This window comes from Pseudophryne corroboree, chromosome 12, assembly GCF_028390025.1.
Source record: "Pseudophryne corroboree isolate aPseCor3 chromosome 12, aPseCor3.hap2, whole genome shotgun sequence".
In the NCBI taxonomy this organism is placed as follows: Eukaryota; Metazoa; Chordata; class Amphibia; order Anura; family Myobatrachidae; genus Pseudophryne; species Pseudophryne corroboree.
In genome coordinates, this window is record NC_086455.1 from 127,992,377 (window position 1) to 128,118,158 (window position 125,782).

General features: G+C 46.0%; 4 protein-coding genes and 1 pseudogene across 5 annotated transcripts; all 5 read right to left on the reverse strand.

The window, feature by feature from the left end:
- Positions 1–15,642: 15,642 nt before the first annotated feature.
- On the reverse strand, positions 15,643–15,761 carry LOC134981439 (5S ribosomal RNA; annotated as a pseudogene).
- Positions 15,762–27,472: 11,711 nt separating this feature from the next.
- On the reverse strand, positions 27,473–33,907 carry LOC134980455 (AT-rich interactive domain-containing protein 4A-like). The gene is made up of 6 exons (XM_063947292.1): positions 33,647–33,907; positions 31,535–32,476; positions 30,400–30,504; positions 30,049–30,258; positions 28,109–28,255; positions 27,473–27,815 (listed from the first exon to the last, which is right to left on the reverse strand). The coding sequence occupies exons 1-6, from the start codon at positions 33,834–33,836 to the stop codon at positions 27,727–27,729; spliced, it is 1,683 nt and encodes a 560-aa protein (XP_063803362.1). The 5' UTR covers positions 33,837–33,907; the 3' UTR covers positions 27,473–27,726.
- Positions 33,908–42,243: 8,336 nt separating this feature from the next.
- LOC134980456 (AT-rich interactive domain-containing protein 4A-like) lies at positions 42,244–55,177 on the reverse strand. Of its 2 annotated transcripts, XM_063947294.1 has the most exons (7): positions 55,076–55,177; positions 54,576–54,765; positions 46,641–47,582; positions 45,508–45,612; positions 45,160–45,366; positions 43,236–43,382; positions 42,244–42,939 (listed from the first exon to the last, which is right to left on the reverse strand). In XM_063947294.1, exons 2-7 carry the CDS (start codon positions 54,757–54,759, stop codon positions 42,851–42,853), a joined length of 1,674 nt encoding a protein of 557 aa, XP_063803364.1. In that variant the 5' UTR covers positions 54,760–54,765; positions 55,076–55,177; the 3' UTR covers positions 42,244–42,850. The 2 variants fall into 2 exon arrangements, with proteins under 2 accessions (XP_063803364.1, XP_063803363.1); XM_063947293.1 differs by lacking the exon at positions 55,076–55,177 and having other exon boundaries at positions 54,576–54,852.
- A 15,551-nt stretch (positions 55,178–70,728) lies between these two features.
- On the reverse strand, positions 70,729–83,642 carry LOC134980457 (AT-rich interactive domain-containing protein 4A-like). The gene is made up of 6 exons (XM_063947295.1): positions 83,310–83,642; positions 81,199–82,140; positions 80,060–80,164; positions 79,744–79,953; positions 71,290–71,436; positions 70,729–70,993 (listed from the first exon to the last, which is right to left on the reverse strand). Exons 1-6 carry the CDS (start codon positions 83,512–83,514, stop codon positions 70,905–70,907), a joined length of 1,698 nt encoding a protein of 565 aa, XP_063803365.1. The 5' UTR covers positions 83,515–83,642; the 3' UTR covers positions 70,729–70,904.
- Positions 83,643–92,402: 8,760 nt separating this feature from the next.
- Positions 92,403–97,605, reverse strand: LOC134980458 (AT-rich interactive domain-containing protein 4A-like). The gene is made up of 5 exons (XM_063947296.1): positions 97,314–97,605; positions 95,712–95,816; positions 95,361–95,570; positions 92,955–93,101; positions 92,403–92,658 (listed from the first exon to the last, which is right to left on the reverse strand). The coding sequence occupies exons 1-5, from the start codon at positions 97,501–97,503 to the stop codon at positions 92,570–92,572; spliced, it is 741 nt and encodes a 246-aa protein (XP_063803366.1). The 5' UTR covers positions 97,504–97,605; the 3' UTR covers positions 92,403–92,569.
- Positions 97,606–125,782: the final 28,177 nt, after the last annotated feature.

Sequence of the window (125,782 nt, forward strand, 5' to 3'; positions counted from 1 at the left end):
TTTGGGACTTCCCCATGATACTAGACCATCTCAGTATCCCCTAGGACATTAGAGAAAATAGAAATTTAATACCTACCGGCAATTCCTTTTCTCGTAGTCTGTAGGGATACTGGGCGCTCGCCTCTGTGCTTCGTTATTTCTACAAATGTTGTTCTTCTTTGGGTCTGCGGTTGCTGTCCCTATTTTAAAGTTGTTTTTAGCGTTACTTTCCTCTTGTTGTGTTGTGTGCTGCTGTTCATTTCTCACCACTTTCTTGTCTATTTTCCTCCTCTCAAAGTATGTCCATCTCCTCCTAGACTGAGTCTGTGGGAGGGGCATAGAGGGGAGGAGCCAGTACACTCAAAAGAAAATTTAAATGCCAGGCTCCAATGGACCCAATCTATACCCCATGCTACTAGACCATCCCAGTATCCCCTACGGGCTACGAGAAAAGGAATTACCAGTAGGTATTCAATTCCTATTTTTTCCTTTGAGGATTGGATGGAGATGGGCATGGCACCAGCTGCACCCCTCAAAAGCAAACCCTGCGCACAGCAGGTTAAGAGCAACAGGTTCACATAGTGTAAATATTTAGTGTGGTTGCCGCACTTTAGATGCTCTTCTTGCACTTCTGCACTTTTATTGTTGTCTCCTTTATTTATATGGCGCCACAGGGTCATGTAGTGCCTCACATAGGGGGTCATTCTGAGTTGAACGCTAGCTGAAAATGTTTGCTGTGCAGCGATGATGCAAAAAAAATGGCACTTCTGCGCATGCGTATGCAGCACAATGCGCAAGCGCGACGTACTTTCACAACGGAAGATGCCATTTTACACAAGGTCTAGCGAAGCTTTCAGTCGCACTGCTGACCGCAGAGTGATTGACAGGAATTGTCCGTTACTGGGTGTCAACTGACCGTTTTCAGGGAGTGTTTGAAAAAAAATGCAGGCGTGGCTGGCCGAACGCAGAGCGTGTTTGTGACGTCAAAACAGGAACTGAATGGTCTGAAGTCATCGCAAGCGCTGAGTAGGTCTGGAGCTACTCTGACACTGTACAAATTTTTTTTGTAGCCGCTCTGCGATCCTTTTGCTATGCTAAAGTACACTCCCAGTGAGAGGCAGCATAGCGTTTGCACGGCTGCTAAAAACTGCTAGCGAGCGATCAACTCGGAATGACCCCCACAGTACATAAACAGAAGCAGTGAACACTAAACAAGAGAAACATGCAAAAGACTACAGAATAAAACACTGCAGAACATGGGGTACAAGCTATAAAAACGCTGAGGCATTTGCACTCATACTACCAACAAAAGTAGCACCAGCTGTTGAACGCCGTTTGTGGGGTGCAGATGATAGTAATAAGTGAGGGAGGGAAAAGCACACGAGGGAAGAGGGTCCTGCTTGTGAGAGTTTACAATCTAAAGGAGAGAACATGTTCTGTAATCTGTACAGTTGTGCCAATCTGAGTGCAACCTGAGATTTATGGCTGCACTAATGAAGAGAGAGGAAATATATTGCACTTGAATGGATGACATTATTTACGAAAACCCCTTGATAGGGAGATTCGGCAACAGATTTAATATTACATTACAGACGCCTGCCTGTACACTACAGGGATGTCCATACTCGATACAATCCTTACCAGTGTAGAACACTATTTCACCGCGGAATGAAAAATTATATCGCTGGTTTCCTAAAAATAAGAATTTTTTTTTGTATTGGCAGACTCATACTGTACATTGGATAATAAATTCTTAGATACATGTACATATATATAAACACTGAAAACGGTCAATATAAAGAAGATGCAATAAGGGTTCACAGCTGAACAATCTTTTTCTAATACTCTTAATTCCTTATCTGTATTCTAAAATGTTGCTGTTTGTTTGTCATTTTGTTACTAATCTTAATATGAATTAATAAAAGTTACATTTCAATATTTTTGTATTTGTGCACTACCTACAGATGCCCTCTGTCTCTTGTGTATCTAGCTCAGGCATTCCCAACCGCGGTCCTCAAGGCACACTAACAGTGCAGGTTTTAGTGATATCTAGGCTTCAGCACAGATGGTTAAATCAAAATAACTGAGCTACAGTACTAATTTAAGTCACCTGTGTTCAAGCCTGGATATCACTAAAACCAGGACTGTTGGTGTGCCTTGAGGACCGCGGTTGGAAAACACTGATCTAGCTGGCACTTCTGTTTACCTCCTTTGAATATTAATCTTTCCACCCTGTGCCCCAGCGTCCGAGTAACAGATTATCTTCTACTTCTCCACTTTTATGTTCACCCCAGTTATTTAGAGGTTTTACGGGTTTTGGGGGGTATTTTGGATTTCACGTTAACATTGTGTCCTAGACAAAGTATTTAATAGGTTTAAATAATTTCATAAGAAAACAAGAAGAATTAATATATATGCAGACTGTAACCCACTTATCAGGGAGCCATGCAGACAGCCCTGTAATCCTGATATCCCATCACTTTGCTTCAGTCCAAGGTGAGTCCCAAAACAGTGTGAATTACAAGGGTGTTTTTTTTTTCCATGGCAAATATACAGGCACATATGCTTGCTGAAGCAGCCCTCATCTATTGTTACAAGAAGCTGACACATTTCACAGCCTTAAAATGTCTTACACAATGATATTGTTGTATTAATATTTGTATATATAAATAATGGTCGGCTAATTGCCCCACGGCGCAGGTAAGGCTATACAAATAAAAAGCCTTTTACAGCAGAAATCAGCAAACAACCAATGACTGCTCCGCCCAACTCCAAACACTGTCCTCTCACGTGTCACGTCAAACACCAGCCACCTGAATCCCCTACTGTGAGTGTGTTTGAATGGTTTGGGGTGTTTTTATAGGGGCTTTCTGCTGACAAAGTCGCCTGTGCTTGCTTCTACCAGTAGAAAAACAATAGGAAGTCATTGTCGATTTCTGTTGCATTCAGACTTCTATTTCACTGTGGAGTCTATTCTAAAGGGTAATCAGATGAGGTTTCAGAAAGAAAGAATGTGATGGATATTGCCAGCGATTTTCTATTGGCGCACAAATACAATGGATAGTAAATACTGTTTTTAGAGTCTGAAAACTGCTGGCGCTGTACATTGAGTTGCAATAGAAATAGAAAAAATGGCCTCCGTCGGAGCAGCTCCGACGGTGGCATTTTTAAATGCTTCACTGAGCTTCTGCACATGTGCAGAAGCTTCAGTTAACGCTGCCACGATCGCAGCTGGCGGCGGCCAGCCAATGAGGGGACGACCGGACCGGCCAAACGGAATCCGGTCCAGCGTCCCGGCATACCAATCCGCCTCTGGTCTATACTATAGTGTCTGTACTATTCAGGGTTGGACTGGCCCACAGGGGAACAGGGGAAACCACCGGTGGGGGCCCTACCTCCTTTAGGGAATCAGGTTCCAGACTGTGCATTTGAATTATAAATTATACATTTATTACCTTATATTGCACAGGTCTATGGTGTATGCTCTACAGTGCATTTCTGTTATTAATCTGGTACATTATAATGCATGCACTAGCAGTCCATGCACTCTTTAATGGTTAGCCAAGACTCAGAAGTTTGGCCACACCCCTAAACATGGGCCCCTAAAAATGTATTCCCCCGGTAGGCCATTTATGCCCCAGTCCGACACTGGTACTATTATATTAATGTTGGTGAATGGTATGTTATAAGGAGCAAGGAGAGGTACTTTTATTTAAATAGAGGACAGCAGGACTGATCATTACTGAAGTTTTGCTTTGCATTAAACAAAAGCCCCAAACACTGCTGTTGGTGCTGACCGGAGAGAGGAGGACGAGACTGAGCTGGGAGAGCCTCAAGGCACACAATGGGGTGGGCACTCAGCATGTGCGCACGGTGCAGGAACATGACAACTGCCGGTCGGTCCCACTGTTACAGCCGGATCTAGGTCCTAGTGTCCACCCGATCTATATCACCACTATGACTGTGTATGTGTGCATGTGACAAGTATGTATATAGGTGTCACTCTATATATGTATGTAGGTGTTTGACAGTATATACAGTATGTAGCTGTATGACTATGTATGTGAAAGTAAGGAGGAGGGGGGCGCAAATTTTTTTATGGGTGCCCTAAATTGCATTCCTCCGCCACTTTAGATGCCCTGCAGTGCTGGGTTTAGCAGCGTAAAACATCTAAACCCGACTAAAGTGCTGGACATGACGTGAAATGGGCACCTAACTTGGTAACTTTTTGCACATTTCTGCTTGCCAGCATGTGGGGCTGTGAGCAGAAATATTAGTGTGCCCGTCGGCAGAAACAATTGCATGCATGCAGGGGGTGATAACAATTGAATTGCCCACTATGTGTGTGTATGACTATGTATATGACACTATGTATGTATGTATGTATGTATGTGTATCGATGTATAACCATACATATGAATGTGTGCGACTATATATGTATGTATATGACTGTGTATATATGTATGTATATATGTATGTATGTATGTGTGTGTGTGTGTGTGTGTATGACTACATGACAGCTAGTATATATGTGTATCAGTGTGTGACAGTACATATGAATGTTTGTGACTGTATGTATCTGCATATGTGTAGGCTACAGTGTCCTGCAGAGAGACACACTCTCCCCTGATATTCACATGAGGCAGTGTCCAGCCCAGCAGCTGCATAAGGGATGTACACACATCCTGCGTAACAAAAAATGGCGGCATGACCACGTCCCCTTTTCATGTACGCACCAAAGGCTTGTGTACAATAACTCGATCCCTGCGACCCAAATGTTGCTCTTTAGGGTTTCTTAGTCTTAGGTGCCCCTGCACCCCAAAGCCTTAATCTAACTCTGCCTTCCTCCATGGGGGTAGTTCACCGGAGTAGATGGCAAATGCGCTGTCCTTAGCTAGCACTCCAAATCCATTTGCTCACATCAGGTCATCAAGAAAATCCAAACTACTCCCAAATCACAGGATATGGGCTAAATGTTAGTGCAGTGGTTCCCAAACGCGGTCCTCAAGGCTCCACAACGGTCCAGGTTTTAAATGTATCAATACTAGGCCACAGATGACTTTATTAGCACCTAAGTCAATTTGACTTAACTATCTGTGCTGAGCCATGGATATACCTAAAACCTGGACTGTTGGGGTGCCTTCAGGACCACATTTGGGAACCTCTGTGTTAGTGTTTTGCGTAGACTTGAGATGACTTCTTATATTTATATTTAAAAAAAATTACAAAATGACTTGCATACAAAACAAGTGTGCTTGGTCTGTTTTGAGATTGTGAAGTAACACATTCATAAAATGCCCCTCTACACACACACAGTACAGGGTGAGTCACCCATATCCGAAATGCTTGGGACCATTTGCATACCATAATGAGATCTCTTGGGGTTGGAATCCAAGTCTAACCACAGAATGCATTTATGCATAATATACACCTTATACATATAGCATGTAGGTAATTTTATACAATATTTTTTATCATTTTGTGCATAATACAAAGTTTTTGTACATTGACCCATCAAAAAGCAAAGGTGTCACTATCTCAGTCGCGCTCACAAAACTTTGGATATAGCATTATTGGATATGGGAGACTCCACCTGTACTAAAATTAGTTTATCAATTCTCTACTCTTCCAGTTTTCCAATTCACTGTAGGTGATGCCATCACTACCAGTTACAGAAAAATCAGATGAATCCTGTTGACCATGTTGGCTAATGGCTACCTACATGTACCTAAATATTTAAGAGTATCCTAATACAAGATGATGATCCACCTCCAAATTATGGCTTGACCACATTCCTGAATCCAACTTCCTGGGTAGGGAGGTCTCTTGAGTATTGTAAGGCTATTCTCAAAACTATCTACCAGCCAGGCCCCGAGTCTGCCTCCAATATCCTCCCCTGGTGAAAACTCAGGAGTCTCCCGTATCTTCCAGAAGAGTAGGTAAGTATATGGTAGTGGATACGTGGAATAGCCTTACACCAGAGGTGTTTGAGGATATGCCAGTAGAGCAATTTATACATTCTTAGAATAGACATAAGCATATCCTTACAAAGAAATAAAAATCCAATAGAGTTGAGGCTACCTAAAGCTTAAAAAAGGGGCATACTAGATGGGCCAAGTAGTTCTTATCTGCCGTCAAACACAAATATCTGCTTGCCCTACACTGGTTACATCACTGCTGTCAACCATCGGGTTTACGTATTACTATGAATCACGCCCAATGACATTTATTTCTCTCTCAGCTTTTCTTACGTATAGTCTGGCTTAGCGGACATATCGGTAGGCTGACAGCAATCGCAAAATCCCTGTTTTAAATTTCCAAGCGGTAATCATTCTTCATACTTTGGATTGAGCATTGGCTTGCAACTGTGTCCTTCTGCCATTGTAGTGGAGCCCTTGGATTGAATCCCCAGGCCGGGTTAACTATTAATACCATTGATGGTGCAACAAGCTGATTGATGACACTGACAAAATATTCCATTATACTTCTAGTATGAGCCAGCTCAGTAGACTAATGTCTTGCTCCTCCATTCAGCAATATTCCTCTCGGGCTTGTCCAAATTGCCTTAGACATCTGTATTTTAGTACCTTGTATGTTGCTTAATGCTACATAATAATAATAATAATACTCAGATCAGGAGCTGGCACAGACAGCAGGTCCTCTGGAGATGGGGCAGCTCTTGGTTTAAATACAGAGACAGGCTTCCTTTTTAGACACCAGATGAGTGAATAACATGAAGAAATGCCTAACATCTTCCAATGAATGAAGTATGGCTCAGTGCGGTGCTAGCCTAATGTGTTGATGGCAAGGCTGGCAGATTTGCTGGTTCTAATCCCTGGCTTGCCTGCTTTTAGTGTATTGGATGTTACTCTAGTTTGATTGATGATACTGAGAACACAGAACCCTGCTAAAGCTTCTCTGGAGGAGCAGAAAACATGAATTCTGTGCATAGCATACTCCACTTTCATCTCCCATCACTACAAGCTTCTCCATGTTACACAAACATACATATACACTGGTGTCCGTCCCCAAATTGTCATGATTTGCGGGGAGGGGCTAAATGACAAGAATTTGCATCAGTTAGCCCCACTCACATCATACTGTGATGCAAATTCCCTGTATGACATCCTCATCCTGCCCCCCTCACGAGGAAGCAGATGGGATGTGAGAGATCCGGCCTCTTCTATGGTTGCGGGGGACTGCCTGAAAAATATACGTTATGGTAAGAACTTACCGTTAATTACAGTATTTCTCCTAAGTCCACAGGTTCCACAGGATAACAATGGGATATGATGGAGCGATAGCGGATTGGCACCAAACAATCACAAGCTTTCAGGCCTCCCAGGATGCAACGGGCCCGTCCATATATCCCTGCCCACTGGCTCAGGCAAATCAGTTGGATTCCAAAGCATTTAGGCAGGAGCATCATGTAGAGCCCTAATCAGGTGAGAAGAACACACATGCACACCCTTCCGTACAAGAAGGAAGAGGTTAGTGAGTAGCAAGATCCTCAAATCAGGTGCGTCAGGGTGGGATCCCTGTGGAACCTGTGGACTTAGGAGAAATACCGTTATCAATGGTAAGTTCTTACCATAACGTATATTTCTACGGCAGGGTCCACAGGTTATCCACAGGATACCCATGGGATTTCCCAAAGCAATTTTAGTGGTGGGGACGCTCCTAATTGGACAGGAGAACCTTTCGTCCGAATTCAGCGTCATGAGAGGCAAAAGTATCCCAGCATAATGTCTAATGAATGTGTTAATGGAGGACTATGTGGCTGCCTTACATATCCGTTCTGCTGAAGCACCATGTTTTGCTGCCTATGAAGGACCTACCTTACGAGTAGAGTGAACAGAGATATTAGCCAGAACAGGGAGATCCGCTTGAGAGTATGCTTCCGAAATCGTCATTCAAAAGCCCTCTAGCCAGCGTCTGTTTAGTAGCAGGCCATCCTCTCTTGTGAATTCCATAGAAAAAGAAGAGAGAATCTGTCTTTCTGCTGGCACTTGTGCGATCCACGTAGATCCTTAATGCTCGGACTATGTCCCGCGACACATCTCCCGCAGAAAATCCTGATACTTGAAAAGCCGGGACAACATTTTCTTCATTAAGGTGGAATTTAGACACCACCTTACTTAGGAAGATACCCAGACCTAGTTCTGAGAACTGCTTTATCTGGATAAAAAAAACAGAAAAGGAGAACAACATGACAGCGCTCCTAAATCTGATAGTCTTCTAGCTGACGCCATAGCCAGTAGAAAGAGAACTTTTAGCTGTCAACCATCTAAGATCCACTTTATTAAGTGGTTCAAACGGAGCAACTTGAAGGGCTTTGAGGACTAGAATAAAGTCCCATGGCACTGTAGGAGGATAAAAAGGAGGTTGAATGTGCAGCATTCCCTGGAAAAAGTACGCACATCCTGTAAATTGGTAATTTTTCTTTTGGAACCCTACAGTCAATGCTGATACTTGTACTCTCAAGGAAGCCACCTTCAAACCCTTATCCATTCCTACCTAAAGGAAATCTAAGACCCTAGAAACTTGGAAAAATTTTGGGTCCATATTTCTTTCACTGCACCATGAATATAGGCCTGCCATATTCGGTGATAAATGCGAGCTGACGAGGGTTTCCTTGCTCTGTGCATTGTTTGAATTTACCTGTAGCGAGAATCCTCTTGACTTCAGGATAGAGGTTTCAAGAGCCACGCCGTCAACAATATTCAATCCAGATGCCTGTGATAACAAGGACCCTGCATTAATAGATCTGGACGTTGAGGGAGCAGACGTGGAGCATCCATCGAAATTCTCTGCAGATCTGTATACCATTGCCTTCTGTGCCAAGCCGGAGCTATTAGAATCACGGCACCCTTTGCTTCTTTTATCTTCCTCACCACCCTGGTAGCAGGATGATCGGAGGAAATAGATAGCCCAGATGAAACTCCCATTTCACTGACAAGGCGTCCACAAAAGATCACTCCGGGATCCTTTGTTCTTGTCCCGTATGCGGGCACTTTGTTGTACAGACGGGACGCCATGAGATCTATCTTTGGCAAACCCCACTTGTCTACCAGAGTCTGAAAGACTTCCGGGTGTAGAGCCCATTCCCTTGCTTGAATGGCGTGTCGACTGAGAAAATCTGCTTAGGACTCCCGGCACGAATACTGCGGACAATGCTGGAAGATGGAGTTCTGCCCAATTTAGTATGCGACTTACCTCCTTCATTGCTGTTTGGCTGCGCATTCCTCCCTGTTGGTTGAGGTACGCCCCCACCGTTAAATTGTCCGAGCAGATCTGGACTGGTCTCCTTGAAGAGTGTCCTTGGCCTGAATCAGTGCCATGTATATGGCCCGAAGTTCTAAAAGATTTATTACCAGTCGACTTTCTGCTATGGTCCATTTTCCCTGGAACCATAATCTTCTGGACACTGCTCCCCAGCCCTGAAGACTGTCATCTGTTGTCAGGATCTCCCATCTGATATCCAAAAGGTTCTGCCTTTGTCTAGATGGGATGTCTGTAGCCAACAGGCTGATGACTTTCTTACCTTGTGTGAAAGTACCATAATCTGTTTCTTTGTTGTCTGATGTATTCCATTCCATCTGGCTAGAATCAGACGCTGCTGAGGTCTTTAGTGGAATTGTGCATACTCCACCATTTCGAATGTTGACACCATCAAACCCATCAGTCGCATAGCTGCGTGGATTGATATCGTTTGACTGTGTAACAACTCCTGAGTACTTGACTGTACCTTGGATATCTTGTTCTGAGGTAATCCATTTTCTGCAGACTTGAATTCAGTACATACCCACAGTGAGTCATCCGTTAACGAAACCAGAGATGACTTTTCCCAATGTATGAACCACTAGTGCCTCTGCAGACAAGTCATTGTCTGTTGGAGATGGCACAGAAGCCTTTCCTGTGCCAGGTTAAAAAAGGTGTTTGAGGTATTGCAATTTTCTTATCCCCTTCTTGCGGAGATAAGCTGCCATAAGCATCATAATTTTGGTAAATACTCTGGAGGCTGTGACTAACCCCAAAGGGTAAGGTTTGGAACTGAAACTGTTGCTAGAGGATGGTGAACCTTGAGATAACACTGATGGAACAGTGCTATAGGAACCTGTAGGTAAGCATCCTGACTATCCAGGGATACCATGTAATTCCCTGGCTCCATGCCAAAACTATGGAGCGCAATGTCTCCATGTGAACCGTGGTACCCAAACTTTTCTGTTTAGGATTTTGAGATTGGGGTGAAAGGATCCTTCTGAACCAAAACCCGGTTGGAGAAAAAAACCCTGTCCCTATTGTGCAGGGGTTACTGGAATGACTATTCCTGAAAAAAGCAATTTCTAAACTGCTTCTTGTAAACCCCTGTCCTTTGCCTCTACCCGAGGCGGACTGGAACAGAAAAACCTTTGAGGAGGATGCTTCTTAACGAGAAACATAACCTAGAGATACCGCTTCTTGCACCCAGGTATCTGTTTGTAGACTTTTACCAGATCTGTGCAAACTGAAGAAGTTGGCCCCCTATCATGGGGTCCCCCAGAAGGAGGCACGCACCATCATGCTGATGGCTTATCCTCTGGTTTGGAAGCTGGTCCTCTGTTTGCCTTTGCTTCTTTGCCCTACTAAACTTATTGTATTGGGGCTGTTATGTTCCTTTATGACAATAAGGCCGAAAACTGGACCCCTATGTTGGGGTTATATGTGGAAGGAAACGTGACTTTCTCCGGCTGGGTCCACAGGTTATCCACAGGATAACAATGGGATATGATGAAGCGATAGCGGATTGGCACCAAACGATCACAAGCTTTCAGTCCTCCCAGGATGCAACGGGCCCGTCCATTAATCCCCGCCCACTGGCTCAGGTAAATCATTTTTTTTGTTTGTTGTGGCAGGAGCCGGACCATGGTCAGAGGGCTGCTGTTTCTTGGCAGCCCTAAGCTTTCTTATTTTATTTTTATAGTTTTACTATGGTTTTGAGTGATCTTTCCTAACAGCGTCTTATACACATATTGTAAAGAGTCGCTCCAACAACTCTCCGCTGGGTCGCAACAACGCTTACCCACGGTACAGTGCTGTCTCGGCGGGCGTCTGTGTCGGATATACTAGCAGGTCCAGCAGACATTACCAGGCTGTGGCCGGAGCACGGGGAGAAGGTAAGGCATCGGTTCCACTTAGAAGGGAAATACGGACACAGCCGCACTGTATTGGGAGGAGACTACCAAACAGTAGCTGGTGTGCCGCCACCACGGGTGCTCCAGCGCTAGGCCTTAGAGATCATAAGGCACCAGGAATAGCATGAGGTTGCGATCCCTAGGGTTGATGTCAGCGGTGGGGAGTCAGTCGCTGTCCTGGACGCCCCTCTCCCCAGTTCATGACCAGTTTCCATCGGTCTACCGCTATGAACTGTTGCCTCACTTCCGTCTCAGGCGCTACCATGAGGGGTCTTGGTCGCAGCATAGGCCGCTGCGTCTGTGTTCACTAAGCACTACCACAAGGAGACCCGGTCGCAGTACAGGCGTCTGTATGACCGGTGCGTCTGTATGCACAGTGCGTCTGTGTTCACTTAAAGTTGCCAGAGCGGCAGTGTACACTAGTAGCGTCTGGATCCACTCAGTGTTCACTAACATATTGATCGATCGTGGAAGTGAGGCGAGTCTCCCTGTATCCCACTCTACTGAGTACAGGTTATACAGCACTAAATTTCTATCTACTTTTGTCAGTATGAATAGTTAAGTTTAGTGCCTATTGCATATGAGTCTGTGTACATTACTGTGGTTTTCTTCGCATTGCGTTGAATACGTTAAGATCTGTATAAAACAGAATTCAGTAATATGTACTCCTACACACCTTAAAATGTGTTTGTAGTTGATATTATGCTCATATGACTAATATATAACATGTGACTGACTGCTAGTGTGATTGCGGACTTTAATATATGTTTGTCAGTTGATCTTCTGATCCTCAATGCAGGTGCATGGGTAGGGTCATATTGATATCACTTTAGAGAGATAAAGTGGTTACAGTCACAAATTGTGTAGTACACTGTGAAAGTGCTGATTATTTATCATGTCTAAGAGTGGCAAAAGTGACGAGGGTACACTTACAGTAACACCAACACTCATATCATGTTGTTTTGCAAAAACTGTATTATCCTCTGTAATCTGGTACAGGATGGTTTATGTGTAAAATGATTTGCTGTTCAGCATAATACATCCCTGATCTACATCAGGTATAGAGAGACCCATTGCAGTGATGTTTGCACAGACCTTGTCCAGTTTAGCTGAAAAATTAATTCTTACAGCTTCAATACCAGGAATAGGGTTCACTATTAACCCATACATGCAGCTCCCTACCTACGGTATATCCCCAACAGCTTCTCCAATAAGACAAGCGGATGAACCGAATATAAATAAATCATCGACTTCACAGGCTACACATGATGATCATTAGACGATGAAACCTCTATATACTCTACTTCAGCATACGAAGAACAGGTAAAAGGGATCAGCTTAATGAATAAGCTGAATTAAATTAATGAGAGCAGAAAAGGCTAGTCTGTCAGAGGCAGCAGAGTCTGGGTTAAAAGTAAGGCACCCATGTTTAAACGTCCCAAAACAATAATAGGGCCTCCTCATGAGGGCAGAATTCATGGAAAAGGTTTGGGTTACACCAAATAAAATAGAATTCACGGTAAATGGGATTGCAATATCCTTTTCCAGCTGGGGACTGTTTAAAATAGGGAAGTGCCTCCCAAAATAGATACGCATGTCATTTGATATTGCAAAAAATCTATATGGCCTCTGCCATCAACGTCAAAAGAGGAATGGTTTTCAGGAAAAAAAATCATGTCTCTGTCTGAGGCAGTCATAAGGCCAGCCATGACTTCAGCTTGCATGGAAAGCAGCAAAATAGCTGCCTGGGTTTGTAACAGGCAGAAATAGATATGGGTAATGCTTCATGGAGGCGTCACCCTTCACCCTTCACAATAGCTGCTTACATACATGGAAAGCTGATTCAGAATCAAAGAAGGTTCTGGGAACTTAACTTTGGCTGGAACTCTCTGTTGAGGTAAAGAATTAACAGATATTCGGGAGTCAGAAGCAGACTCCAAGAAGGTTATGTTTCCTTCCACATACAGCCCCTGGTTAGGGGTCTGATTTTCGGCCTTGTTGGTCGTAAAGGAAAAGCAAAAGGATCGTAACAGCGATCAGAGGGCCAGCTTCCAAACAAGAGGATAAGCCATCAGCATGATGGTGCAGGTCTCCTTCTGGGGGATCTCAGGGTAGCGGGCCGACTTCTTCAGTTTGCACAGATGGGTGCAAGAAGCGGTATCTCTAGTTTAGGCTTTCCTTTCAAGAAGCATCCTCTGGAAGATTATGATTCTGGGGACTATGGACCACAGAAGAAATTGCCTGCTAATAAACCTGTTAGCACTTCGGGCCATATGCATGGTCCTGATTCAGGCACGGGACACTCCTAAAGGAAAACCAGTCCAGATCCGCAGGGACAAGGCAACGGCAGTAGTGTACCTCAACCTTCAGAGAGGAACACGCAGCTAAAACAGCAAGGAAGGAGGTAAGTCACATACTAAAGTGTGCAGAACTCCATCTTCATCTCCATCTAAAGTGTGCAGACTCGGGTAGACAAGGGGGGTTGGCCAGAGAGAGATCTCATGGAGTCCCATCTGAACAACAAAGAGCCCATAATCGGGTCAGGAACAAAGGATCAGGGAGTGATCGTTGTGGATGTCTTTTCAATGGGAATTTCATTTCACTTATGTTTTCTCAAATCATACCCAGGATATTGAGGAAAATACAACAAAAGTGCCGGGATTCTAATAGCTCTGGCTCGGCCTAGAAGGTGTTGGTACACAGATCCGCAGAAAATGTCGAATGCCATTTCTGCATCCTCCACGCCCAGATCTACTAATGCAGGGTCCTTGTTATCACAGATATCTGGATCGACTGTCTTAACGGTGTGGCTCTTGAAATCTATATCCTGAAGTCAAGAGGATTCTCACAGGTAAATCAAACAATGCTCAGATCAAGGAAAACTTCCTTGGCTCTTATTTATCACCAAATATAGCAAGCCTATATTCATTGGTGCAATGGAAGAGGTATGGACCCGAAATCTTTCAGAGTTCCCAGGGTTCTAGCATTCCTTCAGGCAGGAATGGATAAAGGTTTAAGGGTGGCTTCCTTGAGAATGCAAGTGTCAGCATTGACAGTATGGTTCCGAAAGAAAATTGCCAAATTGCAGGATGTGCGCACATTTTCCAGGGAATGCTGCGCATTTAACCTCCTTTTGTTCCTCCTACAGCGCCTTGGGACTTAAGTCTAGTCCTCAAAGCCCTTCAAGTTGCTCCGTTTGAACCACTAAATAAAGGGATCTTAAATGGTTGACAGCTGAAGTTCTCTTTCTACTGACTATGGCATCAGCTAGAAGAGGGTCAGATTTAGGAGCACTGTCATGTTAATCTCCTTGTCTGATGTTTTATCCAGATAAAGTAGTTCTCAGAACTAGGTCTGGGTATCTTCCTAAGGTGGGGTCTAGATTCCACCTTAATGAAGAAATTGTAGTCCCGGTTTTTCATGTATCAAGATTTTATGCGGGAGATGCGTCGCTGTACGTAGTCCAAGCATTAAGGATCTACGTGGATCGTACCAGTGCCATCAGTAAAAACAGAATCTCTCTTCATTCTCTACGGATTTCACAAGAGAGGATGGCCTGCTACTAAACGGACGCTGGCAAGATGGCTTCGAATGACGATTTCAGAAGCATATTCTCGAGCTGATTTCCCTGTTCTGGCTAATGTCTCTGTTCACTCTACTCGTAAGGTAGGTCCTTCATGGGCAGCACAGCATGGTGCTTCAGCAGAACAGATATGTAAGGCAGCCACATGGTCTTCCATTAACACACTTATTAGACATTATGCCTTGGATACTTTTGCCTCTCATGACGCTGAATTCGGACGAAGGGTTCTCCTGTCCAATCAGGAGCATCCCTACCACTAAAAATTGCTTTGGGAAATCCCATTGTTATCCTATGGATAACCTGTGGACCAAGCCGGAGAAATATACGTTATGGTAAGAACTTACCGTTGAGAACAGTATTTCTCCTATGTCCACAGGTTCCACAGAGATACCACCCTGACGCACCTGATTTGAGGATCTTTCTACTCACTAACCTCTTCCTTCTTGTACGGAGGGGTGTGCATGTGTGTTCTTCTCGCCTGAATAGGGCTCTACATGATGCTCCTGCCTAAATGCTTTGGAATCCAACTGATTTGCCTGAGCCAGTGGGCAGGTATATATGGACGGGCCTGTTGCATCCTGGGAGGACTGAAAGCTTGTGATCGTTTGGTGCCAATCCGCTATCGCTCCATCATATCCCATTGTTATCCGGTGGAACCTGTGGACATAGGAGAAATACCGTTATCAACGGTAAGTTCTTACCATAACGTATGTTTCTTGGAGTCTGATTTTGACTCCAGAATATCTGTTAACTCCTTACCAAACAGAAACTTCCAGCCAAAGGCAAAGTTTCCAGCAACTATTGTTAATGCTGATGCCCTAGAACATTAGTGTCCATATGAGCTATATGGGATTCTTGCTCCCTTGCAGGTGCTGAAAACCTGTCTTCCAGTACCTCAGCCCAGTGTACCTACAGCACCTGGTATTCCAAGGTGGACTCCCATCCAAAAACTAACCAGGCCCAACACTGCTTAGCTTCCAAGATCTAGTGAGATTGGGCCTATCCAGTGTGGTGTGGCTGTAGATTGCAAGGTGAAGTCATGGCTAGCCTTATGACTGCCCCAGACAGAGACAACATGGTTTTCAGAAAACCATCTCTTTTTTGACGTTGACGGCAAATACCATGTATATTTTCGCATTATCAAATGATATGCGTATCTCTTTAGGAGACATTTCCCATTTTTAAACCGTCCCCAGCTGGAAAAAAATATTTGGAATCCCATTTACTGGGAACCTATATTCTTTATTGGGTGTAGCCCAAACCTTTTCCATGTTTTTCATCAGCTGCTGAGGTCCCCCATGAGGAAGCCCTATTTTTTTGGGACGTTTAAACATAGGTACCTTATTTTTAACACAGGCTCTGCTGACTACTCTAAGGACAGAAAAGCCTTTACTGCTCCCGCTAACTCAGCTATATTCACTGAGCCGATACCTTTTACGTGTTCTTTGTATGCCGAAGAAGAGTATATAGAGCTTCCATCGCCTGATGAATCATCCTGTGTAGCCTGTGCAGTTGATGATTTATTTACAATCGGTTTCTCAGCTTAAACAAAGAATGAGACAGCGCTTTTCACGTTGTGTAAAAAAGATAACCTTTACTTTATATTTTATATAGAATACATATATAAAAAAGATTTTCACCTATACATGTATATAGAGATATCACACTACGATACCGGCCAGTATCAATTTAATCTAAAAAATACACTATATTAAAAAATATCTCCACAACAGAGAACAATTCATCCAAAATTATCCAACTAGAATAGCATATGCCCTATAACTCTGTATTTCTCCTAATAGGGCTCTAAAATGTGGATTCCTTAAACTTTCTATATAGCACAGTAAGCCTTATTGGTAAGCAGAAAAGTCAGCATGCACATGTTAGTTAAGCAAGAAAGATTTTAAAGCAGAGGAATTTGTCCAACAGTTCAAACAAGTTGTTTGTTAGTGCACTGTAAATATAATTGATGATGCAGCTGTTAGCGTTTTAGTCAGATAGATATTAAACCTGTGTTATATTCAATACCGTCCATACCTTACAGCAGGCTTGATGTTGTTATCGCTATTGATATATAATCAGCTGTTTATACAAATAGGCAGTTTATATACAGCCCCGTCTGAATAGCTGAGAATCCCCAATACACCAAGAGTACAATACGCTCTGTACTCTATTAGATACCTCTCCTCACAATGCTTGTAGGCATAGCAGCCTTTCCAGCCAGTGGCAATGGTAACTGTGATCCTTATCTCACTCTCCGGTGTATGGGATTTTCTCCTTGATGCTACAGATGCCTGGTAACTGCCTCAAACAGCCGCAGCCGAGGCAGCACAGCGTGGTGATAGCTGCAATAGATCCCGGCTCTCCTCAGCACAGCCAGGGCTGGTCCGAATGCTCAGTCAGTCACGGAAGCAGCAGCAAATGATGATGTGGTACTACCACAGTGAGTCCACAAATGCGTTTCTCCGCCTACCCTCCGGCTTCGGCGGCTTCCTCAGTGAATAATTCTCAGCTTGTTTTATTAGAGAAGCTGCTGGGGATACTGTATGTAGAGAGCTGCCTGTATGGGTTAATAATGAACTCTATTCCTGGCATCGAAGCTGTAGGAATTAACCTTTCAGCTATACTGGACAAGGTCTGTGCAAACCACACCCAAAGGGGATTTATCTGTACTTGGCGTAGATCAGGGATCTGCCTTGTATTATGCTGGCAAGCAAACCATTTTACACATAACCATCCTGTACTAGATCAGAGAGGTTAATCCAGTTTTTGCAAGACAACACGATATGAGTGTTGGTGTTACTGTAAGTGTACTCGTCACCTTTGCCGCTCTTAGACATGATAAATAATCAGCACTTTCACAGTGTATTACACAATTTGTAACTGTAACCACTTTATAGTTCTAAAGTGATATCAATCTGACCCTTACCCATGCACCAGCATTGAGGATCAGCAGACCAACTGACAAACATATATTAAAGTCAGCAATCACACTAGCAGTCAGTCACATGTTATATATTATATAACATATATATATGTTATATATATATTAGTCATATGAGCACATAATCAACTACAAACACATTTTAAAGTATGTAGGAGTACAGATTACTGAATTCTGTTTTATACAGATCTTAAAGTTTTCAGACGTATTCGGAAGTAAACCACAGTAATGTACACAGACTCATATGCAATAGGCACTTAAACTTAACTATTCATACTGATAAAAGTAGATAGAAATATAGGCCCTCATTCCGAGTTGTTCGCTCGGAGATTTTCATCGCATCGCAGTGAGAATTCTCTTAGTGCGCATGCGCAATGTTCGCACTGCGACTGCGCCAAGTAACTTTACTATGATGAAAGTAAGTTTACTCACGGCATTTTCATCGCTCCGACGTTCGCATTGTGATTGACAGGAAATGGGTGTTACTGGGCGGATGCACGGCGTTTTAGGGGCGTGTGGCTGGAAACGCTACCGTTTCCGGAAAAAACGCAGGAGTGGCCGGAGAAACGGTGGGAGTGCCTGGGCGAACGCTGGGTGTGTTTATGACGTCAGCCAGGAACGAAAAGCACTGAACTGATCGCACAGGCAGAGTAAGTCTGAAGCTACTCAGAAACTGCTAACTCGTTTGTAATCGCAATATTGCGCGTACGTCGGTCGCAATTTTAAGAAGCTAAGATTCACTCCCAGTAGGCGGCGGCTTAGCGTGTGTAACTCTGCTACATTCGCCTTGCGAGCGAACAACTCGGAATGAGGGCCATAGTGCTGTATAACCCGTACTCGGTAGAGTGGGATACAGGGAGACTCACCTCACTTCCAAAATCGATCAATATGTTAGCGAACGCTGAGTGGATCAAGGCGCTACTAGTGTACACCGCCGCTCCGGGAACTTTAAGTGAACACAGACGCACCGGCCATATAGATGCCTGTATTGCGACTGGGTCTCCTCGCGGTAGCGCTTAGTGAACACAGACACAGCGGCCTATGCTGCGACCGAGACCCCTCATGGTAGTGTCTAAGACGGAAGTGAGGCAACAGTTCATGGCGGGAGACTCGCGGAAACTGGTCATGAACTGGGGGGAGGGTGACCAGGAGAACGTCTTACTCCCCACCTCTGACATCAACCCTAGGGATCGCAGCCTCATACTATTCCTGGTGCCTTATGATCCCTAAGGCCTAGCTCTGGAGCACCCGTGGTGGCGGCGCATCAGCTGCTGTTTGGTAGTCTCTTTCCAATACAGTGCGGCTGTGTCTGTATTCCCCGACTATGGGGAACCGATGCCTTACCTTCTCCCCATGCTCCGGCCACAGACTGGTAACGTCTGCTGGACCTGCTAGTATATCCGACACAGATGCCCGCCGAGACAGCACTGTACACATGGGTAAGCGTTGTTGCGACCTGGCGGAGAGTTGTTGGAGCGACTCTTTCCAATGTATAAGACGCTGTTAGGAAAGATCGCTCAAAAACATAGTAAGACTATAAAAATAAAATAAGAAAGCTTAGGGCTGCCCTAAAACAGCAGCCCTCTGACCATGGTCCGGCTCCTGCCGCACCAAAAAACTGATTTGCCTGAGCCAGTGGGCGGGGATAAATGGATGGGCCCGTTGCATCCTGGGAGGCCTGAAAGCTTGACGTCGTTTGGTGCCAATCCGCTGTCGCTCCATCATATCCCATTGTTATCCTGTGGATAACCTGTAGACCCTGCCGGAGAAATGAGGAGTCTCCCGCAAATTGCGGCACAGTAGGCAAATATGCTTCATTTGGCAGTATATTAAATATAGAAAGAATACTGAAGAGCTACATGAACAAAAGAAAATTCCTAAGAGGAGCTCACTAAAAAAAGGCCTGCAAAATGTTATAGAATAGTAATATCTGTAAAACATCAAAGGGCAGAAATAAATGTTAAGAGCTACAGTTGCACAGGAAGACAGAACTAAGCTAGACCCCTTTCTTTTCATTTTTTATTTATTAATATTTAAAAAAATACTTAAAAATAAACATTAATGGCCAAATGTAATAGAGTGAGAGTTGCAAAAAGTGAGAGATTTGGTAAGGTTTTGCAGTTTTTTTTAAAAGTGGCAATCATTTACATAGCAAGATCAACCTGGTTTCGCAGTGTGAATGATTGCCACTTTAAAAAAAAAAAAACTGAAAAACCTTACCAAATATCTCACTTTCTGAAAGTCTCACTCTATTACATTTGGCCCCCAATGTCTGAATAAATACAGCGCTTCCGGAATGTATTCACAGCGCTTCACTTTTTCCACATTTTGTTAAGTTACAGCCTTATTCTAAAATGGAATAAATTAATTTTACCCTTAAAATTCTACACACAATACCCCATAATGAGAACGTGAAAAAAAGTTTTTTTTTTGTGATTTTTGCATATTTATTAAATATAAAAAAACTAAGAAATCACATGTACATAAATATTCACAGCCTTTGCTCAATGCTTTGTTGACGCATCTTTGGCAGCAATTACAGCCTTTTTGAATATGATGCCACAAGCTTGGCACACCTATCTTTGGGCAGTTTCGCCCATTCCTCTTTGCAGCACCTCTCAAGCTCCACAACAGTCATTTTCAGATCTCTCCAGAGAAGTTCAATTGGATTCAAGTCTGGGCCGCTCAAGCACATTCACAGAGTTGCCCTGAAGCCACTCCTTTGATATCTTGGCCGTGTGCTTAGGGTCGCCCGAGTCTGAGGTCAGGAGCGCTCTGGAGAAGGTTTTCATCCAGGATGTCTCTGTACATTGCTACATTTATCTTTCCCTCTATCCTGACTAGTCTCACAGTTCCGGCCGCTGAAAAACATCCCCACAGCATGATGCTGCCCCCACCATGCTTCACTGTAGGGATGGTATTGGCCTGGTGATGAGCGGTGCCTGGTTTCCTCCAAACATAATGCCTGGCATTCACACCAAAAAGAGTTCAATCTTTGTCTCATCAGTCCACAGTATTTTGTTTCTCATGGTCTGAGAGTCCTTCAGGTGCATTTTGGCAAACTCCAGGTGGGCTGCCATGTGCTTTTTACTGAGGAGTGGCTTCCATCATCTATCTCTATGACTCTATCATACATGCCTGATTTGTGGATTGCTGCAGAGAGGGTTGTCCTTCTGGAAGGATTTCCTCTCTCCACAGAGGAATGCTGTAGCTCTGACAGAGTCACCATCGGGTTCTGACTAGGGCCATTCTCCCCAAATTACTCAGTTTAGACGGCCGGCCAGCTTTAGGAAGAGACCTGGTGGTTTCGAACTTCTTCGATTTACGGTTGATGGAGGCCACTGTGCTAATTGGGACGTTCAAAGCAGCAGATTTTTTTCTGTACCCTTCCCCAGATTTGACAATCCTGTCTCGGAGGTCTACAGACAATTCCTTTGACTTTATGCTTGGTTTGTGCTCAGACATGCACTGTCAAGTGTGGGACCTTATATAGACAGGTGTGTGCCTTTCCAAATCATGTCTAATCAACTGAATTTACCACAGGCGGACTCCAATTAAGCTGTAGGAACATCTCAAGGATGATCAGTGGAAACAGGATGCATCTGAGCTCAATTTTGAGCTTAATGGCAAAGGCTGTGAATACTTATGTACATGTGATTTCATAGTTTTTTATTTTAAATAAATCTGCAAAAAAAAAATCAATGTTTTTTTTTTCATGTTGTCATTGTGGAGTATTGGGTGTAGAATTTTGAGGGGAAAAATGAATTTATTCCATATTGGAATAAGGCTGTAACACAAAATGTGGAAATAGTGAAGCGCTGTGAATACTTTCCGGATGCACTGTATATCTAACAAGTTGAAAGATAATATTTTACTTTAATACACACAAAAAATCAGCTTTAGAAATCCTGTGAAATAACTTTGTTGTCACATATTTTCTTTTTGTATTTTTGCAACAAAATGAAAACTCTGAATTACATAGAAAAGGACAAAACAGGTTTGCCAAGGGATAAGGTAGTCTACTGAAAACATTCACAGTTCCACTCTTGTATCTATAATGGCTCCAGTGTGTGGTGTCCAGGGGGGCCCACACTGCACTCATGTTTAATTACTTACCTTTCCATAGACCCATGTCGGTGCTGCAGCTGCAACAAAAATCACCGGGCAAAATGGCACAGTAGTGATTAGTCGCCTGAACATGGGCCCTCATTCCGAGTTGTTCGCTCGGTATTTTTCATCGCATCGCAATGAAAATCCGCTTAGTACGCATGCGCAATGTTCGCACTGCGACTGCGCCAAGTAACTTTGCTATGTAGAAAGTAATTTTACTCACGGCTTTTTCATCGCTCCGGCGATCGTAATGTGATTGACAGGAAATGGGTGTTACTGGGCGGAAACACGGCGTTTCAGGGGCGTGTGGCTGAAAACGCTACCGTTTCCGGAAAAAACGCAGGAGTGGCCGGAGAAACGGTGGGAGTGCCTGGGCGAACGCTGGGTGTGTTTGTGACGTCAACCAGGAACGACAAGCACTGAACTGATCGCACAGGCAGAGTAAGTCTGAAGCTACTCTGAAACTGCTAAGTAGTTAGTAATCGCAATATTGCGAATACATCGGTCGCAATTTTAAGAAGCTAAGATTCACTCCCAGTAGGCGGCGGCTTAGCGTGTGTAACTCTGCTAAATTCGCCTTGCGACCGATCAACTCGGAATGAGGGCCATGGTACGCCAGCTTATACATTAAAAGATTAAAAAACCAATGACCTTGAACCAGGTAAGTGAAATTTTCCCAGGGTTAGTTTTGCAAAACTTAGCGTTTACTCAAACCCAGCGTTACACTAGCAGTGTGGTTCAAGTGCTTAGTGACTTAGATTGGTTTAGCAATTTAGACACACTTCTCTCTTTGAACAGCTTTCCATAAGATGATATAATTCATTACATCTTTTTCAGTACGTTCATAGATTATAGCACTCGTACAACTGGAATGAGTAAGTGGAAAGACATTTCCTAATTTATCTGCGAATTCTCTTCTCAAAGCTTTAAAAATATACATCCAAGATATCATCTGCCAATTTATGTGGAAATGTTTTAAACATTTTCCATAGGGCCTATCTTTCACTTTTAAGACTTTGGGTAATGGGGCTTTCGCCCTCATGCAATTGTTTAAAATATGGTTTTAAGAGGTGGGAGTTACTCCATTGCCTCTGGGATTGCTCAATTATCAAATGTTTTTTTGATGAAAGTTGGGGGGTTTACTAATACTCAATTACTTTCTAGTGACCATGGAATGGGCTATATTTGGCATACTCCCACAAGGGTATTAGGGCCTCTATGGGGAGTCGTAAATGACTCTTGGCAATATCTGCAGCTGCCAGGCACGGCTGTTTCTACCCAATTTGGCTCCCAGTGTGAGATTTAAAAATGTGCTCCTCCCCCACCACTGAAAAATTTGCACGCGCCTTTGGCACGCTCCTGACAAGGGTCTGTGGCCTCTCTAAGATGGGCTTGGTCTCTCAAAAATGGGCGTGGTATCGCCTGAAAAGACTACCTTGCACCCCAGGTTTTGACCCTGCACCAACATATGACGGCCACCACAATTAATTAAATTCCACCATATTAAGCCCCACACAGTAATGCACCCTGCACCATATTATGCCACACACCGCAATGTCCTTGATACATTATGCCATACAGTAAAGCTTCTAATTACTTTTTAATTCCCTGCTCGTTGCCAAGGGTTTCAAGCGCTGGGTGTCAAGCTGGTTGCCAGGGGTTCAATGCTCTGGGATCCATGCTAGTTGCCAGGGGTTTCATGCTCTGGGACGGGTGTCATGATCGTTGCCAGGGCTGTGTAATGCTAGTTGCCAGGGCTGTGTAGTGCTCGTTGTCAGGGGTGTGTACAATGCCCGCCAGGCCAGCCCACATCTCTCTCCTCCTCCTCCCGCCCGTTGCTCCTGGTGCTCTGCAAAAGCGTCATTACGCAAAACTCCGCCCCCTGAGAGGAGTACTAATGATAGGAAGGCGCACCAAGGGCCACCAAAAGTGCCGCGGCGGGTGCCCTGTGCGACGGCACGCCTCGCCCGCCGCACGAAACAGCACTGCTGCCAGATCAATTATCGTACAGATATGGATTCATCCAACATCATTATCTATATGTATGTTTTTGGACAGATTATATTAGATTTTTCGTATGGACTGGGTGGAATCTTCCCTGCAGAAGGAAAGATACACAATACCCTTTTTTTGAGACACAGGAAAGCTATATCTCCTTTTTCTCTAAACTGATTCAGAGACGAATCAGAAAATGCTTTTGTGCCACAACATGGTATGAGAATCATATATTATAGATATATATTTATAAATGATCCTCCTATGGTCTTAACTTTTTAAAATATTTGCATAATAGTTGTGGAGATGTACTGTCCCCACCATGCCGTGTCATACTATGTTTTAAATTGTACTGTTGAGACTTAGGGGTATATTCAATTGAAGTCGGATCCATTCCGACATTCATTTGTCAGAATGGATCCGACCTGGGCTATCCAATGGACATCTCAATTCGACTTTAAAAAAAAGTCGAATTGAGATGCAGGAGGGGAGACAGGGGGAGAGCCGCGCTACAGCAGCGGCTATATAGCCACTGCTGTAGCGCTGCTCTCCCCCGTCTGCCTGCGGCTCTCCCTCCAGTCCCTCCTCTCACAGCTGCCACTCCCCGTCCCCCCTCTCACAGCCGCCGCCACTCAAGGCAGCGTCCACCCGGCTCCAGCAAGTGAGGTCTCGCTTGCTGGAGCCGGGTGGACACTGCTGTGAGCGGCGGCTGTGACATCCTCCAGCGCTGCTCACCCCGTCCCGGCTCTCCCAATCTCACTCGACCTTTTTTTTTAAAGTCAAACTGAGATGGTCGAAAAGGGGGCCAAAACCGACACAAGCACGTAGATCGGCAGCTATTCCGGCGATCCATGTGCTTTTCGCCAAGTTGAATTCATCGACTTGTCGAAAAAATTGGGGTTATATTGAATAGGTCGAATCACGATTTGACCTTAAAAAGTCAAAAACTGCTGTCTTTTCGACAGACGGCAGCTTTCGACTTCAACTGAATATACCCCTTAGGGCGGCATCCAATTAGTCCAGATCCATTTTCTGGCAATAAAAACAGGCGGATATCGCAAATAATGATGGATGGTCATTATCACGGTCATTCATCGCCCGAAAATGGACCCGCGATTGTGCGGTAACACATGGGATCGGGGATCGCAGCTCCGGAAGCCTGGTTATCACGGTTTATGCCTGAGGCACCCAAAGCATAAGCCCCAATAAGTGCTGGTATCGGAGGGAGGAGTGCGCCGTATCAGGGCTAATAGGATCGTCCCCATCAATCCTATTAGGAGTGTAAAGTAACGCTGCTAGTAGGATACCCCCCATAATAATAGAATGTCATTCCATAAATATTGTAACAATTTTATATCTATTATAATGCATAGATCACAATAGTTGTTGATATGGTGTTATGGTGATTTACCTATATGTTATGTATTTTTTACTTTTTATATGAGCTATGAATAATGGCTTGTTTGTACATTTTATTTATTGTACATGCAATAATAAAAATAGAGTTAAAAAAATACATCCAATGTCTGAATAAATAGATCTAAGAAGCTGCAAGATAATACCTTATTTTACACACACACACACACACACACACACACACACACACACACACACACACACACACACACACACACACACACACACACACAGATCAGCTTTATAAAACCTGTTATATAACTTTGCTGTTGTCATATATTTTCTTTTTACAACAAAATAAAATTCAGAATTACATAGAAAAAGGACAAAATAGATTTGCCAAGGGATAAGATAGTCCACTGGAAAAACACTCACAATTCCACTCATTGGCATATCTGTAATGGGTGCAGTGTGTTCAGTGAACACGGGCCCCTAGGTCCAGGGGGCTACCCCAAAAAATGGAAGCCTCCCGCAGCTTCCAGGAGAGTAACAAGTATGATGCACAGTAGTCTCTGAAACAATGCCAGAGTCTACTGCTCTGTATAGAGGAGGCAGCCGACACAGAGACCTCACACAGGCCCCCTCCGCTGTTATACCACCCCTAATTCCACTGTATACATTAATAAACATTTAAAATAATTGCTTATTTGGGGCATGGCCTGGGCAGCAATGGAGGATAATACTAGCCCTGTGCTCTCCAGCCATTATATTATGTTTCTACATCCTGTAGACAGCGGGGTCCTCCCTGCATTGCTCTCTCCTACTCTGGCTGTTGGTTTTAGGCTATGGACCCACACTTAACAATTCGGGGGCTGTGTCTCCCTCCTCTGACCCAGAGTCTGTGTTGTGGCCTCTTGCCTGTGGCCGGCATTACCCCCACTTCATGGCGCTCCTCTGCAGATTCACTTCCGCTCCCGCCACTGGTGTGGCTAATTGTCCTCTCCTTCATAAGGCTTGCTGCTTCCTGGGGACCTCCTGCTGCTGGGCTGTGGTTGAGTAGGTCAGGGCTCCTGGGACCTGTACTGCTCCTGGATATAAGTTCCATTATCTCCCCTGCTGTCATCTTTGCATTGTATATCCCCTGGAAAATCTGCTACTGTCATGAGTCCATATTGCTGTGACTTGTAGTGTATTATTATTCTCCCTTGCTATTTTCTCTGCATTGTTTGCTCTTTCTATCCAGTTCACTGTGACCTTGTGCATCTCCTACCTATACCTTCAGTCTCCTGTTTAGGGCTATCCTGTGGATTTTTGATACTACCTGCTCTGTTTATTTGGTCACCCCAGTCTCCGGTTCAGTGCTACCCTGTAGAGTCCTGTTCTCAATACTTACCTTCTACATGCTGGTTGCTTTTGCTCTCGTTTGGCCAGCTGACTCTCTTCATCTCCATCTTCAGTTTAGTGTGACCCTGTGCATCTCATGGCTATACCTCCAGTCTTCTGTTCAGGACTACCCTGTGGAACTTTTGTATTACCATGCATTGGCTGTCTCTTCTGAATATACTATTAAACATCTTCTTCAAGCAATTTACAACTCGCAAAAAAGAATGACGGTTTGGATAGCAGAGATGTCACTGACTTTGTCCATTTTTTGTCAAAATATGCAGGAGATGGAGAATGGGCCTGCGGAGCGTGAGCATGGTCTCCCTGTCCTTGAGAAGCACAGTGTCTCTGTCCCTTAATGACAGAGACCCCAGATTCTCAGTTGGTGACATATCAGCCCAGGCTTCTGGACAGGGCACTGCACTGATGTCATGGAGGGGGCAGGATCTCCAGCACCAGTAAGTGTACTCAGGACACTCCGGGGAGCTGCACAGACTATATGGTGCCTGCTTAGAATATCTAAAGCACACTCCGGCTGGTGCAGCCGCAGATATCCTGGCTACATGGTGGCGTTCTAGGCACCCTACTAGCCAGATGCAGGGACCGTGGGGCAAAAACCGCGCCACCCAGAGAGCCCTGCACGGCACACCTCATCCACTCCACAGCCGTGTTCATTATGCTTGTATTTCACTCTTCGCTTGTTTCGGTCCACTACGTTCCATGTCACAACTGTCTGGCTTACAGATATAAAACTGGGCACTGAACACATTGGACTTTTTGTTCTGTATGTTGCAAGTGCTTTCAAAAATGTACACTAAACATCGGATGTTAAAGTGCAGCTCTGTGGAAAAGTGCAGCTGCTGTAACATTACATTGTTGTATACACGTGCTTTTTGTGTTGGGGCACAGGAGAGCATGATCCATATATGGGAGCTCCTGAAAATATTATTCACACATTTCTCAAATTCCTAAAAGTTTCATTCCTCTGTTTAGACACAACAAGAAGCCACTGCGGCAGACTCACTGCTAGTCTAACCCTAATTTATTATTTAAGAAAAAGATTGAAAAAATGAAGAAAAAGAAAAAAAAAATCCTTAGCAAATTAATTGAGTGCTTCATGAGGTAGGATTAAAGGGATGGAGGATAAGTGTCCATGGCAGCCGGCTGATGGGAAGTAGGTGACGCCACGTATCTCCTGCACTCTACAGGCAGTGTGCTTTGTGGGACGAGGATGAGGAACCCATTCCAGCCCATGAAAATGCAGAGGACAATGATACTCTTGTATTGTACACTGTAGGTAGATTAAAGAAAAGTTAGTTCAACAGCAAAATATACAGACATCAGCCACGACTATGTTATTATTATTACATGGGAGGGATGTCTGCATCGTGATGACAAATCTCTATGTTTGTGACCACACACATGCAGAGACATTACTAGCAGTCACAGAAGATCTGTCTATCATGGATGACACACAAAGGAGATTGATCAAAGTGTCCCCAGCATCTACATGTTCTTCCCTTATAGCCAGAGAACTCCCGTCCTGTGAGCACAAGAAGGAGAACACAGGACAGTGAGGCTCACCTTTTCGGCCTTTGTTTTGTGACTCTATCCGCTTCCTGTCTATTGCAGCTACTTCAGCCTTTAAGGACATGTACTGCTTTCTGATCTCCTGCAGTGTATCCTCGAGGAACTCAATCTTCTCTGTGCCAGACATATTATCCAGTTCATCTAAGAGTTATAACAGAAATAAAGCGTTACATCACCAGGACAGCACCTGCCCTCCACAATAAATATTCCATTATTTAATATTTGCACACGGAGCTCTAATGAAAGTGATAATGATCATCGGAGGTAACGGAATCATCATCTTGTGGAGTAAGCAGGACAGCCATAAGAATGATACAGCTACAAAGTCACCTGCTAATGGCTAGGGCTCAACAGTCCACAGACAGTCTGAGGCTGATCTCTATTTCCTCAGCTGCTGCAGCTGCAATTGCTGCAGATATCCAGAATTTTACTTTTTTGCTGAACACCACTAAGGTGGGGTCATTGGGGCCTGGGATGGTAATGTGTGTGACCTTTAGGCTTCTCTCACCCTCAGCCCTACTCGTGTCATAATACCTCTCGACAGTGTTTAGGGCAACAGGAGGGCATATCAAGCTGTCTTGAGGAGGATATGAATCAGCTGGGCAGTGGTCTTCACACCTGAAACACCTCCCTGGTTTAAGGAAGTATGGGGTAGCCATAGTAGCTCATAGCTGATCACTAAAGAGCATGCATTCATCTCTCATTACAACACACACACTGATCTGTGGATGGCTACGTGGCTATAGTGTCCCTGATATCAGTAGATACAAGTCACAGCAATGGTGATCTTTCCTCTCACCGGGACAGCAGAGAATTGCTGGCATCTGTCTTTTCAGCCAGTGTAGCCAAGAAACAAACCCTCCACAGCGACCTACACACCGGTATCAGCATCCTATGTCTCACACTGCTCTGAGGATTGCAGCACTTTGCTCTCACTAGAGCACAGCATGGAGCTTTCCATCATCACACCGCAAACCCGGGTCCGACCCTTTCACACTACACTTTCAACCCGGGTTATTGCATGGTTGGCCTTTTAACTCAACCCGGGTCAGCAATTAAAACACCATGGATGTCATTTTAAATGGACTTTTTTTGGCTCAGAAAGATGAGGTGTCAGAGGGGACAAAAGGAGAGGGTGGGGACAGCTCAGAGCATTGCAGGAATCATGGCTGACAGAGCTATGTTTTTATATACAATTGCATCTTTAACTGTTCCAGTAACTTACCTCCCAACTGTCCCGTCTTTTTTGGGACTGTCCCGCTGTCCCACCCCTGGGCTGCAGTGTCCCACGGTGGGGGTGGGGGGGTGGGGTAGTTGGGAGGCTCCTGTCACTGCTGCTGCACATGCACAGGTGACAGAGGGAGAGGGGGATGGGCATGCCCCCTCAGTGATGGTTCAAGGGGGCGTGACTCACGATTGAGGCTCTGTCACGAGGCCACGCCCCTTTCATATAGGTCACACACCCTTTTTGGGCACACTTAGCGCGCGCCAAGGTCCCTCTTTGTACTTTTAATAAGTTGGGAGGTATGCAGTAAGCTGCCTAGCAATCTCTACCTCACCTCTAATTCTTCATAGCTCTAATGCTCTCTGTTCTGTCTGTGTAGCAGGACTCAGGCTGCTGACATCAAGGCACACAAAGAACAGCCAATCAGCACGTTTATATGAATGCAGGGATGAATAACCCGGGTTGGACACTTTAGAGTGCACATTGACCTGGGTCCAACCATCGTTTAACACTGCTTTTATACCGGGTTGAAATGCAGGTTTACTCGACCCGGGATATTCAAAAGTGGTGTTTTTAGACTGCACCTCAACCCGGGTCGGCAATATTCCGGGATATATTTGCGGTGTGAAAGGCGTATTGCTCAGCCAAATACAGAGTCTTCCTGCCCCCCCAACAAAGACAAACCATGAATTTTAAATGCATCACTTACTGAGCTGCAGTGTCCACTTGTACACCCTGGGTGTAGAGTGCTGGTGCTTCTTTCTATGCTTGTCTCTTCTTACTTGTTTTATATGCGGAGATGTGACTGTGGTTGGTGATCTCATCATCTCTTGTGGCTTAGGAACACGTATGTGCTTACCAGGAGCACACTTACTGGGGGTGTCCAGAGCAGAAAGGTTTTCTCTGTCACTGCTTTGACCTGAAAATATAATAAATCCACAAATGACCAGTTAATGAGGAAACACAAACATTAATAAGTTGTTAGTAAATAAAGATTCCCAATAGTGGCATTACATGTTTATGGCAATACATTAGACTGGCTGGAACGTGAGCGTCTCACCTATTACGTTCTTTTCACCCTTAGATGAAGCGCTCATTCGCTTTGGTGTGCGCTTCTGTTTCTTTGCCAGTGTCCCAAGGTTGCTCTCACTGATCCGTTTATGGCCTAATAAGGGATGAAACAGAGAAAACCAAGTCTTAGAATAAAATACTACCCCAGCTGAGAGCAATCAAGAGATGGGGACAAAACGGACTCATGTCCATATAACAGCGTCATGTTGTACATAAGAGACTTGTATAGAAATGTCCTGCTGAGCATTCTTTGTTACACACCTCAATACGGATTATACTATACTCTGATCTCATATTGAGAGCATGTACTGCCTTATGTACTATCTTACAAGAAAAATCACACTCAAACTTCTCCCAGGGCAACATGCACAATAAGGACTTCACAAATAGTGGTGCCCAGAGACAAACACGTGGGGCCAAGGGTGATGTCCAAATATCAGTATGTAGTTCGCACAAACTCTTTACTGCTATTGTCAGCAAAAAGGCAGTCACCACCAGGGCTAGCATGCAGACAGACGGACTGGCACCTCCATGCCACCCACTGGGCACAAGTGCTAGCAGAAGCACATCAGTATGTGAAAGGACAATGGGGGAGACATCTGTATGTGGGGCAAAAATGATACAATGGCTGCCATGTGCGAGTGCTGACAAGTATGTGTGGGTCACAGTATGATTACATGCACTGAGTAACTGTGGGGGAACAGAATAAGTCTAATCTCTTTACAGAACTGCGAGCATTATAATTATTTCCTATTACGCACAGGCCTGGACAAATGTAAGTATTAAGCAATGTAATGAATGATACCTACTTATGATAAAAAGCTCTATGGAGCATATACAGGAATTATGGGTCTAATCCCTCGCATATACAATGACCCAGTCACTGCAGTTTCTATATAGCTGGGCTGTAAGGATATGTCCACTGCGCCACCTGCGCCTTGCTTGCACTTAGCGGAATAGGTGACCACTCCCGTGTCTGGGACATAAAACCAATCAAGGGGCAACTAATACTTTCAGGTAATTCTGCATGAAACATAGCTCCTTATACACCATCACATTTCACCACAAAGCACTTGTTCCCTATTGGTCCTACAGTAATTATGGCCTGTATTACAGGTGTTTACCTTTATCTTTGTGAGATTCTTCTGTCACACTGTCCACTTCGATGGTTATGTAACTCTCACTCTTTATGTTGTGAGACTCATCATGACTGAGCGCAAGGGGAGAAGTCACAGAGTAACTCTGAGGCGGAAAAGTAGGGGGCAGTGTGGGTACAAGTATGGTCTGTGTGTCCATCTCCGCTACCATGACCTCTACCTTGTCCTGTTCGTCAACATCATCCAAATCAACTTCATGACAAACCAGAGTTTCTGGTCCAATCATGGGCATTATATGCTCCGTTTCTTCTTTACAGGATACCCTAGTGATATCATTCAGTTGCAAGTCATATTCGTCAGCTCTAGTGTTCTGCATGTGTTCTAGCTCAGAGGTTAAGGAGGGCATGTCCTCATTTACATTCTGCATCTGCTCTTCCTCAACTTTGTTGAAAGGCTCTGAAGTCTCACTGAACACAACAGGTTTCTCTTCTGCCGTAATGACCGGCAGTTCTAGCTCACACTCTGCACGCAACTTTTTCTCTGGAGAGGTCTGTTTTGGTGGTTTCTTCTTGCGACTATTCTTCTCCTTCATTGGTGGAACACTTGGAAGATCCACTTCCATAGGAGCAAAGAGTAACTCCTTAGTCTGTAATGAAGCAAATACTACAAAGTCTAATGCCTCAGGTTCTTCTTTAGGTTCCACCAAATTATATTCTTGAGGTACTGGCAGAATTTGTGTATTCTCTAGAGTAGGTTCTTTTGTTTTTCTTCTCCTTCCCTTAGACTTTGGCATATTATCAGCCTCTTTTACATCTACAATTAATTCTGTTTGCTTCCCATCAATTGGAACAATTTGTTCACTTTTTTCCACTTCTTGATGTAAGGTCTGAGCTGGCTTTACCAGGCTTGATTCCTGATCTTTAGGAGCAGAAACAACTTGCGCCATTTCTTGCTCAGATATTGCAGAATCTACAATCAGAAGAAAGATCAAAATACAACTAGGACAGCAGCAATACTACCACTGAGAACATATGGCTTTAATAAGACAAAAAGGAACATAAGGCTAAAGATGGAAGTCGTCAGTGCCACACAAAAGAAATACAGATTTGAACATATATCACAGGATAGACTGAATTTTATAATAGGTAATGAGATATTAACAAACGTGTTAAACCACTTAACTGGCATGCTCAGATAACAGGCGGCCGCAGTCCCCCAATGTTTAACAAGGAGATCCAGATGTGCATAATATAATACATATTTTAACACACTTTTTCGATTATATTAAATTAAGGAAAAAAAAAGTGAAAAAAATATTTTTGTGAACGGTTTAAGAGAAAAATAGTCAATTAAGTGGTTAAACAGATCAGACCTAAAATGTCAATCCCCTAAGGGGGAGGAACGGAGCATGAAACTAAGCACAGCGGGAACCTGCCATGTAAACTAGATTAGGAGTACATGGTTCATTACTGGTCTATTATGTCACCACATTTACTGTAAGGGACAAAGATCCCTTTACTATAAATAATGCATATTATAAGGCGCCTAAGATTTTGGTGAGCTGTTTAAAAGGAGTCTGCCTCCAGTCTTCTATGCTTTACTATGGACACAAAACTCATTGTCATATAGCCTTGGTACTGTTACACCTGAATGGTGTGGACAGAGTATAACGTTCATGTGAGTCAGACTCACGAGGGCTATTGGAAGAAACAAAATAGCTGTAACATACAGCTTGAGGCCAACAGGGGGCACACTAGAACAGGTGTGCTGGTCTGCCAGTACAATCCAATGGTGAGTAAGGTCTGGCTGCAGACCTTACTCACCATTTACAGTCTTATATGAAAGTTATACTCTGTCCAGGCCATTTGGGTGTAACAATACTAAGGCTAAATGAGAATGATAGAGGGTTAAGGGAGGATGGATACAAAAACCCCCTAGGAGTGTACAGTATGTATGGAGATAACATTCAACTGGTTATACAGGTCATTTGGATGCTGCACAAGGGGTCTCCACCAGGACGTATATACACAGTGTTATATATTTTACAAAAGGGAAATCAAACACCTAACTATGGTGCCATTACATGAGATGCACTCTCATCACATTGCCGAATGTACTCTTTAGTAATCATCACAATACCTTTTAATCCATTTGATAAGGCGGCATTACCAGGCACGCTGGTTGTCATATGTTTACTGGAGGCCTTGCCCTCACCACTTGGAGTCTTGGATAAAACACAATCCTCATCAGACTGGAGAGTGGTCTTTACTTGAGGCCTCGATTTCTGCTTCTCTTTCATCTTCCTTTCACTATCCTTTTTCATTTTCATCTTTATATTTAAAAGTACAAGAACTTAGAAATCAATATTGAGAGACTGCAACATAAATCACATTGATACGCTCTCTCATATAAGTATGGTGCTCCTGCCAAGCAGCTACCAACTGTAATATTTCAAACACATGACAGTTTGGTGCTCCAGCCAATCGGCTCCTTCCAGTCAAGGTTTGAAAAAAAGACAGTTGAGAGCTGATTGGCTGCAGCACCATTTACCATATGCAACTAGTTTTAAATAGCTAATACTCATTAATAAATGGTCCCCTAAATATATAAATTCACTGTGTGGAAAGGGAGGATACTCACAAGACCTCAAAACGGCAGCAATTTATTGTGGTCACTCCATGTTACAGAGCAGTTGACGTTTTCGGACCAAATAAGGACCTTTTTGAGGCCAAACAGCCATATATCATATCTAGCAATCAGATAACAAAGCTTCCATTAGTGTGGGGGTGTGGAAGGAATTCAATTACCCATGATCAAACATTGAATGAAAAAAGTCAGTTCTTGACAATTTTTCCAAACTTATACATATATACTTTTTTTTTTTGTTACAAAAGCTATCCTATTAAATCGCCCGTCAAAAAAAAAAGACCCTGCCGGAGAAATGAGGAGTATCCCGCAACTTGCGGCACAGTAGGCAAATATGTTTAATTTGGCAGTATATTAAATATAGAAAGAATACTGAAGAGCTACATGAACAAAAGAAAATTCCTAAGAGGAGCTCACTAAAAAAAGGCCTGCAAAATGTTCTAGAATAGTAATATCTGTAAAACATCAAAGGGCAGAAATAAATGTTAAGAGCTACAGTTGCACAGGAAGAGAGAACTAAGCTAGACCCCTTTCTTTTCATTTTTTATTTATTAATATTTAAAAAATACTTAAAATTAAACATTAATGGCCAAATGTAATAGAGTGAGAGTTTCAAAATGTGGGAGATTTGGTAAGGTTTTGCAGTTTTTTTTAAAAGTGGCAATCATTTACATAGCAAGATCAACCTGGTTTCGCAGTGTGAATGATTGCCACTTTAAAAAAACCAAACTGAAAAACCTTACCAAATCTCTCACTTTCTGAAAGTCTCACTCTATTACATTTGGCCCCCAATGTCTGAATAAATACAGTGCTTCCGGAATGTATTCACAGAGCTTCACTTTTTCCACATTTTGTTAAGTTACAGCCTTATTCCAAAATGGAATAAATTAATTTTACCCTTAAAATTCTACACACAATACCCCATAATGAGAACGTGAAAAAAAGTTTTGTGATTTTTGCATATTTATTAAATATAAAAAAAACCTAAGAAATCACATGTACATAAATATTCACAGACGTTGCTCAATACTTTGTTGACGCATCTTTGGCAGCAATTACAGCCTTTTTAAATATGATGCCACAAGCTTGGCACACCTATCTTTGGGCAGTTTCGCCCATTCCTCTTTGCAGAACCTCTCAAGCTCCACAAGGTTGGATGGGAAGCGTCGGTGCACAGCCATTTTCAGATCTCTCCAGAGAAGTTCAATTGGATTCAAGTCTGGGTTCTGGCTGGGCCGCTCAAGCACATTCACAGAGTTGCCCTGAAGCCACTCCTTTGATATCTTGGCCGTGTGCTTAGGGTCGCCCGAGTCTGAGGTCAGGAGCGCTCTGGAGAAGGTTTTCATCCAGGATGTCTCTGTACATTGCTACATTCATCTTTCCCTCTATCCTGACTAGTCTCACAGTCCCGGCCGCTGAAAAACATCCCCACAGCATGATGCTGCCCCCACCATGCTTCACTGTAGGGATGGTATTGGCCTGGTGATGAGCGGTGCCTGGTTTCCTCCAAACATAATGCCTGGCATTCACACCAAAAAGAGTTCAATCTTTGTCTCATCAGTCCACAGTATTTTGTTTCTCATGGTCTGAGAGTCCTTCAGGTGCATTTTGGCAAACTCCAGGTGGGCTGCCATGTGCTTTTTACTGAGGAGTGGCTTCCATCATCTATCTCTATGACTCTATCATACATGCCTGATTTGTGGATTGCTGCAGAGATGGTTGTCATTCTGTAAGGATTTCCTTTCTCCACAGAGGAATGCTGTAGCTCTGACAGAGTCACCATTGGGTTCTGACTAGGGCCACTCTCCCCAAATTATTCAGTTTAGATGGCCGGCCGGCCAGCTTTAGGAAGAGACCTGGTGGTTTTGAACTTCTTCGATTTACGGTTGATGGCGGCCACTGTGCTAATTGGGACGTTCAAAGCAGCAGATATTTTTCTGTACCCTTCCCCAGATTTGACAATCCTGTCTCGGAGGTCTACAGACAATTCCTTTGACTTTATGCTTGGTTTGTGCTCAGACATGCACTGTCAAGTGTGGGACCTTATATAGACAGGTGTGTGCCTTTCCAAATCATGTCTAATCAACTGAATTTACCACAGGCGGACTCCAATTAAGGTGTAGGAACATCTCAAGGATGATCAGTGGAAACAGGATGCATCTGAGCTCAATTTTGAGCTTAATGGCAAAGGCTGTGAATACTTATGTACATATGATTTCATAGTTTTTTATTTTAAATAAATCTGGAAAAAAAAATCACAATGTTATTTTTTCATGTTGTCATTGTGGAGTATTGGGTGTAGAATTTTGAGGGGAAAAATTACTTTATTCCATATTGGAATAAGGCTGTAACAGAAAATGTGGAAATAGTGAATCGCTGTGAATACTTTCCAGATGCACTGTATATCTAACAAGTTGAAAGATAATATTTTACTTTAATACACACAAAAAATCGGCTTTAGAAATCCTGTGAAATAACTTGACGTTGTTGTCACATATGTTCTTTTTGTATTTTTGCAACAAAATAAAAAAACTCTGAATTACATAGAAAAGGACAAAACAGATTTGCCAAGGGATAAGATAGTCTACTGAAAACATTCACAGTTCCACTCTTGTATCTATAATGGCTCCAGTGTGTGGTGTCCACACTGCACTCATGTTTAATTACTTACCTTTCCATAGTCCCATGTCGGTGCTGCAGCTGCAACAAAAATAACCGGGCAAAATGGCACAGTAGTGATTAGTCGCCTGAACATGGTACGCCAGCTTATACATTAAAAGATTAAAAAACCAATGACCTTGAACCAGGTAAGTGAAATTTTCCCAGGGTTAATTTTGCTAAACTTAGCGTTTACTCAAACCCAGCGTTACACTAGCAGTGTGGTTCAAGTGCTTAGTGACTTAGATTGGTTTAACAATTTAGACACACTTCTCTCTTTGAACAGCTTTCCATAAGATGATATCATTCATTACATCTTTTTCAGTACGTTCCTAGATTATAGCACTCGTACAACTGGAATGAGTAAATGGAAAGACACATTTACTAATTTATCTGCGAATTCTCTTCTCAAAGCTTTAAAAATACACATCCAAGATATCATCTGCCAATTTATGTGGAAATGTTTTAAACATTTTCCATAGGGCCTATCTTTCACTTTTAAGACTTTGGGTAATGGGGCTTTCGCCCTCATGCAATTGTTTAAAATATGGTTCTAAGAGGTGGGAGTTACTCCATTGCCTCTGGGATTGCTCAATTATCAAATGTTTTTTGATGAAAGTTGGGGGGTTTACGAATACTCAATTACTTTCTAGTGACCATGGAATGGGCTATATTTGGCATACTCCCACAAGGGTATTAGGGCAGTGGCGTGCGGTGAGGTCAGTGGCTGGGGAGGCACAATCAGCTAACATCCCCCCCCCCCATATAGAGGGAAAATAAAAAAAGCATAGGCCCCACCCCCTTTATTTGTAAAACCAGCACCAGGCAGAACCAGCCAGGGAAGGGGGGGGGGGGTAATGCCATAGCAGGGGAGACACTCGGTATGGGGTCCCCCTGCCATAGCATTAATCTACCCCCCCAAGCTAGTCAGCCCAGGGCTGGAATTCCTCGGAAGTGAGGACCCCAAAAAATAAACATGGGGTCCCCCTCCCGAGCAATAACAAGCACTGGGCTGATAGCCCGGTGCTATGCCCCGCACCCCTGGTGGCAGTAAGTGCGGGGTTCATTGTTAAAACTGTTCTTTACATGTGGCCTACAGATCCCAGCAATCCTGCCCTAGCATGCTGGCACTTGGAGAACCACAAGTGCCAGCATGCTCGTACATAATGGGCCCGCTGGCACCTGCAGTCCGCCTGTAAAGAATAGTAATATTGTTCTTTACAGGTGGCCTACAGGTCCCAGCAAGCCTGCCCCAGCATGCTGGCACTTGGAGAACCACAAGTGCCAGCATGCCCGGACATAAATGGCCTGCTGGCACCTGTTGCCCACCTGTAAAGAAAATATTAAATTAAAAACACCACACAGTCTTAAAAAATAAGTTTTATTGCACAGGGTCTTCACCTGGGGGCGGCGGCCTTTAAGCTATTTTGCATGGCCGCCGCTTCCCCAGGGCTTCAGGCGTCTTCACCTGGGGGGGCACCACCTCCCCAGGGCTTCCAGCGTCTTCCTCTGAAGTCTTCACCTGGGAGGCGGCGGCCTTAAAGCTCTTTTGCATGGCCGCCGCCTTCCCCAGGGCTTCCAGCGTCTTCACCTGGAGGGCGGCGGCTTGTAAGCTCTTTTGCATAGCCGCCGCCCATCCAGGACTTCTGGCGTCTTCAACCTTCAGGAGCTCTTCCCCGCTGCTCCTCCTCCGCCGTCGGACTGACAGCCGTATAAGTCACCCAGAGGGGGGCGGAGCGATGACGCGGCGAGCCGTGATTGGCTCGCGGCGGCCATCTTCAATTTCAAAAATGACGCTGAGGCGCCATTTTTGAAATGGGTTACCGCTCCGCTGCTCAAACTCTGCACCGCCGCCCGTACTCACGCCGCTCGCCGCAACCAAGCCGCCTGCACCTCCGCCGCGCCCACAACAGTGATTGACAGCGGATCCATTGACGGATCCGCTGCCCAATCACTGTGGCCTGACTGACAGGGGACGTGCTCTTGAAAGCGGCACCACTAATGGTGCCGCTTTCCCATGATTTTTCAATGGGCTTTTAATGCCCATTGCTAGGCCCTGCCGGCGCCCGCGCCCGTCCCCCACTCTCATACTTTTTCCTATCTGACAGGAAGGCACCACGATCAGTGCCTCCCAAACACTTTACACAGGACTGGGATGATTAGGATAATATAAAGCAAATACTTATGACATAGAATATGTGTCATAAGTATCTTCTTTATATTATTCTAATCAGTAATGACAGGGGAGGCACTGCCTCCCCTGACTGCACGTCCCTGTATTAGGGCCTCTATGGGGAGTCGTAAATGACTCTTGGCAATATCTGCAGCTGCCAGGCACGGCTGTTTCTACCCAATTTGGCTCCCAGTGTGAGATTTAAAAATGTGCTCCTCCCCCACCACTGACAAATTTGCACGCGCCTTTGGCACACTCCTGACAAGGGTCTGTGGCCTCTCTAAGATGGGCTTGGTCTCTCAAAAATGGGCGTGGTATTGCCTGAAAAGACCACCTTGCACCCCAGGTTTTGACCCTGCACCAACATATGACGGCCACCACAATGAATTAAATTCCACCATATTAAGCCCCACACAGTAATGCACCCTGCACCATATTATGCCACACACCGCAATGTCCTTGATACATTATGCCGTACAGTAAAGCTTCTAATTACTTTTTAATTCCCTGCTCGTTGGGTGTCATGCTGGTTGCCAGGGGTTCAATGCTCTGGGATCCATGCTAGTTACCAGGGGTTTCATGCTATGGGACGGGTGTCATGATCGTTGCCAGGGCTGTGTAATGCTAGTTGCCAGGGCTGTGTAGTGCTCGTTGTCAGGGGTGTGTACAATGCCCACCAGGCCAGCCCCCATCTCTCTCCTCCTCCTCCCGCCCGTTGCTCCTGGTGCTCCGCAAAAGCGTCATTACGCAAAACTCCGCCCCCTGAGAGGAGTACTAATGATAGGGAGGCACACCAAGGGCCACCAAAAGTGCTGCGGCGGGTGCCCTGTGCGACGGCACGCCTCGCCCGCCGCACGAAACAGCACTGCTGCCAGGACAATTATCGTACAGATATGGATTCATCCAACATCATTATCTATATGTATGATTTTGGACAGATTATATTAGATTTTTCGTATGGACTGGGTGGAATCTTCCCTGCAGAAGGCAAGATACACAATACCCTTTTTTTTTTTTTTTGAAACACAGGAAAGCTATATCTCCTTTTTCTCTAAACTGATTCAGAGACGAATCAGAAAATGCTTTTGTGCCACAACATGGTATAAGAATCATATATATATAGATATATATTTATAAATGATCCTCCTATGGTCTTAACTTTTTAAAATATTTGCATAATATTTGTGGAGATGTACTGTCCCCACCATGCCGTGTCATACTATGTTTTAAATTGTACTGTTGAGACTTATGGGTATATTCAATTGAAGTCGGATCCATTCCGACATTCATTTGTGATCCCCGATCCCATGTGTTACCGCACAATCGCGGATCCATTTTCGGGCTACCCCAAAAAATGGAAGCCTCCCGCAGCTTCCAGGCGAGTAAGCAAGTATGATGCACAGTAGTCTCTGAAACAATGCCAGAGTCTACTGCTCTGTATAGAGGAGGCAGCAGACAGACACCTCACACGGGCCCCCTCCGCTGTTAAACCGCCCCTAATTCCACTGTATACATTAATAAACATTTAAAATAATTGCTCATTTGGGGCATGGCCTGGGCAGCAATGGAGGAAACTAGCCCTGTGCTCTCCAGCCATTATATTATGTTTCTACATCCTGTAGACAGCGGGGTCCTCCCTGCATTGCTCTCTCCTACTCTGGCTGTTGGTTTTAGGCTATGGACCTACACGTAACAATTCGGGGGCTGTGTCTCCCTCCTCTGCCCTGGAGTCTGTGTTGCGGCCTCTAACCTGTGGCCGACATTACCCCCACTTCATGTCGCTCCTCTGCAGATTCACTTCCGCTCCCGCCACTGGTGTGGCTAATTGTCCTCTCCTTCATAAGGCTTGCTGCTTTCTGGGAACCTCCTGCTGCTGGGCTGTGGTTGAGTAGGTCAGGGCTCCTGGGCAGAGCCGGCCTTAGGCATAGGCAAACTAGGCCAATGCCTAGGGCATTTGGTATGCTTAGGGGCACCAGCAGCTTCTGCTGATTAAAATGATATGCAGCATGCCTATATTCTGTGTGTGACTGCGGCTGTATCTGCATATGAAATGCTATGTTGCAGTGTATTCCTGGAAATCACTGTAATGTAGCATTTCATATGCAGATACAGCCGCAGTCGCACACAGAATATAGGTATGCTGCATATCATTTTAATCAGCAGAAGCTGCTTGTGCGTCCTAGCCACATAGTAATGCAAATAAGATGCATTTCCGTAAACAAAAGGCGCCCGACGTTAGCAGAGCTGCCAGCTGACTCATGCCAGGCATCTCCTGCAGAACTAGCGGCGGTTCTAGAGGGAAACAGCCAAAATCTTGCCTAGTGCATCATATTGGTTAGGGCCGGCTCTGCTCCTGGGACCTGTACTGCTCCTGGATAGAAGTTCCTTTCTCTCCCCTGCTGTCATCTTTGCATTGTATATCCCCTGGAAAATCTGCTACTGTCATGAGTCCATATTGCTGTGACTTGTAGTGTATTATTATTTTCCTCTGCTATTATCTCTGCATTGTTTGCTCTTTCTATCCAATTCACTGTGACCTTGTGCATCTCCTACCTATACCTTCAGTCTCCTCTTTAGGGCTATCCTGTGGATTTTTGATATTACCTGCTCTGTTTATTTGGTCACCCCAGTCTCCGGTTCAGTGCTACCCTGTAGAGTCCTGTTCTCAATACTTACCTTCTACATGCTGGTTGCTTTTCCTCTCGTTTGGCCAGCTGACTCTTCATCTCCATCTTCAGTTTAGTGTGACCCTGTGCATCTCATGGCTATACCTCCAGTCTTCTGTTCAGGACTACCCTGTGGAACTTTTGTATTACCATGCATTGGCTGTCTCTTCTGAATATACTATTAAACATCTTCTTCAAGCAATTTACAACTCGCAAAAAAGAATGACGGTTTGGATAGCAGAGATGTCACTGACTTTGTCCATTTTTTGCCAAAATATGCAGGAGATGGAGAATGGGCCTGCGGAGCGTGAACATGGTCTCCCTGTCCTTGAGAAGCACAGTGTCTCTGTCCCTTAATGACAGAGACCCCAGATTCTCAGTTGGTGACATATCAGCCCAGGCTTCTGGACAGGGCACTGCACTGATGTCATGGAGGGGGCAGGTTCTCCAGCACCAGTAAGTGTACTCAGGACCCTCCAGGGAGCTGCACAGACTATATGGTGCCTGCTTAGAATATCTAAAGCACACTCCGACTGGTGCATCAGCAGATATCCTGGATACATGGTGGCGTTCTAGGCACCCTACTAGCCAGATGAAGGGACCGTGGGGCAAAAACCGTGCCACCCAGAGAGCCCTGCACGGCACACCTCATCCACTCCACAGCCGTGTTCATTATGCTTGTATTTCACTCTTCACTTGTTTCAGTCCACTACGTTCCATGTCACAACTGTCTGGCTTACAGATATAAAACTGGGCACTGAACACATTGGACTTTTTGTTCTGTATGTTGCAAGTGCTTTCAAAAATGTACACTAAACATCGGATGTTAAAGTGCAGCTCTGTGGAAAAGTGCAGCTGCTGTAACATTACATTGTTGTATACACGTGCTTTTTGTGTTGGGGCACAGGAGAGCATGATCCATATAAGGGAGCTCCTGAAAATATTATTCACACATTTCTCAAATTCCTAAAAGTTTCATTCCTCTGTTTAGACACAACAAGAAGCCACTGCGGCAGACTCACTGCTAGTCTAACCCTAATTTATTATTTAAGAAAAAGATTTAAAAAATGAAGAAAAAGAAAAAAAATTTCCTTAGCAAATTAATTGAGTGCTTCATGAGGTAGGATTAAAGGGATGGAGGATAAGTGTCCATGGCAGCCGGCTGATGGGAAGTAGGTGACGCCACGTATCTCCTGCACTCTACAGACAGTGTGCTTTGTGGGACGAGGATGAGGAACCCATTCCAGCCCATGAAGATGCAGAGGACATTGATGCTCTTATATTGTACACTGTGGGTAGATGAAAGAAAAGTTAGTTCAACAGCAAAATATATGGCCATTAGCCACGACTATGTTATTATTATTACATGGGAGGGATGTCTGCATCTTGATGACATATCTCTATAATGTTTGTGACCACACACATGCAGAGACATTACTAGCAGTCACAGAAGATCTGTCTATCATGGATGACACACAAAGGAGATTGATCAAAGTGTCCCCAGCATCTACTTGTTCTTCCCTTATAGCCAGAGAACTCCCGTCCTGTGAGCACAAGAAGGAGAACACAGGACAGTTAGGCTCACCTTTTCGGCCTTTGTTTTGTGACTCTATCCGCTTCCTGTCTATTGCAGCTACTTCAGCCTTTAAGGACATGTACTTCTTTCTGATCTCCTGCAGTGTATCCTCGAGGAACTCCATCTTCTCTGTGCCAGACATATTATCCAGTTCATCTAAGAGTTATAACAGAAATAAAGCGTTACATCACTAGGACAACACCTGCCCTCCACAATAAATATTCCATTATTCAATATTTGCACACGGAGCTCTAATGAAAGTGATAATGATCATCGGAGGTAACGGAATCATCATCTTGTGGAGTAAACAGGACAGCCATAAGAATGATACAGCTACAAAGTCACCTGCTAATGGCTAGGGCTCAACAGTCCACAGACAGTCTGAGGCTGATCTCTATTTCCTCAGCTGCTGCAGCTGCAATTGCTGCAGATATCCAGAATGTTACTTTTTTGCTGAACACCACTAAGGTGGGGTCATTGGGGCTTGGGATGGTAATGTGTGTGACCTTTAGGCTTCTCTCACCCTCAGCCCCACTCGTGTCATAATACCTCTCGACAGTGTTTAGGGCAACAGGAGGGCATATCAAGCAGTCATGAGGAGGATATGAATCAGCTGGGCAGTGGTCTTCACACCTGAAACACCTCCCTGGTTTAAGGAAGTATGGGGTAGCCATAGTAGCTCATAGCTGATCACTAAAGAGCATGCATTCATCTCCCATTACAGCACACACACTGATCTGTGGATGGCTACGTGGCTATAGTGTCCCTGATATCAGTAGATACAAGTCACAGCAATGGTGATCTTTCCTCTCACCGGGACAGCAGAGAATTGCTGGCATCTGTCTTTTCAGCCAGTGTAGCCAAGAAACAACCCCCTCCACAGCGACCTACACACCGGTATCAGCATCCTATGTCTCACACTGCTCTGAGGATTGCAGCACTTTGCTCTCACTAGAGCACAGCATGGAGCTTTCCATCATCACACCGCAAACCCGGGTCCGACCCTTTCACACTACACTTTCAACCCGGGTTATTGCATGGTTGGCCTTTTAACTCAACCCGGGTCAGCAATTAAAACACCATGGATGTCATTTTAAATGGACTTTTTTTGGCTCAGAAAGATGAGGTGTCAGAGGGGACAAAAGGAGAGGGTGGGGACAGCTCAGAGCATTGCAGGAATCATGGCTGGCAGAGCTATGTTTTTATATACAATTGCATCTTTAACTGTTCCAGTAACTTACCTCCCGACTGTCCCGTCTTTTTTGGGACTGTCCCGCTGTCCCACCCCTGGGCTGCAGTGTCCCACGGTGGGGGGTGGGGTAGTTGGGAGGCTCCTGTCACTGCTGCTGCACATGCACAGGTGACAGAGGGAGAGGGGGCTGGGCATGCCCCCTCAGTGATGGTACAAGGGGGCGTGACTCACGATTGAGGCTCTGTCACGAGGCCACGCCCCTTTCATATAGGTCACACACCCTTTTTGGGCACACTTAGCGCGCACCAAGGTCCCTCTTTGTACTTTTAATAAGTTGGGAGGTATGCAGTAAGCTGCCTAGCAATCTCTACCTCACCCCTAATTCTTAATAGCTCTAATGCTCTCTGTTCTGTCTGTGTAGCAGGACTCAGTCTGCTGACATCATCAAGGCACAAAGAACAGCCAATCAGCACGGTGACATGAATGCAGGGATGAATAACCCGGGTTGGACACTTTAGAGTGCACATTGACCCGGGTCCAACCCTTGTTTAACACTGCGGGTTGAAATGCAGGGTTACTTGACCCGGGATATTCAAAAGTAGTGTTTTTAGACTGCACCTCAACCCGGGTCGGCAATATTCCGGGATATATTAGCGGTGTGAAAGGGGTATTGCTCAGCCAAATACAGAGTCTTCCTGCTCCCCACAAAGACGAACCATGAATTTGAAATGCATCACTTACTGAGCTGCAGTGTCCACTTGTACACCCTTGGTGTAGAGTGCTGGTGCTTCTTTCTATGCTTGTCTCTTCTTACTTGTTTTATATGCGGAGATGTGACTGTGGTTGGTGATCTCATCTCTTGTGGCTTAGGAACATGTATGTGCTTATCAGGATCACACTTACTGGGGGTGTCCAGAGCAGAAAGGTTTTCTCTGTTGCTGCTTTGACCTGAAAATATAATAAATCCACAAAGGACCAGTTAATGAGGAAACACAATCATTAATAAGTTGTTAGTAAATAAAGATTCCCAATAGTGGCATTACATGTTTATGGCAATACATTAGACTGGCTGGAACGTGAGCGTCTCACCTATTCCGTTCTTTTCACCCTTAGATGAAGCGCTCATTCGCTTTAGTTCACGCTTCTGTTTCTTTGCCAGTGTCCCAAGGTTGCTCTCACTGATCCGTTTATGGACTAATAAGGGATGAAACAGAGAAAACCAAGTCTTAGAATAAAATACTACCCCAGCTGAGAGCAATCAAGAGATGGGGACAAAACGGACTCATGTCCATATAACAGCGTCATGTTGTACAGAAGAGACTTGTATAGTAATGTCCTGCTGAGCATTCTTTGTTAGACAACTCCATACGGATTATACTATACTCTGATCTCATATTGAGAGCATGTACTGCCTTATGTACTATCTTAAAAGAAAGATCACACTCAAACTTCTCCCAGGGCAAGATGCAAAATAAGGACTTAACAAATAGTGGTGCCCAGAGACTAAAACAAGTGGGGCCAAGGGTGATGTCCAAATATCAGTATGTAGTTGGCACAAACTCTTTACTGCTATTGTTGTCAGCAAAAAGGCAGTCACCACCAGGCCTAGCATGCAGACAGACTGACTGGCACCTCCATGCCACCCACTGGGCACAAGTGCTAGCAGAAGCACATCAGTATGTGAAAGGACAATGGGGGAGACATCTGTATGTGGGGCAAAAATGATACAATGGCTGCCATGTGCGAGTGCTCACAAGTATGTGTGGGTCACAGTATGATTACACGCACTGAGTAACTGTGGGGGAACAGTCTAATCTCTTTACAGAACTGCTAGCATTATAATTATTTCCTATTACGCACAGGCCTGGACAAATGTAAGTATTCAGCAATGTAATGAATGATACCTACTTATGATAAAAAGCTCTATGGAGCATATACAGGAATTATGGGTCTAATCCCTCGCATATACAATGACCCAGTCACTGCAGTTTCTATATAGCTGGGCTGTAAGGATATGTCCATTAGCCGCCTGAGCCTTGCTTGCACTTAGCGGAATAGGTGACCACTCCCGTGTCTGGGACATAAAACCAATAAAGGGGCAACTAATACTTTCAGATAATTCTGCATGAAACATAGCTCCTTATACACCATCACATTTCACCACAAAGCACTTGTTCCCTATTGGTGCTACAGTAACTATGGCCTGTATTACAGGTGTTTACCTTTATCTTTGTGAGATTCTTCTGTCACACTGTCCACTTTGATGGTTATGTCACTCTCATTCTTTATGTTGTGAGACTCATCATGACTGAGCGCAAGGGGAGAAGTCACAGAGTAACTCTGAGGCGGAACAGTAGGGGGCAGTGTGGGTACAAGTATGGTCTGTGTGTCCATCTCCGCTACCATGACCTCTACCTTGTCCTGTTCGTCACCATCATCCAAATCAACTTCATGACAAACCAGAGTATCTGGTCCAATCATGGGCATTATATGCTCCGGTTCTTCTTTACAGGATACCCTAGTGATACCATTCAGTATCAAGTCATATTCGTCAGCTCTAGTGTTCTGCATGTGTTCTAGCTCAGAGGTTAAGGAGAGCATGTCCTCATTTACATTATGCATCTGCTCTTCCTCAACTTTGTTGAAAGGCTCTGAAGTCTCACTGAACACAACAGGTTTCTCTTCTGCCGTAATGACCGGCAGTTCTAGCTCACACTCTGCACGCAACTTTTTCTCTGGAGAGGTTTGTTTTGGTGGTTTCTTCTTGCGACTTTTCTTCTCCTTCATTGGTGGAACACTTGGAAGATCCACTTCCATAGGAGCAAAGAGTAACTCCTTAGTCTGTAATGAAGCAAATACTACAAAGTCTAATGCCTCAGGTTCTTCTTTAGGTTCCACCAAATTATATTCTTGAGGTACTGGCAGAATTTGTGTATTCTCTAGAGTAGGTTCTTTTGTTTTTCTTCTCCTTCCCTTAGGCTTTGGCATATTATCGGCCTCTTTTACATCTACGATTAGTTCTGTTTGCTTCCCATCAATTGGAACAATTTGTTCACTTTTTTCCACTTCTTGCTGTAAGGTCTGAGCTGGCTTTACCAGGCTGGATTCCTGATCTTTAGGAGCAGAAACAACTCGCGCCATTTCTTGCTCAGATATTGCAGAATCTACAATCAGAAAAAAATAAGAATTTACTTACCGATAATTCTATTTCTCGGAGTCCGTAGTGGATGCTGGGGTTCCTGAAAGGACCATGGGGAATAGCGGCTCCGCAGGAGACAGGGCACAAAAAGTAAAGCTTTAGGATCAGGTGGTGTGCACTGGCTCCTCCCCCTATGACCCTCCTCCAAGCCTCAGTTAGGTACTGTGCCCGGACGAGCGTACACAATAAGGAAGGATTTATGAATCCCGGGTAAGACTCATACCAGCCACACCAATCACACTGTACAACCTGTGATCTGAACCCAGTTAACAGTATGATAACAGCGGAGCCTCTGAAAAGATGGCTCACAACAATAATAACCCGATTTTTGTAACTATGTACAAGTAATGCAGATAATCCGCACTTGGGATGGGCGCCCAGCATCCACTACGGACTCCGAGAAATAGAATTATCGGTAAGTAAATTCTTATTTTCTCTATCGTCCTAGTGGATGCTGGGGTTCCTGAAAGGACCATGGGGATTATACCAAAGCTCCCAAACGGGCGGGAGAGTGCGGATGACTCTGCAGCACCGAATGAGAGAACTCCAGGTCCTCCTTAGCCAGGGTATCAAATTTGTAGGATTTTACAAACGTGTTTGCCCCTGACTAAATAGCCGCTCGGCAAAGTTGTAAAGCCGAGACCCCTCGGGCAGCCGCCCAAGATGAGCCCACCTTCCTTGTGGAATGGGCATTTACATATTTTGGCTGTGGCAGGCCTGCCACAGAGTGTGCAAGCTGAATTGTATTACACATCCAACTAGCAAAAGTCTGCTTAAAAGCAAGAGCACCCAGTTTGTTGGGTGCATACAGGATAACAGCAAGTCAGTTTTCCTGACTCCAGCCGTCCTGGAACCTATATTTTCAGGGCCCTGACCACATCTAGCAACTTGGAGTCCTCCAAGTCCCTAGTAGGCGCAAGACACCACAATAAGCTGGTTCAGGTGAAACACTGACACCACCTTAGGGAGAGAACTGGGGACGAGTCCGCAGCTCTGCCCTGTCCGAAAGGACAAACAGATATGGGCTTTTTTGAGAGAAAAAAACCCACCAATTTGACACTCGCCTGGTCCAGGCCAGGTCCAAGAGCATGTTCACTTTTCATGTGAGATGCTTCAATCCACAGATTTGACTGGTTTTAAACCAATGTGTTTTGAAGGATCCCAGAACTACGTTGAGATCCCACAGTGCCACTGGAGGCACAAAAGGGGGTTGTATATGCAATACTCCCTTGACAAACTTCTGGACTTCAGGAACTGAAGCCAATTCTTTCTGGAAGAAAAATCGACAGGGCCGAAATTTGAACCTTAATGGACCCCAATTTGAGGCCCATAGACACTCCTGTTTGCAAGAAATGCAGGAATCGACCGAGTTGAAATTTCTTCGTGGGGCCTTCCTGGCCTCACACCACGCAACATATTTTCGCCACATGTGGTGATAATGTTGTGCGGTCACCTCCTTTCTGGCTTTGACCAGGGTAGGAATGACCTCTTCCTGAATGCCTTTTCCCTTAGGATCCGGCGTTCCACCGCCATGCCGTCAAACGCAGCCGCGGTAAGTCTTGGAACAGACATGGTACTTGCTGAAACAAGTCCCTTCTTAGCGGCAGAGGCCATAAGTCCTCTGTGAGCATCTCTTGAAGTTCCGGGTACCAAGTCCTTCTTGGCCAATCCGGAGCCATGAGTATAGTTCTTACTCCTCTACGTCTTATAATTCTCAGTACCTTAGGTATGAAAAGCAGAGGATGGAACACATACACCGACTGGTACACCCACGGTGTTACCAGACCGTCCACAGCTATTGCCTGAGGGTCTCTTAACCTGGCGCAATACCTGTCCCGTTTTTTGTTCAGACGGGACGCCATCATGTCCACCTTTGGTAATTCCCAACGGTTTACAATTATGTGGAAAACTTCCCCATGAAGTTCCCACTCTGCCGGGTGGAGGTCGTGCCTACTGAGGAAGTCTGCTTCCCAGTTTCCATTCCCGGAATGAAACACTGCTGACAGTGCTATCACATGATTTTCCGCCCAGCGAAAAGTCCTTGCAGTTTTTGCCACTGCCCTCCTGCTTCTTGTGCCGCCCTGTCTATTTACGTGGGCGACTGCCGTGATGTTTTATCCCACTGGATCAATACCGGCTGACCTTGAAGCAGAGGTCTTGCTAAGCTTAGAGCATTATAAATTTACCCTTAGCTATATTTATGTGGAGAAAAATCTCCAGACTTGATCACACTCCCTGGAAATTTTTTCCTTGTGTGACTGCTCCCCAGCCTCTCGGGCTGGCCTCCGTGGTCACCAACATCCAAAACTGAATGCCGAATCTGCGGCCCTCTAGAAGATGAGCACTCTGTAACCACCACAGGAGAGACACCCTTGTCCTTGGATATAGGGTTATCCGCTGATGCATCTGAAGATGCGATCCGGACCATTTGTCCAGCAGATCCCACTGAAAAGTTCTTGCATGAAATCTGCCGACTGGAATTGCTTCGAAGGAAGTCACCATTTTTTTTACCATGGCCCTTGTGCAATGATGCACTGATTTTAGGAGGTTCCTGACTAGCTCGGATAACTCCCTGGCTTTCTCTTCCGGGAGAAACACCTTTTTCTGGACTGTGTCCAGAATCATCCCTAAGCACAGGAGACTTGTTGTCGGGATCAGCTGCGATTTTGGAATATTTAGAATCCACCCCTGCTGTTGTAACAGTATCCGAGATAGTGCTACTCCGACCTCCAACTGTTCCCTGGACTTTGCCCTTATCAGGAGATCGTCCAAGTAAGGGATAATTAAGACGCCTTTTCTTCGAAGAAGAACCATCATTTCGGCCATTACCTTGGTAAAGACCCGGGGTGCCGTAGACAATCCAAACGGCAGCGTCTGAAACTGATAGTGACAGTTCTGTACCACGAACCTGAGGTACCCTTAGTGATAAGGGCAAATTTGGGACATGGATCCCGGTTCGTTATCACTGCTCTGAGTGACTCCATCTTGATTTGAACCTTTGTAAGTGTTCAAATTTTTTTAGATTTAGAATAAGTCTCACCTAGCCTTCTGGCTTCAGTACCACAATATAGTGTGGAATAATACCCCTTTTCTTGTTGTAGGAGGGGTAATTTAATTATCACCTGCTGGGAATACAGCTCATGAATTTTTTCCCATACTGCCTCCTTGTCGGAGGGAGACCTTGGTAAAGCAGACTTCAGGAGCCTGCGCAGGGGAAACGTCTCGACATTCCAAACTGTACCCCTGGGATACTACTTGTAGGATCCAGGGGTCCTGTACGGTCTCAGCGTCATGCTGAGAGCTTGTCAGAAGCGGTGGAAACGCTTCTGTTCCTGGGAATGGGCTGCCTGCTGCAGTCTTCTTCCCTTTCCTCTATCCCTGGGCAGATATGACTCTTATAGGGACGAAAGGACTGAAGCTGAAAAGACGGTGTCTTTTTCTGCAGAGATGTGACTTAGGGTAAAAACGGTGGATTTTCCAGCAGTTGCCGTGGCCACCAGGTCCGATGGACCGACCCCAAATAACTCCTCTTCCTTTATACGGCAATACACCTTTGTGCCGTTTGGAATCTGCATCACCTGACCACTGTCGTGTCCATAAACATCTTCTGGTAGATATGGACATCGCACTTACTCTTGATGCCAGAGTGCAAATATCCCTCTGTGCATCTCGCATATATAGAAATACATCCTTTAAATGCTCTATAGTCAATAAAATACTGTCCCTGTCAAGGGTATCAATATTTTTAGTCAGGGAATCCGACCAAGCCACCCCAGCTCTGCACATCCAGGCTGAGGCGATCGCTGGTCGCAGTATAACACCAGTATGTGTGTATATACTTTTTATGATATTTTCCAGCCTCCTGTCAGCTGGCTCCTTGAGGACGGCCCTATCTATAGACGGTACCGCCACTTGTTTTGATAAGCGTGTGAGCGCCTTATCCACCCTAAGGGGTGTTTCCCAACGCGCCCTAACTTCTGGCGGGAAAGGGTATACCGCCCATATTTTCTATCGGGGGGAACCCACGCATCATCACACACTTCATTTAATTTATCTGATTCAGGAAAAACTACGGTAGTTTTTTCACATCCCACATAATACCCTCTTTTGTGGTACTTGTAGTATCAGAAATATGTAACACCTCCTTCATTGCCCTTAACGTGTGGCCCTAATAAGGAATACGTTTGTTTATTCACCGTCGACACTGGATTCAGTGTCCCTGTCTGTGTCTGTGTCGACCGACTAAGTAAACGGGCGTTTTAAAACCCCTGACGGTGTTTTTGAGACGTCTGGACCGGTACTAATTGTTTGTCGGCCGTCTCATTTCGTCAACCGACCTTGGCGCGTGTTGACATTATCACGTAATTCCCTAAATAAGCCATCCATTCCGGTGTCGACTCCCTAGAGAGTGACATCACCATTACAGGCAATTGCTCCGCCTCCTCACCAACATCGTCCTCATACATGTCGACACACACGTACCGACACAGCACACACACAGGGAATGCTCTGATAGAGGACAGGACCTACTAGCCCTTTGGGGAGACAGAGGGAGAGTTTGCCAGCACACACCAAAAACGCTATAATTATATAGGGACAACCTTATATAAGTGTTTTCCCTTATAGCATCTTTTTTATATATTTCTAACGCCAAATTAGTGCCCCCCCTCTCTGTTTTAACCCTGTTTCTGTAGTGCAGTGCAGGGGAGAGCCTGGGAGCCTTCCCTCCAGCCTTTCTGTGAGGGAAAATGGCGCTGTGTGCTGAGGAGATAGGCCCCGCCCCTTTTTCGGCGGCCTCGTCTCCCGCTCTTAACGGATTCTGGCAGGGGTTAAATATCTCCATATAGCCCCCGGAGGCTATATGTGAGGTATTTTTAGCCAAAAAAGGTTTTCATTTGCCTCCCAGGGCGCCCCCCTCCCAGCGCCCTGCACCCTCAGTGACTGCCGTGTGAAGTGTGCTGAGAGGAAAATGGCGCACAGCTGCAGTGCTGTGCGCTACCTTAAGAAGACTGAGGAGTCTTCTGCCGCCGATTCTGGACCTCTTCTCGTTTCAGCATCTGCAAGGGGGCCGGCGGCGAGGCTCCGGTGACCATCCAGGCTGTACCTGTGATCGTCCCTCTGGAGCTAATGTCCAGTAGCCAAGAAGCCAATCCATCCTGCACGCAGGTGAGTTCACTTCTTCTCCCCTAAGTCCCTCGTTGCAGTGATCCTGTTGCCAGCAGGACTCACTGTAAAATAAAAAACCTAAGCTAAACTTTTCTAAGCAGCTCTTTAGGAGAGCCACCTAGATTGCACCCTTCTCGGCCGGGCACAAAAATCTAACTGAGGCTTGGAGGAGGGTCATAGGGGGAGGAGCCAGTGCACACCACCTGATCCTAAAGCTTTACTTTTTGTGCCCTGTCTCCTGCGGAGCCGCTATTCCCCATGGTCCTTTCAGGAACCCCAGCATCCACTAGGACGATAGAGAAAGATCAAAATACAACTAGGACAGCAGCAATACAGGTTGAGTATCCCATATCCAAATATCCGAAATACGGAATATTCCGAAATATGGACTTTTTTGAGTGAGAGTGGGATAGTGAAACTTTTGTTTTTTGATGTCTCAATGTACACAAACTTTGTTTAATACGCAAAGTTATTAAAAATATTGTATTAAATGACCTTCAGGCTGTGTGTATAAGGTGTATATGAAACATAAATGCATTATGTGCTTAGACTTGGTACCCATCACCATGATATCTCATTATGGTATGCAATTATTCCAAAATACGGAAAAATCCCATATCCAAAATACCTCTGGTCCCAAGCATTTTGGATAAGGGATACTCACCCTGTACTACCACTGAGAATATACGGCTTTAATAAGACAAAAAGTAACATAAGGCTAAAGATGGAAGTCGTCAGTGCCACACAAAAGAAATACAGATTTGAACATATAGCACAGGATAGACTGGATTTTATAATAGGTAATGAGAAATTGACAAATGTGTTAAACCACTTAACTGGCATGCTCAGATAACAGGTGGCCGCAGTCCCCCAATGTTTAACAAGGAGATCCAGATGTGCATAATATAATAAATATTTTAACACACTTTTTCGATTAAATTAAATTAAGGGAAAAAAATGAAAAAAATATTTTTGTGAACGGTTTAAGAGAAAAATAGTCAATTAAGTGGTTAAACAGATCAGACCTAAAATGTCAATCCCCTAAGGGTGAGGAACGGAGCATGAAACTAAGCATAGCGGGAACCTGCCATGTAAACTAGATTAGGAGTACATGGTTCATTACTGGTCTATTATGTCACCACATTTACTGTAAGGGACAAAGATCCCTTTACTATAAATAATGCACATTATAAGGCGCCTAAGATTTTGGTGAGCTGTTTAAAAGGAGTCTGCCTCCAATCTTCTATGCTTTACTATGGACACAAAACTCATTGTCATTTAGCCTTGGTATTGTTACACCTGAATGGTGTGGACAGAGTATAACGTTCATGTGAGTCATACTCTCGAGGGCTATTGGAAGAAACAAAATAGCTGTAACATACAGCTTGAGGCCAACACAGGGCACACTAGAACAGGTGTGCTGGTCTGCCAGTACAATCCAATGGTTAATAAGGTCTGGCTGCAGACCTTACTCACCATTTACAGTCTTATATGAAAGTTATACTCTGTCCAGGCCATTTGGGTGTAACAATACTAAGGCTAAATGACAATGATAGAGGGTTAAGGGAGGATGGATACAAAAACCCTTTAGGTGTGTACAGTATGTATAGAGATAACATTCAACTGGTCATACAGGTCATTTGGATGCTGCACAAGGGGTCTCCACCAGGACGTATATACACAGTGTTATATATTTTACAAAAGGGAAATCAAACACCTAACTATGGTGCCATTACATGAGATGCACTCTCATCACATTGCCGAATGTACTCTTTAGTAATCATCACAATACCTTTTAATCCATTTGATAAGGCGGCATTACCAGGCACGCTGGTTGTCATATGTTTACTGGAGGCCTTGCCCTCACCACTTGGAGTCTTGGATAAAACACAATCCTCATCAGACTGGAGAGTGGTCTTTACTTGAGGCCTCGATTTCTGCTTCTCTTTCATCTTCCTTTCGCTATCCTTTTTCATTTTCAGCTTTATATTTAAAAGTACAAGAACTTAGAAATCAGTATCGAAAGACTGCAACATAAATCACATTGATACGCTCTCTCATATAAGTATGGTGCTCCTGCCAAGCAGCTACCAACTGTAATATTTCAAACACATGACAGTTTGGTGCTCCAGCCAATCGGCTCCTTCCAGTCAAGGTTTGAAAAAAGACAGTTGAGAGCTGATTGGCTGCAGCACCATTTACCATATGCAACTAGTTTTAAATAGCTAATACTCATTCATAAATGGTCCCCTAAATATATAAATTCACTGTGTGGAAAGGGAGGATACTCACCAGACCTCAAATCGGCAGCAATTTATTGTGGTCACTCCATGTTACAGAGCAGTTGACGTTTTCGGACCAAATAAGGACCTTTTTGAGGCCAAACAGCCATATATCATATCTAGCAATCAGATAACAAAGTTTCCATTAGTGTGGGGGTGTGGAAGGGATTCAATTACCCATGATCAAACATTGAATGAAAAAAGTCAGTTCTTAACAATTTTTCCAAACTTATACATATATACATTTTTTTTTTTGTTACAAAAGCTATCCTATTAAATCGCCTGTCAAAAAAAAAAGACCCTGCCGGAGAAATGAGGAGTGTCCCGCAACTTGCGGCACAGCAGGCAAATATGCTTCATTTGGCAGTATATTAAATATAGAAAGAATACTGAAGAGCTACATGAACAAAAGAAAATTCCTAAGAGGAGCTCACTAAAAAAAGGCCTGCAAAATGTTATAGAATAGTAATATCTGTAAAACATCAAAGGGCAGAAATAAATGTTAAGAGCTACAGTTGCACAGGAAGAGAGACCTAAGCTAGACCCCTTTCTTTCCATTTTTTATTTATTAATATTTAAAAAAATACTTAAAAATAAACATTAATGACCAAATGTAATAGAGTGAGAGTTTCAAAAAGTGAGAGATTTGGTAAGGTTTTGCAGTTTTTTTAAAAAGTGGCAATCATTTACATAGCAAGATCAACTTGGTTTCGCAGTGTGAATGATTGCCACTTTATAAAAAAAAAAAACCTGAAAAACCTTACCAAATCTCTCACTTTCTGAAAGTCTCACTCTATTACATTTGGCCCCCAATGTCTGAATAAATTCAGCGCTTCACTTTTTCCACATTTTGTTAAGTTACAGCCTTATTCCAAAATGGAATAAATTAATTTTACCCTTATAATTCTACACACAATACCCCATAATGAGAACGTGAAAAAATTTTTTTGGATGATATTTGCATATTTATTAAATATAAAATAACTAAGAAATCACATGTACATAAATATTCACAGCCGTTGCGCAATACTTTGTTGACGCATCTTTGGCAGCAATTACAGCCTTTTTGAATATGATGCCACAAGCTTGGCACACCTATCTTTGGGCAGTTTCGCCCATTCCTCTTTGCAGCACCTCTCAAGCTCCACAAGGTTGGATGGGAAGCGTCGGTGCACAGCTATTTTCAGATCTCTCCAGAGAAGTTCAATTGGATTCAAGTCTGGGTTCTGGCTGGGCCGCTCAAGCACATTCACAGAGTTGCCCTGAAGCCACTCCTTTGATATCTTGGCCGTGTGCTTAGGGTCGCACGAGTCTGAGGTCAGGAGCACTCTGGAGAAGGTTTTCATCCAGGATGTCTCTGTACATTGCTACATTCATCTTTCCCTCTATCCTGACTAGTCTCACAGTTCCAGCCGCTGAAAAACATCCTCACAGCATGATGCTGCCCCCACCATGCTTCACTGTAGGGATGGTATTGGCCTGGTGATGAGCGGTGCCTGGTTTCCTCCAAACATAATGCCTGGCATTCACACCAAAAAAAGTTCAATCTTTGTCTCATCAGTCCACAGTATTTTGTTTCTCATGGTCTGAGAGTCCTTCAGGTGCATTTTGGCAAACTCCAGGTGGGCTGCCATGTGCTTTTTACTGAGGAGTGGCTTCCATCATCTATCTCTATGACTCTATCATACATGCCTGATTTGTGGATTGCTGCAGAGATGGTTGTCCTTCTGGAAGGATTTCCTCTTTCCATAGAGGAATGCTGTAGCTCTGACAGAGTCACCATCAGGTTCTGACTAGGGCCATTCTCCCCAAATTATTCAGTTTAGACGGCCGGCCAGCTTTAGGAAGAGACCTGGTGGTTTCGAACTTCTTCGATTTACGGTTGATGGAGGCCACTGTGCTAATTGGGACGTTCAAAGCAGCAGATATTTTTCTGAACCCTTCCCCAGATTTGACAATCCTGTCTCGGAGGTCTACAGACAATTTCTTTGACTTTATGCTTGGTTTGTGCTCAGACATGCACTGTCAAGTGTGGAACCTTATATAGACAGGTGTGTGCCTTTCCAAATCATGTCTAATCAACTGAATTTACCACAGGTGGACTCCAATTAAGCTGTAGGAACATCTCAAGGATGATCAGTGGAAACAGGATGCATCTGAGCTCAATTTTGAGCTTAATGGCAAAGGCTGTGAATACTTATGTACATGTGATTTCATAGTTTTTTATTTTAAATAAATCTGGAAAAAAAATCACAATGTTTTTTTGTTCATGCTGTCATTGTGGAGTATTGGGTGTAGAATTTTGAGGGGAAAAATGAATTTATTCCATATTGGAATAAGGCTGTAACACAAAATGTGGAAATAGTGATGCGCTGTGAATACTTTCCGGATGCACTGCATATCTAACAAGTTGAAAGATAATATTTTACTTTAATACACACAAAAAATAAGCTTTAGAAATCCTGTGAAATAACTTCGTTGTTGTCACATATTTTCTTTTTGTATTTTTGCAACAAAATAAATAATCTGAATTACATAGAAAAGGACAATCAGATTTGCCAAGGGATAAGATAGTCTACTGAAAACATTCACAGTTCCACTCTTGTATCTATAATGGCTCCAGTGTGTGGTGTTCACACTGCACTCATGTTTAATGACTTACCTTTCCATAGTCCCATGTCGGTGCTGCAGCTGCAACAAAAATCACCGGGCAAAATGGCACAGTAGTGATTAGTCGCCTGAACATGGTACGCCAGCTTATACATTAAAAGATTAAAAAACCAATGACCTTGAACCAGGTAAGTGAAATTTTCCCATGGTTAATTTTACTAAACTTAGCGTTTACTCAAACCCAGCGTTACACTAGCTGTGTGGTTCAAGTGCTTAGTGACTTATAGGCCCTACACACTGGCCGATTTTTTGAAAGATATGAACGATCTCGTTCATAAATGAACGAGAACTCGTTCATATCTTTCAGTGTGGAGGCTCCAGCGATGAACGATGCGCGGCCCCTCGCTCATTCATCGCTGGTCCCCCGTCAGCTGTGCATGCAGGCCAACATGGACGATCTCGTCCATATTTGCCTGCACTTCAATGGAGCCGCGTGACGGGGGGAGTGAAGAAACTTTACTCCCCCCGTCACTGCCCCCCCCCCCCCGCCGCCGCCGCCGCCGGGTCGCTCGTCGGCCGTATCCGCCGCCGGGCAGCTCGGCGGCGGGTTGGCCAGTGTGTAGGGCCCCTTAGATTGGTTTAGCAATTTAGACACACTTCTCTCTTTGAACAGCTTTCCATAAGATTATATAATTCATTACATCTTTTTCAGTACGTTCCTAGATTATAGCACTCGTACAACTGGAATGAGTAAATGGAAAGTCACATTTCCTAATTTATCTGTGAATTCTCTTCTCAAAGCTTTAAAAATACGCATCCAAGATATCATCTGCCAATTTATGTGGAAATGTTTTAAACATTTTCCATAGGGCCTATCTTTCACTTTTAAGACTTTGGATAATGGGGCTTTCGTCCTCATGCAATTGTTTAAAATATGGTTCTAAGAGGTGGGAGTTACTCCATTGCCTCTGGGATTGCTCAATTATCAAATGTTTTTTGATGAAAGTTGGAAGGTTTACGAATACTCAATTACTTTCTAGTGACCATGGAATGGGCTATATTTGGCATACTCCCACAAGGGTATTAGGGCAGTGGCGTGCGGTGAGGTCAGTGGCTGGGGAGGCACAAGCAGCTAACACCCCCCCTCCCCCCCCATAGAGAAAAAAAAAAGCGTAGCCCCCCCTTTATTTGTAAAACCAGCACCAGGCAGAACCAGCCAGGGGGGGTAATGCCATAGCAGGGGAGACACTCGGTATGGGGTCCCCCTGCCATAGCATTAATCTACCCCCCCAAGCTAGTCAGCCCAGGGCTGGATTTCCTCGGCAGTGAGGACCCAAAAAAATAAACATGGGGTCCCCCTCCCGAGCAATAACCAGCTGATAGCCCGGTGCTATGCCCCGCACCCCTGGTGACGGTGGGTGCGGGGTTCATTATTAAAAATTTTCTTTACAGGTAGCCTACAGATCCAAGCAAGCCTGCCCCAGCATGCTGGCACTTGGAGAACCACAAGTGCCAGCATGCCTGGACATAAATGGCCTGCTGGCACCTGTTGCCCACCTGTAAAGAAAATATTAAAATAAAAACACCACACAGTCTTAAAAAATAAGTTTTATTGCACAGGGTCTTCACCTGGGGGCGGCGGCCTTTAAGCTCTTTTGCATAGCCGCTGCCCACCCAGGACTTCCGGCGTCTTCAACCTTCAGGAGCTCTTCTCTGCTCCTCCTCCGCCGTCGGACTGACAGCCGCTCCCTAGCGCTGACTTATACAAGTCAGCCAGAGGGGGCAGAGCGATGACGCGGCCATCTTCAATTTCAAAAATGACGCTGAGGTGCCATTTTTTAAATGGGTTACCGCTCTGCTCCTCAAACTCTGCACCGCCGCCCGCACCTCCGCCGCGCCCACAACAGTGATTGACAGCGGATCCAGTGACGGATCCGCTGGCCAATTACTGTGGCCTGACTGACAGGGGACGTGCTTTCATAGGTTGAAAGCACGTCCCTGTGTGAAAGCGGCACCACTAATGGTGCCGCTTTCCCATGATTTTTCAATGGGCTTTTAATGCCCATTGCTAGGGCCCGCCCGCCAACGCCCCCCGCTCCCATACTTTCCCCTATCTGACAGGGAGGCACCACGATCGATGCCTCCCAAACACTTTACACAGGACTGGGATGATTATGATAATATAAAGCAAATACTTATGACACAGAATATGTGTCATAAGTATCTTCTTTATATTATTTTAATCGGTAATGACAGGGGAGGCACTGCCTCCCCTAACTGCACGTCCCTGTATTAGGGCCTCTATGGGGAGTCGTAAATGACTCTTGGCAATATCTGCAGCTGCCAGGCACGGCTGTTTCTACCCAATTTGGCTCCCAGTGAGAGATTTAAAAATGTGCTCCTCCCCCACCACTGACAAATTTGCACGCGCCTTTGGCACGCTCCTGACAAGTGTCTGTGGCCTCTCTAGGATGGGCTTGGTCTCTCAAAAATGGGCGTGGTATCGCCTGAAAAGACTACCTTGCACCCCAGGTTTTGACCCTGCACCAACATATGACGGCCACCACAATGAATTAAATTCCACCATATTAAGCCCCACACAGTAATGCACCCTGCACCATATTATGCCACACACCGCAATGTCCTTGATACATTATGCCGCACAGTAAAGCTTCTAATTACTTTTTAATTCCCTGCTCGTTGGGTGTCATGCTGGTTGCCAGGGGTTTCATGCTCTGGGACGGGTGTCATGATCGTTGCCAGGGCTGTGTAATGATAGTTGCCAGGGCTGTGTAGTGCTCGTTGTCAGGGGTGTGTACAATGCCCGCCAGGCCAGCCGACATCTCTCTCCTCCTCCTCCCGCCCATTGCTCCTGGTGGTCCGCAAAAGCATCATTACACAAAACTCCGCCCCCTGAGAGGAGTACTAATGATAGGGAGGCGCACCAAGGGCCACCAATAGTGCCGTGGCGGGTGCCCTGTGCGGCGGCACGCCTCACCTGCCGCACGAAACAGCACTGCTGCCAGAACAATTATCGTACAGATATGGATTCATCCAACATCATTATCTATATGTATGTTTTTGGACAGATTATATTAGATTTTTCGTATGGACTGGGTGGATTCTTCCCTGCAGAAGGCAAGATACACAATACCCTTTTTTTTGGAAACACAGGAAAGCTATATCTCCTTTTTCTCTAAACTGATTCAGAGACGAATCAGAAAATGCTTTTGTGCCACAACATGGTATGAGAATCATATATTATAGATATATATTTATAAATGATCCTCCTATGGTCTTAACTTTTTAAAATATTTGCATAATAGTTGTGGAGATGCACTGTCCCCACCATGCCGTGTCATACTATGTTTTAAATTGTACTGTTGAGACTTAGGGGTATATTCAATTGAAGTCGGATCCATTCCGACATTCATTTGTCAGAATGGATCCGACCTGGGCTACCCAATGGACATCTCAATTCGACTTTAAAAAAAATCGAATGGAGATGCAGGAGGGGAGACAGGGGGAGAGCCGCGCTACAGCAGCGGCTATATGGCCACTGCTGTAGCGCTGCTCTCCCCCGTCTGCCCGCGGCTCTCCCTCCAGTCCCTCCTCTCACAGCTGCCACTCCCCGTCCCCCCTCTCACAGCCGCCGCCACTCAAGGCAGCGTCCACCCGGCTCCAGCAAGCGAGGTGTCGCTTGCTGGAGCCGGGTAAAGACTGCTGTGAGCGGCGGCTGTGACATCCTCCAGCGCTGCTCACCCCGTCCCGGCTCTCCCAATCTCACTCGACTTTTTTTTAAAAGTCAAACTGAGATGGTCGAAAAGGGGGCCAAAACCGACACAAGCACGTAGATCGGCAGCTATTCCGGCGATCCATGTGCTTTTCGCCAAGTTGAATTCATCAACTTGTCGAAAAAATTGGGGTTATATTGAATAGGTCGAATCACGATTCGACCTTAAAAAGTCGAAAACTGCTGTCTTTTCGACAGACCGCAGCTTTTGACTTCAACTGAATATACCCCTTAGGGCGGTATCCAATTAGTCCCGATCCATTTTCTGCCAATAAAAACAGGCGGATATCGCAAATAATGATGGATGGTCATTATCACGGTCATTCATCGCCCGAAAATGGACCCGCGATTGTGCGGTAACACATGGGATCGGGGATCACAGCTCCGGAAGCCCGGTTATCACGGTTTATGCCGGAGGCACCCAAAGCATAAGCCCCAATAAGTGCTGGTATCGGAGGGAGGAGTGCACCGTATCAGGGCTAATGGGATCGCCCCCATCAATCCTATTAGGAGTGTAAAGTGCGGCTGCTAGTAGGATACCCCCCATAATAATAGAATGTCATTCCATAAATATTGTAACAATTTTATATCTATTATAATGCATAGATCACAATAGTTGTTGATATGGTGTTATGGTGATTTACCTATATGTTATGTATTTTTTACTTTTTATATGAGCAATGAATAATGGCTTGTTTGTACATTTTATTTATTGTACATGCAATAATAAAAATAGAGTTAAAAAAATACATCCAATGTCTGAATAAATAGATCTAACAAGCTGCAAGATAATACCTTATTTTACACACACACACACACACACACACACACACACACACACACACACACACACACACACACACACACACACACATCAGCTTTATAAAACCTGTTATATAACTTTGCTGTTGTCATATATTTTCTTTTTACAACAAAATAAAATTCAGAATTACATAGAAAAAGGACAAAATAGATTTGCCAAGGGATAAGATAGTCCACTGGAAAACACTCACAATTCCACTCATTGGCATATCTGTAATGGGTGCAGTGTGTTCAGTGCACACGGGCCCCTAGGTCCAGGGGGCTACCCCAAAAAATGGAAGCCTCCCGCAGCTTCCAGGAGAGTAACAAGTATGATGCACAGTAGTCTCTGAAACAATGCCAGAGTCTACTGCTCTGTATAGAGGAGGCAGCCGACACAGAGACCTCACACGGGCCCCCTCCGCTGTTAAACCGCCCCTAATTCCACTGTATACATTAATAAACATTTAAAATAATTGCTTATTTGGGGCATGGCCTGGGCAGCAATGGAGGAAACTAGCCCTGTGCTCTCCAGCCATTATATTATGTTTCTACATCCTGTAGACAGCGGGGTCCTCCCTGCATTGCTCTCTCCTACTCTGGCTGTTGGTTTTAGGCTATGGACCCACACTTAACAATTCGGGGGCTGTGTCTCCCTCCTCTGCCCCAGAGTCTGTGTTGTGGCCTCTTGCCTGTGGCCGGCATTACCCCCACTTCATGGCGCTCCTCTGCAGATTCACTTCCGCTCCCGCCACTGGTGTGGCTAATTGTCCTCTCCTTCATAAGGCTTGCTGCTTCCTGGGGACCTCCTGCTGCTGGGCTGTGGTTGAGTAGGTCAGGGCTCCTGGGACCTGTGCTGCTCCTGGATATAAGTTCCTTTATCTCCCCTGCTGTCATCTTTGCATTGTATATCCCCTGGAAAATCTGCTACTGTCATGAGTCCATATTGCTGTGACTTGTAGTGTATTATTATTCTCCTCTGCTATTATCTCTGCATTGTTTGCTCTTTCTATCCAGTTCACTGTGACCTTGTGCATCTCCTACCTATACCTTCAGTCTCCTGTTTAGGGCTATCCTGTGGATTTTTGATATTACCTGCTTGGTCACCCCAGTCTCCGGTTCAGTGCTACCCTGTAGAGTCCTGTTCTCAGTACTTACCTTCTACATGCTGGTTGCTTTTGCTCTCGTTTGGCCAGCTGACTCTTCATCTCCATCTTCAGTTTAGTGTGACCCTGTGCATCTCATGGCTATACCTCCAGTCTTCTGTTCAGGACTACCCTGTGGAACTTTTGTATTACCATGCATTGGCTGTCTCTTCTGAATATACTATTAAACATCTTCTTCAAGCAATTTACAACTCGCAAAAAAGAATGACGGTTTGGATAGCAGAGATGTCACTGACTTTGTCCATTTTTTTGTCAAAATATGCAGGAGATGGAGAATGGGCCTGCGGAGCGTGAGCATGGTCTCCCTGTCCTTGAGAAGCACAGTGTCTCTGTCCCTTAATGACAGAGACCCCAGATTCTCAGTTGGTGACATATCAGCCCAGGCTTCTGGACAGGGCACTGCACTGATGTCATGGAGGGGGCAGGATCTCCAGCACCAGTAAGTGTACTCAGGACCCTCCAGGGAGCTGCACAGACTACATGGTGCCTGCTTAGAATATCTAAAGCACACTCCGGCTGGTTCAGCCGCAGATATCCTGGCTACATGGTGGCGTTCTAGGCACCCTACTAGCCAGATGCAAGGACCGTGGGGCAGCAGCTGTGCCACCCAGAGAGCCCTGCATGACGGCACACCTCATCCACTCCTAGTTACAGCCTTGTTCATTATGCTTGTATTTCACTCTTTTTACTTTTTTCAGTCCACTACGTTCCATGTCACAACTGTCTGGCTTACAGATATAAAACTGGCCACTGAACACATTGGATTTTTTTGTTCTGTATGTTGCAAGTGCTTTGAATAATGTACACTAAATATCGGATGTTAAAGTGCAGCTCTGGAAAAGTGCAGCTGCTGTGACATTACATTGTTGTATACACATGCTTTTTGTGTTGAGAGCATATTCCATATAAGGGAGCTCCTGAAAAATAAGATTTTAAACTTACCGGTAAATCTTTTTCTCCTAGTCTGTAGAGGATGCTGGGGACTCCGTAAGGATCATGGGGTATAAACGGGCTCCGCAGGAGACATGGGCACTCTAAAGACTTTAGATGGGTGTGCACTGGCTCTTCCCTCTATGCCCCTCCTCCAGACCTCAGTTAAAGAACTGTGCCCAGAGGAGACGGACAGTACGAGGAAAGGATTTTTGTTATTCTAAGGGCAAGATACATACCAGCCCACACCATCCACACCGTACAACATGGAATATACGAACCAGTTAACAGTATGAAACAAAACAGCATCAGCCAGAGACTGATCAAAACTGTAACATAACCCTTATGTAATCAATAACTATATACAAGCCTTGCAGAATTTAGTCCGCACTGGGACGGGCGCCCAGCATCCTCTACGGACTAGGAGAAAAAGATTTACCGGTAGGTTTAAAATCTTATTTTCTCTTACGTCCTAGAGGATGCTGGGGACTCCGTAAGGACCATGGGTTTTATACCAAAGCTCCAGACCGGGCGGGAGAGTGTGGATGACTCTGCAGCACAGATTGAGCAAACATGAGGTCCTCATCAGCCAAGGTATCAAACTTAAAGAATTTAGCAAAAGTGTTTGAACCCGACCAAGTAGCTGCTCGGCAAAGTTGTAATGCCGAGACACCTCGGGCAGCCGCCCAAGTAGAACCCACCTTCCTAGTGGAATGGGCCTTTACCGAATTTGGTAACGGCAATCCAACCGTAGAATGAGCCTGCTGAATCGTGTTACAGATCCAGCTGGCAATAGTCTGCTTAGAAGCAGGAGCGCCAACCTTGTTGGCTGCATACAGGACAAGCAGAGCCTCTGTTTTCCTAACCCGAGCCGTCCTCGCTACATAAACTTTTAAGGCCCTGACTACATCGAGAGACTTGGAATCCTCCAAGTCACCCGTAGCCACAGGCACCACAATAGGTTGGTTCATATGAAACGATGAAACCACCTTAGGCAGAAATTTAGGACGAGTCCTCAACTCTGCTCTATCCACATGGAAAATCAGATAGGGGCTTTTGTGAGACAAAGCCGCCAATTCGGACACCCGCCTCGCAGATGCCAAGGCTAACAACATGACCACTTTCCAAGTGAGAAATCTTATTAACTCAACTGTTTGAAGAGGTTCAAACCAGTGTGACTTAAAGAACTGTAACACCACATTAAGGTCCCATGGTGCCACTGGGGGCACAAAAGGAGGCTGGATGTGCAGCACTCCCTTTACAAAAGTCTGGACTTCTGGGAGAGAAGCCAATTCCTTCTGAAGAATATTGACAGGGCCGAAATCTGCACCTTAATGGAGCCTAACTTTACGCCCATATCCACTCCTGTCTGCAGAAAGTGGAGAAAACGGCCCAGGTGGAAATCTTCCATAGGAGCATTCTTGGTTTCACACCAAGATACATATTTCCTCCAGATACGGTGATAATGCTTCGCCGTCACCTCCTTCCTAGCTTTTATCAGAGTAGGGATGACTTCCCCCGGAATACCTTTCCTAGCTAGGATTTGGCGTTCAACCGCCATGCCGTCAAACATAACCGCGGTAAGTCTTGGAACACGCAGGGCCCCTGCTGCTACAGGTCCTCCCTGGGAGGAAGAGGCCACGGATCTTCTGTGAGCATTTCCTGAAGATCTGAATACCAGGCCCCTCGAGGCCAATCCGGAACAATGAGTATTGTCTGGACTCTTTTTCTTCTTATGATTCTCAGTATTTTTGAGATAAGTTGAAGAGGAGGGAATACATAGACCGACGGAAACACCCAGGGTGTCACCAGGGCGTCTACCGCTACAGCCTGAGGGTCCCTTGACCTGGAACAATACCTGCAAAGTTTCTTGTTGAGGCGCGATGCCATCATGTCTGTTTGAGGAAGCCCCCAACGACTTGTTATCTCTGCAAAAACTTCTTGATGAAGACCCCACTCTCCTGGATGGAGATCGTGTCTGAGGAAGTCTGCTTCCCAGTTGTCCACTCCCGGAATGAAGAATGCTGACAGCGCGCTTACGTGATTTTCCGCCCAGCGAAGAATCCTGGTGGCTTCCGCCATTGCCACTCTGCTCCTTGTCCCACCTTGGCAGTTTACATGAGCCACTGCTGTGACGTTGTCTGATTGAATCAGAACAGGTAGGCCGCGAAGAAGAGTCTCCGTTTGTCGTAGGCCGTTGTATATGGCCCTTAATTCCAGCACGTTGATGTGTAGACAAGCCTCCTGGCTTGACCACAGTCCCTGAAAATTTCTTCCTTGTGTGACTGCTCCCCATCCTCGGAGGCTCGCGTTCGTGGTTACCAGAACCCAGTCCTGAATGCCGAACCTGCGACCCTCTAGAAGGTGAGCACTCTGCAGCCACCACAGGAGAGACACCCTGGCCCTGGGGGACAGGCTTATTTTCTGATGTATTTGTAGATGGGACCCCAACCACTTGTCCAGAAGGTCCCACTGAAATGTCCTCGCATGGAACCTGCTGAAGGGGATGGCCTTGTAGGCCGCCACCATCTTTCCCAGTACTCGAGTGCATTGATGAACTGACACTCTTTTTGGCTTTAACAGGTCTCTGACCATGCTCTAGAGTTCCTGGGCCTTTTCCGTTGGGAGAAAAACCCTCTTCTTTTCCGTGTCCAGAATCATGCCTAAAAATTATAGCCGAGTCGTTGGAATCAACTGCGACTTTGGCAGATTTAGGATCCAGCCGTGTTGCTGCAGCACTCTCAGGGAGAGTGACACGCTTTTCAGCAACTGATATCTCGATCTCGCTTTTATCAGGAGATTGTCCAAGTATGGGATAATTGTGACTCCTTGTCTGCGTAGGAGCACCATCATTTCCGCCATTACCTTGGTGAAAATCCTCGGGGCCGTGGACAGCCCAAACGGCAACGTCTGAAACTGGTAATGACAGTCCTGTACAGCGAATCTCAGGTACGCCTGATGAGGATAAATGGGGACATGAAGGTATGCATCCTTTATGTCTAGTGACACCATAAAATCCCCCCCTTCCAGGCTGGAGATCACTGCCCAGAGAGATTCCATCTTGAATTTGAACCTTTTTAGATACAGGTTTAGGGATTTTAGATTCAGAATGGGTCTGACCGAGCCATCCGGTTTCGGGACCACAAATAGGGTTGAATAGTACCCTTTCCCCTGTTGTATTAGGGGAACCTTGATAATCACCTGCTGTCGACACAGCTTTTGTATTGCAGCTAAAACTATTTCCCTCTCTGGGGGAGAAGCTGGCAAAGCAGACTTGAAAAATCGTCGAGGAGACACTTCTTCGAATTCCAGTTTGTAGCCTTGGGATACAATTTCTATCGCCCAAGGATCCAAATCTGACAGAACCCAGACCTGGCTGAAGAGTCGAAGACGTGCCCCCACGGCGCTGACTCCTGCAGTGGAGCCCCAACGTCATGCGGTGGATTTTGTAGAAGCCGGGGAGGACTTCTGTTCCTGGGAACCAGCCGTAGCAGGCATTCTTTTCCCTCTACCCTTACCTGTGGCGAGGAAGGAAGAGCCCCGAACCCTTCTGGACTTATGCGACCGAAAGGACTGCATCTGATATTGAGGTGTTTTCTTTTGCTGTGGGGGAACATAAGGCAAAAAAGAAGATTTACCCGCGGTAGCTGTGGAAACCAGGTCCGCGAGGCCCTCCCCAAATAAAACCTCACCCTTGTAAGGCAAAGTTTCCATATGTCTCTTTGAATCGGCATCACCCGTCCATTGGCGGGTCCACAGGGCTTGCCTAGCAGAAATTGCCATGGCATTGGCTCTTGAACCCAACAGCCCAACGTCTCTCGCAGCATCTCTCATATATAACGCTGCGTCTTTATTATGACCCAAGGTCAATAAAATGCTATCCTTACCTAGGGTGTCAATGTCAGATGACAAGTTATCTGCCCATGCTGCTATTGCGCTACATACCCATGCCGACGCTTCTGCCGGTCTGAGCAAGGCACCCGTATGTGTATAAATTGATTTTAAGGTAGTCTCCTGTCTGCGATCAGCAGGATCCTTGAGGGCTGCCGTGTCTGGAGACGGTAGTGCCACCTTTTTGGACAAGCGCGTTAAAGCCTTGTCCACCCTGGGCGAGGATTCCCCCCGTAACCTGTCCTGTGCTGGGAAAGGATACGCCATAAAAATTCTCTTGGGAATCTGCAGTTTCTTGTCCGGAGTTTCCCAAGCTTTTTCAAATAAAGCGTTCAGCTCATGAGATGGGGGAAAGGTTACCTCAGGTTTCTTCTCCTTAAACATGCATACCCTCGTGTCAGGCACCGAGGGGTCCTCTGTGATATGCAAAAAATCTTTTATTGCAATAATCATATAATGAATACTTTTGGCCACCCTTGGGTGTAACCTCGCATGATCGTAGTCGACACTGGAGTCAGAATCCGTGTCGGTATCAGTGTCTGCTACCTGGGAAAGGGGACGTTTATGACAGCCCGAAGGGCCTTGTGACACAGTCAAAGCCATGGATTGACTCCCTGCTTTTTCTCTGGACTCTGCCTTGTCCAATCTTTTATGTAATAAAGACACATTTGCATTTAAAACAATCCACATATCCAACCAATCAGGTGTCGGCGTCGCCGACGGAGACACCACAATCATCCTCCTCCTTAGACGAGCCTTCCGCTTCAGACATGTCGACACACACGTACTGACAACCCCACACACACTGGGATATACAATTATGGGGACAGCCCCCCAATAAGGCCCTTTGGAGAGACAGAGAGAGAGAGAATGCCAGCACCCACCCAGCGCCACTGGACACTGGAATAAAATTCCAGACTGTACAGAGCACTTTTATAGAATAAATAATACACACTGCGCCAATTAAATGTGCCCCCCCCCCCTCTTTTTTGCCCTCTGTACTTGCTCAGCAGGGGAGAGTCCAGAGAGCAGCTTCTCTGCAGCTTGCTGTGGAGAAAAATGGCGCTGGTTAGTGCTGGAGGATCAAGATCTGCCCCCCAACGGCGGGCTTCGGTCCCGCTCAAATTCTTTATACTGGCGGGGTTTTTTCAATATACTGCCTCCGCAGTATCTAATATATTAGCCAGTGTCCCTTGAGGTTAATATTGCTGCCCAGGGCGCCCCCCCTGCGCCCTGCACCCGTACAGTGCCTTCTGTGTGTGTATGTGTGGGAGCAATGGCACGCAGCGTTACCGCTGCGCGGTACCTCAGTGAAGATCTGAAGTCTTCTGCCACCTGTGAAGTCTTCTTTCTTCTTATACTCACCGGCTTCTATCTTCCGGCTCTGTGAGGAGGACGGCGGCGCAGCTCCGGGACGAACAGCGAGGACGAAACCTGTGTTCCGACCCTCTGGAGCAGTGGCGGATCTTGCCACGGCCAAGCAGGACTTTTGCCCGGGGCGCCGCCTTCCGGAGGGCGCCGGCGCCATCCGGAGGGCGCCGCACCATGGCAAGATCCTCCACTGTCAGTGTGCGCCCCCGCTGTGCCCCCCCCTCCCGCTGTGAGAAGGGAACCAGACGCTAAGCGTCTGGTTTCCCTTCGTGGCGCTGGTCCTCCCCCGCTCTGAAGGGAATCAGACGCTAAGCGTCTAGTTTCCCTTCATGGAGAGGACCTTTGGTGTGCGGTGCGCGATGACGTCATCGCGCACCGCACAGCATTGTGGCATAGACGCTAGGGGTCATAATTGACCTCTAGCGCTTATGCTGTGCTATGGGAGAGACGTCATGACTGACGTCTCTCCCATAGATCCGAGGAGAAGAGCGGCGCCGGTCTGCAGGGTCTGGAAACAGGAGCGGGGTACAGTAAGTATACTTTTTTTTTTCTTTTCTTTTTCCCCCCAGCGGCGCTACAAATGGGGGGCGTGACTGACCACGCCCCCATGTTAAGCCACGCCCCTAAATTTTGCCCGGGGCGCCGAAAGGGCAAGAACCGGCCCTGCTCTGGAGCTAATGGTGTCCAGTAGCCTAAGAAGCAGAGCCTATCAGTTAAGTAGGTCTGCTTCTCTCCCCTCAGTCCCACGATGCAGGGAGCCTGTTACCAGCAGTGCTCCCTGAAAATAAAAAACCTAACAAAAGTCTTTTTCAGAGAAACTCAGTAGAGCTCCCCTGCAGTGCATCCAGTCTCCTCTGGGCACAGGATCTAACTGAGGTCTGGAGGAGGGGCATAGAGGGAGGAGCCAGTGCACACCCATCTAAAGTCTTTAGAGTGCCCATGTCTCCTGCGGAGCCCATCTATACCCCATGGTCCTTACGGAGTCCCCAGCATCCTCTAGGACGTAAGAGAAATATTATTCACACATTTCTCAAATTCCTAAAAATGTCATTCCTCTGTTTAGATAAAACAAGAAGCCACTGCGGCAGACTCACTGCTAGTCTAACCCTAATTTATTATTTAAGAAAAAGATTAAAAAAATGAAGAAAAGTAAAAAAAAAAAAATTTCTTTAGCAAATTAATTGAGTGCTTCATGAGGTAGGATTAAAGGGATGGAGGATAAGTGTCCATGGCAGGCGGCTGATGGGAAGTAGGTGACGCCACGTATCTCCTGCACTCTACAGGCAGTGTGCTTTGTGGGACGAGGATGAGGAACCCATTCCAGCCCATGAAGATGCAGAGGACATTGATGCTCTGGTATTGTACACTGTGGGTAGATTAAAGAAAAGTTAGTTCAACAGCAAAATATACAGAAATTAGCCACGACTATGTTATTATTATTACATGGGAGGGATGTCTGCATCTTGATGACAAATCTCTATAATGTTTGTGACCACACACATGCAGAGACATTACTAGCACTCACAGAAGATCTGTCTATCATGGATGACACCCAAAGGAGATTGATCAAACTGTCCCCAGCATCTACATGTTCTTCCCTTATAGCCAGAGAACTCCCGTCCTGTGAGCACAAGAAGGAGAACACAGGACAGTGAGGCTCACCTTTTCGGCCTTTGTTTTGTGACTCTATCCGCTTCCTGTCTATTGCAGCTACTTCAGCCTTTAAGGACATGTACTGCTTTCTGATCTCCTGCAGTGTATCCTCGAGGAACTCAATCTTCTCTGTGCCAGACATATTATCCAGTTCATCTAAGAGTTATAACAGAAATAAAGCGTTACATCACCAGGACAGCACCTGCCCTCCACAATACATATTCCATTATTTAATATTTGCACACGGAGCTCTAATGAAAGTGATAATGATCATCGGAGGTAACGGAATCATCATCTTGTGGAGTAAGCAGGACAGCCATAAGAATGATACAGCTACAAAGTCACCTGCTAATGGCTAGGGCTCAACAGTCCACAGACAGTCTGAGGCTGATCTCTATTTCCTCAGCTGCTGCAGCTGCAATTGCTGCGGATATCCAGAATTTTACTTTTTTGCTGAACACCACTAACGTGGGGTCATTGGGGCTTGGGATGGTAATGTGTGTGACCTTTAGGCTTCTCTCACCCTCTCTCGTGTCATAATACCTCTCGACAGTGTTTAGGGAATAGGAGGGCATATCAAGCAGTCTTGAGGAGGCTATGAATCAGCTGGGCAGTGGTCTTCACACCTGAAACACCTCCCTGGTTAAGGAAGTATGGGGTAGCCATAGTAGCTCATAGCTGATCACTAAAGAGCATGCATTCATCTCTCATTACAGCACACACACTGATCTGTGGATGGCTACGTGGTTATAGTGTCCCTGATATCAGTAGATACAAGTCACAGCAATGGTGATCTTTCCTCTCACCGGGACAGCAGAGAATTGCTGGCATCTGTCTTTTCAGCCAGTGTAGCCAAGAAACAAACCTCTCCACAGCGACCTACACACCGGTATCAGCATCCTATGTCTCACACTGCTCTGAGGATTGCAGCACTTTGCTCTCACTAGAGCACAGCATGGAGCTTTCCATCATCACACCGCAAACCCGGGTCCGACCCTTTCACACTACACTTTCAACCCGGGTTATTGCATGGTTGGCCTTTTAACTCAACCCGGGTCAGCAATTAAAACACCATGGATGACATTTTAAATGGACTTTTTTTGGCTCAGAAAGATGAGGTGTCAGAGGGGACAAAAGGAGAGGGTGGGGACAGCTCACAGCATTGCAGGAATCATGGCTGACAGAGCTATGTTTTTATATACAATTGCATCTTTAACTGTTCCAGTAACTTACCTCCCAACTGTCCCGTCTTTTTTGGGACTGTCCCACTGTCCCACCCCTGGGCTGCAGTGTCACACGGTGGGGGTGGGGGGGGGGGGGTAGTTGGGAGGCTCCTGTCACTGCTGCTACACATGCACAGGTGACAGAGGGAGAGGGGGATGGGCATGCCCCCTCAGTGATGGTACAAGGGGGGGTGACTCACGATTGAGGCTCTGTCACGAGGCCACGCCCCTTTCATATAGGTCACACACCCTTTTTGGGCACACTTAGCGCGCGCCAAGGTCCCTCTTTGTACTTTTTTTTTTTAAATCAAGTAGTTTTTATTGAGTTTTATGTCACAAACAAACAAAACATAGCATCAACATTGAAATTTAACTATAACTTTAACAGTTGCCATCAATAAACCGATTTTTTTTTTTTCCCAACACTTTTTGGTGTGCTTGTTATTTCTTATCATATATAGTTACATATATGTATCCATGTCGAGGAGTATCCATAGTTTTACAATGTCGCTCATGTGCTTAATACTTGTTCGCCCAGCCCTGCACCATCCCAGCGGCCCCACATCTCCGTAAACCGAGAGGTGGAACCCCGTATTTTATACATATGTTTCTCATGGCGAATTACCTCGTTCACCAACGCCCTCCAATGCTCCACCCTAGGTATATCAGCAGAGAACCAGACCCTAGCAATAACCACCTTAGCTAGCGTTGTGAGACACAGAACATATTTGTACAGCAAAACAGAGTGCGTCTCCTCCAAATCTAGCCCAAATAAACATATGCCAGGATCTAATGTAGGAAGGGACGGTGCTGTCTTGACTATCTCACACCAAACTCTATGCCAGAAAAGGGAAATCTCAGGGCAGTCCCACAATAAGTGCCAAAATCCGGCATCAGCTGCCTGACACCTGGGGCAGTTAGAATCTTCCCTAAGACCAGCCCTCCGCATACTAACCGGAGTGCGGTAGGACCTGTGTAGAGTGTAGAAAAAAAACCTGCTTATACCTTATACATGGTGTAGTATATTTAAGTGAACTCATAATTTGAAGCCACTGCTCTTGGGACAATTGCCCTAAATCAGTCTCCCATTTAGTACGGAGATTGTTTAATAGATCGGGATAGTTATTGTTATTTAAAGCAGCATATATGGTAGACACCTTCCCCCTCCGGCTCATTGAAGCAAGCAGCGTCTTAACAGGTGAATCAGCTATCGATGGTGGGCCGTGAGGGAATTGGGTCTGTACAGCATGTCTAAGCCGAAAGTATCGGAACATAACTGTGTTAGGCACATCAAATTCGATCTTTAGTTGCTGAAATGACTTCAGCACTCCACCGTGGTATAGCTGACCCAGTGCCACGACTCCCCTAGTAATCCATATGTTATCTAGCGACATCTCATATAGCTCAGGGTATGCACTATTGAACCACAATGGAGTACAGGTATCATGTCCCTCCCAGTCATACAAAGTGTGCGCATATCGCCAGATAAGCAAGGCTTGACGCAACAAGGGAGGCATGCCAGACGTAGAGAGACCAGAAAGGAGAAGTTGAAGAGGAGAGAGAGAGAAAGCAGGAGAGCACTCCGTCCGCTCAGCCAGAAACCCCCTCATCGTATCCCCCAAAGAGTCCCCAGTCCATTCACTCAGATGGGCTAATTGAGCGGCCACATAGTATAGTCTGAGATCTGGGAGGCTTGCCCCGCCAGACACCTGGGACCTGCACATCGTTCTTATAGAGACCCGCGCCTGCCTGCCACTCCATATAAATGAGGATAAAACTCCCTCAATATCAGTAAAGATCTTCTTGGGGAGGTAGACCGGGGAATTCTGTAGAGCATAGAGGAACTTTGGCTGCATCACCATTTTGAATAAATTGACCCTACCCAGGACAGACAGCGGTAATTTTTTCCAGCTATGTGCCTTTTCTTTAAATGTCGCTAGTATGGGGTCGATATTTTGGGCCTTATAGCTACGCGCCATAGGAGTAATCCAGATGCCTAAATATTTGAATCGCAGTGTCCATTGCAAAGGATACGCCCCCTGTGTGTTTTCGGGAAGAAGGCCAGAGACAGGAAAAATGTGGGACTTGTCCCAGTTAATTAACAGACCGGAAAAGATACCAAAATTCTCCACTACCTGTAATGCTGTTCGTAGGGAGTCATCAGAGTCCTGCAGGAAGAGTAGCATGTCGTCCGCGTATAGCGCCACCACATCCACATGACCCCCAATCTCAACTCCCCTGACCCCGCCATCGCCCCGTAGCAGGGCGGCCAACGGCTCCACGGCCATCGCAAACAGTGCAGGAGACAGGGGGCAGCCCTGTCGAGTGCCCCTCTCCAGTGCAAAAAGCTCAGACGTGAAACCATTGGCCGTCACACGAGCCACAGGCAAGGAATACAATAATTGGATAAAGCCAATAAAACGAGGACCAAAGGCAAATTTCTCCAGCACCCCCCAAAGGTACCTCCACTCCACTGAGTCGAACGCTTTGGCCGCATCAAGGGACACCACCACCGCGTCCGATCCCCCCACATCATTCCTCTGGAGATGACAGAACAATCTACGTAAATTTTGGGCCGTGGACTTACCCGGCATAAAGCCCGTCTGGTCTGGATGAATTATCGTTGTAATTACCAAATTCAATCGAGATGCCAAGATTTTTGCCAATATTTTTACATCAGTGTTGAGGAGGGAAATGGGTCGATAGGACTCGGGGAGCAAGGGGTCTTTCCCTGGTTTCAGCAGGACAATTATATTAGCCTCGGCCATAGAGCGCGGGAGGGCCCCACCTTTTAAGAGAAGTTCAAACAGTTGTAGGAGATAGGGGGCAAAAAAAGTAATGTATTTTTTATAGACCTCACCCGGAAGTCCATCTGATCCCGGTGCCTTAGACGCCGGGAGAGACAGGATCGCAGCCTCCACCTCCTCCAGCGTGATAGGCGCATCTAGAGCCCCAGAGTCCTCCCGGGACAAGCATGGCAAGGTCAACTGAGCCAAAAAATCCCCCAGCTGATCATCAGAGTAACCGGCTCGGGAGGCATAGAGCGAGGAATAATAACCACGGAAAGTCTCCGCCACCTTTGATCCAGAATAGCACATTTGGCCAGCAGAGTTTTTCACACACTGAATTACCGTTCTTGGGGAATCAGACCGGGCCAAAAAGGCCAAATAGCTGCCATTCATCTCAGCCCGAAAATACTGCTCATGTCCCGCAAAAAGGAGTCTACGCCTGGATTTCTCAAATAAACAATCCGACCACTCACTCTGCGCGTTCTTCCACAACAACTCATCAGACCGCAAATGGGTATTAAGATATTGAGATTCCAACTGCTGGCACAAATATTCCAACCGCATCTCCTCCCTTTTACTGAATGCTTTAACTTCAGAGATCCGCTTTATAAAGGAGCCCCGCAGAAACGCCTTAAAGGCATCATGCTTCATTGTCAGAACACTGTATAGTGAATTATCTTCCTGGAACCCTTCCCAGGCGGCCATCAGATCCTCACCCTTCCCCAGCAGAGTCAACCAAAAGGGATTAAGCTTCCACATTTTTGCTCCCCGCTCCCAACCTATGTTAACTGTGACCAAAACAGGAGAATGATCCGATATGCCCCTAGGGAGATAATCCACCGCCAGTACGTCCGGGGACAAACCATGGGACACCAACACCAAATCAATACGAGAAAAAGCGTGATGGGTAGCGGACTGACAGGAGAACTGAGTGGCCGCTGGGTTTCGACATCTCCATATATCCACCAACCCCATCTCCCCCACCAATCTTGCGAATGAGGTAGGGGACGCCAGGGGAGGGGAAGATGCAACCGACTCCCTCCACCTGTCCATGCCACCATCCATGACATTGTTAAAATCTCCTAGACATATCACAGGGGTAGCAGGGGACCGGGCCAGAAAACGGGCAGCGTGCCGGAGGACCTCATTGTTATATGGCGGGGGAACATATACTGCTAAAATATTAAACAGTCGGCTGTTAATATGGGCTCGTAGGAAGACGTATCTGCCATAATGGTCAGTTTCACATTCATCCATATGAAATTGTACGGACTTTTTAATCATTACAGAAACGCCTCTTGCATTACTAGAGAAGGTGGAATGATACACGTGACTGACCCAGGGCTTTCTAAGCGCCATCACTCTACCTCCATGCAAATGTGTTTCAGAAAGACAAATTATGTCTGCCTGATATTTTTTAACCTGAGTCAGGACTAACGATCTTTTGATTTTTTCATTCAGTCCCCGAACGTTCCAGCTGAGCAGACGGAGCCCCTCAGAAACAGTAGACATATAAATCATAACGGAGAGGGATAACAGGATAGGTTAAAGAGACATATAGCAGAGCCTGGCATCGCAGCATAGCAACGTTGAGCCAACAGTACATAGGGATAGGAATAACCAGTCCCCCTACGCTCTTGGAGGCATAAGAGCACAAAGCAACATCATGCAGAAAATACGGGTATTTGCAAAATACGCACAGAACTAAACAATGATGGCTTGGAAAAAAATAAACTAACCCCCCCCCGCACCCACCCTGTATCACCTAATAACACAATGTAGCAGAACACACACATAGGCAAAAATTGATAGCATGAAAAAAAACAAACTAACCCCCCCCATACCCACCCTGTATCACCTTGCGAACATAAGGTATACCTGGATCCCATAACTCCCACCAGAGTAACTAAGCTAAGGGATAGGGGCCTAACTAAGGTCCCTAAGAAATGCCCCTACACTATCTTCGGCATAAAACTCTCCACAGAGTACCAGTAGAAGTAGTACCCTAACCCTGGAAAAGAAAAAGGGGGAAGAAAAACATATCTAGCAACGTACCCCAACGTATAAAAAACGAGACAAAGATTAATATCAACATTAGGCTGCTCAGCATTACCCCCCTAGTACAGTGCATATATACCCACAGCATGACTAGCGTAACATAATATGAAACAGTTAGGCTTAGCCAGCAATAAGAAGGTAACAAATCAACAAATGTATGATAGTACTTCAGCGAGGAGGACGAGGCTGTCGTTCCAACCATGCAGCAGCATCTTGAGGAGTGGAGAAGAAATGAGTGGTGTTATCGGACACCACCCTCAGTTTGGCCGGAAACAACATAGAGTATTGTATATTGCGGTCACGGAGTTGACGCTTAACATGCAGAAACTGTGATCTACTCTTTTGCACCTCCAGGGCAAAATCAGGGAAAACGGATATATTATGTCCATCTAGTTGGATAGGGCCCTGTGTCCGGGCCATGCGGAGTATAGCGTCACGGTCCTTAAAGTGTAGGAAACGAGCAATAAATGTTCTAGCCGGAGCCCCGGGTGGTGGCGGTCTAGGCGGGAGCCTGTGCGCTCGTTCCACCGCGAATTGAGAGGTAAATGCTTCTTTGCCAAATAATTTAATAAGCCAATTTTCCAGAAAGGATTCCGGGGAGGTGCCCTCTGCCCTCTCAGGGAGCCCAACAAACCGAACGTTGTTGCGCCGTAGTCTCCCCTCGATATCGGACATTTTATTCTGCATAGATATCACCTGGGTAGACAAGTCGGCCACTTTCAGTTGAAGGGGTGATGTAGTGTCTTCCAGAGCCGATATCCGATGCTCAGTTTCACCCACTCTTTCCCGGATTTTTTGTAGATCCTGTCTTAGGAGAGAGACGTCCGCCTGGACTTGCCCAATCTTGTCCGTGACCCTCTGCTCAGACGCAAAAATGGCCTGTAGTATTTGCTGGGTAGACTGAACCTGCTCTGTGGGGTCGGGAGCAGCGACCTCAGCCGCAGACGGGGATGGGTCAGTGTCACCCTGCCTTGCCGATTGAGTTGCCTGTTGCGACCTAGCAAACTTCTCCAGTTTTGCAGCGGCGTTCGCCGCACTCTGACCTCCTTTCACCATTGCAGCACTGGACGCGATGTCAGGACCCCAAGGATATTACAGCAAAAAAGTCCCCAAGCAGTATCGGGTCAGCACAGGTGCTGGAGCCGCTCGGATCGGGCAGATATGATAAATAATAATGTGGCAAAGTAGAGCAGATTTATGGGCACACCGCAGAGTAGGTTATATATAGATAATAGGAGATTGGTTGGATCAGGACAGGAGCAAAACTAAGAGCACCTGCGTGGTTATTGCAGTTTTGCAGAGAGCCTATAGGGACTGTATTGTATTTTCCCTAGCTCTTGCTGACCATTTCCTTCCCCCTTCCACAGCCACATAAATTCCACAATGGACGCGGGGGGGTGGGGGGGGGAGTCTCGTCCTTGGCACGGTCTCAACACAGTTATTAAGCCCAGGAGAGGAACAGAGAGGCAATCCCAGCCACAGCTCGCCTCACTGTGCGGCACCACAGGATGGGGAACACTTCAGGAGCAGGGAGACAAGCCCATATTAATAATCAAAGATGGCGGCTTCGCGGGCTTTCCGCTCCGCACTCACCCGCTCTCCTCAACTTCCCCGGGTCCACGGGCGAGCACCGCCGCGCTCAGCCCGCCAGTCAGGTCCTCCTCCGTCGCGTTCCCCCAGCCGGGGGATCTCTGCAGGGCCGCCGCCGGAAGCGCTGTCGCGCGTCGTCCCGCGAGCTCCGGCACGCAGAGAGGCAGGGAGCCGAGCCAGCACGCTGGAGGGGTCGGGTACAGGAAGCCGCTGCACGCTCCGGGCCAGCACGGATGTCAACAAGGGCAGCACCTCTTCCAATACTTGCAGGTAGATCCCAGGGGCTACGGGTTAGGGAAAAAAGGATCTTTAACAGGATTAATATGGAGAGCTATAGCAGTACACTGCTGATCCAGGCCACGCCCCCGATATGATTCCCCTCTTTGTACTTTTAATAAGTTGGGAGGTATGCAGTAAGCTGCTTAGCAATCTCTACCTCACCTCTAATTCTTAATAGCTCTAATGCTCTCTGTTCTGTCTGTGTAGCAGGACTCAGGCTGCTGACATCAAGGCACACAAAGAACAGCCAATCAGCACGATTACATGAATGCAGGGTTGAATAACCCGGGTTGGACACTTTAGAGTGCACATTGACCCGGGTCCAACCCTTGTTTAACACTGCGGGTTGAAATGCAGGGTTACTTGACCCGGGATATTCAAAAGTGGTGTTTTTAGACTGCACCTCAACCCGGGTCGGCAATATTCCGGGATATATTTGCGGTGTGAAAGGGGTATTGCTCAGCCAAATACAGAGTCTTCCTGCCCCCCAAAGACGAACCATGAATTTGAAATGCATCACTTACTGAGCTGCAGTGTCCACTTGTACACCCTTGGTGTAGAGTGCTGGTGCTTCTTTCTATGCTTGTCTCTTCTTACTTGTTTTATATGCGGAGATGTGACTGTGGTTGGTGATCCCATCATCTCTTGTGGCTTAGGAACACGTATGTGCTTATCAGGAGCACACTTACTGGGGGTGTCCAGAGCAGAAAGGTTTTCTCTGTTGCTGCTTTGACCTGAAAATATAATAAATCCACAAATGACCAGTTAATGAGGAAACACAATAGTGGCATTACATGTTTATGGCAATACATTAGACTGGCTGGAACGTGAGCGTCTCACCTATTACGTTCTTTTCACCCTTAGATGAAGCGCTCATTCGCTTTGGTGCGCGCTTCTGTTTCTTTGCCAGTGTCCCAAGGTTGCTCTCACTGATCCGTTTATGGCCTAATAAGGAATGAAACAGAGAAAACCAAGTCTTAGAATAAAATACTACCCCAGCTGAGAGCAATCAAGAGATGGGGACAAAACGGACTCATGTCCATATAACAGCGTCATGTTGTACAGAAGAGACTTGTATAGTAATGTCCTGCTGAGCACTCTGTGTTACACACCTCAATACGGATTATACTATACTCTGATCTCATGTTGAGAGCATGTACTGCCTTATGTACTATCTTAAAAGAAAGATCACACTCAAACTTCTCCCAGGGCAAGATGCACAATAAGGGCTTAACAAATAGTGGTGCCCAGAGACTAAAACAAGTGAGGCCAAGGGTGATGTCCAAATATCAGTATGTAGTTGGCACAAACTCTTTACTGCTATTGTCATCAGCAAAAAGGCAGTCACCACCAGGGCTAGCATGCAGACAGACGGACTGGCACCTCCATGCCACCCACTGGGCACAAGTGCTAGCAGAAGCACATCAGTATGTGAAAGGACAATGGGGGAGACATCTGTATGTGGGGCAAAAATGATACAATGGCTGCCATGTGCGAGTGCTCACAAGTATGTGTAGGTTACAGTATGATTACATGCACTGAGTAACTGTGGGGGAACAGAATAAGCCTAATCTCTTTACAGAACTGCTAGCATTATAATTATTTCCTATTACGCACAGGCCTGGACAAATGTAAGTATTAAGCAATGTAATGAATGATACCTATTTATGATAAAAAGCTCTATGGAGCATATACAGAAATTTTGGGATTAATCCCTCGCATATACAATGACCCAGTCACTGTAGTTTCTATATAGCTGGGCTGTAAGGATATGTCCATTAGCCGCCTGAGCCTTGCTTGCACTTAGCGGAATAGGTGACCACTCCCGTGTCTGGGACATAAAACCAATCAAGGGGCAACTAATACTTTCAGGTAATTCTGCATGAAACATAGCTCCTTATACACCATCACATTTCACCACAAAGCACTTGTTCCCTATTGGTGCTACAGTAACTATGGCCTGTATTACAGGTGTTTACCTTTATCTTTGTGTGATTCTTCTGTCACACTGTCCACTTCGATGGTTATGTCACTCTCATTCTTTATGCTTTGAGACTCATCATGACTGAGCGCAATGGGAGAAGTCACAGAGTAACTCTGAGGCGGAACAGTAGGGGGCAGTGTGGGTACAAGTATGGTCTGTGTGTCCATCTCCGCTACCATGACCTCTACCTTGTCCTGTTTGTCACCATCATCCAAATCAACTTTATGACAAACCAGAGTCTCTGGTCCAATCATGGGCATTATATGCTCCGGTTCTTCTTTACAGGATACCCTAGTGATACCATTCAGTGTCAAGTCATATTCGTCAGCTCTAGTGTTCTGAATGTGTTCTAGCTCAGAGGTTAAGGAGGGCATGTCCTCATTTACATTCTGCATCTGCTCTTCCTCAACTTTGTTGAAAGGCTCCGAAGTCTCACTGAACACAACAGGTTTCTCTTCTACCGTAATGACCGGCAGTTCTAGCTCACACTCTGCACGCAACTTTTTCTCTGGAGAGGTCTGTTTTGGTGGTTTCTTCTTGCGACTATTCTTCTCCTTCATTGGTGGAACACTTGGAAGATCCACTTCCATAGGAGCAAAGAGTAACTCCTTAGTCTGTAATGAAGCAAATACTACAAAGTCTAATGCCTCAGGTTCTTCTTTAGGTTCCACCAAATTATATTCTTGAGGTACTGGCAGAATTTGTGTATTCTCTAGAGTAGGTTCTTTTGTTTTTCTTCTCCTTCCCTTAGACTTTGGCATATTATCAGCCTCTTTTACATCTACAATTAATTCTGTTTGCTTCCCATCAATTGGAACAATTTGTTCACTTTTTTCCACTTCTTGATGTAAGGTCTGAGCTGGCTTTACCAGGCTTGATTCCTGATCTTTAGGAGCAGAAACAACTCGCGCCATTTCTTGCTCAGATATTGCAGAATCTACAATCAGAAGAAAGATCAAAATACAACTAGGACAGCAGCAATACTACCACTGAGAACATATGGCTTTAATAAGACAAAAAGGAACATAAGGCTAAAGATGGAAGTCGTCAGTGCCACACAAAAGAAATACAGATTTGAACATATATCACAGGATAGACTGAATTTTATAATAGGTAATGAGATATTAACAAACGTGTTAAACCACTTAACTGGCATGCTCAGATAACAGGCGGCCGCAGTCCCCCAATGTTTAACAAGGAGATCCAGATGTGCATAATATAATACATATTTTAACACACTTTTCGATTATATTAAATTAAGGAAAAAAAAAGTGAAAAAAATATTTTTGTGAACGGTTTAAGAGAAAAATAGTCAATTAAGTGGTTAAACAGATCAGACCTAAAATGTCAATCCCCTAAGGGGGAGGAACGGAGCATGAAACTAAGCACAGCGGGAACCTGCCATGTAAACTAGATTAGGAGTACATGGTTCATTACTGGTCTATTATGTCACCATATTTACTGTAAGGGACAAAGATCCCTTTACTATAAATAATGCATATTATAAGGCGCCTAAGATTTTGGTGAGCTGTTTAAAAGGAGTCTGCCTCCAGTCTTCTATGCTTTACTATGGACACAAAACTCATTGTCATATAGCCTTGGTACTGTTACACCTGAATGGTGTGGACAGAGTATAACGTTCATGTGAGTCAGACTCACGAGGGCTATTGGAAGAAACAAAATAGCTGTAACATACAGCTTGAGGCCAACAGGGGGCACACTAGAACAGGTGTGCTGGTCTGCCAGTACAATCCAATGGTGAGTAAGGTCTGGCTGCAGACCTTACTCACCATTTACAGTCTTATATGAAAGTTATACTCTGTCCAGGCCATTTGGGTGTAACAATACTAAGGCTAAATGAGAATGATAGAGGGTTAAGGGAGGATGGATACAAAAACCCCTTAGGAGTTTACAGTATGTATGGAGATAACATTCAACTGGTTATACAGGTCATTTGGATGCTGCACAAGGGGTCTCCACCAGGACGTATATACACAGTGTTATATATTTTACAAAAGGGAAATCAAACACCTAACTATGGTGCCATTACATGAGATGCACTCTCATCACATTGCCGAATGTACTCTTTAGTAATCATCACAATACCTTTTAATCCATTTGATAAGGCGGCATTACCAGGCACGCTGGTTGTCATATGTTTACTGGAGGCCTTGCCCTCACCACTTGGAGTCTTGGATAAAACACAATCCTCATCAGACTGGAGAGTGGTCTTTACTTGAGGCCTCGATTTCTGCTTCTCTTTCATCTTCCTTTCGCTATCCTTTTCATTTTCATTTTCATTTCCTTTCATTTCCTTTCATTTCCTTTTTCATTTTCATCTTTATATTTAAAAGTACAAGAACTTAGAAATCAATATTGAGAGACTGCAACATAAATCACATTGATAAGCTCTCTCATATAAGTATGGTGCTCCTGCCAAGCAGCTACCAACTGTAATATTTCAAACACATGACAGTTTGGTGCTCCAGCCAATCGGCTCCTTCCAGTCAAGGTTTGAAAAAAAGACAGTTGAGAGCTGATTGGCTGCAGCACCATTTACCATATGCAACTAGTTTTAAATAGCTAATACTCATTAATAAATGGTCCCCTAAATATATAAATTCACTGTGTGGAAAGGGAGGATACTCACAAGACCTCAAAACGGCAGCAATTTATTGTGGTCACTCCATGTTACAGAGCAGTTGACGTTTTCGGACTAAATAAGGACCTTTTTGAGGCCAAACAGCCATATATCATATCTAGCAATCAGATAACAAAGCTTCCATTAGTGTGGGGGTGTGGAAGGAATTCAATTACCCATGATCAAACATTGAATGAAAAAAGTCAGTTCTTGACAATTTTTCCAAACTTATACATATATACTTTTTTTTTTTTGTTACAAAAGCTATCCTATTAAATCGCCCGTCAAAAAAAAAAGACCCTGCCGGAGAAATGAGGAGTATCCCGCAACTTGCGGCACAGTAGGCAAATATGTTTAATTTGGCAGTATATTAAATATAGAAAGAATACTGAAGAGCTACATGAACAAAAGAAAATTCCTAAGAGGAGCTCACTAAAAAAAGGCCTGCAAAATGTTCTAGAATAGTAATATCTGTAAAACATCAAAGGGCAGAAATAAATGTTAAGAGCTACAGTTGCACAGGAAGAGAGAACTAAGCTAGACCCCTTTCTTTTCATTTTTTATTTATTAATATTTTAAAAATACTTAAAAATAAACATTAATGGCCAAATGTAATAGAGTGAGAGTTTCAAAATGTGGGAGATTTGGTAAGGTTTTGCAGTTTTTTTTTAAAAGTGGCAATCATTTACATAGCAAGATCAACCTGGTTTCGCAGTGTGAATGATTGCCACTTTAAAAAAAACAAACTGAAAAACCTTACCAAATCTCTCACTTTCTGAAAGTCTCACTCTATTACATTTGGCCCCCAATGTCTGAATAAATACAGTGCTTCCGGAATGTATTCACAGAGCTTCACTTTTTCCACATTTTGTTAAGTTACAGCCTTATTCCAAAATGGAATAAATTAATTTTACCCTTAAAATTCTACACACAATACCCCATAATGAGAACGTGAAAAAAAGTTTTGTGATTTTTGCATATTTATTAAATATAAAAAAAAACTAAGAAATCACATGTACATAAATATTCACAGACGTTGCTCAATACTTTGTTGACGCATCTTTGGCAGCAATTACAGCCTTTTTAAATATGATGCCACAAGCTTGGCACACCTATCTTTGGGCAGTTTCGCCCATTCCTCTTTGCAGAACCTCTCAAGCTCCACAAGGTTGGATGGGAAGCGTCGGTGCACAGCCATTTTCAGATCTCTCCAGAGAAGTTCAATTGGATTCAAGTCTGGGTTCTGGCTGGGCCGCTCAAGCACATTCACAGAGTTGCCCTGAAGCCACTCCTTTGATATCTTGGCCGTGTGCTTAGGGTCGCCCGAGTCTGAGGTCAGGAGCGCTCTGGAGAAGGTTTTCATCCAGGATGTCTCTGTACATTGCTACATTCATCTTTCCCTCTATCCTGACTAGTCTCACAGTCCCGGCCGCTGAAAAACATCCCCACAGCATGATGCTGCCCCCACCATGCTTCACTGTAGGGATGGTATTGGCCTGGTGATGAGCGGTGCCTGGTTTCCTCCAAACATAATGCCTGGCATTCACACCAAAAAGAGTTAAATCTTTGTCTCATCAGTCCACAGTATTTTGTTTCTCATGGTCTGAGAGTCCTTCAGGTGCATTTTGGCAAACTCCAGGTGGGCTGCCATGTGCTTTTTACTGAGGAGTGGCTTCCATCATCTATCTCTATGACTCTATCATACATGCCTGATTTGTGGATTGCTGCAGAGATGGTTGTCATTCTGTAAGGATTTCCTTTCTCCACAGAGGAATGCTGTAGCTCTGACAGAGTCACCATTGGGTTCTGACTAGGGCCACTCTCCCCAAATTATTCAGTTTAGATGGCCGGCCGGCCAGCTTTAGGAAGAGACCTGGTGGTTTTGAACTTCTTCAATTTACGGTTGATGGCGGCCACTGTGCTAATTGGGACGTTCAAAGCAGCAGATATTTTTCTGTACCCTTCCCCAGATTTGACAATCCTGTCTCGGAGGTCTACAGACAATTCCTTTGACTTTATGCTTGGTTTGTGCTCAGACATGCACTGTCAAGTGTGGGACCTTATATAGACAGGTGTGTGCCTTTCCAAATCATGTCTAATCAACTGAATTTACCACAGGCGGACTCCAATTAAGGTGTAGGAACATCTCAAGGATGATCAGTGGAAACAGGATGCATCTGAGCTCAATTTTGAGCTTAATGGCAAAGGCTGTGAATACTTATGTACATATGATTTCATAGTTTTTTATTTTAAATAAATCTGAAAAAAAAAATCACAATGTTATTTTTTCATGTTGTCATTGTGGAGTATTGGGTGTAGAATTTTGAGGGGAAAAATTACTTTATTCCATATTGGAATAAGGCTGTAACAGAAAATGTGGAAATAGTGAATCGCTGTGAATACTTTCCAGATGCACTGTATATCTAACAAGTTGAAAGATAATATTTTACTTTAATACACACAAAAAAATCGGCTTTAGAAATCCTGTGAAATAACTTGACGTTGTTGTCACATATTTTCTTTTTGTATTTTTGCAACAAAATAAAAAAACTCTGAATTACATAGAAAAGGACAAAACAGATTTGCCAAGGGATAAAATAGTCTACTGAAAACATTCACAGTTCCACTCTTGTATCTATAATGGCTCCAGTGTGTGGTGTCCACACTGCACTCATGTTTAATTACTTACCTTTCCATAGTCCCATGTCGGTGCTGCAGCTGCAACAAAAATCACCGGGCAAAATGGCACAGTAGTGATTAGTCGCCTGAACATGGTACGCCAGCTTATACATTAAAAGATTAAAAAACCAATGACCTTGAACCAGGTAAGTGAAATTTTCCCAGGGTTAATTTTGCTAAACTTAGCGTTTACTCAAACCCAGCGTTACACTAGCAGTGTGGTTCAAGTGCTTAGTGACTTAGATTGGTTTAGCAATTTAGACACACTTCTCTCTTTGAACAGCTTTCACAAGGATGATATCATTCATTACATCTTTTTCAGTACGTTCCTAGATTATAGCACTCGTACAACTGGAATAAGTAAATGGAAAGACACATTTACTAATTTATCTGCGAATTCTCTTCTCAAAGCTTTAAAAATACACATCCAAGATATCATCTGCCAATTTATGTGGAAATGTTTTAAACATTTTCCATAGGGCCTATCTTTCACTTTTAAGACTTTGGGTAATGGGGCTTTCGCCCTCATGCAATTGTTTAAAATATGGTTCTAAGAGGTGGGAGTTACTCCATTGCCTCTGGGACTGCTCAATTATCAAATGTTTTTTGATGAAAGTTGGGGGGTTTACGAATACTCAATTACTTTCTAGTGACCATGGAATGGGCTATATTTGGCATACTCCCACAAGGGTATTAGGGCAGTGGCGTGCGGTGACGTCAGTGGCTGGGGAGGCACAATCAGCTAACATCCCCCCCCCCCCCCCATATAGAGGGAAAATAAAAAAAGCATAGGCCCCACCCCCTTTATTTGTAAAACCAGCACCAGGCAGAACCAGCCAGGGAAGGGGGGGGGTAATGCCATAGCAGGGGAGACACTCGGTATGGGGTCCCCCTGCCATAGCATTAATCTACCCCCCCAAGCTAGTCAGCCCAGGGCTGGAATTCCTCGGAAGTGAGGACCCCAAAAAATAAACATGGGGTCCCCCTCCCGAGCAATAACAAGCACTGGGCTGATAGCCCGGTGCTATGCCCCGCACCCCTGGTGGCAGTAAGTGCGGGGTTCATTGTTAAAACTGTTCTTTACATGTGGCCTACAGATCCCAGCAATCCTGCCCTAGCATGCTGGCACTTGGAGAACCACAAGTGCCAGCATGCTCGTACATAAGGGGCCCGCTGGCACCTGCAGTCCGCCTGTAAAGAATAGTAATATTGTTCTTTACAGGTGGCCTACAGGTCCCAGCAAGCCTGCCCCAGCATGCTGGCACTTGGAGAACCACAAGTGCCAGCATGCCCGGACATAAATGGCCTGCTGGCACCTGTTGCCCACCTGTAAAGAAAGTATTAAATTAAAAACACCACACAGTCTTAAAAAATAAGTTTTATTGCACAGGGTCTTTCACCTGGGGGCGGCGGCCTTTAAGCTATTTTGCATGGCCGCCGCTTCCCCAGGGCTTCAGGCGTCTTCACCTGGGGGGGCACCACCTCCCCAGGGCTTCCAGCGTCTTCCTCTGAAGTCTTCACCTGGGAGGCGGCGGCCTTAAAGCTCTTTTGCATGGCCGCCGCCTTCCCCAGGGCTTCCAGCGTCTTCACCTGGAGGGCGGCGGCTTGTAAGCTCTTTTGCATAGCCGCCGCCCATCCAGGACTTCTGGCGTCTTCAACCTTCAGGAGCTCTTCCCCGCTGCTCCTCCTCCGCCGTCGGACTGACAGCCGTATAAGTCACCCAGAGGGGGGCGGAGCGATGATGCGGCGAGCCGTGATTGGCTCGCGGCGGCCATCTTCAATTTCAAAAATGACGCTGAGGCGCCATTTTTGAAATGGGTTACCGCTCCGCTGCTCAAACTCTGCACCGCCGCCCGTACTCACGCCGCTCGCCGCAACCAAGCCGCCCGCACCTCCGCCGCGCCCACAACAGTGATTGACAGCGGATCCATTGACGGATCCGCTGCCCAATCACTGTGGCCTGACTGACAGGGGACGTGCTCTTGAAAGCGGCACCACTAATGGTGCCGCTTTCCCATGATTTTTCAATGGGCTTTTAATGCCCATTGCTAGGCCCTGCCGGCGCCCGCGCCCGTCCCCCACTCTCATACTTTTTCCTATCTGACAGGGAGGCACCACGATCAGTGCCTCCCAAACACTTTACACAGGACTGGGATGATTAGGATAATATAAAGCAAATACTTACTTATGACATAGAATATGTGTCATAAGTATCTTCTTTATATTATTCTAATCAGTAATGACAGGGGAGGCACTGCCTCCCCTGACTGCACGTCCCTGTATTAGGGCCTCTATGGGGAGTCGTAAATGACTCTTGGCAATATCTGCAGCTGCCAGGCACGGCTGTTTCTACCCAATTTGGCTCCCAGTGTGAGATTTAAAAATGTGCTCCTCCCCCACCACTGACAAATTTGCACGCGCCTTTGGCACACTCCTGACAAGGGTCTGTGGCCTCTCTAAGATGGGCTTGGTCTCTCAAAAATGGGCGTGGTATTGCCTGAAAAGACCACCTTGCACCCCAGGTTTTGACCCTGCACCAACATATGACGGCCACCACAATGAATTAAATTCCACCATATTAAGCCCCACACAGTAATGCACCCTGCACCATATTATGCCACACACCGCAATGTCCTTGATACATTATGCCGTACAGTAAAGCTTCTAATTACTTTTTAATTCCCTGCTCGTTGGGTGTCATGCTGGTTGCCAGGGGTTCAATGCTCTGGGATCCATGCTAGTTACCAGGGGTTTCATGCTATGGGACGGGTGTCATGATCGTTGCCAGGGCTGTGTAATGCTAGTTGCCAGGGCTGTGTAGTGCTCGTTGTCAGGGGTGTGTACAATGCCCACCAGGCCAGCCCCCATCTCTCTCCTCCTCCTCCCGCCCGTTGCTCCTGGTGCTCCGCAAAAGCGTCATTACGCAAAACTCCGCCCCCTGAGAGGAGTACTAATGATAGGTAGGCACACCAAGGGCCACCAAAAGTGCTGCGGCGGGTGCCCTGTGCGACGGCACGCCTCGCCCGCCGCACGAAACAGCACTGCTGCCAGGACAATTATCGTACAGATATGGATTCATCCAACATCATTATCTATATGTATGATTTTGGACAGATTATATTAGATTTTTCGTATGGACTGGGTGGAATCTTCCCTGCAGAAGGCAAGATACACAATACCCTTTTTTTTTTTTTGAAACACAGGAAAGCTATATCTCCTTTTTCTCTAAACTGATTCAGAGACGAATCAGAAAATGCTTTTGTGCCACAACATGGTATAAGAATCATATATTATAGATATATATTTATAAATGATCCTCCTATGGTCTTAACTTTTTAAAATATTTGCATAATATTTGTGGAGATGTACTGTCCCCACCATGCCGTGTCATACTATGTTTTAAATTGTACTGTTGAGACTTATGGGTATATTCAATTAAAGTCGGATCCATTCCGACATTCATTTGTGATCCCCGATCCCATGTGTTACCGCACAATCGCGGATCCATTTTCGGGCTACCCCAAAAAATGGAAGCCTCCCGCAGCTTCCAGGCGAGTAAGCAAGTATGATGCACAGTAGTCTCTGAAACAATGCCAGAGTCTACTGCTCTATATAGAGGAGGCAGCAGACACAGACCTCACACGGGCCCCCTCCGCTGTTAAACCGCCCCTAATTCCACTGTATACATTAATAAACATTTAAAATAATTGCTCATTTGGGGCATGGCCTGGGCAGCAATGGAGGAAACTAGCCCTGTGCTCTCCAGCCATTATATTATGTTTCTACATCCTGTAGACAGCGGGGTCCTCCCTGCATTGCTCTCTCCTACTCTGGCTGTTGGTTTTAGGCTATGGACCTACACGTAACAATTCGGGGGCTGTGTCTCCCTCCTCTGCCCTGGAGTCTGTGTTGCGGCCTCTAACCTGTGGCCGACATTACCCCCACTTCATGTCGCTCCTCTGCAGATTCACTTCCGCTCCCGCCACTGGTGTGGCTAATTGTCCTCTCCTTCATAAGGCTTGCTGCTTTCTGGGAACCTCCTGCTGCTGGGCTGTGGTTGAGTAGGTCAGGGCTCCTGGGCAGAGCCGGCCTTAGGCATAGGCAAACTAGGCCAATGCCTAGGGCATTTGGTATGCTTAGGGGCACCAGCAGCTTCTGCTGATTAAAATGATATGCAGCATGCCTATATTCTGTGTGTGACTGCGGCTGTATCTGCATATGAAATGCTATGTTGCAGTGTATTCCTGGAAATCACTGTAATGTAGCATTTCATATGCAGATACAGCCGCAGTCGCACACAGAATATAGGTATGCTGCATATCATTTTAATCAGCAGAAGCTGCTTGTGCGTCCTAGCCACATAGTAATGCAAATAAGATGCATTTCCGTAAACAAAAGGCGCCCGACGTTAGCAGAGCTGCCAGCTGACTCATGCCAGGCATCTCCTGCAGAACTAGCGGCGGTTCTAGAGGGCAACAGCCAAAATCTTGCCTAGGGCATCATATTGGTTAGGGCCGGCTCTGCTCCTGGGACCTGTACTGCTCCTGGATAGAAGTTCCTTTCTCTCCCCTGCTGTCATCTTTGCATTGTATATCCCCTGGAAAATCTGCTACTGTCATGAGTCCATATTGCTGTGACTTGTAGTGTATTATTATTTTCCTCTGCTATTATCTCTGCATTGTTTGCTCTTTCTATCCAATTCACTGTGACCTTGTGCATCTCCTATTTATACCTTCAGTCTCCTCCTATCCTGTGGATTTTTGATATTACCTGCTCTGTTTATTTGGTCACCCCAGTCTCCGGTTCAGTGCTACCCTGTAGAGTCCTGTTCTCAATACTTACCTTCTACATGCTGGTTGCTTTTCCTCTCGTTTGGCCAGCTGACTCTCTTCATCTCTATCTTCAGTTTAGTGTGACCCTGTGCATCTCATGGCTATACCTCCAGTCTTCTGTTCAGGACTACCCTGTGGAACTTTTGTATTACCATGCATTGGCTGTCTCTTCTGAATATACTATTAAACATCTTCTTCAAGCAATTTACAACTCGCAAAAAAGAATGACTGTTTGGATAGCAGAGATGTCACTGACTTTGTCCATTTTTTGCCAAAATATGCAGGAGATGGAGAATGGGCCTGCGGAGCGTGAGCATGGTCTCCCTGTCCTTGAGAAGCACAGTGTCTCTGTCCCTTAATGACAGAGACCCCAGATTCTCAGTTGGTGACATATCAGCCCAGGCTTCTGGACAGGGCACTGCACTGATGTCATGGAGGGGGCAAGATCTCGAGCACCAGTAAGTGCAGCACTGCCCAAAGTGTACTCAGGACCCTCCAGGGAGCTGCACAGACTACATGGTGCCTGCTTAGAATATCTAAAGCACACTCCGGCTGGTGCAGCCGCAGATATCCTGGCTACATGGTGGCGTTCTAGGCACCCTACTAGCCAGATGCAGGGACCGTGGGGCAAAAACCGTGCCACCCAGAGAGCCCTGCACGGCACACCTCATCCAATGCACAGCCTTGTTCATTATGCTTGTATTTCACTCTTCACTTGTTTCAGTCCACTACGTTCCATGTCACAACTGTCTGGCTTACAGATATAAAACTGGGCACTGAACACTTTGGACTTTTTGTTCTGTATGTTGCAAGTGCTTTCAAAAATGTACACTAAACATCGGATGTTAAAGTGCAGCTCTGTGGAAAAGAGCAGCTGCTGTAATATTACATTGTTGTATACACGTGCTTTTTGTGTTGGGGCACAGGAGAGCATGATCCATATAAGGGAGCTCCTGAAAAAATTATTCACACATTTCTCAAATTCCTAAAAGTTTCATTCCTCTGTTTAGACACAACAAGAAGCCACTGCGGCAGACTCACTGCTAGTCTAACCCTAATTTATTATTTAAGAAAAAGATTTAAAAAATGAAGAAAAAAAAAAATCCTTAGCAAATTAATTGAATGCTTCATGTGGTAGGATTAAAGGGATGGAGGATAAGTGTCCTTGGCAGCCGGCTGATGGGAAGTAGGTGACGCCACGTATCTCCTGCACTCTACAGGCAGAGTGCTTTGTGGGACGAGGATGAGGAACCCATTCCAGCCCATGAAAATACAGAGGACATTGATGCTCTTGTATTGTACACTGTGGGTAGATTAAAGAAAAGTTGGTTCAACAGCAAAATATACGGACATCAGCCACGACTATGTTATTATTATTACATGGGAGGGATGTTTGCATCTTGATGATAAATCTCTATAATGTTTGTGACCACACACATGCAGAGACATTACTAGCAGTCACAGAAGATCTGTCTATCATGGATGACACACAAAGGAGATTGATCAAACTGTCCCCAGCATCTACATGTTCTTCCCTTATAGCCAGAGAACTCCCGTCCTGTGAGCACAAGAAGGAGAACACAGGACAGTGAGGATCACCTTTTCGGCCTTTGTTTTGTGACTCTATCCGCTTCCTGTCTATTGCAGCTACTTCAGCCTTTAAGGACATGTACTGCTTTCTGATCTCCTGCAGTGTATCCTCCAGGAACTCCATCTTCTCTGTGCCAGACATATTATCCAGTTCATCTAAGAGTTATAACAGAAATAAAGAGTTACATCACCAGGACAACACCTGCCCTCCACAATAAATATTCCATTATTTAATATTTGCACACGGAGCTCTAATGAAAGTGATAATGATCATCGGAGGTAACGGAATCATCATCTTGTGGAGTAAGCAGGACAGCCATAAGAATGATACAGCTACAAAGTCACCTGCTAATGGCTAGGGCTCAACAGTCCACAGACAGTCTAAAGGCTGATCTCTATTTCCTCAGCTGCTGCAGCTGCAATTGCTGCGGATATCCAGAATTTTACTTTTTTGCTGAACACCACTAACGTGGGGTCATTGGGGCTTGGGATGGTAATGTGTGTGACCTTTAGGCTTCTCTCACCCTCAGCCCCACTCGTGTCATAATACCTCTCGACAGTGTTTAGGGCAACAGGAGGGCATATCAAGCAGTCTTGAGGAGGATATGAATCAGCTGGGCAGTGGTCTTCACACCTGAAACACCTCCCTGGTTTAAGGAAGTATGTGGTAGCCATAGTAGCTCATAGCTGATCACTAAAGAGCATGCATTCATCTCTCATTACAGCACACACACTGATCTGTGGATGGCTACGTGGCTATAGTGTCCCTGATATCAGTAGATACAAGTCACAGCAATGGTGATCTTTCCTCTCACCGGGACAGCAGAGAATTGCTGGCATCTGTCTTTTCAGCCAGTGTAGCCAAGAAACAAACCCCTCCACAGCGACCTACACACCGGTATCAGCATCCTATGTCTCACACTGCTCTGAGGATTGCAGCACTTTGCTCTCACTAGAGCACAGCATGGAGCTTTCCATCATCACACCGCAAACCCGGGTCCGACCCTTTCACACTACACTTTCAACCCGGGTTATTGCATGGTTGGCCTTTTAACTCAACCCGGGTCAGCAATTAAAACACCATGGATGTCATTTTAAATGGACTTTTTTTGGCTCAGAAAGATGAGGTGTCAGAGGGGACAAAAGGAGAGGGTGGGGACAGCTCAGAGCATTGCAGGAATCATGGCTGACAGAGCTATGTTTTTATATACAATTGCATCTTTAACTGTTCCAGTAACTTACCTCCCAACTGTCCCATCTTTTTTGGGACTGTCCCGCTGTCCCACCCCTGGGCTGCAGTGTCCCACGGTGGGGGTGGGGGGTGGGGTAGTTGGGAGGCTCCTGTCACTGCTGCTGCACATGCACAGGTGACAGAGGGAGAGGGGGATGGGCATGCCCCCTCAGTGATGGTACAAGGGGGGGGTGACTCACGATTGGGGCTCTGTCACGAGGCCACGCCCCTTTCATATAGGTCACACACCCTTTTTGGGCACACTTAGCGCGCGCCAAGGTCCCTCTTTGTACTTTTAATAAGTTGGGAGGTATGCAGTAAGCTGCCTAGCAATCTCTACCTCACCCCTAATTCTTAATAGCTCTAATGCTCTCTGTTCTCTGTGTAGCAGGACTCAGGCTGCTGACATCAAGGCACACAGAGAACAGCCAATCAGCACGTTTACATGAATGCAGGGTTGAATAACCCGGGTTGGACACTTTAGAGTGCACATTGACCCGGGTCCAACCCTTGTTTAACACTGCGGGTTGAAATCAGGGCCGGTTCAAGGGCGCAGAGCGCCCCGGGCAGGAAAGGGGCGTGGCCTAATACAGGGGGCGTGGTGAGTCACGCCCCCTGTACATTGAAAGCGCCGCTTGAATGCTGAGCGGTGCGCGATGACGTCATCGCGCACCGCACAGCAAAAGGTCCTCTCCACGAAGAGAAACTAGACGCTATGCGTCTAGTTCCCTTCGTGGAGAGGACCTTTGCTGTGCGGTGCGCGATGACGTCATCGCGCGCCGCTCAGCAGTTACTCTCCACGAAGGGAAACTAGACGCATAGCGTCTAGTTCCCTTCACAGGAGGCGCCGAGGACGGGGACGGCAGCGGGGGCGGACGGGGGACACAGCGGGCAGCAGTGGCGGATCTTGCCACGGTGCGGCGCCCTCCGGATGGCGCCAGCGCCCTCCGGAAGGCGGCGCCCCGGGCAAAAGTCCTGCTTGCCCGTGGCAAGAACCGCCACTGGTTGAAATGCAGGTTTACTTGACCCGGGATATTCAAAAGTGGTGTTTTTAGACTGCACCTCAACCCGGGTCGGCAATATTCCGGGATATATTTGCGGTGTGAAAGGGGTATTGCTCAGCCAAATACAGAGTCTTCCTGCCCCCCCAAAGACGAACCGTGAATTTGAAATGCATCACTTACTGAGCTGCAGTGTCCACTTGTACACCCTTGGTGTAGAGTGCTGGTGCTTCTTTCTATGCTTGTCTCTTCTTACTTGTTTTATATGCGGAGATGTGACTGTGGTTGGTGATCTCATCATCTCTTGTGGCTTAGGAACATGTATGTGCTTACCAGGAGCACACTTACTGGGGGTATCCAGAGCAGAAAGGTTTTCTCTGTTGCTGCTTTGACCTGAAAATATAATAAATCCACAAATGACCAGTTAATGAGGAAACACAATCATTAATAAGTTGTTAGTAAATAAAGATTCCCAATAGTGGCATTACATGTTTATGGCCATACATTAGACTGGCTGGAACATGAGCGTCTCACCTATTCCGTTCTTTTCACCCTTAGATGAAGCGCTCATTCGCTTTAGTTCACGCTTCTGTTTCTTTGCCAGTGTCCCAAGGTTGCTCTCACTGATCCGTTTATGGCCTAATAAGGGATGAAATAGAGAAAACCAAGTCTTAGAATAAAATACTACCCCAGCTGAGAGCAATCAAGAGATGGGGACAAAACGGACTCATGTCCATATAACAGCGTCATGTTGTACAGAAGAGACTTGTATAGCCGTATGGTGGACCAATTCTATTGGTGAGAGACCATCTATATCTTCCATTTGCATGTTTTTTAATGTTGAATAAAACGGTGTTACACTATTGGAGTTTGATTTCTCTTTCCGGGTGTACCACGCTGATGAGGAGACCTGACAAGGAGAAATTCTGACGGGCTATACCTCAGTTCTACAAAAAGTGTGTCTGTCTACCAATTTAAGGTAGACCAATCATTCTGGTACGGGAGATTTGAAATTTTCCTAGCAGTGAAATGCTTAATAAGAAGATGGTATACACTATGTATGTTCTTTTTTTCTTTTCTTTCATGAGCGCTCATGAACTCAAATGGTGATTTTCTTGCGACTGGATTTTATAATAGGTAATGAGAAATTGACAAACGTGTTAAACCACTTAACTGGCATGCTCAGATAACAGGTGGCCGCAGTCCCCCAATGTTTAACAAGGAGATCAGGATGTGCATAATATAATAAATATTTTAACATACTTTTTCGACTATATTAAATTAAGGGGGAAAAAATTGAAAAAAATATTTTTGTGAACGGTTTAAGAGAAAAATAGTCAATTAAGTGGTTAAACAGATCAGACCTAAAATGTCAATCCCCTAAGGGTGAGGAACGGAGCATGAAACTAAGCACAGCGGGAACCTGCCATGTAAACTAGATTAGGAGTACATGGTTCATTACTGGTCTATTACTGTATGTCACCACATTTACTGTAAGGGACAAAGATCCCTTTACTATAAATAATGCATATTATAAGGCGCCTAAGATTTTGGTGAGCTGTTTAAAAGGAGTCTGCCTCCAGTCTTCTATGCTTTACTATGGACATAAAAATCATTGTCATTTTGCCTTGGTATTGTTACACCTTAATGGTGTGGACAGAGTATAACGTTCATGTGAGTAAGACTCACGAGGGCTATTGGAAGAAACAAAATAGCTGTAACATACAGCTTGAGGCCAACACGGGGCACACTAGAACAGGTGTGCTGGTCTGCCAGTACAATCCAATGGTGATTATGGTCTGGCTGCAGACCTTACTCTTCATTTACAGTCTTATATGAAAGTTATACTCTGTCCAGGCCATTTGGGTGTAACAATACCAATGCTAAATGACAATGATAGAGGGTTAAGGGAGGATGGATACAAAAACCCCTTCGGTGTGTACAGTATGTATGGAGATAACATTCAACTGGTCATACAGGTTATTTGGATGCTGCACAAGGGGTCTCCACCAGGACGTATATACACAGTGTTATATATTTTACAAAAGGGAAATCAAACACCTAACTATGGTGCCATTACATGAGATGCACTCTCATCACATTGCCGAATGTACTCTTTAGTAATCATCACAATACCTTTTAATCCATTTGATAAGGCGGCATTACCAGGCACGCTGGTTGTCATATGTTTACTGGAGGCCTTGCCCTCACCACTTGGAGTCTTGGATAAAACACAATCCTCATCAGACTGGAGAGTGGTCTTTACTTGAGGCCTCGATTTCTGCTTCTCTTTCATCTTCCTTTCGCTATCCTTTTTCATTTTCATCTTTATATTTAAAAGTACAAGAACTTAGAAATCAATATTGAGAGACTGCAACATAAATCACATTGATAAGCTCTCTCATATAAGTATGGTGCTCCTGCCAAGCAGCTACCAACTGTAATATTTCAAACACATGACAGTTTGGTGCTCCAGCCAATCGGCTCCTTCCAGTCAAGGTTTGAAAAAATACAGTTGAGAGCTGATTGGCTGCAGCACCATTTACCATATGCAACTAGTTTTAAATAGCTAATACGCATTAATAAATGGTCCCCTGAATATATAAATTCACTGTGTGGAAAGGGAGGATACTCACCAGACCTCAAATCGGCAGCAATTTATTGTGGTCACTTCATGTTACAGAGCAGTTGACGTTTTCGGACCAAATAAGGACCTTTTTGAGGCCAAACAGCCATATATCATATCTAGCAATCAGATAACAAAGTTTCCATTAGTGTGGGGGTGTGGAAGGGATTCAATTACCCATGATCAAACATTGAATGAAAAAAAAGTCAGTTCTTAACAATTTTTCCAAACTTATACATATATAAAAAAAAAATTGTTACAAAAGCTATCCTATTAAATCGTCCGTCAAAAAAAAAGACCCTGCCGGAGAAATGAGGAGTCTCCCGCAACTTGCGGCACAGTAGGCAAATATGCTTCATTTGGCAGTATATTAAATATAGAAAGAATACTGAAGAGCTACATGAACAAAAGAAAATTCTTAAGAGGAGCTCACTAAAAAAAGGCCTGCAAAATGTTATAGAATAGTAATATCTGTAAAACATCAAAGGGCAGAAATAAATGTTAAGAGCTACAGTTGCACAGGAAGAGAGAACTAAGCTAGACCCCTTTCTTTTCATTTTTTATTTATTAATATTTAAAAAAATACTTAAAAATAAACATTAATGGCCAAATGTAATAGAGTGAGAGTTTCAAAAAGTGAGAGATTTGGTAAGGTTTTGCAGGTTTTTTTTAAAAGTGGCAATCATTTACATAGCAAGATCAACCTGGTTTCGCAGTGTGAATGATTGCCACTTTAAAAAAAACAAACTGAAAAACCTTACCAAATCTCTCACTTTCTGAAAGTCTCACTCTATTACATTTGGCCCCCAATGTCTGAATAAATACAGTGCTTCCGGAATGTATTCACAGCGCTTCACTTTTTCCACATTTTGTTAAGTTACAGCCTTATTCCAAAATGGAATAAATTAATTTTACCCTTAAAATTCTACACACAATACCCCATAATGAGAACGTGAAAAAAAGTTTTTTTGTGATTTTTGCATATTTATTAAATATAAAAAAACGAAGAAATCGCATGTACATAAATATTCACAGCCTTTGCTCAATACTTTGTTGACGCATCTTTGGCAGCAATTACAGCCTTTTTGAATATGATGCCACAAGCTTGGCACACCTATCTTTGGGCAGTTTCGCCCATTCCTCTTTGCAGCACCTCTCAAGCTCCACAAGGTTGGATGGGAAGCGTCGGTGCACAGCCATTTTCAGATCTCTCCAGAGAAGTTCAATTGGATTCAAGTCTGGGTTCTGGCTGGGCCGCTCAAGCACATTCACAGAGTTGCCCTGAAGCCACTCCTTTGATATCTTGGCCGTGTGCTTAGGGTCGCCCGAGTCTGAGGTCAGGAGCGCTCTGGAGAAGGTTTTCATCCAGGATGTCTCTGTACATTGCTACATTCATCTTTCCCTCTATCCTGACTAGTCTCACAGTTCCGGCCGCTGAAAAACATCCCCACAGCATGATGCTGCCCCCACCATGCTTCACTGTAGGGATGGTATTGGCCTGGTGATGAGCGGTGCCTGGTTTCCTCCAAACATAATGCCTGGCATTCACACCAAAAAGAGTTCAATCTTTGTCTCATCAGTCCACAGTATTTTGTTTCTCATGGTCTGAGAGTCCTTCAGGTGCATTTTGGCAAACTCCAGGTGGGCTGCCATGTGCTTTTTACTGAGGAGTGGCTTCCATCATCTATCTCTATGACTCTATCATACATGCCTGATTTGTGGATTGCTGCAGAGAGGGTTGTCCTTCTGGAAGGATTTCCTCTCTCCACAGAGGAATGCTGTAGCTCTGACAGAGTCACCATCGGGTTCTGACTAGGGCCATTCTCCCCAAATTATTCAGTTTAGACGGCCGGCCAGCTTTAGGAAGAGACCTGGTGGTTTCGATCTTCTTCGATTTACGGTTGATGGAGGCCACTGTGCTAATTGGGATGTTCAAAGCAGCAGATATTTTTCTGTACCCTTCCCCAGATTTGACAATCCTGTCTCGGAGGTCTACAGACAATTCCTTTGACTTTATGCTTGGTTTGTGCTCAGACATGCACTATCAAGTGTGGTACCTTATATAGACAGGTGTGTGCCTTTCCAAATCATGTCTAATCAACTGAATTTACCACAGGCGGACTCCAATTAAGCTGTAGGAACATCTCAAGGATGATCAGTGGAAACAGGATGCATCTGAGCTCAATTTTAAGCTTAATGGCAAAGGCTGTGAATACTTATGTACATGTGATTTCATAGTTTTTTATTTTTAATAAATCTGCAAAAAAAAATCACAATGTTTTTTTTTCATGTTGTCATTGTGGAGTATTGGGTGTAGAATTTTGAGGGGAAAACTGAATTTATTCCATATTGGAATAAGGCTGTAACACAAAATGCGGAAATAGTGAAGCGCTGTGAATACTTTCCGAATGCACTGTATATTTAACAAGTTGAAAGATAATATTTTACTTTAATACACACAAAAAATCAGCTTTAGAAATCCTGTGAAATAACTTTGTTGTCACATATTTTCTTTTTGGATTTTTGCAACAAAATAAAAACTCTGAATTACATAGAAAAGGACAAAACAGATTTGCCAAGGGATAAGATAGTCTACTGAAAACATTCACAGTTCCACTCTTGTATCTATAATGGCTCCAGTGTGTGGTGTCCAGGGGGCCCCACACTGCACTCATGTTTAATTACTTACCTTTCCATAGTCCCATGTCGGTGCTGCAGCTGCAACAAAAATCACCGGGCAAAATGGCCACCGCCATGCACAGTAGTGATTAATCGCCTGAACATGGTACGCCAGCTTATACATTAAAAGATTAAAAAACCAATGACCGGGGCGTGGCCTGGAGGCTGTTGGAGCAGGCTGTGTTTCTGAGAGCTCTCAGGGATCTGGGAGTTTTCCACATAAAAGTACAATCTCCACGCAAGAGATCACAGCCCAAAACACCTGGACTACCTTCCTGGAGTGTGGGAGCAGGTGGCGAGGATGAGCTGCGGAATCGGGGAGCCGGTTTCTTGGCTCCCGCGGATTGCGGCCTACTCGTCGCCCAGAAGCCGGGGCCTAAATTACACACTGTCCCCCGGCCGGGAGGACGGCCTGCCCAGGACGAGAGACGGACCTGCCGTGACCCTGTTACCTGCGGAGGCGTCGCTGAACACTGCACCAGGACCCTGACCGGCTGGTTGGGGGGACAGGAGTCCGGACGGCTGCAGAAAAGCTCACCTCGGAGCGCGAACGGCGGCCATCTTGGAAACAGAGGAGAGGGGAGACGAAGCGGCGGTGGCCCGGAGAAAGCGCCTGGCGGCCCCCAGAGGTGAGAGACTTGCAGCGGCAGCTTCAAGGAGGTGGCTGCATGTATCCCCCACAGGCAGTGATACCACCCATAAAAATCGCGGGCCCGGCCGGAGTTCCCCCCCTGCTTGCTGGGCTGACAGTACTCAGCCAATTTCAAAGGAGTACCCCCCTCATTTAATTAAGAGCCGGAGATAGCGGGTGCCCACCCGGAGAGTCGGATTCCCCTGGAGCGGAGGAAGGGGCCCCCCCTGCGGGCACGATCTGCGCTACCGACGACCCGCAGTTGGTGGTCGATCCAGTGAGCTCCGGCCCTCTGCGAGTCTGCCCGCTGCTGTGGGTGGCTCGTTGGACGGAACGGGTGAGCGGCGCAGACCGCAGCGTTTGGCAGACATCCAAAACTAACCCTTTTGTTCTTGGGTCGCATCATTCAGCCGTTTGATCCCGTCTCTTGTGGCTGGGCAGCACTCCGGGATCTGCACCTGGCCTCATCAAAAGTGCCTCCTTGCTACAGGGTAATAGATCCCCATAGAGGTCCCTGGGCCTGATCCTGCCCCTACATATTGTGTGGCCTATCCCTGAGTGGACTCGGGCTACTTGGGGCGCGGGACTAAAGTTCCCCCCAATGCTATATATGCTCATAGAGGAGGATGGCTAGTCATATAGCCTTGCCAGCCCTGCTCATGCCACTGTAAATCGAACAGTATCTCCTACCCATGCCAATATCTACGTGACATCTTGGTGACCCTTGAGACAGAGGAGCCTCCAATCCTTCTATAATTTACGAGAGTGGAATTGCCGCACTAGCCTTTCCTGGCCTCAGTATGCCGTCCAGACGCAGCAAGCCGTCAAAGCCCGCGCAACAGCTGTCATTTTTTAAGTCATCCCCGAGGATGTCAGGTCCTAAAACCACTGGGTCCTCTGCAGCGGAGAAGGTTCCACAAACCCCCCCCCTCCCTGGAGGTACCTCCTCACTCCTCCATAGCTGCTACAAGCCTGGACAAAATTGGAGATGGAGATGCCCTGACCGTGGGCACTATGAAACTACTCCTGTCACGCTTTAAAGAGGACGTAGCAGCGGAGTTCCGTACCACATTAACGGCGTGTCAACAATCCATAGATGACTTAGGTGGACGTACAGACCATCTGGAAACCAAAATGGAGGAGGTCGTGGGATCCCATAACAGCTTGTTGGACTCCCATGATGCCTTGGAAGCAGAGGTGAAACTTCTACGGGACAAGGTCACAGAGCTGGAGGACAGGTCGCGTCGTAGTAATCTCAAATTACGCGGAGTCCCCGAATCTGTGTCACACAGCAGTTTACACGACTATGCAGTGGCCCTATTTAAAGCTCTATTACCACAATCCCCTGCGGCAGACTTCCTTATAGACCGAATACACAGATTGCCAAAGGCTAGGGCGGCCCCAGGAGATGCGCCTAGGGACGTCCTAATGAATATGCACTACTTTCACGTTAAAGAGGCCCTACTGAAGGCATCCAGACCGACGTCAGACAAATCTTCAGCCCTTCAAGGTCTTCAACTCTTCGGAGACTTGTCCGCAGCCACTCTCTACAAACGGCGCTCCTTTAATCCCGTTACAACAGCTCTTAGGAAGGCGGATATCCCTTATCGCTGGGGATTCCCCACCAAGCTGCTAATTCACCGGGATGGCTCCACTGTCTCTATCTCAACCGCAGATGAAGGAGCAAAATTTCTTAAATCTTGGAACATTGCGGATCCTGCAGTAGACTCCTCACCCCGTCGACTTCAGCAGGACTGGTCCTCGGTGAAGTGAGGTGGCCTGCGGAGGTTCGGATAACCTCTACAGATGCTATCTTTCTAAAGGTTGAAGTCTCTGGTGACTCCTTTATTATAAATGTTGGAGTTTGATAAGTAGGATGAGTCGCAGGAGAGACTTTAACGATACTTCTAAGTATAGAGTCTGTTTTTGTACTATGTTTCCAGGTTGAATCGTTTATGCTATGCAATATCTGCTCTTTATTGGTTATTTACATATAAGTGTTTTTATATGCCCTGACATCACCAGGATGTCCACGTGTTTAGTATAGGTTATAGTAATAAGTATGGCAACGGGTAGGTGCTTTGCCACTAACCCCCCCTTTAGCCTACACAGCCGCCATTTTATGGCGACTGGTTATGATCTCAAGGGAGATCAATTTAGTTTAGTTCTTTTAATTATTTCTTTTTTGTCTGTCTTCCTTTCCCCGGACATGTTCCCCCTCCCCTATCAGGTATGTCAGTTTAAGCACGGAAAATGGTCAACGGAATTAACAGCTCTATTTGCAAAGGACTATGGTTAACATAGTCTCTATTAATGCCAAAGGGCTGAACTCCCCTCAAAAACGAAGAGTAGCCTTGAACTCTTTTTATAAGCTCAAGGCTCATGTAGTAGCAGTGCAAGAGACTCACTTCCAGAGCCACAACCCCCCCTCCTTCACTAATTCACGTTTCCCCCACTGCTATATGGCAAACGGACCTACTAAGAAGGCAGGCGTGGCTCTTCTTATAGCACAGCACTGCCCGTTTGTTCTGTCTAATAAATATGAGGATCCAGACGGGAGATACCTAATTTTAGTAGGCAAACTGGATAATGTTGAGACCACTTTAGTCTCTTGTTATGCACCCAACACCAAACAAATCCCATTTCTTAGAACCTTCTGTAGATTTCTCAAGGAACGCACTAAGGGAGCCCTTTTGATCCTAGGAGACTTCAATATGGTACTGGACCCCGTAATAGACCGCTCCCGTCCGACCTGGGCCCTTCGCAGCAGCCAGCCCCAGGATCCCTCAGGCAAATTCAGCCAATTGCTGGCTGAGTATGCGCTGTACGATGTCTGGAGGGCTAAACACCCGACAGAACGAGATTACACTTTCTATTCTCACGTACACAGTTCATACTCACGAATAGACTTAGTATTAGCCGATAGATGGACATTAGCAGCGGTCAGCAAGATAGATATATTACCTATGTCTTGGTCCGACCACTCCCCACTTATTATTGCCTGGGACGTCAGTAAGAGGGCAGTCCCACACGGCCCCTGGAGAATGGGCCAACATTTACTGGCACATCCAGAGGCATATCAGGCCATCCAGCAATCGCTGGACTCATATTTGACTACTAACCACCCAGGGGACACATCTGTCTTCACCCATTGGTGTTCTTTGAAAGCAGTGATCAGAGGTTCTGCAATTCAAATTGCATCTAGACTTAAACGGGAAAATAGGAAAAGACATGAATCAGCTGAAAGAGAAGCTGCAAGGTTAGAGGCAGCACATAAAATCAACCCCGATAACAAATCTCTTTTTAAGCAACTTCTTATCGCTCGAGATAAAGTGAACACTTTTGCCTTAACCGAAGTCCACCGCAACCTGAGGCGATTAAACCAAAATTATTATAGGCTTGGCAATAGAGCGGGACGGCTATTGGCGCGTAAATTGAGAGGACGTAGGGCCAAGGAACGCATACATGCTATTCATACGTCCTCAGGAGTCAAAGTGACAGACCCGATTGAGATAGCAAATGCATTCGCAGATTATTATTCGCAGTTGTATAACCTCGCAGATGACCCTGGCACACCTCAGCCCACGTTAACAGATATCACTGGTTTTTTGAGCGGGCTATCGCTGCCCACTATAGATTCCCAAACCCGTGAATTCCTGAGCGCTCCCTGGCGGCTCGACAAAGTCGAAGCAGCCATAGATCTATGCCCGGCAAATAAAGCCCCCGGTCCTGATGGCTACCCTTCCAACTTCTACAAAACATTTAAATCAACCTTTGCCCCACTCCTAACGTCAGTCTATAATGAAGCTTCGGACTCCAAGTGCTTTCCGAAGGAAATGATGGAGGCTAGAATAGTTGCCATCCCCAAACCAGGAAAATCCCCTACAGCGGTCCAGAACTACCGCCCAATAGCATTGCTGAACACTGATCTTAAACTATTCGCCAAGATGGTTGCAAATAGGATATCCCCTCTACTGCCAAGTTTGATTAATCCTGATCAGGTGGGTTTTGTTACGGGTAGGCAGGCGTCCGATAACACACGTAGAGTGATTAACTTAATCGACCGTTGCCAAGCCCGGGGCGATCCCCTCTTACTTCTCTCTTTGGATGCAGAAAAAGCATTCGACAGGCTCCATTGGGACTACCTAAAGGCCACCCTGGCCCACTTCGGGTTTGCAGGTAGGATACTTGACTCCATCTTAGCTCTGTACTCCTCACCCTCGGCTACGGTCTTTATTAATGGGTGTAACTCCTCTATATTTAATATTACTAATGGGACCCGTCAGGGATGCCCACTATCGCCCCTTATTTTTGTGCTAGCAGTGGAGCCGCTGGCAGAGAGAATTAGGAAGTTAGACTCAATTGTAGGTCCAGAGATAGGAGGGATGCCACATAAAATTTGTCTCTTTGCGGATGACATTTTAGTGTGTCTCAGTGAGCCTGAAACGTCCCTGCCCCATTAACACTCCCTTCTAGACTCCTATACAGCGGTATCTTATTACAAACGGAACGCTGCTAAGACTGAGGCCCTCCCCTTGAATATTCCGGATAGCACTCTTAGCCGTTTAAAAAATGACTATAAGTACGCGTGGCAACTTAGATCACTTAAATACCTGGGTGTTCATATATCCAGGGGGCGGGACTTAATAGGATGCAACTACGATCCACTATTCCGTGCATTTGAATTAGTAATTAAAGACTGGATGATGCAGGAGGTTTCCTGGGTCAGACGGGTGGCAGCTGCGAAAATGGTCCTCTTACCAAAGTTGATGTATCTCTTTCGTACCATCCCAAGGGCGTTCCCCAAAGATGTCTGTAACAGATTCAACCGTTTATTAACTAATTATATATGGGGGGGCTCTAAACCGAGGATAGCGAAATCCACATTAAGTACGCCTAAATGTGCAGGGGGTGTTGCATATCCAGACTTAGAGAAATACCATACCGCTTGCTTACTAACCCAAGCAAGAGATTGGTGCACTCAGGACAATAAGAAACCATGGGTATCCCTGGAAACGGACGCAATGCACCCCTTCACATTATCAGATTTGTTATGGTTACCCACTAATTTAGTTCCAGCTAGAGTTGCGGAATGCCCAGCAGTACACGCAACCCTGATGGCATGGAAGGAAGCAATTAGGTATCTCCCTCCTGGTACTTTGCCCTCCCCCCAATTGTCCCTCCTCACTATTGCTTTATTGATCCCAGATATGCAACTATCCCATTGGCGATTCCTAGGCCTGATCACGCTTAAAGATATCCTCCAGGATGGCTCACTAGCCCCCTTCTCCCTACTTCAAGACCAGTTTCAGGTTTCCAAACAAGATTTTCATAAATATCTACAAGTGCGGCATTGGCTTCAAAGTTGCTCACCGAGACAAATCCCACATACTGACCTCCCCAAAATAATGATGTCACTTCTAATACCCAGGGGCAACAGGGGAGGCATATCCCGGTGGTACCAGCACCTTGTGACCAAGTCACAACGTGGGGTCTTCCCCGCACAGACTAAATGGGAGAGAGACCTCCCTGCAGTCTTCACCGAAGATGTCTGGAAGGGTATCTTTACTTCCTGCTTTAGAATTTCTAAATGTGTAAACCATTGTGAAATGTACTACAAATTGATTCATAGGGTATATCTAACACCAGTCCGTCTGCATAAGATCTGGCCTGAGACTTCTGCTAGCTGTTGGAGAAATTGTGGGATGGTGGGAGATATTCTACATATATTCTGGTTATGTCCGGCGATTCGGGCGCTCTGGAAAGTAGTGTTTTTACTAATTTCCCACATACTGGGAGAGGTCCTTTTGCCCGACCCCCTTTTGGCACTCTTCCATTATAATGAGAAGGTGATGTCGGGCGGTGATAGATATCTTCTAGGCCATATCCTTATAGCTTCTAAAGCCGCCATCGCCTCTAAATGGAAATCAGCGCTCATCCCCAGTATCTCAATGATAGAAAATAAAGTTCATCAACACTATATCTTTGAAACTGCCGAGGGCAGGTACTCACCTGAGAATACCTCTATATGTAAGAAATGGATCAAATGGTCCCGATACAGGGAGAGTTTAGGTCAGTTAGGCAATCCTAGTGCTTTAATAGATATTCCAGACCTTTCCGTGCTCTGTTCCCCGGCTCATACCGGGAATTAAGTAGCTAAGTGATGTTCACCTCTTGTTTTCTTAAGGTGATACGACTCTACTGTTGTATAAAGATATCCCTGATATGTGTTTTCCTCCCCCTTGTATGTATCTGTTTTGTTTAGTATTTGTCCCCATACCCACATCCAGATCTTGTTTACCTATCTAAAAATCTATGTATATGTAATCTGTATGATAACCCAATAAAAATTCAATATTAAAAAAAAAACAATGACCTTGAACCAGGTAAGTGAAATTTTCCCAGGGTTAATTATGCAAAACTTAGCGTTTACTCAAACCCAGCGTTACACTAGCAGTGTGGTTCAAGTGCTTAGTGACTTAGATTGGTTTAGCAATTTAGACACACTTCTCTCTTTGAACAGCTTTCCATAAGATGATATCATTCATTACATCTTTTTCAGTACGTTCCTAGATTATAGCACTCGTACAACTGGAATGAGTAAATGGAAAGACACATTTCCTAATTTATCTGCGGATTCTCTTCTCAAAGCTTTAAAAATATACATCCAAGATATCATCTGCCAATTTATGTGGAAATGTTTTAAACATTTTCCATAGGGCCTATCTTTCACTTTTAAGACTTTGGGTAATGGGGCTTTCGCCCTCATGCAATTGTTTAAAATATGGTTCTAAGAGGTGGGAGTTACTCCATTGCCTCTGGGATTGCTCAATTATCAAATGTTTTTTGATGAAAGTTGGGGGGTTTACTAATACTCAATTACTTTCTAGTGACCATGGAATGGGCTATATTTGGCATACTCCCACAAGGGTATTAGAGCCTCTATGGGGAGTCGTAAATTACTCTTGGCAATATCTGCAGCTGCCAGGCACGGCTGTTTCTACCCAATTTGGCTCCCAGTGTGAGATTTAAAAATGTGCTCCTCCCCCACCACTGATAAATTTGCACGCGCCTTTGGTGCGCTCCTGACAAGGGTCTGTGGCCTCTCTAAGATGGGCTTGGTCTCTCAAATATGGGCGTGGTATTGCCTGAAAAGACTACGTTGCACCCCAGTTTTTGACCCTGCACCAACATATCACAGCCACCACAGTGAATTAAATTCCACCATATTAAGCCCCACACAGTAATGCACCCTGCACCATATTACGCCACACACCACAATGTCCTTGATACATTATGCCGTACAGTAAAGCTTCTAATTACTTTTTAATTCCCTGCTCGTTGCCAAGGGTTTCAAGCGCTGGGTGTCATGCTGGTTGCCAGGGGTTCAATGCTCTGGGATCCATGCTAGTTGCCAGGGGTTTCATGCTCTGGGATGGGTGTCATGATCGTTGCCAGGGCTGTGTAATGCTAGTTGCCAGGGCTGTGTAATGCTCGTTGCCAGGGGTGTGTACAATGCCCGCCAGGCCAGCCCACATCTCTCTCCTCCTCCTCTGGCCCGTTGCTCCTGGTGCTCTGCAAAAGCGTCATTACGCAAAACTCCGCCCCCTGAGAGGAGTACTAATGATAGGGAGGCGCACCAAGGGCCACCAAAAGTGCCGCGGCGGGTGCCCTGTGCGATGGCATGCCCTGCCTCGCCCGCCGCACGAAACAGCACTGCTGCCAGAACAATTATCGTACAGATATGGATTCATCCAACATCATTATCTATATGTATGTTTTTGGACAGATTATATTAGATTTTTCGTATGGACTGGGTGGAATCTTTCCCGCAGAAGGAAAGATACACAATACCCTTTTTTTGAGACACAGGAAAGCTATATCTCCTTTTTCTCTAAACTGATTCAGAGACTAATCAGAAAATGCTTTTGTGCCACAACATGGTATGAGAATCATATATCTCCTATATATTAGGCCAAATCTGTGACTCTGTGCCTGGCCGTAACGCTGGGTGGAGTCACAGGGCTGGGCGGAGTCACCAGCTTCTGACCAGTGGCAGCACACCACTACCTACACGTTGGTGGACAGCCACACAATCCGGCCACCATCATCAGAGGGAAGCACCACTGGATGGAGGCCCCACCCTGCATGGTACCACACACCCCACCCTATACACCCCCTCCCTTGGTTTCCCCGCTACATATACCCACCCACACCCCTAATGACACCTGCACCAAATCCTCCTTCCCCAACACCTGCCCACTAGCTCCCACTGACACCCGAACCCCCACAGCCTGCTTGCGCAACCTCCCTCCCCAGCTCCAGCCGCTCATATCACACGCTGCACGGCAGCCGCCCGCACCTCGCACCGCCACAGCCTGCCTCCGCAACACCTCCTCCCCTGCTGCCACCTCCAGCCGCCCATATCACACGCTGCACGCGAGCCGCCCGCACCGCCGCAGCCTGACTCCGCAACACCTCCTCCCCTGCTCCCAAATGTAGTATGTGTGTCAGCTGGCATGCTGCCAAGGAGCTACATGCACATGCTGCTCTGCAACGGAGCCGCACATTGCTCTACATGCCGCCCACCATCCCCATGACTACACGCCGCACCTGCCTCCCTCCCAGCCTCCGCTGTCTGCTGCCCCCAAACCCCTCTACTGCATGTGGCTGGGGAGTGCTGGTGATCGGTGCGGGGAGGGGGGCGCTAATGATCGGCGGGGGGGGGGGGGGGAGCGCTGGTGATCGGCCACGGGGGGGGAGTGCTGGTGAGTGGTGTGTGTGTGTGTGTGTGTGTGTGTGTGGGGGGTGCTGGTGATCGGCAGGGGGAGTGCTGGTAATCGGCTGCGGGGGGGGGGTGCTGGTGATCGGTGTGGGGAGGGGGGGTGCTGGTGATCAGGGGGTGGCCGACACAAACACCTGGCCCATCTAGGAGTGGCACTGCAGTGTCAGGCCGGATGGCCCTTCCAAAAAATACTCCCCAAACAGCACATGACGCAAAGAAGAAAAAAATGAGGCGCAATGAGGTAGCTGTGTGACTAAGATAAGTGACCCTAGTGGCCGACACAAACACCTGGCCCATCTAGGAGTGGCACTGCAGTGTCACGCAGGATGGCCCTTCCAAAAAACACTCCCCAAACAACACATGACGCAAAGAAAAATGAAAGAAAACAGAGGTGCAAGATGGAATTGTCCTTGGGCCCTCCCACCCACCCTTATGTTGTATAAACAGGACATGCACACTTTAACCAACCCATCATTTCAGTGACAGGGTCTGCCACACGACTGTGACTGAAATGATGGGTTGGTTTGGACCCCCACCAAAAAAGAAGCAATTAATCTCTCCTTGCACAAACTGGCTCTACAGAGGCAAGATGTCCACCTCATCATCATCCTCCGATTCATCACCGTGTACCATCCCCCTCCTCACAGATTATCAATTCGTCCCCACTGGAATCCACCATCACAGCTCCCTGTGTACTTTGTGGAGGCAATTGCTGCTGGTGAATGTCTCCATGGAGGAATGGATTATAATTCATTTTAATGAACATCATCTTCTCCACATTTTCTGGAAGTAACCTCGTACGCCGATTGCTGACAAGGTGAGCGGCGGCACTAAACACTCTTTCGGAGTACACACTTGTGGGAGGGCAACTTAGGTAGAATAAAGCCAGTTTGTGCAAGGGCCTCCAAATTGCCTCTTTTTCCTGCCAGTATACGTACGGACTGTCTGACGTGCCTACTTGGATGCGGTCACTCATATAATCCTCCACCATTCTTTCAATGGTGAGAGAATCATATGCAGTGACAGTAGACGACATGTCCGTAATCGTTGTCAGGTCCTTCAGTCCGGACCAGACTGCCCTGCATCACCGCCAGCGGGTGGGCTCGGAATTCTGAGCCTTTTCCTCGCACCCCCAGTTGCGGGAGAATGTGAAGGAGGAGATGTTGACAGGTCGCGTTCCGCTTGACTTGACAATTTTCTCACCAGCAGTTCTTTGAACCCCTGCAGACTTGTGTCTGCCGGAAAGAGAGATACAACGTAGGTTTTAAATCTAGGATCGAGCACGGTGGCCAAAATGTAGTGCTCTGATTTCAACAGATTGACCACCCGTGAATCCTTGTTAAGCGAATTAAGGGCTCCATCCACAAGTCCCACATGCCTAGCGGAATCGCTCAGTGTTAACTCCTCCTTCAATGTCTCCAGCTTCTTCTGCAAAAGCCTGATGAGGGGAATGACCTGACTCAGGCTGGCAGTGTCTGAACTGACTTCACGTGTGGCAAGTTCAAAAGGTTGCAGAACCTTGCACAACGTTGAAATCATTCTCCACTGCGCTTGAGACAGGTGCATTCCACCTCCTATATCGTGGTCAGTTGTATAGGCTTGAATGGCCTTTTGCTGCTCCTCCAACCTCTGAAGCATATAGAGGGTTGAATTCCACCTCGTTACCACTTCTTGCTTCAGATGATGGCAGGGCAGGTTCAGGCGTTTTTTGTGTTGCTTCAGTCTTCTGTACGTGGTGCCTGTACGCCGAAAATGTCCCGCAATTCTTCTGGCCACCGACAGCATCTCTTGCACGCCCCTCTCGTTTTTTAAATAATTCTGCACCACCAAATTCAAGGTATGTGCAAAACATGGGACGTGCTGGAATTTGCCCATATTTAATGCACACACAATATTGCTGGCGTTGTCCGATGCCACAAATCCACAGGAGAGTCCAATTGGGGTAAGCCATTCTGCGATGATCTTCCTCAGTTGCCGTAAGAGGTTTTTAGCTGTGTGCGTATTCTGGAAAGCGGTGATACAAAGCGTAGCCTGCCTAGGAAAGAGTTGGCGTTTGCGAGATGCTGCTACTGGTGCCGCCGCTGCTGTTCTTGCGGCGGGAGTCAATACATCTACCCAGTGGGCTGTCACAGTCATATAGTCCTGAGTCTGCCCTGCTCCACTTGTCCACATGTCCGTGGTTAAGTGGACATTGGGTACAACTGCATTTTTTAGGACACTTGTGAGTCTTTTTCTGAGGTCTGTGTACATTTTCGGTATCGCCTGCCTAGAGAAATGGAACCTAGATGGTATTTGGTACCGGGGACACAGTACCTCAATCAAGTCTATAGTTGGCTCTGCAGTAATGATGGATACCGGAACCACGTTTCTCACCGCCCAGGATGCCAAGGCCTCAGTTATCCGCTTTGCAGCAGGATGACTGCTGTGATATTTCATCTTCCTCGCAAAGGACTGTTGGACAGTCAATTGCTTGGTGGAAGTAGTAAAAGTGGTCTTACGACTTCCCCTCTGGGATGACCATCGACTCCAAGCAGCAACAACAGCAGCGCCAGCAGCAGTAGGCGTTACACGCAAGGATGCATCGGAGGAATCCCAGGCAGGAGAGGACTCGTCAGAATTGCCAGTGACATGGCCTGCAGGACTATTGGCATTCCTGGGGAAGGAGGAAATTGACACTGAGGGAGTTGGTGGGGTGGTTTGCGTGAGCTTGGTTACAAGAGGAAGGGATTTACTGGTCAGTGGACTGCTTCCGCTGTCGCCCAAAGTTTTTGAACTTGTCACTGACTTATGATGAATGCGCTGCAGGTGACGTATAAGGGAGGATGTTCCGAGGTGGTTAACGTCCTTACCCCTACTTATTACAGCTTGACAAAGGCAACACACGGCTTGACACCTGTTGTCCGCATTTCTGTTGAAATACTTCCACACCGAAGAGCTGATTTTTTTGGTATTTTCACCAGGCATGTCAATGGCCATATTCCTCCCACGGACAACAGGTGTCTCCCCGGGTGCCTGACTTAAACAAACCACCTCACCATCAGAATCCTCCTTGTCAATTTCCTCCCCAGCGCCAGCAACACCCATATCCTCCTCATCCTGGTGTACTTCAACACTGACATCTTCAATCTGACTATCAGGAACTGGACTGCGGGTGCTCCTTCCAGCACTTGCAGGGGGCGTGCAAATGGTGGAAGGCGCATGCTCTTCACGTCCAGTGTTGGGAAGGTCAGGCATCGCAACCGACACAATTGGACTCTCCTTGTGGATTTGTGATTTCGAAGAACGCAGTTCTTTGCTGTGCTTTTGCCAGCTTAAGTCTTTTCATTTTTCTAGCGAGAGGCTGAGTGCTTCCATCCTCATGTGAAGCTGAACCACTAGCCATGAACATAGGCCAGGGCCTCAGCCGTTCCTTGCCACTCCGTGTGGTAAATGGCATATTGGCAAGTTTACGCTTCTCCGACGACGATTTTATTTTAGATTTTTGAGTCCTTTTTTTACTGATATTTTATGTTTTGGATTTTACATGCTCTGTACTATGACATTGGGCATCGGCCTTGGCAGACGACGTTGATGGAATTTCATCGTCTCGGCCATGACTAGTGGCAGCAGCTTCAGCACGAGGTGGAAGTGGATCTTGATCTTTCCCTATTTTTGGAACCTCAACATTTTTGTTCTCCATATTTTAATAGGCACAACTAAAAGGCACCTCAGGTAAACAATGGAGATGGATACTAGTATACTTATGGATGACGAGTGACTGACGACACAGAGGTAGCTACAGCCGTGGACTACCGTACTGCGTCTGCTAGTATAGAGATGATAATGATATAAAAAATATATATATCACTACTGCAGGTATATATAATATAATGACGGACCTGCTGGACACTGTCAGCAGACTCCTAAACTACTAGTATGAAGAAGATAGAAAAAAAACCCCACCACAGGTAGGTATACAATTATGGACGAGCACTGACGACACAGAGGTAGCTACAGCCGTGGACTACCGCACTGCGTCTGCTAGTATAGAGATGATAATGATATAAAAAATATATATATATCACTACTGCAGGTATATATAATATAATGACGGACCTGCTGGACACTGTCAGCAGACTCCTAAACTACTAGTATGAAGAAGATAGAAAAAAAAACCCCACCACAGGTAGGTATACAATTATGGACGAGCACTGACGACACAGAGGTAGCCACAGCCGTGGACTACCGTACTGCGTCTGCTAGTATAGAGATAATGATATAAAATATATATATATATATATATATATATATATATCACTACTGCAGGTATATATAATATAATGACGGACCTGCTGGACACTGTCAGCAGACTCCTAAACTACTAGTATGAAGAAGATAGAAAAAAAAACCCCACCACAGGTAGGTATACAATTATGGACGAGCACTGACGACACAGAGGTAGCTACAGCCGTGGACTACCGTACTGCGTCTGCTAATATAGAGATGATAAAGATAATAGAGATGAACAAAAAAAAATATAACACTACTGCAGGTAAATATTTATATAATATAATGAATGGCGGACCTGCTGGACACTGTCAGCAGAATGCGTTTATAGAATAAAAAAAAAAACACCACAGGAGTGTTTAACTTTTTCAGGCAGACAATATACTGGTGGTCACTGGTCAGTCACACTGGCAGCAAAAGTGTGCACTGTACTCCTGCTATAACTGCACCCCAGTCTCCCCCACAATTCAGCTGTGTGAGCAGTGAGCACTCAGCACAGTCAGATATACATAGATGATATTATCATGCAGCACACTGAGGCTGAGCACAGATATGGTATGTGACTGTGTATCGTTTTTTTTCAGGCAGAGAACGGATTATATTAAATAATAAATAAAACTGGTGGTGGTCAGTCACTAGTAACTAACTATCAGCAAAACTCTGCACTCTGAGTACTCCTAATGCTCCCCAAAATTACTAAGTAATCAACTCAAGTGTCTCTATCTATTCTAACGGAGAGGACGCCAGCCACGTCCTCTCCCTATCAATCTCAATGCACGTGTGAAAATGGCGGCGACGCGCGGCTCCTTATATAGAATCCGAGTCTCGCGATAGAATACGAGCCTCGCGAGAATCCGACAGCGGGATGATGACGTTCGGGCGCGCTCGGGTTAGCCGAGCAAGGCGGGAAGATCCGAGTCTGCCTCGGACCCGTGTAAAAAGGCTGAAGTTCGGGGGGGTTCGGATTCCAAGGAACCGAACCCGCTCATCTCTAGTGGAAACGAGAGCCCCCTGTCTCGGCAACACACACCCACCCACACCCGACTGACACCCACACCACAGAACCCTCCTTCCGCCAAACCCCCTCACCAGCTACCAAATCCAGCCACTGAGGGGACATGCTGGCCGGGAGCTGCCGTCCGCACGACGGACCAGCACACACCATGTTAACACTGCCCATTGCTGCACATGCAACGCCGCATCAAACTGCAAGGACCCCGCACCTCACTCTACCTCCGTTAGGTGTATCGCCACAACTGCCCCCAGCCCTGCGGGAGACATATATGTTCCAAGCCAGCACCAAACACCCACACCGCGGGACAAGGGACACCAGCGCACATTCCAGATTCTATACACCTAACGCAGCCAGACACTCACAGACAGCCACCTAGAACTATCACTCATCCCCGTATGTGCAGCAATGCCTTATGCCCTAATCCACACTCGCATGTCGCCATCACAAGGGGGGGAACAAGTGCAGCCTCATGGTCCCACACAGCCCTATCACCACAACACTTTACAGCTCCAGCCATCAGCCAGAGACATACCATCGCCTATCAGCACACAAACAGTGCAACCTCTTCTCCCTTACACACACACTCACCCTCCACACTCCTAACAAAACGCACGCACCCTCCCCTGCCCGCTGCATACACAAAACACCTTCCCCACCCTTGCTACACCCCCACCCAACAACAACCCCTCCTGTCCCCATCACCCTCACACCACATGAACAAACACAACCCTCACACACCCAACACTACAAATTATAAACAACCCCTCACCCACACAACCACCTGTCCAAAACCCGCCACACACCGCAAGGCTATCCCACAACCACACTCCAAAAACACCACCCACTCTCCAAATACACCACCCATCCAACACCACCTGCACCACAACACAACCTTCCCCATCTGCCTAATCCAGTCACCCCCCCCCCCCTTACATGCACACACCACAACCCCCACCATCCATCCCATGTGGACCTCCTCCACCCATGCAAACTTCCAACCCCATCCCCCTGCCACCCACAACCACAACTCCACACGCTACACCTCCTGTCACCACCACCATCCCTCACCCCTACCCAAAACATATACAGTCAGCGGCCCCCCTCCACGCACTTGCACAAGCACCATAAAACACTACCCACAGCTTTTTTGTGACCACCACAGCAAACTACGTTGCCCTCCCAAACAACACTCCACCGCGCACATTCCCTTCAACACCCTCCATAATCCAGGCCAACACCGCCCTAAACCTATCACACACCCACCTCCCTCCCTCTACAGCCAACTCATTATCTCAAACCATCAAAACACCAGTTAGCACACAACACTACCCGCATATCCTACAGCCACAAAGATGCAAATCGCAACTCCAACATCTGCCAAACCAACACACCTCAACCCCCAACAAACACCCTAACACCACATCCTCTTCTCCTTACCACACAAAGGAAAAAACCACCCCTCCCCTCCCCCAAACACACCATGCACACACCATGCATGCACCCTCCACACATCCCTGCTCGCACAACACCAGTTCCCCATGTTTGCAAGACCACCACCCACCAACTCCACCTTATCAACCACTAACCCTCACAGCTATAAACACAACCCTTGCACACCCACAACTCCCAACACACAACAAACCCCGCCACTACAATTCAACCACAACACCTCACAAACACATCCATCAACCACCCAAGCCACATACCTAACACCCACCTTCTGAAAAATACACCACCCCCTGCACCTCAACACAACCTTCCACATCCGCCTAGCCTACTCCCCCCCACCCACCCCTCACAGGCACACACCCCAATACCCTACACAACCCCCCCCCCCATGTAGACATCCCTCAGCCATTGCACCTTTGCCCACCCTCCCCCTAACCCCTACACCTCCACCAAGTGGAACACCTCCTCTCCCCTCCCCCAACCCTCACCCCTAGCCCAAAGTATACAGTGACCGGACCACATCCACCGTCCAGCCTCACTCTGGTCACTCACCAACCACAGCATCTTCGGGGCAGCCAGCCAAATCCATGTACACCTTTCCACAACACACTCCACCAACCACAGTCCCTTCACCCCCTCCACAATCCAGCACAAAACCACCCAAAACCTATCACATACATCTGCCCCTACCCGTAAACCACATACACCTCTAACCCCTCCCCCCCCCGACCCCACATCCACCTCCAACAAAAAAAAGAACACTATGAGACTACTATTCTACACCTTGACATTTCTCTGGGGGTTACGGGGGGCGTAGCCCCTTACGACGGTGTGAAGAGCGCCCGTAGGGCGCGATGAATCACCTAGTTATAGATATATATTTATAAATGATCCTCCTATGGTCTTAACTTTTTAAAATATTTGCATAATAGTTGTGGAGATGTACTGTCCCCACCATGCCGTGTCATACTATGTTTTAAATTGTACTGTTGAGACTTAGGGGTATATTCAATTGAAGTCGGATCCATTCCGACATTCATTTGTCGGAATGGATCCGACCTGGGCTATCCAATGGACATCTCAATTCGACTTTAAAAAAAGTCGAATTGAGATGCAGGAGGGGAGACAGGGGGAGAGCCGTGCTACAGCAGCGGCTATATAGCCACTGCTGTAGCGCTGCTCTCCCCCGTCTGCCCGCGGCTCTCCCCCCAGTCCCTCCTCTCACAGCTGCCACTCCCCGTCCCCCCTCTCACAGCCGCCACCACTCAAGGCAGCGTCCACCCGGCTCCAGCAAGCGAGGTCTCGCTTGCTGGAGCCGGGTGGACACTGCTGTGAGCAGTGGCTGTGACATCCTCCAGCGCTGCTCACCCCGTCCCGGCTCTCCCAATCTCACTCGACCTTTTTTTAAAAGTCAAACTGAGATTTGGGGCCAAAACCGACACAAGCACGTAGATCGGCAGCTATTCCGGCGATCCATGTGCTTTTCGCCAAGTTGAATTCATCGACTTGTCGAAAAAATTGGGGTTATATTGAATAGGTCGAATCACGATTCGACCTTAAAAAGTCGAAAACTGCTGTCTTTTCGACAGACGGCAGCTTTCGACTTCAACTGAATATACCCCTTAGGGCGGTATCCAATTAGTCCCGATCCATTTTCTGGCAATAAAAACAGGCGGATATCGCAAATAATGATGGATGGTCATTATCACGGTCATTCATCGCCCGAAAATGGACCTGCGATTGTGCGGTAACACATGGGATCGGGGATCGCAGCTCCGGAAGCCTGGTTATCACGGTTTATGCCTGAGGCACCCAAAGCATAAGCCCCAATAAGTACTGGTATCGGAGGGAGGAGTGCACCGTATCAGGGCTAATAGGATCGCCCCCATCAATCCTATTAGGAGTGTAAAGTGCGGCTGCTAGTAGGATACCCCCCATAATAATAGAATGTCATTCCATAAATATTGTAACAATTTTATATCTATTATAATGCATAGATCACAATAGTTGTTGATATGGTGTTATGGTGATTTACCTATATGTTATGTATTTTTTACTGTTTATATGAGCAATGAATAATGGCTTGTTTGTACATTTTATTTATTGTACATGCAATAATAAAAATAGAGTTAAAAAATACATCCAGTGTCTGAATAAATAGATCTAACAAGCTGCAAGATAATACCTTATTTTACACACACACACACACACACACACACACACACACACACATCAGCTTTATAAAACCTGTTCTGTAACTTTGCTGTTGTCATATATTTTCTTTTTACAACAAAATAAAATTCAGAATTACATAGAAAAAGGACAAAATAGATTTGCCAAGGGATAAGATAGTCCACTGGAAAAACACTCACAATTCCACTCATTGGCATATCTGTAATGGGTGCAGTGTGTTCAGTGCACACGGGCCCCTAGGTCCAGGGGGCTACCCCAAAAAATGGAAGCCTCCCGCAGCTTCCAGGAGAGTAAGCAAGTATGATGCACAGTAGTCTCTGAAACAATGCCAGAGTCTACTGCTCTGTATAGAGGAGGCAGCCGACACAGAGACCTCACACGGGCCCCCTCCGCTGTTAAACCTGCCCTAATTCCACTGTATACATTAATAAACATTTAAAAGATTTGCTTATTTGGGGCATGGCCTGGGCAGCAATGGAGGAAACTAGCCCTGTGCTCTCCAGCCATTATATTATGTTTCTACATCCTGTAGACAGCGGGGTCCTCCCTGCATTGCTCTCTCCTACTCTGGCTGTTGGTTTTAGGCTATGGACCCACACTTAACAATTCGGGGGCTGTGTCTCCCTCCTCTGCCCCAGAGTCTGTGTTGTGGCCTCTTGCCTGTGGCCGGCATTACCCCCACTTCATGGCGCTCCTCTGCAGATTCACTTCCGCTCCCGCCACTGGTGTGGCTAATTGTCCTCTCCTTCATAAGGCTTGCTGCTTCCTGGGAACCTCCTGCTGCTGGGCTGTGGTTGAGTAGGTCAGGGCTCCTGGGACCTGTACTGCTCCTGGATATAAGTTCCTTTATCTCCCCTGCTGTCATCTTTGCATTGTATATCCCCTGGAAAATCTGCTACTGTCATGAGTCCACATTGCTGTGACTTGTAGTGTATTATTATTCTCCTCTGCTATTATCTCTGCATTGTTTGCTCTTTCTATCCAGTTCACTGTGACCTTGTGCATCTCCTACCTATACCTTCAGTCTCCTGTTTAGGGCTATCCTGTGGATTTTTGATATTACTTGCTCTGTTTATTTGGTCACCCCAGTCTCCGGTTCAGTGCTACCCTGTAGAGTCCTGTTCTCAATACTTACCTTCTACATGCTGGTTTCTTTTGACTCGTTTGGCCAGCTGACTCTCTTCATCTCCGTCTTCAGTTTAGTGTGACCCTGTGCATCTCATGGCTATACCTCCAGTCTTCTGTTCAGGACTACCCTGTGGAACTTTTGTATTACCATGCATTGGCTGTCTCTTCTGAATATACTATTAAACATCTTCTTCAAGCAATTTACAACTCGCAAAAAAGAATGACGGTTTGGATAGCAGAGATGTCACTGACTTTGTCCATTTTTTTGTCAAAATATGCAGGAGATGGAGAATGGGCCTGCGGAGCGTGAGCATGGTCTCCCTGTCCTTGAGAAGCACAGTGTCTCTGTCCCTTAATGACAGAGACCCCAGATTCTCAGTTGGTGACATATCAGCCCAGGCTTCTGGACAGGGCACTGCACTGATGTCATGGAGGGGGCAGGATCTCCAGCACCAGTAAGTGTACTCAGGACCCTCCAGGGAGCTGCACAGACTACATGGTGCCTGCTTAGAATATCTAAAGCACACTCCGGCTGGTTCAGCCGCAGATATCCTGGCTACATGGTGGCGTTCTAGGCACCCTACTAGCCAGATGCAAGGACCGTGGGGCAGCAGCTGTGCCACCCAGAGAGCCCTGCATGACGGCACACCTCATCCACTCCTAGTTACAGCCTTGTTCATTATGCTTGTATTTCACTCTTTTTACTTTTTTCAGTCCACTACGTTCCATGTCACAACTGTCTGGCTTACAGATATAAAACTGGCCACTGAACACATTGGATTTTTTTGTTCTGTATGTTGCAAGTGCTTTGAATAATGTACACTAAATATCGGATGTTAAAGTGCAGCTCTGGAAAAGTGCAGCTGCTGTGACATTACATTGTTGTATACACATGCTTTTTGTGTTGAGAGCATATTCCATATAAGGGAGCTCCTGAAAAATAAGATTTTAAACTTACCGGTAAATCTTTTTCTCCTAGTCTGTAGAGGATGCTGGGGACTCCGTAAGGATCATGGGGTATAAACGGGCTCCGCAGGAGACATGGGCACTCTAAAGACTTTAGATGGGTGTGCACTGGCTCTTCCCTCTATGCCCCTCCTCCAGACCTCAGTTAAAGAACTGTGCCCAGAGGAGACGGACAGTACGAGGAAAGGATTTTTGTTATTCTAAGGGCAAGATACATACCAGCCCACACCATCCACACCGTACAACATGGAATATACGAACCAGTTAACAGTATGAAACAAAACAGCATCAGCCAGAGACTGATCAAAACTGTAACATAACCCTTATGTAATCAATAACTATATACAAGCCTTGCAGAATTTAGTCCGCACTGGGACGGGCGCCCAGCATCCTCTACGGACTAGGAGAAAAAGATTTACCGGTAGGTTTAAAATCTTATTTTCTCTTACGTCCTAGAGGATGCTGGGGACTCCGTAAGGACCATGGGTTTTATACCAAAGCTCCAGACCGGGCGGGAGAGTGTGGATGACTCTGCAGCACAGATTGAGCAAACATGAGGTCCTCATCAGCCAAGGTATCAAACTTAAAGAATTTAGCAAAAGTGTTTGAACCCGACCAAGTAGCTGCTCGGCAAAGTTGTAATGCCGAGACACCTCGGGCAGCCGCCCAAGTAGAACCCACCTTCCTAGTGGAATGGGCCTTTACCGAATTTGGTAACGGCAATCCAACCGTAGAATGAGCCTGCTGAATCGTGTTACAGATCCAGCTGGCAATAGTCTGCTTAGAAGCAGGAGCGCCAACCTTGTTGGCTGCATACAGGACAAGCAGAGCCTCTGTTTTCCTAACCCGAGCCGTCCTCGCTACATAAACTTTTAAGGCCCTGACTACATCGAGAGACTTGGAATCCTCCAAGTCACCCGTAGCCACAGGCACCACAATAGGTTGGTTCATATGAAACCACCTTAGGCAGAAATTTAGGACGAGTCCTCAACTCTGCTCTATCCACATGGAAAATCAGATAGGGGCTTTTGTGAGACAAAGCCGCCAATTCGGACACCCGCCTCGCAGATGCCAAGGCTAACAACATGACCACTTTCCAAGTGAGAAATCTTATTAACTCAACTGTTTGAAGAGGTTCAAACCAGTGTGACTTAAAGAACTGTAACACCACGTTAAGGTCCCATGGTGCCACTGGGGGCACAAAAGGAGGCTGGATGTGCAGCACTCCCTTTACAAAAGTCTGGACTTCTGGGAGAGAAGCCAATTCTTTCTGAAGAATATTGACAGGGCTGAAATCTGCACCTTAATGGAGCCTAACTTTACGCCCATATCCACTCCTGTCTGCAGAAAGTGGAGAAAACGGCCCAGGTGGAAATCTTCCATAGGAGCATTCTTGGTTTCACACCAAGATACATATTTCCTCCAGATACGGTGATGATGCTTCGCCGTCACCTCCTTCCTAGCTTTTATCAGAGTAGGGATGACTTCCCCCGGAATACCTTTCCTAGCTAGGATTTGGCGTTCAACCGCCATGCCGTCAAACATAACCGCGGTAAGTCTTGGAACACGCAGGGCCCCTGCTGCTACAGGTCCTCCCTGGGAGGAAGAGGCCACGGATCTTCTGTGAGCATTTCCTGAAGATCTGAATACCAGGCCCCTCGAGGCCAATCCGGAACAATGAGTATTGTCTGGACTCTTTTTCTTCTTATGATTCTCAGTATTTTTGAGATAAGTTGAAGAGGAGGGAATACATAGACCGACGGAAACACCCAGGGTGTCACCAGGGCGTCTACCGCTACAGCCTGAGGGTCCCTTGACCTGGAACAATACCTGCAAAGTTTCTTGTTGAGGCGCGACGCCATCATGTCTGTTTGAGGAAGCCCCCAACGACTTGTTATCTCTGCAAAAACTTCTTGATGAAGACCCCACTCTCCTGGATGGAGATCGTGTCTGAGGAAGTCTGCTTCCCAGTTGTCCACTCCCGGAATGAAGAATGCTGACAGCGCGCTTACGTGATTTTCCGCCCAGCGAAGAATCCTGGTGGCTTCCGCCATTGCCACTCTGCTCCTTGTCCCACCTTGGCAGTTTACATGAGCCACTGCTGTGACGTTGTCTGATTGAATCAGAACAGGTAGGCCGCGAAGAAGAGTCTCCGTTTGTCGTAGGCCGTTGTATATGGCCCTTAATTCCAGCACGTTGATGTGTAGACAAGCCTCCTGGCTTGACCACAGTCCCTGAAAATTTCTTCCTTGTGTGACTGCTCCCCATCCTCGGAGGCTCGCGTTCGTGGTTACCAGAACCCAGTCCTGAATGCCGAACCTGCGACCCTCTAGAAGGTGAGCACTCTGCAGCCACCACAGGAGAGACACCCTGGCCCTGGGGGACAGGCTTATTTTCTGATGTATTTGTAGATGGGACCCCGACCACTTGTCCAGAAGGTCCCACTGAAATGTCCTCGCATGGAACCTGCTGAAGGGGATGGCCTTGTAGGCCGCCACCATCTTTCCCAGTACTCGAGTGCATTGATGAACTGACCCTCTTTTTGGCTTTAACAGGTCTCTGACCATGCTCTAGAGTTCCTGGGCCTTTTCCGTTGGGAGAAAAACCCTCTTCTTTTCCGTGTCCAGAATCATGCCTAAAAATTATAGCCGAGTCGTTGGAATCAACTGCGACTTTGGCAGATTTAGGATCCAGCCGTGTTGCTGCAGCACTCTCAGGGAGAGTGACACGCTTTTCAGCAACTGATATCTCGATCTCGCTTTTATCAGGAGATTGTCCAAGTATGGGATAATTGTGACTCCTTGTCTGCGTAGGAGCACCATCATTTCCGCCATTACCTTGGTGAAAATCCTCGGGGCCGTGGACAGCCCAAACGGCAACGTCTGAAACTGGTAATGACAGTCCTGTACAGCGAATCTCAGGTACGCCTGATGAGGATAAATGGGGACATGAAGGTATGCATCCTTTATGTCTAGTGACACCATAAAATCCCCCCCTTCCAGGCTGGAGATCACTGCCCAGAGAGATTCCATCTTGAATTTGAACCTTTTTAGATACAGGTTTAGGGATTTTAGATTCAGAATGGGTCTGACCGAGCCATCCGGTTTCGGGACCACAAATAGGGTTGAATAGTACCCTTTCCCCTGTTGTATTAGGGGAACCTTGATAATCACCTGCTGTCGACACAGCTTTTGTATTGCAGCTAAAACTATTTCCCTCTCTGGGGGAGAAGCTGGCAAAGCAGACTTGAAAAATCGTCGAGGAGACACTTCTTCGAATTCCAGTTTGTAGCCTTGGGATACAATTTCTATCGCCCAAGGATCCAAATCTGACAGAACCCAGACCTGGCTGAAGAGTCGAAGACGTGCCCCCACGGCGCTGACTCCTGCAGTGGAGCCCCAACGTCATGCGGTGGATTTTGTAGAAGCCGGGGAGGACTTCTGTTCCTGGGAACCAGCCGTAGCAGGCATTCTTTTCCCTCTACCCTTACCTGTGGCGAGGAAGGAAGAGCCCCGAACCCTTCTGGACTTATGCGACCGAAAGGACTGCATCTGATATTGAGGTGTTTTCTTTTGCTGTGGGGGAACATAAGGCAAAAAAGAAGATTTACCCGCGGTAGCTGTGGAAACCAGGTCCGCGAGGCCCTCCCCAAATAAAACCTCACCCTTGTAAGGCAAAGTTTCCATATGTCTCTTTGAATCGGAATCACCCGTCCATTGGCGGGTCCACAGGGCTTGCCTAGCAGAAATTGCCATGGCATTGGCTCTTGAACCCAACAGCCCAACGTCTCTCGCAGCATCTCTCATATATAACGCTGCGTCTTTATTATGACCCAAGGTCAATAAAATGCTATCCTTACCTAGGGTGTCAATGTCAGATGACAAGTTATCTGCCCATGCTGCTATTGCGCTACATACCCATGCCGACGCTTCTGCCGGTCTGAGCAAGGCACCCGTATGTGTATAAATTGATTTTAAGGTAGTCTCCTGTCTGCGATCAGCAGGATCCTTGAGGGCTGCCGTGTCTGGAGACGGTAGTGCCACCTTTTTGGACAAGCGCGTTAAAGCCTTGTCCACCCTGGGCGAGGATTCCCCCCGTAACCTGTCCTGTGCGGGGAAAGGATACGCCATAAAAATTCTCTTGGGAATCTGCAGTTTCTTGTCCGGAGTTTCCCAAGCTTTTTCAAATAAAGCGTTCAGCTCATGAGATGGGGGAAAGGTTACCTCAGGTTTCTTCTCCTTAAACATGCATACCCTCGTGTCAGGCACCGAGGGGTCCTCTGTGATATGCAAAAAATCTTTTATTGCAATAATCATATAATGAATACTTTTGGCCACCCTTGGGTGTAACCTCGCATGATCGTAGTCGACACTGGAGTCAGAATCCGTGTCGGTATCAGTGTCTGCTACCTGGGAAAGGGGACGTTTATGACAGCCCGAAGGGCCTTGTGACACAGTCAAAGCCATGGATTGACTCCCTGCTTTTTCTCTGGACTCTGCCTTGTCCAATCTTTTATGTAATAAAGACACATTTGCATTTAAAACAATCCACATATCCAACCAATCAGGTGTCGGCGTCGCCGACGGAGACACCACAATCATCCTCCTCCTTAGACGAGCCTTCCGCTTCAGACATGTCGACACACACGTACTGACAACCCCACACACACTGGGATATACAATTATGGGGACAGCCCCCCAATAAGGCCCTTTGGAGAGACAGAGAGAGAGAGAATGCCAGCACCCACCCAGCGCCACTGGACACTGGAATAAAATTCCAGACTGTACAGAGCTCTTTTATAGAATAAATAATACACACTGCGCCAATTAAATGTGCCCCCCCCCCTCTTTTTTGCCCTCTGTACTTG

Excerpts from the sequence above, each read along its gene's own strand:
- LOC134980455 (XM_063947292.1), bottom strand. The coding sequence starts at position 33,836 with ATGAAAATGAAAAAGGATAGTGAAAGGAAGATGAAAGAGAAGCAGAAA. Across the intron at positions 32,477-33,646 it reads CTTATCAAATGGATTAAAAG|ATTCTGCAATATCTGAGCAA; the intron begins GTATTGTGATGA and ends TTCTGATTGTAG. Across the intron at positions 28,256-30,048 it reads CAAGTGGACACTGCAGCTCA|ATGAACTGGATAATATGTCT; the intron begins GTAAGTGATGCA and ends TATAACTCTTAG.
- LOC134980456 (XM_063947294.1), bottom strand. The coding sequence starts at position 54,759 with ATGAAAAAGGATAGCGAAAGGAAGATGAAAGAGAAGCAGAAATCGAGG. Across the intron at positions 47,583-54,575 it reads CTTATCAAATGGATTAAAAG|ATTCTGCAATATCTGAGCAA; the intron begins GTATTGTGATGA and ends TTCTGATTGTAG. Across the intron at positions 45,367-45,507 it reads GGGTGAAAAGAACGGAATAG|GTCAAAGCAGCAACAGAGAA; the intron begins GTGAGACGCTCA and ends TTATATTTTCAG.
- LOC134980457 (XM_063947295.1), bottom strand. The coding sequence starts at position 83,514 with ATGAAAGGAAATGAAAATGAAAATGAAAAGGATAGCGAAAGGAAGATG. Across the intron at positions 80,165-81,198 it reads AGAATCACACAAAGATAAAG|GCCATAAACGGATCAGTGAG; the intron begins GTAAACACCTGT and ends ATTCCTTATTAG. Across the intron at positions 79,954-80,059 it reads GGGTGAAAAGAACGTAATAG|GTCAAAGCAGCAACAGAGAA; the intron begins GTGAGACGCTCA and ends TTATATTTTCAG.
- LOC134980458 (XM_063947296.1), bottom strand. The coding sequence starts at position 97,503 with ATGAAAATGAAAAAGGATAGCGAAAGGAAGATGAAAGAGAAGCAGAAA. Across the intron at positions 93,102-95,360 it reads CAAGTGGACACTGCAGCTCA|ATGAACTGGATAATATGTCT; the intron begins GTAAGTGATGCA and ends TATAACTCTTAG. Across the intron at positions 92,659-92,954 it reads ACAAAACAAAGGCCGAAAAG|TGTACAATACAAGAGCATCA; the intron begins GTGATCCTCACT and ends ATCTACCCACAG.